The 144,179-nt window shown below is 39.7% G+C and overlaps 7 protein-coding genes across 15 annotated transcripts; 4 read left to right on the top strand and 3 right to left on the bottom strand.

Annotated features, from left to right (window-relative positions):
- Window positions 1-49,809: 49,809 nt before the first annotated feature.
- Window positions 49,810-61,734, top strand: sncb (synuclein, beta). Of its 2 annotated transcripts, none has more exons than XM_026189521.1 (6): window positions 49,810-49,966; window positions 50,969-51,099; window positions 55,299-55,328; window positions 55,593-55,678; window positions 59,362-59,448; window positions 60,889-61,734. In XM_026189521.1, exons 2-6 carry the CDS (start codon window positions 50,979-50,981, stop codon window positions 60,916-60,918), a joined length of 354 nt encoding a protein of 117 aa, XP_026045306.1. In that variant the 5' UTR covers window positions 49,810-49,966; window positions 50,969-50,978; the 3' UTR covers window positions 60,919-61,734. The 2 variants fall into 2 exon arrangements, with proteins under 2 accessions (XP_026045306.1, XP_026045296.1); XM_026189511.1 differs by having other exon boundaries at window positions 49,811-49,966; window positions 50,966-51,099.
- A 6,713-nt stretch (window positions 61,735-68,447) lies between these two features.
- On the bottom strand, window positions 68,448-82,920 carry cdhr2 (cadherin related family member 2). 2 transcript variants are annotated; one of them, XM_026189488.1, is made up of 31 exons: window positions 82,468-82,920; window positions 81,714-81,758; window positions 81,364-81,420; window positions 81,222-81,281; window positions 80,979-81,118; window positions 80,831-80,884; window positions 80,658-80,747; window positions 80,084-80,173; window positions 79,870-79,992; window positions 78,717-78,863; window positions 78,393-78,468; window positions 78,209-78,318; window positions 77,092-77,307; window positions 76,822-76,971; window positions 76,536-76,697; window positions 76,376-76,437; window positions 76,047-76,290; window positions 73,705-73,944; window positions 73,531-73,600; window positions 72,863-73,447; window positions 72,699-72,773; window positions 72,521-72,570; window positions 72,278-72,429; window positions 71,971-72,067; window positions 71,783-71,871; window positions 71,598-71,669; window positions 71,281-71,416; window positions 70,165-70,286; window positions 69,966-70,079; window positions 69,789-69,866; window positions 68,448-69,458 (listed from the first exon to the last, which is right to left on the bottom strand). In XM_026189488.1, the coding sequence occupies exons 1-31, from the start codon at window positions 82,475-82,477 to the stop codon at window positions 69,281-69,283; spliced, it is 3,894 nt and encodes a 1,297-aa protein (XP_026045273.1). In that variant the 5' UTR covers window positions 82,478-82,920; the 3' UTR covers window positions 68,448-69,280. The 2 variants fall into 2 exon arrangements, with proteins under 2 accessions (XP_026045273.1, XP_026045283.1); XM_026189498.1 differs by having other exon boundaries at window positions 81,714-81,838; window positions 82,468-82,919.
- Window positions 82,921-87,251: 4,331 nt separating this feature from the next.
- rnf44 (ring finger protein 44) lies at window positions 87,252-98,990 on the top strand. 7 transcript variants are annotated; one of them, XM_026189439.1, is made up of 12 exons: window positions 87,252-87,564; window positions 89,055-89,161; window positions 91,472-91,664; window positions 91,851-92,073; window positions 92,272-92,439; window positions 92,855-93,028; window positions 93,149-93,310; window positions 95,239-95,354; window positions 96,075-96,162; window positions 96,412-96,533; window positions 96,618-96,717; window positions 96,812-98,990. In XM_026189439.1, exons 3-12 carry the CDS (start codon window positions 91,558-91,560, stop codon window positions 96,872-96,874), a joined length of 1,323 nt encoding a protein of 440 aa, XP_026045224.1. In that variant the 5' UTR covers window positions 87,252-87,564; window positions 89,055-89,161; window positions 91,472-91,557; the 3' UTR covers window positions 96,875-98,990. The 7 variants fall into 7 exon arrangements, with proteins under 7 accessions (XP_026045224.1, XP_026045243.1, XP_026045216.1 ...); XM_026189431.1 differs by lacking the exon at window positions 87,252-87,564 and adding an exon at window positions 87,584-88,786; XM_026189458.1 differs by lacking the exon at window positions 89,055-89,161.
- Window positions 98,991-101,796: 2,806 nt separating this feature from the next.
- On the bottom strand, window positions 101,797-107,663 carry faf2 (Fas associated factor family member 2). The gene is made up of 11 exons (XM_026189410.1): window positions 107,536-107,663; window positions 106,628-106,696; window positions 106,395-106,529; window positions 106,042-106,118; window positions 105,811-105,949; window positions 105,622-105,707; window positions 105,300-105,391; window positions 104,643-104,820; window positions 102,727-102,898; window positions 102,497-102,640; window positions 101,797-102,234 (listed from the first exon to the last, which is right to left on the bottom strand). The coding sequence occupies exons 1-11, from the start codon at window positions 107,596-107,598 to the stop codon at window positions 102,052-102,054; spliced, it is 1,338 nt and encodes a 445-aa protein (XP_026045195.1). The 5' UTR covers window positions 107,599-107,663; the 3' UTR covers window positions 101,797-102,051.
- A 1,131-nt stretch (window positions 107,664-108,794) lies between these two features.
- On the bottom strand, window positions 108,795-111,266 carry pin4 (protein (peptidylprolyl cis/trans isomerase) NIMA-interacting, 4 (parvulin)). Its single transcript, XM_026189394.1, has 4 exons — window positions 111,083-111,266; window positions 110,842-110,909; window positions 109,688-109,807; window positions 108,795-109,333 (listed from the first exon to the last, which is right to left on the bottom strand). Exons 1-4 carry the CDS (start codon window positions 111,117-111,119, stop codon window positions 109,175-109,177), a joined length of 384 nt encoding a protein of 127 aa, XP_026045179.1. The 5' UTR covers window positions 111,120-111,266; the 3' UTR covers window positions 108,795-109,174.
- Window positions 111,267-111,668: 402 nt separating this feature from the next.
- On the top strand, window positions 111,669-115,522 carry nek12 (NIMA-related kinase 12). Its single transcript, XM_026180004.1, has 2 exons — window positions 111,669-112,865; window positions 114,907-115,522. The coding sequence occupies exons 1-2, from the start codon at window positions 111,767-111,769 to the stop codon at window positions 115,101-115,103; spliced, it is 1,296 nt and encodes a 431-aa protein (XP_026035789.1). The 5' UTR covers window positions 111,669-111,766; the 3' UTR covers window positions 115,104-115,522.
- A 19,875-nt stretch (window positions 115,523-135,397) lies between these two features.
- Window positions 135,398-139,775, top strand: drd1a (dopamine receptor D1a). The gene is made up of 2 exons (XM_026189378.1): window positions 135,398-135,660; window positions 136,450-139,775. The coding sequence occupies exon 2, from the start codon at window positions 136,828-136,830 to the stop codon at window positions 137,938-137,940; it is 1,113 nt and encodes a 370-aa protein (XP_026045163.1). The 5' UTR covers window positions 135,398-135,660; window positions 136,450-136,827; the 3' UTR covers window positions 137,941-139,775.
- The last annotated feature ends 4,404 nt before the right edge of the window (window positions 139,776-144,179 follow it).

Here is a 144,179-nt window from a genome sequence, read left to right as displayed (position 1 = left end):
ATCGTAGGGTTAACTTTTGAAATAAATTAAGTTCTGTGCAACGAATCTCTTTGCGCTGAGAAGAAACAAGATAGGGAAATCATGTCCATTAAAAAGTCATTCATTCTGCTGTTCCACCTAATTAAGGAAGCACTGCTATTTTCTGTTTACATAACTTTACAGTGGGTACAATCACTACAGAATGAGTGCTGGAAAACTGACCAAAGAGACATGTACTGTATCTAAAAAAGTGTTAAGAAAACCAGAGTGAACGAAAGACAGGTCACAGAGGTGGTCAGAAGTCCTTGCTGTCATCAGTCAAACTGCTGGTTGAGGTACTGACGTTTTGGATACATTAGAAAATAATCTGAACCTGGAAATTATGCCCACAGGAAATAAACATGATGTAATAATAATGGTGTAATAATGCTACTAAAAAGGAAATGAGCATAATGTATTTTCGGTTATCCTTTTAAAGTAAATCATTTAGCCTGAAGGAGATTCATCTAGTGGTTGAACACAAACACAGCTTCCACATCTAAGCCAACTACCATGGTGTGAACACACATACTGAATAGCCGGTTGCCAATAAAGTCACTTTAGCTGGTCCTGACTTTGATTTTTGGCATGTTTTCAGAGCTCTTGCTCTGTCTGGCAGAAGCATCTTAACTAATGAGCTAACCATGAGAAGTGTAAAAGCCTACCTGCTGGCTTCAGAGCCCAGACTTTCAACTAAAAGGCAGAAGAGCTAAGAGCCCCGCTGAAATGCATTTCTTTCAATTAGACTTTGAAGACGCCCCAACTCTCTTTCACTCAGCCTCGCTGTTCATATGGCTCAGTGCGACGTGCATTAATATCAAGAATAAGCCCAGGTTTGTTATTTGGGAGATGACAAATCAAACACGACTAGACTTTTGTTTCAGGACTTTGATTTATTTCGCACCTACTCACTGTTCAGAATGATTAGCAGCTAATCGCATTTGTGTGCCAACATTGTTGTGGTTTTATCAGTTGTACATCAACTGAAGTGTTTTGTTTGCTCCAGATTTTACACAAAGTAAAATCCAAGCGACTAACTTCTGAAAGTTTAAGAGTTCTACAAACAGTTGAGATGAGAAAATTTGTTGATGTAAAGCCATAAAAGCTTTGATTTGTGGTGAGACATTGGCACAATCTTTATGTACTTTTACCTCATTGATTCACTGTGCTGCAGGGGTCTACAGAGAATGTTGATTATTTGGAGCTGCGCAGCACTCCACAATAATAGGGACTGACTATGAGATTTTGTGTGAGTACTTCTGTTGGTTCTGAGAGTGTATTTGAGCTGGCCACATTCAAACAGTGTTACCCAGAAGGCTTTTTTGTCTCGGTACAAAAAACAAATGACAGTATAGTATGGCTGCTCCAATTTTAGTAAAGAGATGAGGCGGAGGATGGGGGAAAGGCTGGTCAGCCTTTTATGGTGGAGCAGTGATTATAGCATCTTATGACAGACATGGGGTGAACTCAAAGAGGGCCATTACACTGCGCGGGGAGAAACATGCCACATAAGTATGATGAGCTTGAAACGTGTATGTGTTTTTTTTTTTCTTTTTTCTTGCACGATTTTGGGACTGCAGCACAGAAATGTGAAGCAGTGTGCCTCCGTGCAGCACAAATATCTCTACTCTCTCTCCTCTCTGTGCTGTAGCTTTCCCTGTTCTATTGGTATTCCACCAGATTCATCACCAGCAGGATGGCATTCTGCCATCTCTTCTCAAAAATAGCTGACAGATAATTCTAAATCACCTCCTGCTTTAGGGACTGCTGGGTGCTGGATTGTTTTAATCACAGATAATTGATTTTATTTTAACAAAGCATATGAGAGAAGAAATCCTAACGCTAATAGATGAAACTGGGAGCGCTGAACAAGAAGACAATTAGTTGAATGTTGTGCTACAGTGTTCTGAAGAATCTGCAGTGCTGTGAACATGTGTCGGCTCCCTTCTTGTTTTCTTGTGTTTTCTTTTTTTGCATATTTGTCACACTCATATAATTCAGATGATCAAGCTAACCTGAGTATATACAAATGCAATGCAGTTTTTTTAAATGGTGACTTAATTTATTAAGAGAAAAAAATGAAAAAAAAAAGGCCATCCAAACTTACCTGGCCCCACCTGGGAAAAAGTAACTGCCCCCTAAAATCTAAAAACTGTCTGTGCCACCATTGACAGCACAAACTGCTGTCAACCATTTGCAATAACTGGCAATGTGTCTTTCACATCGCTGTGGAGGAATTTTGGCCTGCTCTTCTTTGCAGGATTATTTTACCCACACTGGAGGCTTTTCACTGGTCTGTTTAAGGTCAGTGCCTAACATCTCAATTAAATTTAAGTCCAGACTTTTACTTGGCCATTCGAGAACCTTCATTTTGGGGATTTTTAACCATTCAGAGAAGGTCCTGCTGGTGTCCTATTGTCAAATGAGGCATGCAGTTCTTTAGATGTTGTTCTCGGTTCTTTTGTGATCTCCTGGATGAGTCATAAATGCACTCATGGAATACTTTTGGTTCTCCAGCCCCTCCTGGGAAGGTTCACCACTGTTCCAGACTTCCTCCATATGTGGATAATAGCTCTCAAATAGCTCCCAAAACCTTAGAAATAGCTTTGTAACCCTTTCGAGACTAATATATTTCAGTGACTTTGTATCTTATCTGTTCTTGAGTTTCTTTAGATCATGACATGATGCTTTGCTAGTTAAGTGATTTCTTGATTTAAGACATTTGGGGTGTGGATAACTCAGCTTTCCAAAACTGTGTAATCAGAGTTATTTCATGGTTTAACAAGGGAGGGGGGCAGTTACTTTTTCAAAGTGGGCCAGGTCGATTTTTTCTCTTTATAAAAGAAATCATCTTTTAAAAATGTTTACTTACTTGGGTTATTGTTGTCTAATTTTAAAACTTGTTTGATTATCAGAAACACCTACATCTGACTAATATGTAAAAAACTATGAGGAGGATATCAGGAAGGGGGCAAATACTTTTTATAGCACTGTGTATCCAAAGGCATGTGACTTCCTTTTTCTGTGTATGTTGCCCTTATGCTCTGTGAAGGAATGAAGGATTTTAAAAAGTTAGTGAAGATTAAATCAAAATGAATAGACACATTGAACATGGGCTTAAAAAGACTTGGAAATTCCATTTAAAGTGACAGAAAAACCGTTTCATTACCCTCCATGTGGTTCAATTTATAAGAAAAACGCTTTAAATATCCCCAAGAGGGTTATTTGAACAAATGGCCTCCCAGGAGCTAGGGTCCCCTGCTTTTATCATTCATTTTGTCATTCATTTAATGGGAGGTTCTGCTGACCTTGGTCACCTCAATAATTTCTACTCCCACTTGAATTGCATATAATTGTCGCAAATGCTACACATGACAAAAAGCTGCGTTTTGCTAAGTGTAATGTTTGCTTTGTGGCATGTTGTTTGTACAATATCCTCCTACTCACAAGGCTGGTCTCTGGATAAGCTCCTCGGAGCAGAATGGCTGTGCTACAGATTTACAGAAAAGATTTTCCAGCACCTCTTACCCGTCCACTCAAAATATGTATGCATTTGGTGTTTTATATTCTCTTTACAATGCATGCACATTCAATAACACAAATTCTCATGTGAGTGGATGAAATAAATGCATTTGACTAATTGCTGCATTATTGGGGAAATATTGATAAAGAGCCTGAAATAAAGCAGATTGATAACCTGTCTCTGTGCTTTTGTTAAGCTTCGCGCCATGTGGGCACAGGCCTGTGTATTGGCAGGCAGTCCATGCTTTGACAAGATAATCCCTCACTGCATAGCGGACATTATCCACCTCTGATGCTTTCACCAGTTGATCCGTATTCTGGGACTGGGCCATGTTAACCACCATGGAGGATTGACCCTCTCCCCATTTTTCTAGGTTTGCTTTATTCTGCAATTTGAGCATTGCATGTGGTTAATGATCATTTCTATATTAGCCTATAAATGATGAATATTCCTTTTCTTTTCTGTTTTTCTTTAGGGAATAGATTGACGATAGATGACTGTGTGTCAAATCAGCAGATACAGATTTGTGAAATCTCATTAATTAAATGACAGGCCCATTGTGAGTTTGTCTAAATTAGCAGAGGAGTAAAGTCTCCAAATTACTTATGCTGTCTTGTTCTTAATTGCATGAACTACTGTATACATTATGAATTATCCTCATAACTAGACCCCAAAGTGCTGATATTACAGAACCGCCTCTGATGAAACTCTAAACTCTAATCCAATATTTGGATTGTTAGTTTATCCTAGCAAATCTTATCTTATAATAATACTGACTAAGGATGCAAATTCAGTGAATTAACTAGTCAGTGATTAAACAGACTGAAGTACTGTTTTTCCAATTGTGCTTGAACTAATGTCTGTTACCCCAAATCACCTCAAATTCCAAATACATTCGGTATTTCAGCGATATAATGTATAAAAATTTTGTCACTATTTGCCAGACAGGTTCAATATTTTAATGTGTCTCTGTAGGGCTATTGTTGTTTCATGAAGTCAAAGGGCTTTAGCTATAAATAGCTGCAACAAATCCAAAAAGAATGTAAAAAAAAAAAAAAAAAAAGATAAAATAAAGAAAAAAAATGTATTGTATATGACAGCCACTGGGTAACATTGCTATCAACCTGACCTGTTGCACTCAGGTACTGCTACTACAGTGTATTGCCCCAGACCACTCCATTGCCTGCTTAGAAAAGCAAGCTGTTAGAGAACTTTTTTTGCTTTCCAGTATAAACGCCACTTTGCAGTTTCTTCCACATGTCAGTTATAACTTCCAGAGAGTTTGGAGGGGATTATACATCAACCTTTGAATGCATTGATTCACCCTGACTACACAGCGGTTTGGTGTTCTTAGCTTCCCTTCCACCATATAACCAACAGCAAGCTGGTTAATTTCCCACTGAGTGACAGCTATGCAAGCTAAAAATAAACCCCAAAAACTAGCTGTTACTGTAGTATGGTAAGAACTCATGCCATAACAGCTTAACTACCCAGGATTTAGTCCTATCCCAGTTTACACTCGGCAAGTGACAGGTTACACTCTGAACAGGTTTTTGCTCCATCACAAGGCTGGTAAATGTCCACTCAGCCATTTCTATGAAGGCAATTCAAAACATCTCCATGTGTCTGTGTATATACTCTGCACTGATGCTGCACACTGTGAAGGGTTTGTTCAATTCCACCTGCGATTGGATCCTGTCCTGCTGGCCTTATTTAATCAGCATATTTGCCAGATTGTTGATTTTGGTCATCTGGGTGCAGGGTTCTGGGACTGAACCTCCAGAGTCTTAAGAAGTTGCAGAGAGCACATTTTGTCCCACTTAAAAAGCTACGTCCAGACGAACAGAATCAAACTTTCTGGGATTTTCTTACTTGTAAGGCTGAGCATTCACCAAGACAAAGGTATATTTATTTGCTGTCCAAACAGTTTTCACTCTAAAGAAGCTGCTCAGGAATACTAATACTATTAGATCTTGATAGAAAGTGTTTCTTGGCCAAACTATTTCAGCACTATAATGCAAGTGTTCTAGTTTTCTGACTGACATGCAGCTATTAAAAGGTTTTTCCACTGAAGCATGAAGTTTATTATTATATTGCATTATGCCATTTGAAGCTGCTGTTGCTGTATATCATTCATGTAAATACATACATTATAATTACATTTGACAAGCTCATTGATGAAGTAAATGTGAATGTTTTACTTCGGCTGAATACTGTCATTCAGTGTCATTAAAAACCTGCGTTCCTATGTGTGAACGCAGCCTTAGCACATTCAACACCTAAATAAACCAGACCAGCTGTAAGACAACAACTTAATGATGTTTTCATCATGCTGCTTTATGTTCAAGGTGCCAGTGGAACATACCAGCTGTTACCTAGTTAGTTTGGTTAGCTAGCTCTCAGAACAGCCACTGAAAACACCAAAGTGATTAAATTTAGCTTTAAAATAGGGTCACTCATTTATTTAATGTGCGCAGCCCCCACAAGTGGTTATAATACAATTACCTACACCTCCGTGTCACTAAACGGATAGATGCCACTTTTCAATTTACCATGAATGCCAATGAAGTCATTAACAGCAAATGAATTATCCCTCGAATCCTTAATATTACCTCATCCACAGAGAGTTGTAAGAAAAGATCCACTAGTCTATGGATTCAGCTAAAAAAAAAAATGAATAAACCTAAAAAAGTGGCTGAAAATGTTCTGTGTGGTCTTGCAGCTTGAAGCCACGAACCATGAATGGACTATAACTCAATCATTAAGAAATGGCTGCTTCATGCAACCTATTTCCTTGGTCTGCCCCTTCACTGGCAATGATCCCTGACAAGGTCATGGCCATCAGCCTTCAAGCAGCTATCAGTCATTTCCAGACAGAGTTAAAGATATAATAGCTAATCGTTGATTATCGTCTCTTGACACTGCTTCTTTTTATTATAATTTGTGACAAAGGAGAAATCGATACTGTTTTAATGGAATACACTGAATTCTCGATGTATGGCTGACAGTCCGTTTGCACTAAGGAGAGACTTTAAAATGGCTCTTATTATCCACAGGCAGTGAGGTTCACTATGTTTTGCCCAATCCATCCCATGGTTTTGCTGTTCTTTCACTTAATCCGCAGGTGCAGATACTGTCAACACGATTGTAACTCCTGGCACGAGCAAATACTCTTGACACTATGACATTTTTTAGATAAATATCTGTCTACTTGAGAAAACACTTTTAAGCCTGAAGCTCCGGCAAGATTAAATGGCCGGGCAATTGTTTGTGAATCTGCAAATGATCTGAAATAAAAGAGCAAAAGATCAAATATTTATATATTTGCCTCTTCCTCGTAAAGAGAGAGGTGGATTTACTCGAGGAAAAGATCGAACATGGGCTTCTGCTTTAACAAGTCTCAGAACATCTAGCACATTTCATGCCTCTGCCAGTTTGACATACCTGTTCCCTTAATTTGATGGCCAGTTATCTTTCCAATGCAGCCAGATAAATTAACACGTTGAATGAAGGAGAATCTGTGGCGTGACTGATGAGATGACTATTTCATGCCAGAAAAAATGAACGTCCCGTGTCATCACACTACTGTCATTATCCCCCCCCCCCCTTTTCCCCATTATCAAGATGCTTTGACAGCATCTTGATAATACTCTTGTATGGCAGGCCATACTAATTAGGCCCAACCTGTTCTCATTTCCAGAGTGTCAAACACTGCCATTTTGTCAAACTGCCGGTGTCTCAAACATGCATTGAGGTGTCTCTTTGGTGTTGGTGACATCATGTGCTGCCATGGCAATACCAGACGCAGAGGAGTAAATCACAACAACATCCCTCAGCAGACTGCAGCTCATGTCATATTAGAGATTGTTTTTTTCAAGTTCTTTAACTAAAAAGCTTCAATTTAAAATGATCACCCTGCATATTTGAAAAAAAAAAACTGACATAAAAGGTAACTTATTGTGTGATATGCTGTGCACTTATACCCTGCCGCATTTTGTAAGTGCAGAGAAATAGGTGCGACAGAAAGAAGGTCAGCCTGCTTTATGCCTCATTGCCAGTGTGCGTACATTTTATTTCATTTGGACGAGACGGAAGAGGAGGGAGTGAAGGATTTGGTATCGATTAAAAAATCCACAACAAAAAGTGGCAGGCGGGCGATAGAAATGAGCATGAGGGATTGGAGAAGAAAGAGGGAGTGAACTAGAGAAAATGGGCGCCCACCAAAAGTGAAAGAGTGGAGCGGGAGGAGGGCGAACTCGAGAGAGGGTGTGTGTGCGTTAGAGGGAGCGAGCAAAGAGGAGAAGCAGTGATGAGAGAGCACATTAGTACAAGAAAGAGAGAGAGGAAGACTGAGGAGTGATAGAGTCGCAGAACAAAAGGAAGACAGAAAATGGGGATAGAGAGCTGGGAAAAAAGTGGAGATGGAGGGAAAGAGAGCGACAGATGATGGGTGAAAGTGCTGGAGTGCCCCCCACAGGCCTGCTGACACAGCAGCAGTGCAGCACCCACTGATCTATGTATCATTGTAATGCATTGCATGTGTAAATTGAAACATTACACAATGATCACCTGAATGGCTGCAGTCATTTCCTAATAAGATAAGTGCAGTGAGTGAAATGAATGCAATTTATTTTTCTGACAGACTTGTTTTCTCATTACATAAACTATTAGAATTCTTCAGAGTCATATGCAGGCAGAGAAAATGAACTAACAAAAACGGCATTTGATGGTCTGTGTTCCCAAACGGCAAGACTGTTTCCTTGCAGACGCCCAGAACCTCTCACCTTGCAGCCAGATTCAAGTAGGAAAAGGAAACTCCACACCCCCAAGGTCAATCAGCACATCACATTCTGCTAGTGTTACCATGAGAACAAGAGGCCTAGCAGACTCATTTATATTCACAGTCACACAGATGTACATTTGCAGTAGCAATTAAATGCCATTTTGCCTTTGTTGGCAGAAAAAAAAAACAGCGGTGTGATTACAAAAACCACTGCAATGCATCTGCAGCAAATTGTGATTTCATTTTAAGTAACTCTGCTTTTCATAGATTTTTCATGCAACCCTCAGAAAAGCGCATTTGAGTTGCTGTGATAATATGCAAGTTTTATTATTGCCATTCATTTACAAAAGTGTAGTCGAATTCAAATTGAAAGTGGGTGTTAAAATGCCAGGAGCACATTTTAAATAATTTTATGAGTGAGCACGAGTTGAATCAAGCTAAAAGCAAAGGAGGCTCTCTTTTGAGTGTGCAGACAGTAAGTGCCCTCCGTCTCTGTCCCCTGTCTGTGAAGTTTGCTCAGCACCGTGGGGTTGCTGGTAAACCTGAATATACTGGGGAGTGAGGTCTAAACCGAAGGTTCAGACAAAGGCAGTAATACAAACACACACCTCAGTGGGTGTTGCAGTTTCCAGTGAACAAGCTCTGCCAGGAGTTGGTGGACCTTCAGGGAGAAAAAAGGTATTGTTGAAAGAGTGAGAATGTTATAAAAAAGACTGATAAAGAAAAGGGAAAGGTGAAGGACACTTTTGCCCTTTTAAAATGTACATTTTACTCACCTTATCTGTATGAATTTTACTGGCCTAATGCTGCTGCTGTTTCAGAGATAAGATACCAGCAAATTTTCCATCCTCAACTCAGTAGGCTATGATTTGAAGGGTCAGGTTCTTCATGACTAAACATGCTGGGACTCTTTATAAATAGTGCAGAGCAAATGTTCATAATGGCCTTGGAGAGCTGGGGAAGCATGACTGACATTTAGCATGTCCATATATAACAGAAAATCCCCAGACCTGGCCATAAGTTGGTTGTGCGGCAGGGTACTTATTGATCCGGAATTGCAAACGCTTTTCTCAGCAAATAACGAGCGCAGCATAAACGCCTGTGCATTTATTCATCCCGCTCGTGACCCGGCTCACCCAGAGCGCAGCGAAAATAGGGCTTTTGACCCAGTGATCAGACAGATCTCTGTAATGCATACTAAGCACACCTTGTGCGTTGAGCTTGACTTGTGCTTAAACATTTTCTATAATATAGCTAGCTTCATCTGCAATTGAGCCACACTCTTGCTATTCAGAGTGAATTTTCAAGGAGACTCAAACTGCTACCATCTGCAAGGTGAGGGTTACACATCGGCGTAGGTTTGGTTTGAGCACTGGGGGATCACATTATGCGGGGTTGTTCGGGTCTTCTTTCAGGACATTTTGACACTTTATTTCCTGGATTTTATGGTTGGTTTTATGCATCAGTTTGTGGTAGAAATGGCTTTATTTATGTAAAGGAAACACAAATTCACACACGCCTGATTAAGAGGCACTGAGACAGTCGGACATTCTGTACTGTTTTCCAAATGATTATTTTCAGTTTTTCTTATTCAATACTGAGTCAACACAAATATTGGAAATATAACTGGAAATTCTGTCTGATATCTACTTTTCTACTGGCTACTTTTGGGTCTTTCAATTGGGGAAGTACTCTAAAAGCTCAGATTTCTGCTCATATCCTACCACATCGTGTCTAACTGTGTTTTGGGATGATTTTTAGAAATCATATATCTCAGCTGTATTACAGAGGCTAAAAATAATAAAGGCAGGCAACATGTTCTTGAGATTAGTTAGCAAACTAGAGTTCCAAATTTCTTTGAACAAAAGCTATTTCCAGAAACTTCCTTTTCAAGCTTTTAACCAAAAAAAGTTAGCTATCAGACTTCAAATCAAAACTACACAAATATTTGGATTAGAGGGTGGAATGCTGTGTTCTTATTTATTGAGGTTTTGCATGTGACATCAGGCTGATGTGGCTTCAAGAGTAGTTTGCCATATTGAACTTGATAGAAACACCAGTCATGAGGAGAAATGATTATTACCGGACTGGTTGGTGAGTATTTCTTGATGGCTGTCACTGGATAAAATGGATTGCAAAGCTTAGTTTGGGGTGGCTGTAACTCAGAAGGTAGAGCTCATCAACTAGTAATCGGAAGGTTGGTGGTTTGATTCCAGTCTGGATGCCAAATATCCTTCAGCAAGATATTAACCCCAAGTCTGAATATGTGTGAATGTTAGATAGAAAACACTTAAAAACATAGGAAAAAGTGCTTGTATGAATGAGGCATGCTATATAAAGTGCTTTGAGTGCTCTGGGAGAGTAGAAAAGTACTATATAGGAATCAGTCCATATACCATTTACCAAGAGGGCGCTGCACCAAAAGTTTCCTTATGATTGCATCAGTATAGAGGATTCTGACATGTCTGCAGACACTCACTAACAATTCTCTAAACTGGAGATGTAGCTGAAGCCAAAATGTTTTAAAAATCATATTTACTTGGACAATAACAGCCCTCAAAATAACTCAGTTAGCAGTTTCTGTTGCTCTTTTCTAGGGCTACCACGAACGATTATTTTGATAGTCGACTAGTCATTTATTATTTTTGCGATTAGTCGACTAATCAGATCGTGCATCCATTGGACGTAAAACGTACAGCTTATTGCACCAGCAGCATCTGCTCTTATATAAATATCATTAGCTTACAGCTTTAAGTGTTTAAGGTCTGTGCTAACTAAAAATAAAGACAAGATGATAGTTTATTAAATTTTAATGAAATTTGCAAATTGTTTTGGTGGAGTTTAATAAACTCAGCCGTCTGCTCCTTGCTATCTAAAATATAACGGGACACCGGAGTATATTCTCGAGCATCTCACACTTCTGATAATCAGTTGTCTGCTTGACATTTATTCAGCTGTGTAAAAACTATAATTTTAATTTCAGCCAAACCGATTTACTCAGGAACAAATAAAATACTGAAAATTTTCAAGTTATCTAAGTGACTTATATATCATGTTTAACCTGAGTAGCAAAAGACGGCAGTGGGTTTGAAAACGATTTGCCGGGAGTCCGGTGTTCTCACAGGCTCTAGTGAGCGTTGAACCCCGGTTAGCTAAAGAGCTGGTGGGTAACAGACGTCTCCGAAAAGGTCGGAGCGCTTTTGAAAACATGTGGTGTCTTGATAAACTGAGCAGATATTTGAGGTTTACACAGCTACATTCTTGCCTGAAAATATGTTAAACGTTTATTTTGTGACCCAGAAAGAATAATAAGAGTAATATTAAAACTAATTAGCGGCCGCCATTGTTTGAAACTGAGCAGGGCTGCGCTAGGAATTCTGGGACACAGCTTCTTCTTCTTCGGGGTTTAACGGCAGCTGGAATCCTTGTACATGCAGTGCTGCCATCTTCTGTTTCAGTCCGTTATTACATGCTTAAATCCTACTACTTATTCTTACAAAGCTTCAAACGACGCGTCGACTATTAAATTAGTCCTCGGCGATTTTGATCGACATAATCGTGACTAGTCGACTAATCGTGGCAGCCCTACTCATTTCACAGTTCCACTTTCGCACAGACAGTAGTTGTCGAGTGTTTGCAAATATGGAGGTTTTTGCCTATATTCTATTGTGTAAGTATTTTGAAGGAAGGTTAGCTTTCTAGAATATATGTATTTCCCATGAAGAACCTGCCATATACAGTTGTTCTTCTACAAACTACAAACAGACAAGGTTAATGTTTCATTATGAAACATATACACACACAAAAAATTCAATACTGTTTGTCACTTAAATGTTACTGATAAGTGTCTACAAGCATTGTTTAATGTAAAGCATTAATGCATTAAAAGGTGCTGCTAGTCATCAGTAATAATACGTAGAAAAATAAATCGTTTCAAAGTAGCTGCTGCTTCCACCCAGATGATTAAGTCTACAAAAATGGCACATCCATGACTCTATATCAGTTGCCCCAGCAAGGACTTGACAACAATAGCCCACCTGGACTCTGCCATTCCAGCTCAATGTAATCAAACGCTGTATGCTCAGAAAATGCAGACATGTTAAAATCTGAAAGGATGACATTAAGGATGAGAGATGAACAGGATGACAGAGGGCTGTGTGAGACAATAAAATCAAGGCCATCCAAGAACCAAGATGGATTGATGAGTCCATTGAGTGAAGATGGCAGTCAGCCAGCTAGCACAGAGGTCAGTGCAGAAGGATATCTCTTGGAAGAAATGATGCATTTAAGAGGGCCAAGGCTGCCAGGGTGGGCTCACTGGTGGGGAGAGAAGAAGGAGATATGAAGTGAGCGATGGATGGGGAGGCGGGCAGAGGAGGTTGGTATGTAGATGAAGTGGGGACGTGAGAAATATTTAAAATGAGAATGAAAAATGATGGAGGGCAAGATCGATTAGAGAGAATACGGAAGCAGTAACTATAGAAGCAGCAGTGAAAGAGAATAATGAGGGGTTAAGTTGAAGACAAAAGGCGAAAGGTGGAGAAAACATCATGTGGGGAGCCAAGTTAATCTGAATTAAAGCTCTGAGCATTAATGATGAATTTGTCACATTATTTGTAGCGGTGTTAGAGAGCCGGAAAAACAAAAAGAATTCATCCAGCACATGAACACATAGTGTACCACAGAGGCTCCCCCCTTACTACAGAAACACTCATGTGAGCCAAATACATTATGCCTACAGTGACTGGTTTTATTAATCAAACTGATTATTCAATGAGTCAGGCACTCACAAACAAGGAAAAATAATGGGTTTGAGCTTTAGCCACCAAAAATGAAAAATATCACCCTTCTGCCTATTGTGATTTGCTGCAATGGATCCGACTAAGTGTCTGCTAACACCCCGGCTGGCTAATTGAGTTAGGTTTATAACGGTGAGTTCCGCGATGAAATTTATGCAACCCATCTGCCACATAAATAAACAATGTCGATCGAGATGAAGTGAATCAGTCAGAAGTTAACTGTCTGACTTTTCAAAAGGTCTCAGCTCTATTCACTATTTGGCATGCCGTCTCAAGACCCTGCCTTTATTCCTTTCACTCTCTGCTCCTTTCAAAGTCCCCCCCTCCTCGACACCCCCCCTCCTTCTTAGCCTGAGGGCTGCGGAAATCCATGGTGTAATGTGAGCAGCTCTACAGGTTGTCGGCCTTCATCATTTCTCTCCTCACTTTCCTGACACGGAGATAAATGCTTCTCAAGTTATTAGTCGACTATGGCATTTTAGAGTCTCCTCTGTGGAGATCCTGAAATGTTGCTCTTTGCTTCCCGTCGCAATTCATGGTTACCAGGCTAATAAGCAGCGCTATTTTCATAGTGTTGTCACACATAAAGCTTTCATACGCATGCAATAATAGTGATTAAAAAGACTTGTGTATATCAAACTTGATATTTAAAGGCGCAAGAAAGGGAGTCTCATTTGATGGGGAACAGGAGATCAACATGCGCTACAGTATGAATGGCTTCACTGAAAAGGGTTCAGCAAAACTTCAAACCATAGAGGTAAACATAAAGAGCTTAACTCTGCTTTTAGCCCTCCATGATAATGTTTGATGTGTCAGCTCATTGCATTTCTCTCTATTTAGAAATGCAGTCATAGAATAAAATGGATTCCCTTAAGATGTCCCTGAGGGAAGTTCTTCATTTTTTTTCCCTCCTCCTCCATCTGTCAAACTCATAATCTCACTCCAATACACAGCCTGCGGAATATATGAAGCAAGAAGGTTGTCGTAATTGTATATCGAGCTTTTTAGAAGAACAGTTGACAACTACCAAGGGCTAAATTGCTCAGCTGAAGCAGAACCTGTTCTCAAGCAGGACGCAACATCCTCATAATCCAGGTCATGGACAGGAACAAATTCTGATCCACGGGGGCCCCAGATACAAATGCATGCATACAATGGAAAAAAGAGAAAAATACGATTTTGCAAAAGTAATTACTTTCCCTTGCAATCAAGGTATCCTACAGGCATATTGCTAGAAAGAAAAAAGAAATTTACATGGTTAAAACACAAACTGATTACATCTGGACTAATTGCTGATTAATGCAAACATATTTACCACATACTAATATAAAAAATAGACAAAATTCTATTTTGGTCTGTTTTTGCTAATGTAAGACTTTTCTGTTGTTCAAGTTTTAGCATCATAAGCTTATAATCTCTGTTAAGTTTTTGCACATTTATAAGAAAATCTGAAGACATCACCTTTACTTGTGGGAAGCTATAGCTTTGATACTAATTTTGGAAAATTTTAATGACCAAATGAAAAATAACTAATCATGAAAGTGATTAAATTAAACAATTAGGCATCCAGTGCAAGCCTTATTTAAAGATTAAGCTTTTTATTGTGAGCTAAACTGTTGGTGTACTTTGGGAGAGTTACTAGGCCTAGACTTACTAGAGAGAGTTGGGTTTCTTTAGCTGACCTTTTGTTTCTCTGCTGTGCTTAGATGTTTGCTGCCAGCCAGCAATGTCATTTTTTCGATGACTTGCCGGGTAGGCATTGCTAGTAAGTTTTGGCAGGTTGTGTTTTGGTTGTTACTTAAACCTCTCTTCATTGGGCGCACGCTCAATCTGCCTCGTCAATCAGCTTGGCAAATGTCCAACAAATCATGGGTAAACAATGCTTTTGCTGCCGCTGCATCCATGTGGGAAAGACATACCTACAGCTGTGCTTTGATATTTTCCTTAAAGCACTACATCGACTTTCTTAGGATGTGAAGTATGATAGAGATGATGCACAAAGAGCTAGCTTCCCTTGTAGTAAATGCTGGACAAGGTATACTCACCTCGTTTGACCACACTATCCTCTGTGCAGTCCTCAGCCTCCTTTCACTGTGACAGTCTCATCCCAATTCAGCTGACAGGCCTGTTTGCATCAGGTTGCGATCTATTCGAGGAGAGAGCTTTAACCTATCTCGCTCAAAGAAACGTCAAACTCCAGCTCTGCCCCCATCTTTCTCACTGAGTTGTAGAGGTGTGAATTCCCTTAAGGTAGCTTGGCCTGCTGCCCCATCCAGGGCGCAGTGCTTTCTTCCTTCCATTGTAGCTCAACTCTTTGTTGAACCCTTCTAAGATCCAACTATTACAGACAAGCAGATTTTACTATCACGCTAAATTCTTCCAATATTCCATGTCCTGATTCAGTCAGGTGTATGGTTAATGATCATATAGTTATCAGCTGAATCTGTCAGCTTTTATAACCCAGGTAAGCTTGTCAACATCAGAGGCCAACATTATTCATACAAACACTGCAACAGCTTAACAGGATTCCTGCTCACAGCACCATGGAGACAACATCCCTTATTATCACCTGCAGTGGAAGTAGTTTAGATGCCTGTACTCTAATAAAAATATCTAAACCTCAATGCAAAATCCTTGCCCTTATAATGCTCTTTCCATCAAAACCATAAAAACAGTATAACTAGATTGTTAAAAATATAAATACTGATGTATCAGTGTGTCAGCAGCATCCTCCCTATGTTTTGGATCATGGCTAATTAACTTTTTTTGTTAAATGTTGGATAATTTTACCTCTCTGGCTCCACACAGTTTAAATATAAATGTTCTGATGGTGTGAGTTGGATTTATTTACAAGTCTCACAGGACAATATGTACTAAATTAGTCTTTGAACAATGAATTGTGCTTTAGAGGATCTATTTTAAAATGAAATCATGGTCTGTAAAGTGCTGTAACTAGTCACAGATACAATTTATTAGGTTAAGGTACTACAATATTTCCCTCTGTAATGTGGATCAGAGGCAGAGAATAGTAAACATGAGCATGCTGAATCAGTAGGGGAAGGATTCGATTTGTGATATTAGAACCTTTCTGTGAAGTACTGATCAATCACATTTGCACAGGATTTACTGTAGCTGTATGCAGGGGCAGTCAGAGAGTAGGAGGGGAGGAAAGGCATTAGCCAAAAAGCAATCTTGAAGTCTTCAGCTACTGCCTTACCACAATTTAGCTTTTTATGAGCTTTTTTGTTTCTATAAAAATTATTTGCATTTAGAGTCAGATTATGAGCAATGACCAGGACTCTGCGTCTTGGCCCAGATATCTGTCTACTATCTGGACATCAACTGGCTGAAAGCCTGCAAAACATTAGCCACTGCCCTCAGAGGCTAAGTCGTTTGATGATAGCCAATCTTAATTCCCATGCTGACAGTAGCTTAAAATAAAAATTTACAAGTGCAATATAGGAACCCAAGTAATTTTCTGCCACAGTATTACATGTGTACTGCACAGAAACACATAGTTTGAACATCCATCCATCCATTTTCTTAACAGTCTGTCCAGTTCAGCACCACAGCCAAACTGGGGCCCATTCCAGCTATCATAGCCCATGACTCAACCATAGCTGTCACAGGTTGGGTCAATCATGGAAAACTTGGCAACAATGGTGAAAGTCCCCCTTTAACAAGAAGAAACCACCAGCAGAACCAGGCTCAGGGAGGCAGCCATCTGCTGTGAAAAAATAGCACACTTTGACATTATGCTACAACAAATCTACAACAAATTTATTATATCTATTCTTAAATTATTCTTTGTAATTACTGATTTAAATTAAACTTGAAACTCCACAGTGATTTAACTTGAAATGTCATTAGTAACTTAATATTAGGAAATCAATGATCTAAAAACCATATTATAAAATTAGGTTTCCTAACCATCCTCACAGTTTAGTTGGCAGCTATCTATGTTTACCTCATCATGTTTTATCGGTGATCCCAGCTGAGTGTCTCCAGACTCTCTGGGGTCTGTCCTTATTGAGTCACAATATGAACCCCGTTTTCAACCACTGGATGCGGCAGGTCTACTTGAAGTATCTTAAAAACGCCCTGTTCTTGGCTCTCTGCTTTGCCAAGACAATATTTAACTTTCATGCACTGTCAGTTCATACTTTCTCTACCAGTTCCCAGCTGGGGTATATGTTATGTTATACCCTAAATTGAGTGTATGAGTGTACTCATAAGGCTCTTAACCTGTCTCTTGCTTTTGATGTAGATGCTTTTTTCTCTCTTGTGTCTTTAGAGAGCCGAGGAAACTGACTGCATGGTGCACGGATTACACGTGAGGCACATATCAAGGCCCTCAACCCATGCAATCAGCTGTTTACTTGCTTTGTAAATCCGGCTCAAGGCAGCGCACGGCTGAAACAGTCTTTGTCCCTTTGGATCATGCATACTATTACCCCAGCCTTCAGTGCTAGGAGGGCTGATTGCCTTGCAACTCACACTCACATTTGCTCTTTTGGGAGGAAAACAACATCTCGGAATTATTTAAATGACTTTCATTGAGAGATGCCACTGATAAACTAATAACTGTGTTTCTGTCTAACACATTTATTAGATACTGGCATATGAATGTGAGGGGTCCCATTAACCTCTTTTTTCCCTGCTAAGCTGCTGTCAGCATTTGTCAGGGTATTACTTAATATCACCCACTCTGTGCTACACTGAACTGACCAAAATGGAGCATGAGCTTATCTGCATAACCCCACTTTGCAGAGACAAAGAAGTTAAGATACAACAAGTGTTGGCCTTCCACCATCCCAGAGGACTTGTAGCACTGAATTAAATTAAGAAATAGGCCCAAAGTAAGTATGCAGTGTGAAAAGACATTGCTTATGCCAGATGTATTCATCAATTCAGGAAAAATCCCAAAGGATTTAACTTGCAAGTGAGCAGATATTGTATACTGTGTAAATTACTTCATGGTATTTACGGGGTTACAGCAAGAGGATCTTGCACATGAAATAATCTGAGAAGATTAATGTATAGCCTAATGCTAACCCTGTAAAATGAAATTGGTTTAAGTGCGCTTGTCAGGTTGTCCTAGGTTTCAAGGATTATTAAGTGAATTTGCACTGTCGGGGCCATGCTGTACTGAGGCTGTTATAAATGGTGTGTTTCACTCACACCCCAAGTATCCTATCAATCTAACACTATAGACTATCATCAGTACAACAGACCTTGGTGTGTTCATCAGCGCAAAAGAATTGAGTGTCTTCCCTGCTGTTGGATCATAACGGTGCTTCTTTTCTTAGCCATCCATTCATTATATTTCTTTAGAAGTGCTGTGCTGTTTTGTCATATGTTTTCCCATCCCAGAATAGCTATTGTTGAATTACTCATGTAATTTTCCACCACGGCAATCCATTGACTAATGTCTTAATGTATAATACGTGATTTCTATGCTGCTGTTCAGAAAGGCAAAATACTTGTGTTTACTGCTGTAGAATCGGTTTAGTGTTGGATCTCAAATTAGATATTTCCTTTGAAATCCAACAGCAGTGCCTTCTGCAACTCTCCTCTGGTGAGGAGGAACATGTAGTGTGCACCCTGAGCTTAAACATGGCCTTGTGAAGATTTACAGTGATGTCAAGGTTGTTTTAATTCGCTGACCACTGCTGCATAAAAGGGCCATTTGCATCATTACTGCAAGAATAATGAATTAAATATGCAATAACTTAAACAAATACAAATTACAAATGTAAAACAGGAAAACTGCTCTAAATAGAGGATTCCTGCATGGAATTATCGGACTGAGACATTTGATCTTCCAGCTGAGCTTTGAGCTGGTGTCTCTTTGTACAATGACACTTAAGAGCGTATTCGTCTCTAGTGCCAGCACTTCCTGATGCTGTTTTTTTTTTTTTTTGTATTAGCGATGTCCTCTGAGTGTTAATTAGATGAGCTCCTGATCAATTGTGAGTGAATTGTAATAAAAAATGTGAGTGGTGAGCGTGCCCACACACTGGCTACCGCACTTTGTATCTCCCTTTAGATTGATTTCTGTTCTGTGCAGCAGCAGCAGAGGCAGCTAAATCTCACTGTAATGATCATAGTGTATGAATGTATGTCTCTTCCCTAACTCCTACTAGACATGTTAATCAATCTACATGAAACTTACCATATAAACTGCCTAGAGTACCAAGATTATCAGCATCTATATAGCTTTTAGGAATTGTTTTAATGACACTCAAATCCTTACAAATTATATATATTGTGTGTAGTGGCTGATATCAAATCAAAAAGTGATGTTATGTGTATGTTACATGAACTTTGTGACATTACATGTTTTCTACATGTACGTCGTTGTTCGTAAATACGTTTTGCTCAACAGTTTTTAGTGAAATCTTGTCATGCATGCCTGTAGTGTAGTTATAAGTGCAAATAGTACTTGTAATTGATCATTTTGTCTTGTCACAATAAACATATAGCTTATAAAGTCAAATCATGAAAATCAAAAGAATAACATGTTAAATTAACAAACAAGTCAGTTGTTCAGCAAAGCGAATAAGTGCCGCAGGCCTGATAAAAACCACCAGAACTGTAGACATCTGCACAAGTACGGCAAATCATGAATGGATATGTGATGAGAAGACTGGATTTCAAGCTGTCACTGCAGGACGTGCACATCTGTGCAATCAAGAAATTTCCTAAAGAAATTTTAGCCAAAAGTGAAAGACAAAAGGTTAGTAATTACTACAAAGGAGAAGTTAGATAGTTTTGTACATACTCAGATACAAAGGTGGAACCTTACCGAGAGAACTCTGAGGACAATGGTTGTGTTGCTGACAACACTTTTATCTCATAATGAAACAAAAACACAATCTGTGTTGCACCTGTTAGTGTGTTTCTTTTAATTCCTCTGTGATGTGACATATTAGCACCACAAGGTTTCAGTTCCCATGAGTTCACGATCAGATCGCTGCTGTTCATTAATGATAATTAACAGTTTGAGTTGGTATTCATGACACTTCTATGTGAAGCTGCATCACTGTAGTTGTTGCATGGATGGTAGCACAGCTGTGCGGGGGGAGGGGGGGGGATATGGCATCAAACTCTATGTCAGTGAAAGAAATAAAAAAACTATGGCTTTGCTGCATGTGCACATAGTGTGATGTTCATAACTTCTCAGTGAAGTGAAGCGCAGAACTTGGAAAAACGCGGCCCTGCTTTACGACAGACCTTATTGATACAACGCTATGAATATCGATTTTTTGACTCCCTAAAGATGCAGTTCTTTGTTACACGTTTGAGAAACATGGACTCTGTTCCTTAACTGGCAAAAGTCCGAAAGAAGGCTGCAATATCAAAGGCAGACCGAGGCGTTTTGTGAATTCCTCCTCCACACTCAAGTGCCTTCCCTTGTTGCTGAATAGAAATGCTTTTGATCTAAAACTTGAGGCTGCAGTGTTCTCAGATGACAATGAATATTACATGGAAACAGCCTTGAGATGCAATCCGGCTTCCTGTCCTCTACGGTGATGTAGCATTTGTCAACAGGAGCCTAGACCACAAGCAGGTCTGCAAAAAAAAAAAAAAAGATTGCAAGACTTTCACAAGATTAGCACTGCTAATGGTTTAACTAGCCTCAGTGACAGCTGCTGTCATCTAATTGAATTCTGTAATTCATCATTCATTCTTGTTTACTGTTGGCACAACAGGTGACAGGCTGGTGAGACATCTCCAAAGAATTAAATGATAAATGAAACCTGAAAATCTCAGTGTGTGTATAGGCCCCCTGCCTACCAAAAGACAGGATGTCTGTGGAGTCGCTTACATCAAAGTCACACTGGATGTAACAGGTGAAATTACACAAATCTAATGAAGCTGCTAAACACCTTATACATCCCTTTCTGCACAGTTCTCCATTAGGTCCCATGCCGACACAAAAAAAGAGTAAGGGGGAAGAAAAAAACCATTGTGAAATGCAATTGCAAGGTGCTCAGGGGTCCGAACACAAACAAATTGCGTAGCATTAGGGCAAATTTTATTTTGCCACGGTAAGTGGTTGCTTTTACATATTGCACTAAAGAGATAATATGTCCATACATTTCCTACAGGCTTTGACATCAGTTCACAGCAAGTGATAATGCTCAAAATCATTCATGCACTTGGACTCAGCCAAATCTAACACCAAAGAACTTTCTCATAGTGTCAAAATTTAACAGCGCTGCACCACCTACACACTAGGCCAATGGGAGCTGCTCAGCTATTGGAAACCCATGCCATGAAGCTAACGGTGCTGATGTTAATGCCAGGAGTTATTTACTCAGCAGACCACAGGCAGTTCTTACACACCAGTGTTAATTTCTTTAACCTATATAGACATCATTTTCGTCAGTGACCTTTTTTTCTGACGAAAAAAAATCACAAAAATGATGCACAAGGACAAATGTTCATGATCTTATTAAAGTCAGATAATAATATTCTGGAGAGACAAGAGCCAATTAGAAATAATTACGTATAGAAACAGTAGGGGGTGTAACAGCAGAAGTAGCTTCCATGCTCTCTGAAAACTCAACAAACTGTCAACGCTTGGTATAAAGAGTAGTAGAGGAGATGAGTGCATTTCACTGTTGATGTCAAGGAAAATAATGTAAACTTTGTGGATCAACTCTCACAAGTAAAAAGCAACAAGCTTTAACACTTTACATTTTAGACACTGTCTTGTTGCAATGGTGACATCTTTTAATGAATGTTTGCAAAGGCAAACTGAATAGCTAGGCCAGGCAAAAGGCCTGAAAACACCTGAATTCAAAGAATTCAGTGGGAAGAAGTGGTATTTCCCAATATTTTTGTCTATATAGTATACACAGAGACATGGATTACAAAGTTCACACAGAGATGTACAGAGCAGTGAGACTGACTGCTCTGTGTCCCAGCTAGCTATAGATGTATACTAATAAATAAAGAGATGTGATATTTGTATAATAAGCATGCTGCCACTTATTTAAATAGCTGCTCAGATTAGCTCACTGTGCTGTAATTAGCCTTTAATGTTGAAATGAATATTTGAAGAGCTTGTAAGGAATGCATTCAGTGCCTGAGCTCCACCTTAAATTCTAAATATAGACTCATTAATAGCACGCCTCCTCTTAGGCTTTATTCTTCCCTCTAAAGCTGTGAAGATACAGTTCCAGCATCTTGAAAGCATCTGCAAATGCAGTGGCACCTGATTACTTTCATCAACTCTTCATTAGTTATGCCTTAATCAGAGATCATAGCAGCTGATGCACCTGGGAGTGGAATGGTTCTAATATGGCTGCTGGCAGAGACGAGCTCTCCAGCTGTTTGCTGCCCTCCAAAGCTGTCAGCCCTCATTTGAGCCAATTGCCCTGTGGAACTCAATAATCAAACCTGTAATAACCTCACACAACCTGAAATGCACTCGTGTGCAGGGCCAGCCAGAGCACATCCCCTTCCCCCCCGCCCTCTTTCTCCCTCTCGCTCGCTCTGTCTCACTTTGTCCAAATGTACATGTGCATACTGAGCGTGATTAATTTCAGCCTCAGTTATTTGACTTCAAAGTGTGCACACCTGCAACTATAATTTTCAAGTTAGTTCACATGGCAGTTCAATGCAGCAAGGTATGTTGCCAAGTCATTAAAAGTAAGCTATTATGTAAAATAGAGTTCATTTGTGTCATCGGAGGCCAAAAGATACCTTTCAGCTTGCCCACTTTGGTGTACAGTAAAGAAACAATTTTACGCAAAAACATCTTTGTGAAAACCGCCACTGTACACAATCTCAGTAAGACACGGGTAACTTTTTATGAACCTGTTTGTGTACCTACCCTGAATAAACATCTGTTGTAAATCATGCACTAAAAGGATTTGTTTATCTCCAGAATGGTTTCCAGTAAAAATGTTATCATCAGCCTCAAAGCAGATGCTATAATGTGTATGAATGTGCTTTTAAGCACTAAATTTGACTGATTTCGCTGTCTGTAATTTTTCAGTGCTTCGGATAGAGAGAGAATTTATTGCTGCGAAGAAATAAAATGTCATAGTGTAAAAGTAAAATCATGCGCAAGGACTGCTGTGGGGGAGATAACTTTGAAGATTTCGCATCGTGCTCCTTTTTAAGGAGCGTCTCATTATGGTGATTTTGATGCTTTATGCAGCCATTACAGTATATACGTGTAGGGATGCTGTAATTCACATAGGAATTCTTGTAAAAGTTGAATGAAAAAAAGAATAACGAATAACTTGGCGCTGTTTTCTTTCTCTGTCCATTTCCCGCGTGGCTCCATGACTCGGAGGCTCCCTGCCTTGTCCTGTAGAATTCTTAATGAAAAGAGTTTAAAGCTAAAACTTTTCTGGACAGCTTCCCTTTTCTACTTTGCTTAACAAGCTAGGTATTCCATTTCACCTGGGAGCTTTCAGATACATTTTAGTCTCCGCAGTGTGATGAGGTGCCAAAACTACCAGGGGAAGGTAACTCTGTGGAGAGTCTGTCAGTATGCTGAGGATCAAAGCCATTTGCAAAGAGCACACACACATCAAACACTGCCATGCAACGTGTTACCTAGCAACCCAAACCAGGTGTTGCAGAGAGTAGGAAATATTAAAGCCTACATTCTTCCTGTTTACTGCAAATACAATTTTAAAGGAAATCGATAATGCTGTGAATGTGTACTGCATGCGAGAGGAGTGAGGAGGCTTTCTTTTTTTCTTCGTCTTCTTTTTTTCCCCTGAACTACGGCAGACAACAGGCGCGAGGAGAAGATAAGAGTGTAATATCAAAACCTGAGAGGGTTGGAAAGAAGATATGAAGTAGTGACGCATATCCTCTGATGGATAACACTAATAATGCCCAGTCTGTCCATTTAAGGACATATTCTTCAAGCACACTGAAGTGAATGCTGTAAAATTATGAGAGACACACACCACGCCAAGATAAGGAAGGTGATACGTGAAGCTAGAAAGGTCTAATTCCACCGAGTGGCCATGTCAGAATAGAGTAAGGCAATTATGTGTGATGCAGCATGGCTGAAAAAGGAAAGAGTGCTTTAAGCACTAAAGTAAGACCAGTGGGTCTTCACACAGCTAAGCCAGCTCTTTATCATGATTAGAACACATCTGTCATATTAGCAGGGAATTAAGCAGTGCTATAGCCTACTGTACAAGACTGAGCAGAAGGCATCCATGCCTGCTGCCGCTGCTGCTGCTGGCAACGACTTTACGAAACCGCTGGCAGTGTGTGAGGTCACACCCTCCCTCTCCACAGCACAAGTCAACTATAACAACATCATGCTATAATGTTGTTCTGGACCACATCATCGCTGCAGGTGCGGATGAATTTATGATATAAGGACATTAAAAACAACAGTGTCCTCGATTACTCGCTCCACTGTCACACCGAGTCAGGTTAGCTTTATTTACCCATAAGTGACGATGGTCATTGCAGGGTGCTAATGTGAAAAACATCAGGAACAATATGTGTGGGTAGCCCACACAGGAACACTTGAGAGAGAGCGCGCAGAGAGTGATGTGGCACAACAGCCGTCCCAGCTTGCCTGTCTTAGCCAGCAGAAACAGGTGTAAGCTGCGAAAGTGCTTGATGAATGTTCTCTTTAGTGCCGGTGACTGACTGCCCTTATTCAAACAGCAGACAGCTCCTCTGGCTAAGTACTCCGGGAGCAGATACTGTACATGGTTCACACAGGCATATCATGCAACCGGGCAGATGCACTCACAGATACACGAACACGTGTGCGAACAGACACATAAATACATTTTTGGAGCGCTGCTGTGTCAGGCTGTTTAGCCTGCTTCGATAAGAGAGACGCGTGATCATTAATTGATTTTTGTTTGTTGATGACAAGTGACAAGAGCGACCCACCTGTAGCCTCGTGTGTATGCATGTGTCCTGATAATTATTGCTCTTCAAGGTTGAATACGCCATGAGAGACTACAAGCCCCTTCACATGACAACTTAATAAAGCCTCAGAAGGACAAAAATAGGTTTAAAGAAGGCAAAAGACAAGTGCACAACATCTCTCTTTTCATGATCTATGAATAGAGTCTGAAACAAAAGGACAGCAGTAGATGGAAGGCTTGGATGATGAAGACAGACTGTTCCCCTCCGGGCTGAAGAGATGACTGACAGAAGCACGGGGTCGCGATCTGACTCCCCCTTGACAAAGGAAATCAAGAATTACATTTAAACAAAGAGCACATCCAAACACGGCTTTCATCTCGTTCACTCCGACTATGAGATGCATGAAAGGAAAACGTGAACACACACTTGCATGCACTCCAAAAGCACAGGCAAACAAGTCAGTAAACACCCTCCTTTAGAGCTGTGCATCCTTTATTATTTTTGCATTATTGCTGGCTTCTGAATCCATCTGCTCCGAACTTTTATCCTGTTTCCTTTTGATCTTTTTGATGCCACACGCAATTATTTCAGATGTATGAGCTAAAAGTGAACTGGCTGCAAAGTTGCCACAGCAAAGGAAAGTTTCCGCATGGAGGGCATCTGAAGGCATTGGCTTCTCTCGAGTCACCTGTGGTGATATTGATGAAGTGATCAACATGATGTGAATGGGAGATGATGAGGGCTTCTTAAAAACTGTCACTCGTGTGCTGGTCTGGGGAGTTGCATGTCTGATGGCCGCTTTTAACCTTTCAGTTGACACCCTGCCACATGTCCCAAAGAAACCAATTAGTCCCTTGTCTGAAGCTTCTCCCCAGCTCAATATGCCAACTCTCATCCAAGCACGCTTTGGTCCGAGCCAGTAGTTATTCACTATTAAACTATTTATTTCTGATTTCTCCACTTTATTTCTGACACTTTTTCTGGATTGTACTGTACATGACAAATATGAAGCTTGCTTTCATTTTCCCTTATGTGCTAACAAATAGAAAATCTTTCAAGACAAGACAAAAGACATTAAAAATAATAAGCAAAGCACAGAAAAACCGTCGAGTGCTTTACAATAAAAATAACTAACTATGGGACAACTGAAGCACAGATAATCTACTAGCACTGATATATAACTGGTTCACTTGGCCCAGCAGGACTGACATCGTGCACAGCAAACCAGAGACTATGTTGTCATCTTACATATGGTGTATACGTTCAGCATTCTTACGCTATGTGCATCCATGCAGCACTTCAAATAACAGGGTGGTGAGTATGCAGCAGCACAACTACGCACCATTAATCACACTTATGTCAAACTCATTCCTGACACACAAAGAAGTGTTTTCCCTGTGGGGTAGCATGAAAAGTACTATAACAGTAGTTTTTGCAGCAAATAAAGAGCTGCACATCACAAACAGAACACGATACATGCGCTAAATTTCATTGCAGTCAAACGCTTCTTGAGGCTGCAACACTAAGCCCTTTTGAGGAAAGAAATCTTCTTGATCTGTCTTCATTCAGTTAGCGTTGCACTGGGGAAAGCTCTGTATGCAAATTTAGCTTCGGTTGTCACAGATTTAAGAATTTTCAACCAACTGGCAGCATGCTGTTTGGCAGGATGGTCTCAGTGGGTGTATGTGGGTGACTTTGATTGTAAGCAATCTTTATAACTTAAAGAGGAACCGATACAGGTGGGGCTCAGGAAACTAGGTATAAAATGAACAGAAGCTGAGTGAATATTTGCTGATGTTACTGCCGCAGCTTTGAAGGAAGAGTCAACCGGAGTCCTTTTTTGTTGTTTGGTGTGTGGTTTGTGTACCTATTCAGCTGCTAAAGTAGTAGTAGTTTCAGGAATTCCAGAAAGAAAAAAAATGGGAACTACTAATATATATGCATACTTGTATTTTTCATGATGTCATTACATAATTAACACATCGTGGAAAAATCAGTGAAACAGTTTTTTGTTTAGTTCTAATGTTTGTTTGTTTTTTATCTAGTACGTTTGCATATGTGTATGTCTCACTTTAACCCTGTTACAGCAGACCTGGACATCATCAGGCCACATCCAGCCCATTGGTTTTTACTGATTAGCCTGTGTGTGATCAATACAAAATTAGGATTTGACAATAAATTATTATACATCATTCAGTTTGTCCCATTTCAGTCTTCAGACAAACTCTATCAGAGAATGGCTTAATGGGTTTCTTTGCCGTTTTGTGGGAATTCACAATACAAGATTTTTGCGTTTACTTTGAAGAGGACTGCTATTTTTTGTTAAATGTAGAAAATGCTCTTGTGTGCAACTGAATGCAGCTTCTCATGCAGTGCAGCCAACATTTTTGAGAAATGTGAGGTTGCTAGACCTGATAGATGTCAGCTCACATTCAAAACAGAAAGACTGATACAGAATGTGGAGTTTCTAGCAGGACATGGTTTTCTATGTATTTATTTGCTGAGGTCAGAGGTAAAGCTGTGTGCTTAGTTTGTGGAGAGCAGTTTGGTGTTTTTGAGGATTACAATTTGAATCCTTTGAATCCTCACCTTTATAAGACTAAACACGCAGAGAAATACAAGAACCTGACTGTTACAGAGCGGGAGTAGACATCTGAACCTTTGCTAGGAAAGCTTCAAAAGCTGCGGGACTTTTTACCAAGCTTTACACATCCAAGCAGTCAGGACCAGCTTTGTAATTTCCCACAAAATCACAAACAAACAGTAAGCCATTCTCTGATGGGGAGTTTTGGTGAACACTGCTGTGCTAATATTCCCGGAGAAGAAAGAAACGTTTGAGAATATGCCCCTCTCTAGGCTAACCATGAGAGGGGCATATGGATCAAGGACATTGTGGGAAATCTGCAATTTAAGTTGAAACAAAGTGGAAATTTTGTATTTTTTCTTCTTGACTTTCAACAAGAGCTATGATGTCCACAGCACAGCCCCGTTTTCTTTGTATGTGGGATAGCGAAAGAGTTTGAGATTACAGAGGAGCTGGCAGCAATGAAAGGGACTACAACAGGGAGTATTTTGTTCACGAGGGTAACAAAACACTCCCTGTTGCCCCATTTTACCCCCGTTTACCCCTATAGGTTGGGCCGAAATGGAGGAAACTGGCAGGTGGTGCAACCGATGACCATCTAAATCTGCCAGAGAAATATACTGGATTTTTCAAGCAGCTGCAAAATAAAGTGACTGAAATGAACCCAGAACTGTAATTCGTATTTTTTCAATGTATCATACACCAAGGGAGTGTGGTGTAAGTCACTTTTAAAAATGAACCCTTTTGTTGTTGCTAAAATAGTTAACTTCATCAGGGAAAGAGCACTGAATCACAAACAGTTTGTTGCACTTTTAATTCGCTAAGCAGAGCACTTCAAATCAGCTTCACTGCTAGATTTTTATTCTTTTCTCAAAGAGAAGAACTTTCCACTCATATGAGACATACTCAGAAGATGTGGGTTGTACAGCCTAGATTTCTCCCTGAATAAGAAAAATGAATAAAAAAACTGCAGATGAGTTACACTACAAGCAACATAGCGACAGCACTTTGTTAAAAGTTAAAAGTCTTTGAAATTTTGCAAATAGTTATAAAATATTCAAATTTTTACTTCCCGCTTTACATTTGCTTGCCTAACTGTAACATCTACTCATACCAGAAAGAGTTTTTAAACTGTATTTGGTATGAGTTTATAGGACAACATCAGTGAGCCAACATTACACTGTGAAACCAAAATGTTGATATAAAATCAAAAATATATTTCAGGTAAACAGATTTTTGTTTTTTTTCTGTTTCCTTTTACTTGTTGACCTTTCAAACAGCACAATTGTTCATTACTTCAGCCTTGCTAAAATCTGTGAGGCTTCAAAATAAGAACATCACTCCTGTCTGTGTCGTCACAGGAATTGACCTGCACTCCTGGTGTCACAGATTCACTGATTTAATATGAAGCAAACTCTGAAACAAGAAGACTTTGGCTGCATCTGAAACTCATGATCATCTGCCAAACATGTCATATATAGCTGTTTTTTATGGAGGACCAGAAGTCTATTTTATAGTTTATATTTTATGTACGCTTAATCCGATTACTTTTTTCAAGTATCGAGTAAAGTAAGGGATTACTATTGCAAAAAAGGTCATTAGATTACTGTTATTTTCTCGTAAGCTCACTCGGTTACTGCATTACTAAACCATGATTTTGTTTGCGAGAGTGTCTCATGACAATGACGCAAGCGTGTGCGGCGTTCGTGGTAACAGACGTTTGCAGATCAACAATGGATGATTTATCGAGTGTGGGAGAGAGCATCGCCGTGCAGCATTTAAAGCATGGAAATACTGACCTTACTTTGAGTTTGATTCCGTAAAACGTTACAAAAACATTAGCCTCTGCTGTACACTGCGTGAGAAGAAAACTTCTTTTTACAGTGAAAAAAACCCTAAACGTCAGAGCAAGTACTTAGCACGCTGCCACGGGAATGTGAAATTCACAGAGACACCCCCGGGTCCCGGACACTGACAGATGAGATGAGATGAGAAATCTTATCTTTTCCATACCAAAGGTGAAAACACCTCAGTAGTGCATACAGATAGTTAAATGTAAAAAAAAAAAAAAAAAAAAAAAAAAAAAAAGCATGGTCACGCTGATTTTCCAATTTTTAGTGCTATAAGTTTTATTGTACATATTCTCATGGGGGCCTGATTTAGAGATAGTAGCTTAGGATCTTATTAGCTGCATATTGTGAAATTGCTTGTCTTCTTCTTTTTTGTGTCTTACCAAAATACTTAATGATAATTTTAGAATGACAATAAATTTAATAAAGAAAAATGTACTCTTTTAATATGAACAATATTACAAACTGACAGACAAATTCATATCTTCCAACCATAGATTTATATCTTCTACACCAAAGCTGCAGTATAATGTAAAACATAATCTGAACAAAAAAAGCACACTTGACCTCTTAAAAGAAAAATGACACAAGTATTCATCTTGAATTTGGTACTACTCACACTAAATAGACATTTCTGTTGTATGAATAAAGATTTTTGCCAATGCAAGTATTGCGTTTCTGTATTTCTGTGTCACTTGGGCAGAAGCACCAGTGCAACAACCCCAAAACAACATTTTTGTCTGTGAGCAGATGCATGCTTCATCAAACTTTAATCACTCCCAAGTGCTGCACTCTTTTAATCGAATACACTCAAGCCAAATGTCCTATTTGTCACAGAGGAAGTGGATAACGTATAAGTGTGATGTTTGACCCTCGTGGAATGAATTGTTCCTATATACTGCAAGCAATTTACAATTGATTTAATCAGTAATGTCTCTCATGACTCCTTTGTCATACTCTCTGTTTTCCATGATAAGCTCTCACCAGCATTTGACTAAAAAACGAACACAGCTTATGCTACAAAAGCACACTGGAAACCAGAGGGATTTTATTTCTTCTGAGTGACCAAGTGATTTATTGTCCAACACAGAAGCCAACTGGCAACTTCATTACAAGCTAAGCTTTTCAGCTGGGTGAGACACAAAGCAACAAAATGCAGATGTGCACAATTTTTCATATTTTATTGTATAAAAGCTTTACTTTTTCCACATTTCTGCAATATCCAAGCCTATAATGTATATTTAGCATTAAACCTTCATCTCACACTGCAAGAAGAAATGTTTTTTTTTACCTTTTTTTAATTTATCATGATTTGTACAGGATGTACTATACCTACAGGCAACGATTTCAGAAACTCTGGGTAGCAGAATGATATAGAAGAAGGATGTTAGAAATCCATGTGCATTAATTTGATATGTATCAGTCACATCTTAAAAGCAGTCATACCTGATGGAGACTACATCATTCATTGATCAGTTTTAAGTAATGTTACATTATTCAGTTACTCTCCAGAAAAAAGTAATTTGCAGCACTATTTGTTTTGTCACTTTTGCATTACTCGTTAACATGCCCCCGAAAGACACTGTCACGTAATTACCACTTTACAATATAAGCCTTAGGTTACACACTGACAAATCCCTAATGAAGGTTCTAATGAGGACATGCATACAATCTTTCTAATGTTCAAACAACACAAAGCAAAGTTAAAAAACAAGCCTATAAAAGCCCACGAAGCAATCACCACCGCAATTCTTTGTAGAAAGACAGGTAGAAACCAGTTATAGATCAGGCTCTGACTGCTGGGATGGGGTCAGCATAGACTCAGCTTTAACATCACCCTGGGCTCTTGGCTAGCTTTGTGTTAGCATGCTAGTATATGTACATGCTTATAAAGAGCAGTATAATGCAGTTATTTCAATCCTGGAAGCACTCTGCGCTTTACTGTCGCGTTGCAATAAAAATAAAGGTGAAAAATAACAAAAATAAAAGTCATTTGTTCAATGCAAATAAAAAAGATGTAGGCCACATCACCATTTTCCTCCTTCCTGTACATAAACTGATTGTAGTGCAGGTTTTTCTTTCAATCCACCCAGCCTGCAGATAACTGAATACAAGTAATTGCATATTTGTAACTGTAACCAAATTTTTACTGAATTACCAATTTTGGCACGATAATATGTTACATAACTGTGTTACAAAAAAATCTAGCGTGACTGCTCTGCGTCTTCCTTAGTTTCAACATCATAAGAGGCAAGTCTGTTAACTTTGCTAATACTTCGAAAGAACCGATGCTGTTAGGGCCTGTTTGCGTTTTACCTTCTTGTCCTTTTGTGCGATAAAAAATAAAAAATGTGCAATGTTCATGTCTTCATATCTGCTCAAAAGTTTTAAAACACTTTATATTTTATTAAGTGATGTGATTATAGTACAGGAAAAGGGAACATTTGATGAGATTTTTTTTGCCCATCAGTGAGATAACTGAAGAGCTCATGTAACACAAGGAATGAATCAAACAGTCGTTTGATTAGTAGATTTATGTGTGATTACTGAACTTAGTAGAGTGATGTGTTAGATTGCTGCATTGGAGAAAAACTCACTTTGGAAAGTGTTACACACAATATCAGTCCAGTAAAAACTTTGTATTAAATGTATTTATTTGTAAACAGTAAATCTAATTTTGATGAATCACAAATATATTGCTATGACAATAGTATCAGACCAAATATTCCCATATATTATCATAAATTCCTTTCTTTTCTATTTAAGCAGTTATAGAACTGAAAAAATGTCCAGAAATCGTGGCCAGAAAGTGTTCTTGTGAGGTCACAGTGACCTTTGGCCTCTGATCACCAAAATGTTATCAGCTTTTCATTAGGTCCAAGTCAACATTTAGCCCCAAAACAAAATGCCTTTCACCGTGGTCCTCAAAAGCGGCAGATCTTACTGACCCCCAAAACTAATTGTTGTCAGTCTTCACTGCAACTTTCTCTGAAAATATTGAGGAGGAAATAGGAGCCACTTGCAACTGTATAGCGGTGAGTGGGCTTCATGTGGCTAGTTGATTAAGAATGGTATTGTAATCTCTTTTGATGGTGGTTAATTGTGCATCGGTGCTAACTGTAAATAGATGAGCCACTCAGGACACAAAGACACACAATGGACATATGTGTGCCTCCCCAAGCCAAAAAAAAAGTCCAGCTTCTTGACACCGGGCTACATGAAGAAAAATAACCCAAATGGCCACTTGTGACCGTGCAGCGACACCGTACAATGTCAACAATCACGTCTGCATTATGCAAAAAGTGGGTAAACAACAGACTGAGGGACACAAATTGGCTCAGCACCAGCTGTCTAATTATCTTTGTGCTGCTCTTGAAAAGCAAACAAACAGTGAAAGCGGGACAGTCTGAAAGCCAGCCAGGCATCGGTTCTAAGTGCTCTGTTTCCCCCAAATCAGATGGGGCGCTCCAATTCTGCTTGCATAGAGAAAGAAGGAGGTTTCAGATAAGACATACAGATTAGATCATAAGTTAAGTCCCCAGAAGGCCTTCGCACAGTTATTTTGGAAGCACTATAAAGACTCACAAGAGGCCTAGATAGAATTTACATTTTAATGAATCCTTAGCTGATTGCTGTTATGCAGAGTATCTTGTAAGCGCCTTGTTTAGGCTAACATACATGCATGCACATATACACAAAAAAGCCTGCCTGATGCTCTAGCACAGGCCTGCAGATACAGGTTTGTATCCTTGTGCCCACTAATTTCCTGCTGAGAGACTGATGCAGAAACACACTGTCCTGTACACATAGCAAGGGAGCAGAGGGGACACAGGGGTGCATTACATGACAAAAACACATTCACACTCATGCGAGAATGTGTTTTTGTGGCTGAAAAATAATATAAAAATTGCAATATTCTTACCTGCTTTAGAAAATATACAAAGCAGAGGCCTGAAGCGTCATGTTTTTCAATGTTGCCTGTTCATTCTGATGTATTTTCATCAACAGGATATCTACTGAAAGCCTCGAGGGATTCATTTAAATTCGACACAAAAATGCCCAGTTGGACTCGAGAATGAACTGCTTAGATTTTGGTGAAATGGAACAACGATAAATGATCTGCACTTATACTGCTCTTTCTAATTTCTGCTAGGTCCCACAGAGGGCTTTTAAACATTCGACCATTCGGGATTCAGGACTGCGTAATTAGAGGACACCCCACTCGACCACATAAGCCCATCAAGGTCAAAGGTTAAGGTCACAGGAACTTTATGTCTTCACCTCAAATCCACATTCATGTCAACATGAAATCTCTGTAGCACTTTTAGGGAATTTCTTAAAATATGAAGACTTTATTAGATGTTAGTTGTCACCGGTCACTGTTATGTGTGACACCTATAAAATTGTTGGCTATGCATAATAGCCTATATGTATGGCATGTGCTGCCTGACTGGTTGATGCAGGTATGTCAGAATGGTACAACATTTTTGTATATTACACAGAACATTAGGTGATACAGTTAACTATATATTCGTGGAGCAGGGAATGGGGCCGTCTTTTTATGTTGCAACATCACAGTGACAGGCACATCACTGAGTAGCAGGAGCACAGTGACAAGTGGCACTGTGATGGGTGTTAGTGACGAATTTGGCTCGTTGGAAGACGACATGTATCATGTCAGAATCGTCAGGACTCGTCACTTCACTGTCATTTAGCACCAGCCTGTGTGGGAGTGAAGACAAATCCACATTCCTGCGTCGTTATCAGGCACACTGCAGTCGGAGGCGTGAGTAACGATTAGTCACGTACAGTGGTGGCTGCTATTCACTAGTCAATACTAAAAAAGATGCCAGCAATGGCAGCTCCTGCCGTTAATGACATTTTTGGTGAGTGACATCAAACGCGCTACAAAAGGCTGATCCCGGCTGTGAAAAACAAATCCAGCTTGTGCCGTGGGACCCGGAGTGAAACAGAGTCCTGGCAGTCCTTACACTGCTTTAAAAATGATCAGTTCCCTCCCTTGTAAATGGCAGGGGCTCCTGGCATATCCAGAATAGGAAGCATCTTATCTGCAGCACCCCTCTTATCGCTCAGCCCCAGTGGAAACTATTGCCAGGTAGCGGGTTGTCATATGACACACAGCTCTGTGACAAGCCACAGCTCAACATAGTTTGCCACACCACTGGCAGCACCCATGTGATAAAACACAACACAACAGTACTGCAGGGTCTTGATAGCACTGAGGGGAAATATGAACTCAGTGATGATTTATATCTGTCTTATTAAAGAGCTGACCTTGACCATGGGGAAAACTGGATTAGTTGGATTTATTTTTAACAAAGAGATGGGATGTGTTATGCAGAGCCTCTTCTTTTTCACGCTCTCTATTATTTGCCTCACTCTTTCCCTGTCTTGTTTTTACTAGCATCCAAAAGCATGTTCATTGTCCTGTTAAACAAAAGGAAAGGCTGATGCAACAGTCCGTGGCCAGGCGTCTCTCGCTGGCACAACATTAACACAGCAGACACTGACTCGGCACTCGCTGTGGGGTAACACTGCTTGAGCAAACAGCACACATAATGCCAGCACGCTGCTTCATAGACACAGCCTGATGAAAGGATCCTGGAGGTGATTGAAAGGATGAGTGCACGCTCCACCTGCAACTGCAGGTATACATCCTGCTTTTTTCTTTCTTTGACAGAAATGCAAAAGCAGGTCATTTCTTATACTGCTATGCATGGCCGTTATTAGCTGAGACTATAATCATTTAGATGCACCCGAAGAGGCATTTTACAAAAATAAAGTAAACTTTAAATGCCACTTGCGACACCTTTTGGTGTTCCTGAGCTCACAGAAACAAACCCTTGCTAACATTAACCTTGGCGGTGGTGACCGGGTACAGTTAAAATCCATTTGGAACACTAGTAAGTCCGAAATGAGAAATGATAGTCTCTGAGGATGAAGACCAGTTCTTGAATAAATGAACCGCAAGGTATTTACATCGCTGAATTGGCTGGGGGACATTGAACTGACCTTACATTATAAGGTCACTTCTCCCCTCTCACTTTTCCCACACTCAACATTAGTGCTCCTTAATCTCCTCCTTCTTTTTTCATTCCCATTTTCTCCTCCGCCCTCTACACAGCTCGCTCCTTTTCCCTTACCGTTAGACGTTATCTCAAAGACCAGATCACCATGGCAACAATTAGTCACATCGTCATCGCCCACACTTGCGTTTGATGGCTGTTTTTATTTTTGAGGGTTCGTCGATGCACCCCTACCTCACTGGCAGATCGCCAAGTAACCTGTTCTGGTGAAGAAGGAACAATGTTGCCATCTGTTGGATCCGTGTGTTTGCACACAGTCAGTGACACTGAAAAACACCCAGCATTTCCCGTGATGACTCATGACAGGCAATCACATGCCAATTAAGACCTTCGGCTCCAACCAGGAGCTGTGTGGCTCAACCGTATTTAACAAGTGTGAAACACATCTAGTTCCTCTTCGAAAAGGTCAGCAGACGTTGTAGTATTTTTTTTTCTGCCTTAAAAATAAGAGAAAAGAAAAACAAAGGCGCTCTCTCTCTGTCTCTCTCTGGAGTTCTGTTATATATTCTGCAGGCAGCCACACGCAATGGTGGTATGATACAAGTCTGACTCAGTTAAAAGTAGAGCATGAGTAGCCTGATGACAGCTTGGTTAATTAAACCTAGAAGATATTCAGGCTTACGACCAGGACTCATATTTATTTGTCAGGGCCTGCCATATTGTATATCTCTAAAAGAGCGCTCTCCTGCAGCAGGGTACCAGCTAATGTGAGAGATAATGTATTGGCTGAGATTTTGGCTGAGTGTTACCCTTGAAATCTTGGATCTGTTTCTGCTCTCTGGAGGCGCTAATTAAGTTTTTTTTTCTTCTTCCTCTTTTTTCCCCGAGTCTCACCGTTAAGTGATGTAATACTTCATAGTCACAAATAATTTTCCATGTGGGACAGATCATTGCTCTTGTTATTTATTCTGCTTTCTCAAATCCTTGCCAGGGAAATCTTTACCTCCATATCATGATTTCTTCAGCAGACAGTGCTAAGGAACACACTTCTGAGAGCTAAAGAAAGAGGAAAGAGCTGATTGTTCGGGTTGTAGATCACCCAATATTGGAGGTGGCTGAACTTGTGTCTGCTGGGGGCATTTCTACACTCACACAATAGGTAGGGACCCCTGCTGAGACACAAGCCCAGAGCTACATTTTAATTATTATCCAGCAGAGCTGTTTGGCAAAAAGATATAATTTGCTGTCTTTGCAGCGGGTTAGAATAGTGCTTGTGCACCAAAGATGAATTTTTGCGTCTCTCTCTGACCAGTCACTGGCACACAAGTCTCTCTGTTTTCAAGTTTGCATCAAGAAAAGACAACAGCTTTCCTGTTCTTGGACCGTAAAGCTCTGCTATGGCATGCCAGACTCTAGACGATAAAAGAGACAATTGGTGTGCAGATGCTCAGTGATATTCTGTAAAATGACTCACTATTGTCTTAAGCAGATCTGCTCAGTGAATTTTTTAGCAAAGTTTGCAAACAGCACTACATCCATCAGCCACAACATTAAAACCACCGACAGGTGAAGTGCAGAGCGTCTGTTATCTCGTTACAGTTTTAGTGTTCTGCTGGGAAAGCCTCAGGTCCCGGCATTTATGTGGATGTTACACTGACATGAGCCACCCACAAGAACATTGCTGTAGGCCGAGAACACTCCAACATACTGTTGAACTGTGCCACGAGGAACACAACAAAGATCCCAGTGCCTCCAAACGCTCCTAGATTCCAATGCAGTCGTGCAGCCAAAAAAGATGTGCAGGAACAAACTCCATTGACCCTGCGAGCTATAAGATTCACTTGCCAACCCTCTGCTACTAGGCCCCCCTGATAAGTTCTGGTGACACAGGAGGCACCTACACAAAATTAGGCAAGTTGTTTTGATGTTACAGCTTTGAAGTTCAAATTTTTTGAGAATGAATACTCAGAAAATGGATATTGGAAGGACAGATGAAAAAATAAAATGTGCACATTTCCAAAAACCTTTTTACTCGCACTTTAGATTCTGCATCCTTCAACTCAAAGCACACTCAGCTATTCGTCTTAGTTTACATTTGGATTCAGCACTGCTCCTTTTAAAATAAAAAGGTTGTAGAATGCTTTCCATTTCATTTAATGTCAAAGTACGCTGCATTTTTAAAGTTTCCAAAGTGCTGCTATTTTTGGCTGCATATTGTAACACCCCGCTGCGAGGATAATGATCCCACCCAAAAACCTTGGCTTAAAAACTGTGTGAAATATTTTCGCATTTTATGCTTTGCAAATTAATGCAAGCACCTCATTTCCTTTCATTATTTATTCATTGGGAGCAAATGTTTTCCTCTGTATGCATGCGGATGCTTTTTTCCCCTTCAGAGGACAAAGATACAGTAACCTAGGTAGCATTTCACAAAATTTAAAAAGAAAAATTCTAAAGAAAGACTTTTTCATGTTTCCTGTCCACATAACCTTCCTTTAAATACCAAACTGAAAGAATTATCTTGACAGAGAGGGATAAAAAATTGTTTCTGACTTGTTTTTCAATTATTGCTGAGTTTTCCATGTGAGGCCTCTTTTTTCTCCAAAGAGATTTGCATAAAGTTTTATGGAGATTACAAGTACAAACACGCTTCAGCTGTTGATCTCTTGCGAGCCTTGCCAGATATCTTCAAACATCCTGAATATCACTGTGACATTATATAACTGATAGAAATCCACATCAAGACAGCTTTGAGTTAAACCTTATTTCGGTCCCCGAAGGTTACAAACATTCATTACTGTGCCAGTTTTTTGGGGGAGGGGGGGTTCAAAGTATTGAACTGAAGCTGATCTGAAGAATGAGTTTCCAAAACAAACATGTAGAAAATGTTTATGTGATTTTAATGAGCTTCCGGTCAAATTTGCATTCTCTGGAATTGCTGTGCTTGCCAATTATCTACAGTAGCTCGTCACACCAGTCACGAGACCGCACACAACTCCATTTAATTAAGTTGTATTCAGATCCATAGCCAGACTGCGCTCATTGTTAAGCCTTTGCCAAACCTTTGAATGTCTGTTGTACTAGACGTCCTCGAGACTGCATTGATCCTCTCGGGTACATTAACCTATCAATGCAGTAGGCACTGTGCATTATGATTAAGCACATGGAAAGGATCCTCGTTCCTCACTCAGAGGTCACAGAGAGGCAGGTAACACAATGTCCTGGCAGCAATATCAATGTGATGGAGTTCATGCTATGCCATATCTATCATGGAGTAAGTATACTGTGATTAACTGTGGCCAGCAGTATCGTGGGGGCTGTTAAACCTATATGGCAAATATGGTAAGTGGGTCTGAGGTATTGATAGGAACACATGGTTATATAAGGGGGGCGAGAGGACAAGGAAATGGCCATCCATCGAGATGCAGCGTAATTAAAGTGCAGGGAGGTGCTTGTGGTTATGACGGGCTCCTTGCCACGTTTCCCACTGACTTTCAACTGGATGAGGAAGGTCAGCACTAAGGTGTTTAGAGCGGTCCCCACAAATTGTTGGACTAAGGCTTGATAATCTCCAAGGCTTTAATGGATCTGAGATCTGTTTACCAAGTGAGTGCACCTTACAAAGTCGTTTGGCAATTGTTTTACCCTCTAACACAATAATAGAACTGGAATTGGCTTCTTGATCAATGACATCAGTGGTTAAGTTGATATATTCAATAAGCGCAACAACCTTGAGCTGCATAGAATCGCCACCCATGTGTGTGTGCGTGCGTGTGCTTGTCTCTGTGTGTGAATGAATCCATCGCGCGCCTGATCTGTGCAGAAGAAATCATAATATTTTACGGGACATATTTGTTATAAGTTCTCCCCAAAATGACTTTAAATGATTTTTGAGGGTGCCTCTCTTCAGTAGATTGACCCGTAGGATATTATATTTGTGAATGAGCATTTATTTGCATTCACAACAAAGTGCATATTGCTGAGTAACTACTGTGTGTTTATCTAACCCCCCCCCCCCCCCCCCCCCCCAACAGCTGTTTATTTCATCAAAAAAATCTGTATTTCTGTGGGTGCAGGAGATTCCTGTGGTGAATCTACTGTATAAAGAGGATATGAAAAATGTTCTGCACTGTTTTTTTTCACTACTAAAGCTGGGAAAAGGAAGCAGTTAGCATGAGGAGGAGAAGGAGCCCTGGCCTATCTGCCTGAGAGTGGATCTAAGGGCTGTAATGTTTCCTCCGGTCTACTCTTGGGCATTAATGGTTGAATGGATAGGATTGGACATGCCTGAAGACTCAACCAGCCTCTAGTTCCGCTCCCAGCAAATCTCAACAGCCCCCATCTTAAGCCCAGATAAGCACTGTGGTCACTGCCCTCCGTAGACTTTGAACAACTCCCGAGTGTAAAAGCCCTTTCTAATTTGTAGCTCATTTAGAAGATACAGCAGTTATGTGGTTTGCTAAGGCACCAAGAGACCAAAACGTGAGAGGAGGGAGCGAGGGAGAGCTTTTATGACAATAATTTTGTTATTGATATACGCAATATTAGAGCAAAACTAATAACTAATAGTTATAGGTAATTATTGTGTATAAGACTGTATGTTTTCAGGCTCTCTGGCTAACATAAAGTGAGAACAAAGGTGAAATGTCTATATGGTTTTATTAGTCTTTAACAAGAGCTACTTGTCACTTGTTATGCCGCATTGCAGCTCAGATGCAGTTGCAAAGTGTCCACTCTTTAGAGCCGTTAAGACAGATTCTTTTTTTTGCATGCCATTTCTTTGTCATCTTAATTTCACTGCAGTAATATCCATAATTCACAGAGAATGTCTCCTTGTCTTTCCCATAAGAAATGAAAAAAAAAAGTTCAGAGATGGATTCCCCCTAAGTTTCATGAAAAAAGTGTCAGATTCTCAGGCGAACAATGAGAACACTATTACAAGACTTGGCACAGAAAAGCCTCAAAGGCCTTGGCACAAAAGCCTGTACAAATTGAGAAGATAGAAGTGCAAACTCATTAGCTTACCAGGTTTCCAATCACAGCATTTTTTTATATGCTGTATGGCTCCGTCTGCAGAGCTCTCATCTGATGAGAGCCACTTTGCATGACTTCAAAGGACACAGTTATGCCTCAGAACTTAAAGGCTGATGTTTCTGTATTGTGTCAGAACATACAGGGCAAGGTATGTTTCACCTTAATGAAAACGTCCATCAACAGACCTTGACATCTTATTTCCATTTATGTGTGGGGTGGAGGGGAGCACAGAAAATGTCACATTGTCATGTACGAGCACTCCTTGCTCTGAGTCGAGTTTTTCTTTCTTTCTTTCTTTTTTGTGCTTCTGCTACAGTGTGATAAACTTCCTTCACCACACTTTCTTCAAGCACCTATGAGAGGGTGAATCTATCTGCTCCTATTTGATATTTCCCAAATGGAATACAATACAGCGCAGAAACAATACTTCACTTTGTGTTTAGGGGCAGAGACAATCGGAATCTCAGATGAATCAGGCAGGTTGATCTCACTTCTGCATGCATTTACAGTGTGGCAATTTTGAAAAGGCCAACTCGGAAATAGTAATGCGCTTCAGTCTTACTTTATATTTGACTACATAATGCTTGTAATACCACAAGCAATACTCCAGCAAAGCAAAGTGTTTGATGACACAGAAGTCGCAGTTGCAACAAAAAAAACTCTTTGTTATGCAAATGAAGCCATTATGGAGATTTTTTTTGGGGGGGGGGCTCATCACGTCTGAGCATATTTGATATTTGCTCTGGTCCTTGTTTGGTTTTGGGTTTACTTTCTGCTCCTGCCGAATCAAGTATTTTATCTGCTGTTTGAATATTTTTCTTGCACTCAGTCAGAGATTCATTTGCGTAAGTGAGCGGATACAAAGCTGCAGCAACACACACACGCCCTGTGCTCCACTTTTAACCTTTACATACTGTTGACACTAAATTAATTTTTGCCACAAATAAATCTATTATCACCCACTATCATGTCCCATTATGTCTAAGACATGAAAATATATCAGCCACATTGATTTAACTACATGAAAATGAAAATCCCATTCTGGAACTTCTAGCATTCATTATGTAACCATGTGTAAACATTACAGCTGTTATCAACAGCTCTCTGATTAAGAAAAACCCTTCTCATATCTAACATGTAAAACACAAAACATAAGAATCTGTTTATTGCAAACAAGGCTGTGTGTTCACAGTGCATGCGTGTGTGGGACGTGCATGTATTTTTCTCACTCACTGAAAAGGCAGCTTATAATCTTATGACCCGCACAACCCCTCTTTTGATCTCAGTTAGCGCTCAGTGAGTTTAATCTCAATTAGCTTAAAATAAATCTCAGTTACATCAGAATAAATGGATTTGGTTTGTTTGGGGGGGTTTTTTCCATGTCAGATCGACAGGGCTTCAGCTTCCTGATCCACAAAAGCACAGAACCACTACAACTCCTCCTGGGAGTGTTGGTCCATCTTGTAGCTTTTATGGTTGGGCCCAGTCAAGCTCCACTGGCTAAAGCATGGCCACCAGGTGCTGTCCCTTGAGCACCCCGGTTACCCTGACCAGGGTAACCATGCCCAGTAATCTTCTCTTCTTCATATATTTTGTGAATACAAGTTAATACAAGCAAGATATGGACATTCAGGAGGATCTCAGAGATGGGACTCTACTCCTGCACATTATAAGGAGATGGTTGAGGTGGTTCGGGCTTTTGACCAGGACACTGGATCCCACCTTGGTTAAGGTTTTCAAATATGTCCTACTGGCAGGAGACACCAGAGCAGACATGGAGCAAGCTGGAGACATTATATATCTTGGCTAGGTTGGGAACAACTCAGTGTCTCCCTTGATGGATGGATGGATGGATGGATGGATGGATGGATGGATGGATGGATGAAATTTGTTTATTTTTAGGTTATTTAGGTTATTATTATTATTATTATTATTATTATTATTTAACGACATTGTCGGTGCTTGTGCTTGCGGGTACAGATGTTGTGTCTGTGTTGAGTCACCTACTGACCTCCGTGTGACCTCTGTTCCTCATGTACACCATAAATGATCACTCCTGAGCTGTGTTACTGTCTCTTTCGGGATACCACATGACCCCACAAAGGCCATTCTCTGCAAAAACCTGGACAAACACAGAGGGAACACAAACACTTCTTATGTCAAGGTTCCCCATGACCTCTGCCACCACTGTCTCACAAAAAATACACACAAACCCATAAAACCACCATTTTCCTTTATTTGACTTCAAACTGGTGGATTTAAAATCCATATCAAAAGATGCAAATGATGAAATTCAGTCTAGAACAGCCTCGGTGTACAAAAATCTATAGCATCTAGACAAAAGTATACAATCTTTAATTCTTTTCATTTTTGTGAAATTTGAGGGACTTTGGTAAAAAGCCAAAACAAAGAAGAGATTTAAGATATTTTTGCTGCTGTCAAATATCAAAACATGTCAAATATGACCTGAACAATATGTAAGGGTTAATCTTCCCCTTGGGTACACCATATGGGAGATACTGAAAGATACGCTGCTGTCACTCGTGAGTCTGTCTATTTTTGTACAAATATGCCATCTTGCAGGGTGTGTGGGTAAGACATGATCCTATTATCCCATTAATGTCCATGCCTCAGAATCTTTAGCATTCATTTGCAGACTGCTCATCTCCCTACGCCACTTTCATGCTGTTCTGAGAGCAGCTCCTCCATGATGCTGCACTACCATCTGCTGGGGGAACCTACAGGCAGAGTCGATCGCCGCTCACTGTCCCTCTTGCACATCTCTCTCTCTCTCTTTCTATAACAGAGATTGATTTCTCTGTCTGTCACTGATGACATTGTACGACTGCTGTGTTTAAATTAGCGGCAGTCTGATAAGAGAATGTAAATGAATCAAATCTCCCCGGACTCAAAATCTTACAATTCATTGACATAATATATTGAAGTGCTGTAGGAGTTACAAAAGACCTATTGATATGGTTTGAGACTGACAATGACCTATGACAGCTTCCATTTACGATCAGACTGTTGTCTGGGACTGTATTCAAGGAGAGAGCTTGACTCTATGCACAGCAGAGACAGCCGATAGCCACAGCTGTTCGAGTCTTTTTAAAAGGCAGCATAACACATTATGTAATGCAATTATGCATCACAATTAATAGCAGGCAATTGTGCAAGCAACCAGCCAGCTGTGATGGGTTTATATAACTGCCCAAAATTGACAAGTCAAAAAAGGAAAGTGAGCAATGTTTTTCCAGTCAGGAGGAAAATTCACTCCTTACTGGAGGCAGTAAGGCACGCACGAGACACAAGTTCTCCTTTGCCGCTCATGTGGTCAGCCTGGAGACAGTTTAATAAATTGCTATGACATAATATTGCTTCCAGTATGTCACATTGTTAATCTGTATAGCTTGGCTTACGTTCAGGTGCTGTATAAGGAGTTCAATCATTGGTGAAAGTGCTCTCACACAGATTCATCGAGACCGGGCGCATAAAGAAGATGGAGAATTGCTTTGAGCACTTTGTATGTATAATTTGCATAATGCCTTTAATTTTAGCACGCCTGCTATTACACCCAAAGGATAGTTCAATCAGTCGACTATAGGCAGCGTGTGTGTAATGTACATAGTGAATGGGGGCTCGTCAATACAAATATATCATGTTACATAAATTAACACACATTATCAAAAGCATGGGTGTATTCTTAAGGGATATGGACAGCTATAGGTGATTACTGGCACAGTTTTTGTATAACAAACACAAACCTGTGTGATAAAAACAAATAGAACATAAACCCTATCCAAGAGCTGTAAACACGCCACAGTGTTACACTATGTGTGATATAAACAAAGCCATTTGAGCCGAAGGATGTGCTTTCCTCCTTCCGTCCATCTTGACTGTGAGGCAAGAGTTTATCTTGTGCCATTTTGGATGTTGACGCTAAACTTGCTGCTCTTACACATGCAGATGTGAGACACCGAGAGCCAAGGCTTTTCAAGGTGATGTCAGCAGCATCGCTGCCACATCTAACAGCTGCGCACCCTGGCTGCCGAGGACGAGTGGCAGATACAAGGAAATATTTCATTCCTTGCAACGGCGCATATACATTAGAATGAATCGATTCATGCATGTCCTGAGCTGATATGCTCCCTGGTTAGTGCCGGGAATAGTAATCACAGCCCTTGAGAAGACAAACAGTCTCTGCTGCCACCTAGAGGTGTTGCCACTCTGCTTCGTGGATTTATTCATCATTCTTAAAAACATCAAGCTTTTTTTTCTTGACTCAGAGACCCACAGCAAACACTCCTACTTTTTTTTTACTGACAGTTTGTGGCAGACTACAAAATATCCAATGCGGTAAATGTACACAGTCATTCACAGCTGCTTCAAAGAAGGAGTAAAACTCAGAATTGAAGACTTTCACATGCAGTCTTTTATTTTCACTCAGCTTGAGAAGGCGGATGCAGCATGTAGGCGCATGCCATAGGGAAATGACTTGCAGTCTAAACAGCTGTAAATTTCAACTGCATGGTGGCCTCAGTCTATGTCAACATTTTATTACTTAGATTGATTAGAATTATATAATGCTTGCCGTGACTGACTGACTCTACTCAATGGCTCTGTAAAAGGAAAAGCATCGTGCAGGAGCTGGAGTCGTAAAGAAGCCGGGTTCACTGGGGGCTGAAAGGCCCGCTGCCCACTGAGGCTGAGAAATCTGACTGTGCTAGCGATTTTGGAGCTGCACACAGAGAACATTTTATGTCACAATTTATTTCGCAGGATATAACGCATGGTGAGTCACCTTTATTTTTGGCCTGCTGGGTCTGTAGCGCTTGCACAGTCTACTTCAAACACGGCCTGCTACTCATTCACATAAACTTGTGGGCACTAAAGCTGTACAAACACAATGTTCTGCGAGCAGTGAGCATGTCTTCTGCAACATTTACAGGCTAAGGAGCAGATATTATTCAATTTCCACGATTCTGAATTCAGATAAACTGCAGCGAAGGATGAGAGCTGTTTTCTTGAAAGTGTCGTGCGAGGTAATGTGGTGTAGTAAAGGGGCATTTGTTAAATGGATTGGAAAAAAACATGTTCACAAAAGCTGAACACTGGACCCTTATTAGCAACAAACAGCAAGCTCCTCCTATTTAAATACGGTAAACCTACCGAGAGGAGACTTTACATGCTGCTGTTCATTAAAGTGCTGTTAACTGGAAGGGTTTTCAGAAGTTTTCACTGAGGGGAGCCAATCAGGGGTATATCCAACAGTGATGTGTTTACTGGGATAACTGAGCAAAGCTGGATTAACAAAAAAGCAAAACAGACACCTTCCCAGGGAACCCAGATCTTCAGGTTTCACTCCAGATCACAGGTGTACAACCCCTCACACTCAGTCTTTAATTGGTTCAATTTGCAGAAATCTAATATTAATAATACATTCATCATTTAGGAAGTTGCATCAGTTTTGCTATCAAGTAATCAAAACACGAAAAAACTCAGGTAAGGTCCTACATCGGGTAATTCTTTTCTTTTATATGTTCTATGTCTTGTTTTGTTTTTTGCTTGGTTGATTGGGGATTTTCATGTGTGTGTGTGTGTGTGTGTGTGTGTGGGGGGGGGGGGGGGGGGGGGGGGGGGCTTTTCGGGATGAAAATCAGTCCATAACAAAACAAGTAACAATTGTGGAAGAAAAACATGTTAAAAGTTAATATTTTAATTTAAAAAAAGAAATTAACTGAAATTAACAAGTTCTTAATGTCATTGTGCCTACCTTATTGTGAGCTTAAACGACAGGGGCATCTGTGTCTTTTCCTGTATGGTTGAGTGGCAGGTCTTAAATCTCAGCATCCGTTTTAACAGTACGCCTACAGTCATTAGTCACCACGATCACAGATGTGAAATCTGTTCGCAGTCCCAGTCTGACTGTATCTGTTAGCATCACAGCTCAAGCGGCACTGATTAGCTTTTGTATTTAAAAATAATTAATTATTGCAACAACAGACCAAATCTGTCAAGTCAGCATGAAATAACAGTTGCTGGATGCTAATAGCCATGAACCAAACATGTTAGATTGATGATGAGTCATTTTAGAAGGTATATGAGTGTATATGAATCACTAAATGATCAGTACTGACATACATAGTTAGTAATGATCACCTCCATTGTTATAAGAAACATGTATCAGCCATATGACCTGACTTAAATCCTCTCTGTGCATTTTATTGACTGTGTCAGTTGATTTGGTAACTTTTATAAAGCCTTCAGGGACTTTAAAAAAAAGAGCCTTGCCTCAAATCTGCCAACTCCAACAAAACCGTCTTCTCTTTGAAGAGATGAATCTCAAGTTGTGCTGCTCTCTGTGTTTGGGGCTCAGCTGTGTCCAGTGGCTGTGATGCATGAAGCCAGTAGAAAGCCATAGAAACAGATGTAACTGCATAAACTGTATTATGAAAACAACATGTTCACTTGTTATAAACACTTAGTGTAAAAAAAAAGCCACCTTAATTCTTTGGTTTGATTTACCTGAAAGAACTGGATTTCTTTCTTTCTTTCTTTCTTTCTTTCTTTCTTTCTTGTTGTGGATATTTGGACATGAACTGCAAAATCTAAGCTTTTATTTTTACACACCACAGAGTGACATCTATTTTACCAGAACAATTTTTTAAAAGCTGCCTTCCAGTGATCTGTAACAAACTGTTAATGCTGAATGTAACTTGCTTACATACTTTTATTTTAAATGTACATGCTAATTATTCCTACAGCCTAGATGTTTGCTGCTGAAAATGTCCTTAAGACCACAAGAGGGCAGATGTGGCTTACATTTACAAACAGCCATGTGCTGAAACCAACATGTGAGTTCCTCTGCTCAGCCTCTGAGGCTGAAAGCAAAATGGAGAAAAAGACATCTGGGCTGACTGTATGTAAAAATTATTGAAGTCTGTTTGTGGATGATTGGAAGGGGGTTTATATCCTCTTTTATGTTGCACCACGTCCTCCGGGGCTGTGTCAATACTGACTGAAGCAGCTCAGCACCATGGACAGAGATTCCCTTCAGCACCACGGACAGCACCGTCCCGTGACTCTTGAACATAAGGACAGGATTTTATTTATTTGTTTGTTTTTTAAAACTGAGGAGTAGATCGCACATTAAATGGTGTAGTTCGTAAGTTGTGGGAGGAGATAACCTTACTGTTTGATTATGCGTTGCGGGCTCTTTATGGGTCACCTTCTCACACAAGCCACAGCCGAGAACAAACGTGAGAGAGCTGGACGATTCAAAGAGATGCGGCTATGTGGGATTTCCTCAGAATGGGGGTTGGGGGGTTCTCGGGATGAAGGAGGGGGGAGGAGGATTTCGCAATCTTTCTCCCATTACAACATGAATCGCGTCAGCGCAAATACGTCAGAAAGGGGGGTAAAAGGGGAGGGGTGGTGTTTAACCCCTTCCCCCCTAAATTGTGCCTGTGAATTGCCTAAATATAATATACTGCTCGAGGAAAATCACGAGTCCATCTGAGGTCATCGTGACTCTGATTGGCTGAGGATCTTTTGCTGTAGTCATAAAATCCGAACATCCATGATAAAATAAAAAATAATTGAATTAAATGGGAAAAAAAACTGTTATACTAAGACACGCGTGATAGTCGTCCTGTTGAGTTACTTTTCACAGTAATTAGTTCTACATAAAAAATGTTTTACTTCTAAGAATATCATTAACTTTATTCTTTATGTTTCTGGTAAATAGGGCACGATCTCATTAAGCATCACCATGAATCAGTCCACCCCTACCTCTCGCACAAAGTGGTATCACCCTGATATCACACTCGTGTTGCACATAGCATGCCAATATGCCAAAGAAATGGTTAGATTACAGACAAGAGTCTAGTCTTATCTATCTGAGATAATCTGAGATTACTGTAAGTGAGATGAATGCAGAAAACAGTTACAGCTGAAGTTGCAGAAATCCATAAAGCACAATATGTGGTTACATTTGTCACTTAAGGCATTTTAAATGGTTATATGCCAGACTGTGGTGTGCAGTACAGCAAATAAAACACTTCGGGTACATGTTATAGTTTAAACAGTACAAATAAGAGTACAAAGGCATGCACATTGCATAAGAAATATTTCGACATATTATATGGTAAATATTTATATAGCGCTTTACTAGTCCCTAAGGACCCCAAAGCGCTTTACATATCCAGTCATCCACCCATTCACACACACATTCACACACTGGTGATGGCAAGCTACATTGTAGCCACAGCTGCCCTGGGGCGCACTGACAGAGGCGAGGCTGCCGGACACTGGCGCCACCGGGCCCTCTGACCACCACCAGTAGGCAACAGGTGAAGTGTCTTGCCCAAGGACACAACAGCTAAGACTGTCCGAGCCAAGGCTCGAACCGGCAACCTTCCGATTACAAGGCGAACTCCCAACTCTTGAGCCACGATCATCCCATATATAAAGCTCATATCGTTAGCTTCATAGCATAAGTGCCTAAGTCATTTGACTAAGTCAAATGACTTAGGCAATTATGCTATGAAGCTAACGATATATTAAAATGGGTCAAACCTACCATTTTCCGGTAAGATTATAGCAGATTCTTAAATTTGCAGGTTAATTGCATCCAAAATATATAAGACAATGGTGCCTCTGCTTAACATATAGAAAAAAACAACAGATAAGCAAAAGTTTTATTTATTTTTTTTACATATAACTAATTTTTAATATTCAAATTGTATTTGATTAGCCATGTTATTATTTAATCCACTGAAATTTGCATCATATTGTCTTGTTCTTTATGTTAAAGATGTGTAATTTATAGGGGATTAAAAACATATTCTGGCGATTGTTAACTGGGTATTAATACAAGTCAGAATGGCTCTTGGATAAGTGGAAGGTGAGATGTTCCAGCAGTTAAATCAAAAATGGAGACCAGCTATAGAAAAACTGAGCTCTAGCAGTTTTTCATTTAATAAAAGTTCACAAACAGAAAGTGATAGATAGATAGATAGATAGATAGATAGATAGATAGATAGATAGATAGATAGATAGATAGATAGATAGATAGATGGATATGCTCAGCAGAGTATGTAGTATGTCCAGAGAAGAAACGTAGATTTTCATGTATTTATTGTCCTAATGACACATGGTGTAACTATTGCAAAAAAAGTGGGCGAGGTAACGTGGAGTGGCCCTTTTTTCCTTGCTGTGACACATGAGGGGATCAATAGGCAATGGTGGAGAGAGGAGAGGGGGAGGGGGGTGTGGGGGGGTGTGGGGGGGCGTGATCGTCTCAGCCGCACTGTGAAGGGGGCCGTCCCTGTTGGTGGAGATCTGCCCGAGGAAGGCCCACCTAGTGATCATTTGAAGATATCTCCCATTTAGACGGTAGTTTGACTCGACTGTATCAGAAGGGGACAAGTCGAAGGCTATTTGTAAATAGGTAAGAACACGTTTTTCTACTGCTTAATCCAGTATTATTATTATTCCTGAACATATAGAGGTCACCTCCGTTTGAGAGCCATGTATGTGAGCGTCGTCACTGGAATGTTTGCACCGTGCTTGAAATACTATTAAATGCATTAAAAAAAAATACTAGTAATGATCGTGATTTTTTTTTTCTGTGTACTGTTTGTTTGTACGTGGAAGATAATGCACGTACAAAAGACACAAAAGCCAGGGGCGGAATGTGAACGTGGGAATCGGTCGACGTGAACTGGTGCATATTTTAATCATTGTTGCATCCTTGACCTGCAGCATCCAGGATGGGACTCGGAGGGACGTGTGTAATGCCAGAATGAAGAATACCAGCTGTTAGTCTGCTTCATCGCGATGTGCCCCCCGCGTGTAATCGGGCAGCCTCGTATCGCTTCCACACCACACAATTCGTCGCTAAAACCGTTATTCGTGCAGAAATCCTATCTTACACCGCGTTTCCCTTCCCCCAGCAACGCCATGTAGCTCTTGGAAATAGATGCCACCTTCTATCGTAATACGCCGTGCAGTCCTTTAAAAAAGGGGGCCCGGCGCAGTCATCCTGTCATCTTTCTGCTACTAAGAGTAGCGTTACAGACGAGCAATAATTAATGAGTTGCCTGCTGGGTTAACCATTTCATTGAAATATTTTTACCTCTGAATATTTCATGCATCGAGGAGGGTGTGAGGGGGAGAAAAATGGGGTTGAATGCATGAGTGAACAGAAGGTTTTTACTACAGCCTGATGGCTGGAGTGTGGCTGTCACGATCCACCACAGGAGGCGGTGCTGCCTTCTCTTCTCATAATGTATGCTCTAATATTAGACTGGAATATATAAAGGTTCATAAAAAATGGATGGGAATAAAATAATTACCCTCCCGTATTAATAATGAGGCTTTAAATGTGTATAAATAAGACAAAGGCTGCACATTGACTGACATCAGCTAATGGTGCTTCTCTCCACAGTAGCTTGGCCAAGATGGATGTGTTTATGAAGGGTTTGTCTAAAGCGAAAGAGGGGATGGCTGTGGCTGCAGAGAAGACCAAGGAAGGAGTTGCAGTTGCTGCTGAAAAGACAAAGGAAGGAGTCATGTTTGTAGGTAAGATGATCACAAATGTATGCTTGCAGATTATTTGCATGCAAATTGTACACACGCCTGTTATCGTCCCGCTACATGCAGGAGCAGCTGGAGAAAAGCTCAAGGAATATTTTATGACTTAGATCATGCAGTATACATCCTGAATCAAATGCTTCAATTATACAGTAGCTCTTCTTACTAACTGTGTAAATCTCTTATACAGGAAACAAACAAGCAGGAGGCTGAACGCATTGTTCGCCTATATATGTTTGTCTTTGTTTGTTCTCAGTTCACAGTTAAGGGACAATATTACAGCTATCCATAGCTCATTGTGTGCAGAAAGTGCATCCAAGTGCCTTCCTTTGATAAATCCAGTGTCGTTCACTTGAGTGGCGGCAGTATAATGAACCAGCCAGCCTCTGAGCTGATCAATATTTTTGTTCTAATGTTGCAAGCCGATTTGGTGTAAAATACCACAGCGTATCAAAAATGAGTAATCCAGCCCTGACTCTCAATTTCAGCAGAATAATAGTAGTGAACTCTGTTTCAAAGTATTTCGTTGTGACGTAGAAGTGTGTGATACAAGGAATCTGGGTGTCCTTGTGGCCTGTCTAGGTTATGGGAAGGAGATGGAAATAGGAGTGGGGGTGGGGCAGCTGATGGTGGGAGCAGCTCCTGCAACATGCCTGTGGATTGGATAGCAGCAGATTGTAAAACAGTGTCAGCAGTCTCCTCCTAGGGACAAACAGACCCTAGGAGGAGCAGGCCTGCTTTTTGTGCTTTTCAGTGCTGGCTAACTTGTCATTGACAGCCTGCAACTAACGAGCAAATCTGTCTGCTGATTTAAAGTGTAGTTGTCAGATATGCAGCTTGCATCATTAACCCAATCTATATCACTTGGTTTCAATCATTAATTAAATAGATGTAGCAATGGAGGGTGATAATACGGTATTTCTCAACATTTAAAACATTTAAATCATTTTCTGTTATGCTGTAAAGGTAGTGCTAATAAATTACTCAAGTAATCAGTGTAATTCATTATGTACTGGTGTCAGTTAAGATTTAATATCCCAGCATTTTTGTTGATAATCTGATGATTTAATGTCTCAAAAAAATTAATCAAAAGTCACATTTTCAGCAGTTGTTCTTATTTTACTCATTTGAGTTGTACAGTTTCCATGATCTTTTATTCTAAAATTTACATTGGTGTCTTCAGATTGGCTGCTTTCTTTTAATCAACATACCAAAAACCAGAACGTGTTCTCTGTGTGAATACATAAGATGAGAAGAGCAGCAAATCCTCACGACTGGTAGAGGATGCCACAAGTGACTCGCGCTGTTAATCAAAAGAGTTGCTGATGAGTTTCCATTGATCGACAAAGTGATTTATCAGGTGCACTTCAGCAGTCTTTATTTGCAACTTTCCCCATCTTGTTTGTGATGACAAATAGTTACTTACGTATTAGTCGGGAGATCAGTGTGACTCAGGAGACGCGGAGCAGGCCTGCTTGGAATTTATTTTGTCAGCTGCTGAGTTGTTGTGAGAGGAACCAAATTTCCAGTGACAGGCCTCCTGCTTGTTTTACAGTCACCAGCTTGTATAATTGATTCCGCAACAATATGATGGGTTACAACATCGAGGACACATCCAGCACAGGTTGTCAAATGTGTTCGCATTTCGGTGGAATCTCATTATCTTACACATTTAGCATAGTGTCCCTGTCACTGATCAGCACCACCAAACGTATCAGACTGTAGTCAAAACATGTGCAGAACCAATTTCATCATGTCCTTGTTAACGCAATGGCAGGAAAGGCTCACTTCTGTGGTGTCTCTGTGGTTCTACATGCCGCTGTTGAATATGGTGGTGCCCTAGAAAGCTGTATGTGATATGCTTGACAGTCCCTCATGGAGGAGGGGTAAGAGTGATCTAATAGGACTGTGGCCCACCTTTTGACAGCTGCTACTGCTGCTGCAGCTGCAAACCACCCAACCACCTGAACTGAGCAGTCAGGCTGAGAAAGGCAAGCAGAGGTGGGAAAGAGAAACCCCTATAGTATAGGATGCTATTCATAAAGCATCTGTTTCCTATTTTTTTATGACAAATTAGTATTTTTTTACAGCATCACATTAAAAACTGTTTTTATTTTGCAGACCCTTGCAGTCACACAGCATCAGTCCGACCATATGGAAATTTAGTTTACACAGTTATCGCTTTTGCTAACATTTGCAGTTCAAAAAAAATAGCGTTTATCTGTAATCGGTTTCAACTATATCATTTCATTAGTGCTAATTTGTTCCATCCTTCTTTTCTTTTTTTTACTTAAACACTACAAGAAATCATTATCAACCCTTTTTTCCTGATGATGGAAAATGTTGCAGATGTTTTGTTGAATCCGTAGTCTAAAAATATCCAAAGTCAGTTTGTGAAGAATAATAATTCTAATATCATTTGGCAATCACACCTGCAGCTATCTTCCATTTGTGCTCCATTGCGCAATAGCTGCAATTTACCAAAGCCAAACTTAAATGGAGGCATCACTCAGATGTACTGTATGCTTTGCTTTGAGGCTCGCCTTTTGAAGAGTGGCTTCTGTACTTCATTATTTCTGCTCTTTTTTTGTTGGTTTTTAAAGGCCCTCGGGGACCAATAAGTCCACTGACTGTTGCACAATAAAGAGGATGACAGGGCTTGAGTGATCAGAACTGGATGGGGCCTGCAGTAGATTGCCCCAATAGCATGATGGAGTACAGCGTGTAGATGGATGACAACTGCCAAAGAATATGGATCAGAGGACTGAACAGTGGCTTGGTTGTGGTTTAATAAGTCCTTACAATAAACCAAGAAGCCCGACTACTGTAGCCACCACTGTTCTCCAGGACCTGAGGCAAACAGTGAAAGATAAACAAAAATGATATTACAGTATTTATGAAAAGTAATTGGTTGGCGGTGATGGTCCAAATGTAATCATGTTAATTCAATTTCAGTTTATCACAAGAGGTTTTCTGGACTCTGGAACTTACTGCAGCTTTTTGTCATGTCGACATATAGCACTGGAGGAACAGTATATTAGGAACTGTGCTATCAGGTGGATAATGCTACACTCACAGTAGGAAAACAGTGGCTGGAGACTGCAGTGTGACCAAATTAGTGCAAGCATGTGCAGTGAACCTGTGATCTCATTGCCTTTGCAACAGTTGCGTCGACGACCAGCTGCAGTCAGTTGCTGTCTTCAAAGGGATCTTGGTGCATCAAGATGCAATAAAAAGGGAACAGGAGGGAGTCAGTGTGCTGCTAGTTTGCAAATGTGGTCAAGTTAGCAACTGTTTGCAATTTATTTGTTATAATTAATTAAATCAAATAAACAATCAAAAATCACACCTCTGTTGCCATGTACAAACACAGAGACTCCGAATCTTCCACAAATAGTGATGTAATTGCTGTAGAACCATGATTTAATTGCAAAATGATACGAATGATTGCTTCTGTATAGGAATATATACAGAGTACGGTCAGCTGGGTTGAGTGCCCTACTGAAAAGAGATGTGTTGCAGATGAGTTGCGCTCATCGGTGCTGATTGTAGCATGTTGCTTATCTAACTGCTTTTATTAAATAGATAAAAAATGATTTGCAAACAATTGCGAATCTGTCTGAGAGTGATTGCAGCCAATCTGAGTCACACCACAACTGTTTGGAGGGAGGTTGTTTACCACCAGCTGATCTGTGCAATCGCTATGTTATCAAAAGTTAAGGGTTTTCACACAACCACAGTTTAACAGTTGGTCACCAGTTTTTTTTATTTTGCCAAATGCAAAAAGAAAAAAAAATCAATGCAATCACTGGGCAAACACTGAGCTTACCTAGTTGCAGAGACGTTGCCCTCTTCGTTTTTGTTTTTGTTTTTGTTTTGTTGTTGTTTTGTTTTTTTTTAACTTTTCAGTAGTAAAGAAAAGTACATCGCTTAAAAATGACAAATTTTAACAAATAATAAGGGCAGTCAGATTCAGACTTGACAATCACTTTGATGATTTCATTTAAAGCCATTTGTTGCATTGCTTTTGTCATTAGCATCAGAGAAGTGTAAAGTTATAGCACCTACACACGCATGCGCACACACACATTCACACGAAGAAAACTAATCTCCAAACTTCAAATAGTTAATTATTTGTAAAAGAATCTGTGCCTTTTCTGACTACAGTTTGCTTTTTCTCAATTCAGGTAGCAAGGCCAAAGACAGCGTGGGCACAGGTGAGTTTCCCATCTGCTCGTTACCTCTTTGAATTTCTGTTAACTGGAGTTCGAAGCCTGGTTTCATTACAGTAGTAAAATACTACTGATAACTGGAAAACGGCTAATTTGTCATATGTAAGTGGTTGTTATGTCCAGTAGTGACATAAGAAGCAACGGAGGACCACAGTCATGCATCTTTTTAATCTATCTGCATTTGTCTCCCTCTCTCTCTCTCTCTCTCTCTCTCTCACTATGTGTGTGTGTTTGTGTGTGTGTCTCCAGTGGCTGAAAAGACCACCGGAGCTGTCGGGAACATCGTCGCTGCTACCGGCTTGGTGAAGAAGGACGAGTTCCCAGCTGACATGAACGTATGTGCTGCACGTCCTTACAGTGTAACACGTTGCTTTGTTGCCTGCAGTGAGGCAGAATAGCAGCACTGCATAGTGTTTAAACACACAGGAAATAAATTACCTGTGAACTTGAATTAGGAGTACAGCATTGTTGCCTTATGTGGGATCAGTATTGCATTACAACAAGTGGTGGAAAAAAAAATTTAAACTATTATATGAATGTCATAAGTCTTTAAATTAATTTTTTTTTTCATTAAAAAAAAAAAAAACTTCAGCTTGCATAATTCCTGCAAAATAAAGCATAAAAAAAAAAGAAAATAACATTTTCATTTAGAAGGCATCCATTATAAGATTAATAGGATACACTTAAAACATTTATTTATGATATACCTTACTTTTTATGTTATTCTTTATCAAGCTTTATTGTTGCAATACAGCAGTTCATTTCTACAATATTGGTGGACTTAAGAGACTTGGACTTAAAAAGGAAAATAAAAGCAGAAGACATCATTCTAGTGTCCAAAAGTAGGGAAGCCTCAATTTTCCTATGATGCATTCTCTTATCCATGTGTGTCTGCCAACTTAACTTTGCTTTGAAAAACTGGCTTTTTATGGAAATTTGATCTTTGAGCACAAGCTGAGATTTGATATCTTTAGAAGGAATTCTGTACAGTTTTTACAGGTTGTTTGGCATTCAATGAGTAAATCAAACTGAACGTGCATTACTAGTAGGGTGCACTCTTAAAGATATTCATATTATGACAAACTACCCAGTGTGCGCTAACAATGCAGCAACTTACTCTTATAAGTGACCGGCTTTATTTAGGTCTGCACATGTGCCGGAAAACAAGTGGAAAACAAAAATCTGTTCCAAACGTATGCCTCAATTAGAGCTGGCAACTTGCGCCAAGTTGCACTCATAAAAGCCTGGATAGGATCGTGATGACAGCAGAGCCAGATTTAGACAGCAGGGTCAAATCTGATGAATCTGCATGTCACTTCAAAACAGAATTACTAGTGTGCATTTGGACTGTTTCATTCTGCCGCTGTCAGCAAAAGCATGCACTGTACTAAATGTATATTTCCTGTCTGCACGAGTTTGCTCGTGTCTTTGGTTTAGAGGAATAGTTTTCCATCTGCTGAGGATGAATACTACACTGGCAATTGCTTTTATACAGTTATTATAAAAGAAAAAAACTGGAGATGACTGAAATAGACTTGGGCTTTGTTGCTATATACTCATTTCATTGAAGAGGACTTCTCCAGTCTGCTCTGCACACAGAGCTGCATTCAATGATTATTAAGGATGCAGATCACTGTTCAGGTGTCTTATGACAGAAACAATCTCTCTGTGGGACTATCACCTCTCTTAAAGCAAACACTGCTTTTCCATTAATGCCCTACCCCCACTAACATCACCGAATGCTCTTGCCCATTGACCTCAGTGTCACCCCTTCTATCCCCTGCTTTTATCATTTTTTTTAGGCACTCTGATATTATTTTGCAAGGAAAGGCACAAAATCAAGCTGACTTGACACAGCAGCGGTGAAACCTGCTTATAGCAAAGTTTGGACATTTGAGTGGCACATGCTGTGTTAGGATGCTTCTTTTCTATTGTTTTCCTTCCCTTTTAATGACCTGGAGATGCGCTGTCAGTATGTTGACATTTTGTCTATCTCTGTCAGACTGTCAGTGACACAGTGAGGTCCTCATCCGGTCCTAAGCCTTCATCACTCAGAGCTGGACCCTCTCCACTGACTCGCTAATCTAGTAAATCTGACAGCCTGCTCTAATAGGCTTCTCGAAGGCGTTATCTGAGTGATAAAGCTCCTCATTTCAGCACCCTCACAACAGACTGCTAAACTGTTGACACTGTGATCAAATGCACACAGCTACTTTTTGAGTTCAGTTTTGGCTCTGTTGGCCTCTAATCACAAAATTTCCCTTGCACAACCCATTCAGGTGTCACATTTTATAACATTTTATAAAAGCCTTGCCTTGTCTTATCCTTGACTGAATTAAAATTCGTGACCAATCAGAAATACAGATGCAAACAGTCTATTTCATGTTCACTTTTTCTCAGGCAATGATCCATCTGATTAGGGCTGTTCTAGCGATAGTTTTCCCATTGTGCAACCTCGACCATGCTAATCGTGTTGGTGGGCATACAGCAATAACAAGCCTGAGACAGCACACAGGATCACAGGCTGTTCTTTCCTGACCTAATTGACTTGATTAGTGCTGGGTTTAAAAATAAATGTGTGGTGCTGACCCACTAGCTTTGTTTCAGTGGAGCTTTATCTGTTTAAGAAAGCTCTCAGAAGCACTCATCACATGTCGTATGTCCACACAAACCATAGTGTTATACCTGTGTTATACAGATTTCTTTTCTTATTGCTGGTAAAGCAAAACAGCAATGATCTGATCTTACAAACAAGTATCACTCAGGTGTGTGTTCCCCACAGCTGAAAATAGTCCCCATCAAATTTGATATTTTTCTCCTGTTTTGTTCCTGTTTGAGTGAGTTTACTACTACCCACCATTGAGAAGGGCTGTTTTAGAAAGTGATTCTTTTTTGAAATTCACTTTTAAGTGGAAGAAAGAGACAGTTTTGTTTGTGCAAGCTGCTGCGGGGTGGTTCCGTAAGAAGGAAGTACTGACAGATTAATGGACTTTTCTATCTGCACACTGTGCCAGCCTTTTCCTCACACTCCAGTCCCACAGCTCAGTGTCTGCAATAGACTTGCAACAAGACCAAGACTTTAAATCCATACTAACAGCTCTGTATGGCCAAAAAGCTACAGTCAGAATCATGCCACAAACTCATATATAGCATATACTCTTTATAATGTGCTCATTTCAAGCAGTTGATCACCATTTTCGTTTAGGGTTCTTAAATGTTATGCTCACACTGTCAAACAAATCTCACTCAAAAATAGAGCAAGTCCCTACTTCACGGAAAACGCTGGCTAAATATGTTAACAGGACAAATGTTTTGTTTGTAGCTTCTGGCTGTTTGTTGGAGTCATTATATTATATTATATTATATTATATTATATTATATTATATTATATTATATTATATTATATTATATTATATTATATTATATTATGAAGGTTCTGACTTTCCAGAAAGAGTTTTTTACCTTCAATACACTGTCACACCACTGTCACAGGGTTGTTTCATGAAGCACAGCATATGACTCAGATTGATGTTTTTTATGGGATTCTGTCAATCTGTAGGGGACAAAATATCTAAAGAAAACTCTATTGCAGTCCATTAAAAAGTTTCAAAGTAGTGAGTCAGGCAGAGCAATTGTGTCACCCATAGAGCTCTTCAGTTAGCTGAAATCCCACAAGGTTGTCTAATTGTTCAGAAGTGATTTCTAGACTCCTCAGAGAATTGAGAAATTGGACAAACCAAGAAATGTAGTTTTCTCAACCTTGTCTTTTGCAGAACAGACAACCAAAATTGAGAAAAAATGGTACTGTACGGCTATACTTGCAGTACGTTTTATGATTTAATTATTACCAGTTTAACTGTGCCTTGAAAGAGCATTAAAAAATGTCATTTTTGAGAATTCCCTGATGGTAAAAAAAAATAGGTTGACAGTGTATTAATGACGACGTATCTGTATGATTGCTTCTGTTTCTGTAAATCTTTCCTTCTCTGTATCTCTTTATGTTTGTCTCATTTTCTAGCCTGAGGAGTATGGGCAGGAGGCCATGGAGGGCCAAGGAGAGGCAATGCTGGAGCCAGAAGGGGAGACATATGATGAGTCCCAGCAGGTAATCAGCCTACAATACGCAAAGTGTACACATGGCTCTGCTCTGTCATCAAAGTATCACAAGAATCAGCTTTTGAATTGGACTATAATTACATTACAGATCATTTTTGTGTAAAACCCTTTAAAAAAAACTGTGGAGTAGTGGACATCAGGCAGAGATGAGTCCATTCACTTACCGTAGATTGAGGTTCATCAGTATTCACGAGCTCTGCATGGATACACATTTTAGCTGTATTGGATTTCAATGGCACTCCACTTTTGCCCTCCACTTGTGTCCCACACAAACACTACAGCTCACGCTGAGGTACTTTTTTCCTTTCTGTGGAAATGATAACGGAGGACTTAACAAGCCAATTGCCACGCAGCTAGTACAGTGAATATAGCACCACCTACTTTCACTGAGCGTTGGGTGTGTGTCCGTGTGCACGAAGGAGGTATGTGAATCTGACACAGATGGTTATTTTTGGAATTTGGCTGTCAGGGGCGAGACAAACTGTGCAGAACTGATGGCTTTGAGTACAGATTTTAAATAGCGATGGTAGCATATAAAAATATCATACAGTGTACATAATGTCAAAGGGCTGATCGTGCTAGTATGAGAGCACTGATCCTGTGTTATTGCCACTGAATATATACGTTTTCTGAAGCGGGTGAAATAAGATTTATTTTGAGATTTTATGTGATTTCCAATAATAATATATTCTGTGTGTTTACTTTAATAATCCTTAGCATCAGTGGAGTCTTGCACTAGTTGGGAAAAGGAGTAAACCCGAGGCGTTCCCTGAGATCCAAATTCAAAGTGAATTTCTCCACGGATGTGTATCATCCTTGTCCTCCTACTCCTCCGTGTCTCTTTCCCCTCCCCCATCTTTTGCTATACCAGCGGTGTGCAAGCTCGGTCTGAATGGGTGTGGTGATGACGCTCTCTGCCTTCATGCATTGTGGGTAATGTCAGGGTCTCCCTGCATTGCTGTAAATATGGAGTCTGAGTGCTGCAGAGTGAACGAAGCCATCACTGGGAGGATCTGAAAAGAAATCTGTGTCATCCAGTATCACTCAAGGCTTTGTGAATACATTAGATGACATAAGACTGTTGGAGGCTGTGTTATTTATTTATTTTTTTTATGATCATGTGTGGTGGAGGCGTGTGCAGGCTTGCAAGGATATGGAGAGTGTGCTCACGATGCGCGTCCTCGATGTAAGTGCAGTGTTGTGCTGCCCTCTGCAGGCTTGAGAGAAGCACTGAAGGAACAGATGAGCTCAGCTTCAACAAAGTGACATCATTACCGTCTGCTGAGACTAATAAACTCTGTATCATATATTCTGCTAAATCACATTAAAGCTGAATATTATTTTAGATGTAGATTTACCTTTAGAGCTTCTGTGTGCTGCAAATTTTACTGGCCATCCTCATAAAAAAACTTGCTCTTCTTTTCCCCAGGAGAGCCAGGACTACGAGCCAGAAGCATAAGAGCATCAGTCGAAGCCACCGTCCAACCAGCAGCACAATAATATTTCTAATAATAAAAAGGACAAATGCTGAAACTATTACAATTATATTCCTGTTGCAAAAAAAAAAGAAAAAAACAATAAAAAAGACAAGCATTCCCACTGAAAAATGTTCTTCCTTCAAGACAAATCTTTTATTATTATATATTGTAAATGTCATGTTCTTAATGTAATGTGTTGGGTGTAGGTATTTATTGAGATGTAGGATTTGTCCTCACGGTCTCATTTCCTTGATTCCCTCCCAATGAAATGAGACCAGAACCAGGGCTTGTGACTTTGTACTTGTGTGTATCTGTATTTAGAAATGTGCAATAGATGTTCATCATCTTCCAATGAGACATTGGGAGTGGTAAAAAATAAATATGACCGGTTGCAAGCAGATATGAATACAATAATATCCTCCTAAGTGTCGACAATGCCTGTTTGTGGAATTCTATTTTTCTTTTTGCATTTCTTTGGAAGTTTAATTTGAACGTTTCTTGAAGTAAGAGTTTTTTACATTGTATCTTTATGATTGCTTGTGAAATCATTCCAGTAAACTATCTGTTAGAAACTGACAGAGTGTACACGTTTGTTTGTGTGGGTGTGTGGGTGTGTGTGTGTGTGTGTTTGTTTGTGTGTACTGAAGATTTTATCAAGTTAAAGTCAATATATTATGTCTTGGAATCATAATGGTTGTCATAACAATATGTGCTTTAAATTGCAGGACTTGTCAATATAAAGGGTTACATGTTAAGCCAGACATACAAATCCTCTGTAAATAAAAGGTTAAAAAATACACATTTGTTAGCGTTGTTTAATAATGTGCAAACTCATTTACTGCGCTGATCGCTCATCGCATTTTAAATCTTTTCTAAAGTTGACCTCAATAAGAATCTATTATGCGTCGCCCTCGCATGTTTATCTTTTTTGCTCACTCTTGTCTGGGGTTTGATTAAAGGATGTGTAAAATCTGCTGAGTAGGCTCTGGCCATTGGCACAATGGTGCCATATTTGGGATTCCAGTCTGATCGTGCCTCTTTGGGTGGGTTTTGTTTTGGTTAATCCAGCTGGAACGTGCAGGCTCGGTGGTGCCGGGCTCAAGCCGAGGGTATTAAACAGCTGCTCCTGCCGCTCTCAGGTCAGAAGGGTGTGTGGAAGCTGCAGGGACAAAGACAGGAGCCATGGCATCATTCAAGAAGTCCTTTGAGGGCCTGAAAAGCACGAGCCACTCAGCCGCTAAAGGAGTCACAGACACTGCAGGTACAGACCGGTGGCTACAAGGTGATACGATCGACATCAGACCTGGAATCAAGAGAGTTGTACTGCAATTAATACAGCATTTTATTTTTCTTTCTAAGAGATTTTGCAGTAAAATGAAGTTTAAAAGCTGTCAGTCACTTTAAAAACCTGTGATGCGTTTCCAGTGCAGGCAGCTGAGGAAGCCGTGCAGCAGGTGGCAGACTCCTCCAAAGAAACAGTCAACAAAGGTAAGGCGCACATTCATTCTTTCTAGCATCATATACTGTAATTAGTTGGTGTTTACTGAGGCATGGATGGCAGACACAAGCTGTCAGTCATATTACTGCCAAATTAGATGTTTAATTGCTAATAAAAGCAGAGCAGTTAAAAGGAAACATGAATTGTAAAAATGAATGCAGTCAAAATAGAAATATTGGAATTATTATAACAGTATGAATAAAATGCAAATTTTATATTGTTTAAAATTAGTTTTAGAAATAATTCCTCGGGTTATTAGAAAAATTTGAAATGTGGAGAAATATCATATTTGACAATCATACAAATGAATGCACTGTGAAAATATTAGTTGAATATTTTTTATTCAACTCTATCCAGTTGAATATTAGCTGAATATTAGAGGATTTGTTGCTTAGCTTACTTCTCTTCTGTTCTGCTCTGACTTATCAAAGCTGCTGAAGAAACCAGCAGGCAGACTCAAGCAGCCATAGGAAAAGCTGCGGGCAAGGCCACGGACACCATCAAGGAGTTTGGGCAGAAAATGGAATCTAAATGATCCCTAAAGAATGGACACTTGTAGCTGAAAGTTAAGCCAACTTGTCTGATCACCCCCTTCAGGCAGGGGAAACTGTTGGGATGGAATTATGCAAACCATATAAACTATTTTTAAAAAGATATAAACTATAGTTATCGATATATATATATATATATATATATATATATATATATATATATATATATATATATATATATATATATAGATAGATAGATATATAGATATATAGATATATAGATACATATATAGAGAGAAAGAGACATATGGCTTTACGTAGCTAACATTCCAGAAGAAATGTTTATAAACTGTCTTTTCTAATTTTCCATTTGTGCTTTTTTTCTTCTTTTTCTTTTTTGCTTTCTGCCTGTTTTTGCGAAATAAATGAATTCCAACACCTCTTACGGGTTCGTAAAATGTGATATCCTGCCACACTCAGGAGACTTAACACTGTTAGTTGCTCTGCAGGCACGGTATCTATGATGCATCCTGTTTTGTTGCTCTGTGGAGCGCACTCATCAGTGAATCACCACGGTCATCATTATTACCAACACATTGCTGAGAAGATGGCCTTTGGCAGGCTGATGGCCCCTGATGAGAGTGTGATCAGAGCCCGTCTACCTTGGTCCTCAGCAGCACACCTCCCCTGCATCCCACTACGTGGTTGCCAAGCAACAGAACTCTGTGGCAGCCTTCGAATTAACGGCGAGAATACTTATGTCAGTACACGGTGTTCTGGCCAAGCCGCAGCAGCCCACTGCCATGCTACAAGCAAGTCGGTTAGAGATTCTCAAAAAAAAAAAAAGAAAGAAAGAAATGTCCCACTCAATCACTAGAGGCAAGCAGAATTAGAGAGGCTCTAGAGAAATATGTGTCGCAAAGCAGGGAGGTTGGAGGGGAATGACGAATGAGTATAAAATACTTGGTGATTTACAAGTGTTTGTTTGTGTGGGAGGCGAAGCTGCTGCTTCCAGGCTCCTTCAGCTTAAATTCTCTGTTGTGTCTTTCATGTACAGATGCTGCAGAACAACCACTGTTACTAATATCTCTCTGATGTTCTCCACAAGCTTTGAGTTTGCAAAGACTTTTTGGAAGTCCTGTAATGAGCCTGTGATCATCTGTCTTCCTGAAGTAGGACATGTTTTAAGCATTTATCTATTTATTTTTTTTATTTTTTACTAAGCTTAAGATTCTGTTAAACAAACAAACGGGCAAATGTGGCCTTGACGCACACATGTACATGCAGACATACACACACACACACACACACACACACACACAGACACTGCTGTTTTAGTTCAAAACCCTGCTTCATTATTGCTAAGAGAAATCCCACTTCTGCATACTTCACCCTCCCTCCCTCATGATCATTTGTAATGACGTGAGAGTTTTATCACCAATTTATGCCTCCTTTAAAATTTCTCCAGATTAGCCAGTTCACAGGTTTATCTCTGTGCACGTAGCTGCCATTGTGTTTCTATGAGAACCTGAAGTTAATTACTATGATTTACTGCTGATTAGAGAGCTGTAGAGAGATTTTGCCATTACATTACCACTCACTGCCAGAAACCCGACCGTGGTTTCCAGGGAAACTGGAAATGTGAAGCTTTTCAATAGACACAGCCACAGCCTAAAGAGCGAGGATTGCCTAAGATAGATTCTTCTAGAGACAAACCTGTAGCCACTGCAATCAGCATCAATCACCGGGGGGAGATGCACGGACAGATGTTTGTCGCAATCGGTGCTGAGATTTGCAATGTTTGACCCAAATCTGAAGAAGAGTTGTGGAGTGGCTTCAGCCTGACTTTAGACTGCTGAGGTATGTCCTAATTCTCTGAGATCTCCTTTTGTAATCATGCTTGTTTTATAGTTACATTTTGAAAACAATTCTGAATTCATGTGCACGCTGTTTGTGTTATGTAATTATGGACTAGAATAGAATTCAGACAGGAGCTGATAATGAGATATTTTTGGGCATGAAGATTTGACTTTGTCTCTTTTTAAAGTATTTAAAAAGATAGTCCTGCGATATTAAAGTAAGTGTGCAAACAATTCTGATCAAGTAGTAGCAGTGATGCTCCTGTGTCTATTTGAATAACTGAATAATATCAATTTCGTTTCGTATCGCATGACAGAATATTTTTATCTTCCGCTTGTGCTTGTGCTTGTTCCCGATGATTAACTGCGCGGACACTTTCACACTGCTGTGTTATTCCTGCAGGTAATTCTAGCCCTTTAATGCGGAGACAGAATGGGAAGCCTTAAGGATGAGATGAGAGGTGTCACGGAGGACCACCAGCCTTGCGAGAAGACGGATAATGGGGGGCGTCCGGGAGGCTCAGATAGCACTGCTGCGCCTGAAGGACCTCAACTGTACAGGAGTCAAGAGTCAACCACTCAAGGGGACTATCAGCCGGCACTACAGGGGAATGTCAGCTCTGTTGAGGAGAAAGAGAAAAACCTAATATCTAAAGATCAAGTGCTTTCAGGGGGGGATTATAGCAATGCTGACCTAACAGACACTGAACGAGTTAAAAACTGCACACAGATCGATGCCATGCCTGCAACAGAAGAGCACAATAAAACAACGACAGCAGCTACAAATAACGATGCAAAGGTGACGATCAAGTTTCTGAGTGATGGAGATGGAAAACCTGAAATTCAAGAGGAAAACTTTGAAGATCAAAATCTCAACAGAGGAAAAGATGCAGGAATTGAGAAAATCTCAGTTGCTGTCCCATCAACTCCAGACCCTTATGACCCACGCTCCCCGGCCCCTTTTGGGCAGCACCACATGCGCACACAGGTGAGCCTCGAGGTGGTCCAGTGCTGCTCGGCAGCAACCAGCCCCATGACTCCTCCAGAGGGCAGCCATTCCTTCTTCTTCCCAAGTTCTTTTGGGAAACCTCAAGCCGTGGGCACTGACACTAAAGATGCAGAGTTGCAGGTGGGTCAGAAAGTGGAGTTCTGCTCTGTCGCCACATCCCCCATGACCCCCAAATCCCCATATAGCATGGCTTTCCCAGAGGTTATCGGGAGAGAGCCAGTGCAAAGGGACGAGAAAGTGAAAAAGAATGAGGAGCAGAGGGAGACTGGTCAGCAGGAGAAAAAAGTTTCAGCAGATGCTGTGTCAGAAACAACTGAAACTTTAAAATTTACTACATCAAAGGAGATGACTGAGAGTTCCACCAATGGAGTGGATGCTGAGTTAATAGGCGCACATGTAAGTGTGGAGGGTAGCAATCAGCAGTGTAAGCAGCAGAGGATGGGAAGTATGGATCAAGACATTACAATCTTGGTGACCCAGTATGGCAACAACGAGGAGGAAGAAACGGACGAGGCTGAGTCGTTTTTTTATTCTGTTGAACCGGAGATGGTCAAAATAGATGAAGATGAGGTTGGAGAAAGCTGCAGTGATATAAAGAGGAAGGAAGGAAAGTCCTTCAGTGAAAGTGTTCACAGGAGCACAAACGATCCACAAACTAAAGTACCTTCTGCTGCTGTCAGCGAACATCCGAAAACATGCACAGGATCCGAGCAGTCAGAGGTCGAAAACAAAGATGCACGTGAAGAAGAGAGAGTTGTTTCTGCAAAAAAATCCCCCATCCCTGAATCACCGGCTCCCTTTGGCTGCCATAACATCCGCACACAGGTGAGCCTGGAGGTAGTACAGTGTCAGTCTGTGGCCACCAGCCCCATGACCCCACCTGAGGGGGACCAGGCCTTCTATTTCCCCACCTCTTTTGGAAAATGTGGGGCTGTGGGCACAGAGACTAAAGATGCTGAGTTGCAGGTGGGTCAGCAGGTGGAATTTCGCTCTGTCGCTACCGCACCCATGACCCCGAGAACTCCCACGATTATGACTTTCCCTCAGGTCATGAAGGAGCCTAGCATAGAGGAGAAGATAGTGGAGGAGGAAGAGGAAAAGAAAGAAGAGGCAACAGAGGAGAAAGAGGAAAAGAAAGAGGAGGCAAAGAAGGAGAAAGAGGAAAAGAAAGAGGAGGCGACGGAAGAGAAAGAGGAAAAGAAAGAGGAGGCGACAGAGGAGAAAGAGGTAAAGAAAGAGGAGGCAATGGAGGAGAAAGAGGTAAAGAAAGAGGAGGTGATGGAGGAGAAAGAGGAGAAAGTAACCCAAGAGAGAAAGGTGGAGGGAGTTGAAGAGAACACAAAGGAGGAAATCAATTGTAAGGAGAAAGATGAGGAGAAATGCGAGGAGCCAGTGCAGGAGGTGAGCTGGGATGAGAAGGGGATGACGTGGGAGGTGTATGGAGCTGTGGTGGAAGTAGCCGTGCTGGGCTCTGCCATCCAGAAACACCTGGAGAAGCAGGTGAAGAAGCAGAAGAGGCAATCCTCCATGCCACCGCCTCCTCCGCTCAACCCCACAGCTACACCCCTGACCCCCGAGATAGCCCAGGGGGGTTCAGGTAAGGGTCGTGCAGGGAGAAGAGGGGAGCATGATGGGAAAGCGGGCCGACGCAGAAGAAACCCCTTCCGCCTGCTGATGGAGAACATGCAGCAGCCACACTGTTGCTCCAGAGCTCATACCACTGAGTGACAGGAGAGAAAGTTTACATGGGATCTGATACACGTGGTTGTTATCCAGTGCATCCACTGAATGACGTCGTCTCGATGGTGTGAGAAAAAGAAGGACAAAATTCACACCTTCGCTCAAGACAAGCAAGCACAAAAGCATTTAATATGAAGTTTGCGCCGAGAAGCATTAACCGCTGAGAAAGCAGCCATAAATTATGATTTCTCTTTTTATCCCCCACACACCCCACCCTCGCTGATTGGTATCTTATTCACAAATCTCTCTGCACACACCGACAGAGTGATGATGGACGTTTGGGGAAATGAGAGCGATGCGTCAGCGTCATCATCAGCCTGGCTCTCCTCCTTTAGTGTTTTTCGCTGAAACCATCCACTGACTCATTTTAGCTGTTGGTGCTTTTTTTGTTGTTGTTTTTTCCACTCACCTCACACAATGTGAAGCCATGGCAACCAGCTTTTCTCCTGGTTGCTAAAAAGCTTGTTAAGCTTCGACAGAGAGAGAGAGAGAGATGATAGTGTAATGACAGGTTTTGAGTGTGATTTGTGACCTGGTGGCCTGGGGGATATTTAAATCGATTAAGTGTTGCCTTGATCTCTTTGTAAGAGGAGTCTCTACTGTCAGTGCAGGCTTTTGTATGTCTTATATATTGCTTTAGATTTGGCAGTGTTTTGACTTGTTTGTATTGTGAAAAGTGTAAAAAAAAAAAAAGACAAAAAAACTGATGACGCGTACAATCACCTTTCGAGGAAAGTAATGACTCCTGATATCAGGGTATTTTTAGTCATGAGTGCTCACAGTATTTTAATGCCATAATCTGTGATCCTGTTGTAAATTATGCGAAGGCAATGATTTTAAGCGTGTTTTAAACAAGCGGTTGTTACAGTGTCAGTGAATGTCCGTGTTCACCAGCATTAACTTCAGGTCCACATTCAAAGGATCAGAATTTATTCATGGATTGCACTTGTGTTACATTCATTTAGGTGTCAGTAAACAGTGAATAATCTTTTCAATCTGCTGCTTGTTGGAAGTCACTCTGCATGAGTTTTTTTTTTTCTCTTCATCAAGAATTTCATAGCAAACACTGACAAATTAAAACAGGGAAAGAGAGAGCGAGATTTTGTCAGACACACAGTTATAAATAAGGGTTTCATTCATACACTGACATTTTGAAACCTTTTTTTTTTAATTTATCTGTTTTTCTTGATTTCTGTGTTGGTATAACTTTAAGAAACAGTTTCTTTCAAAAGCAATTCAAACCCTTTTTAAACCACTGCTTATTATAATAACAAAAATAAAGTGATTCACATGTGCATCAAGCAAGAAGTTTGTGTGTTTAACCACTGCTGCTATTCATTTTTTTATACTGCATGGATTGAAACTGTCTCTACAGAAAGATAAAGGAAGAGTTTGATATTTTTAGGCCATCGATATTGATTTCACTTTCATACCTATGTACAAACTATGAGGCTACAGCAAACAAGCAGTTCGCATACTTCAGCTCTCTGACTGGATTGGAATAAGGTCTTTGAAATCATTACACTTTTATACAATTAGATCTTTTTCACAAAATAGGATCCCCCTTTTGGTTCAGTTTTATGCTTGTAAAGGGTGTTTAGGCTTCAAAGTTAAATCTGTAATACAGAAATGGCTATTTGAAGATGAAGTCTTCATCAAGAACTATATAATAAGTTTGATTTGGTATGCCTGATTACAAAGAAGCTACATTTGTCTAGCTGAGGCATCTGGCCTTCACTATTTACATTACAAATCTGTGGTGTCAAATACAGGGTTGCTGTACCCCATGAGGGGGTTGTCAGTGCTTTGGTTTTGGTCAGCCAGGGTCAGTGCTTCATGCAAAGGCTCAGTGTACCCTGGTGGATCCTCTTTCGGATATCGAGCACTTTCCAAGTCAGAGTCGTCGGAGTTGAAGCTTAGATGGCTTTGGTGGAAAAACAAAGAGAAAGAGGGAGACAATATGAACAAATGATCATTTCAAGGTTTTTGATTTAAAAACAACAATCACATGGCATTGCTGGAAGCACAGAGCCAGCGCTGTCACAACATGCTGTAGTGGGCACTCTGTGGCAAAATGTTCACCTGGAAATCATCCCGGTTTATTAACCAGCACAGCTACAGAGTGGTGAGCGCAGCTGCGTTTCACCGTGAGCCACCTTATCAAACTGTGTTGATCAAGCCAGTAACTGCTCTCTGTAGGCAGTGGACCGATTTACAGACAGGGTTCTTTGTTTCCTTGTTGTTTTTGTTTTACCTGTGTTTGTCATCATCAGAGCTGCTCTCTTCTAACTCGATGGTTGTGTCGATGTTCAGGTTGAGCACAGGATTAGCACTATCAGAGAGAAGTGACACATGTTAGAAGGCAAACTTATACATTAGGTTTCATACCATTGCCTATTTCATTTATCTGAATAAGGTTTTGTCTCCTCACCCTTCCATAGTGTACTTGTTGGTTCCAGGTAGCATAAGACCATTTTTCTGGTTGTCATAATTCATACTGGATGCAGATTCTGCAGCTTTAGCAGCCTTAAGCTTCCTTCTGTAGCTGTAGGGTGGAATGATGAGTGGTCAGTACACAGACTCCCTGCTGGTCATAGTTGTTTGAAATCATAGGTATCACATTTTCTTACTTTCTGCGAGTGCAGAGGAGTGAAGTGGTGAGGACAAGAAGTACAATGACAAGGCCTGCCACAATCCCCAGCAGGACATATTTTACTGTGTCCACCGTTTTTTCTTCCTCGGGAGCAGTCCCCTAAAAACAGAGGTTTCAGGTTTCGAGTTTCATATGTAGTTTATATTTACACTAACCTCACAATTTTCACATGTCCTTTAATACTGATCAGACTTATCAGACCTCTTACTAATCTGGAGTTAATTGTTTTGTAAAATGAACCAAAGGGATTGCTACTGCTGTCTCCTTTAACCAGATTTTAAATGTCTTTATCCCTGTAAAATATATTTTACTTTACTTTTCTAAATCTACATTAAAAAATTGTTTTTACACCCTCAATATACACAAAGCAATAATTTTGAGTAAAATGCAACTGTAATATATAAAATTTATAAAAAGGTTTATTTATTCAAATAATTAAAAAATGTGACTTCATTTGACAAGATTCCATTAAATGTAGCATTTTACATTGTACTTACGTAATAAAATTCCATGAAAAAATGTACATGTAAAAAATCAGTTACATTTTTTTGGGGGGTTTTATTGATGTTTTTTTGGGGGGGTGGGGGGGGGTCAACACTGATATTAAAGTAATTTAATATAAGTAATTTTTCCATATAGCCAATATAATTCAAATGCACCATCCCTTACATACACTGTAATGTTACATACACTGAGTCATTAATCTCAACGTAGTTACGGCTGTTTCTGAAGATCACGTGATCCACCTTTATGGGAAATCAAATGCCTTTTAATATTTAATAAATATAAATCCTAAATTATTGAAAATTAGGCATGTTTTTTAAAAGTGATACACATGAAACAATTCTGAATTTAACCTGCTGGTGGAGCCAGAGTGCTTGTTGGAGCACACATTGAACTTGGTGAAAAGAATCAGTGAACTATCCCCTGCCCCTGTGCTGACTCTGAAATACTTTGTATTAGACTGCCAACAGCAATTTATCAAAAAAGAAGAATAAAAAAAATGATGACAAAATGACCAAGAAGATATAAAGAAGAGGCAGAAAAATAGTTGGTTTTTTTTGCCGTGTTTAAAAAATAAAACTGTACTTACAATGTTATCTAGCCCAAGCTCTATCAGCTTAGGAAAGTGTTCCGCATCAGAGAGCATTATTTCCACTTGAACAGAGGTAAGGGCCGTTCCATTGGCATAGACAAAATAAGCTACCACAATAGTTTTCTCTGTAGCCCTGAGAGAACCATTAAAACACACACACACATACACATAAATTAAATCAACACATTTCAGCTGTTTAAAACCTAAAACCTGGAGTTGCTGCCATTGACATTTTGTCTACATGTGCAATTGCACCACCTAGTGAGGAAAAACAAAGCATAGGAGTAAGCAAGGAGATATGAAAGGGAACTTACCTGGATGTCTCACTGTTGTAAGGCCTAAGAGCAACAATTTCAACAGCAGCCTTAGTGGCAGTCATAAGTGCTCTAAGAGTCCCAGAAGATGACGGGGGGAAGAAAATGGGTAGATTTAAGTGGTGACTGAATGAAAATTAGCAGATTAGATCAGATATAGTCTTTACTAATGATTCAGACATTACCTCTTGATCTCACTGAGCTTTTTTTCAACCTCAATCTGATTATTTGCAAACCTGAGTTCGACTTTGTAGGATTCATCGACTGTGAAAATCTGCAGTTATAAAAAGAATGCAAACATTGGTGTGTGCTGCAAGTTTTACAGCCTGTTTTCAATATACAACACAGGGTAAGCAAATCCCACGTCACTTACATCCAGCACGGTGCTAGAGGACAGGCCGCCGGGATCAGTCGCAGAGACTGTTACCAAATACTTCCCCTTCAGTGTCAAATCAAGTGTCTGTGTAGATCTGTGGATAGTTGAAGGGAAGCACACCCATAAGAACCATAAAAATGCACCCATGACAATATCATTTTGGAAAAAACAACACGTGCATGGGCTCCTATTATCCCTGCTCGAGTATAAATGTAAATATATAAGTAAAAGTAAAAACACCGACACTTGTGAGAAAAACCAGAGCAGACTGAGTTGTGACTGCAGGAGACAATTTTGTACTCACTGAATAATCCCAACATAGCGGTCATTTTGCTGTGTGGTGACAGCCTCAAACAGTGCCCCCTTGTCACTTATTTCATTGTTGGTGTTTTGGAATTTCACATCTGTCACTTTAAACTCGATCTGACTGTTTATGCCACTGTCACGATCTGTAGCCTATGAAAGACATGAAGTAGAGCATCATGCTTCATGCATCGTTAACATGCCTAAATGAGGTCAGGTGTTTTTGCTTTTCAGTCGTACTCACAGTGACCCCTGCAACTGATGTCCCTTTGCTTGCACTTTCTGACACCACAACTATAAAAGAAGAAGAAAAAAATCAGCGTTGGACTCATATAATGTTTTAAAAATTTAGGGCGATATGTGAAAGAACGTGGCCCTGTTGGTAAGTACTGCAGACGACTGGTTATTCTGAGAGGACTCACCAAACACCTGACTGTCTGAGAAAATGAATTCTGGGGCATTGTCATTGATGTCTTCAATGTTGATCACCATTAGGCCTGAAGAGAAATGACAGTGAACCAGCTTTTATGTAAGCTGTTTGTTTTAATGGCTTACTCTTATTATCAGCAAACAACCCATTACTGACCTGTCGTGGCGCTGTTGTTATATCCCTTCTCTGTGTTAATGTCCACCACCTGAGCCTCTACAATCGCCTGGTCGCATTTTTCATAATCCACCGTGAACTTAGGGTTGACCCTGACCTCTCCGTTTGGATCCAGGACAAACAAGTCGCAGAAATCCAGGCTGTTATTGCATCTGCATTTGACGGATTCCAGCTCAAAGACCAGAGAATGACTCCCGTCTTTATCTTCCGCTTTAAAACTCCCAACAGCTTCCACTACTGTGGTGTTCTCCTTCACTGTCATAGATGCTATTGGCGTGAACTCAGGTCGCTCATCATTTACATCAAGTACATCTACGTCCACCATCACTGTAGCTTTATTTGACTCCAGATCTGCTGCCTCTACCCTCATATTAAACTTTTTGGGGCCTTTCTCATAGTCCAGCTCAATGTCTGGGTCCACAGTGATGTTTCCCATGAAACCTCTTGTGGCAGCGAAGGTTCGAATGATGAAGTTCCCAAAGCTCCCATCGACAATGCTGAAAGAGATGCGATTAAACTCTGCTGTTTGGTCCAAATCCTCAGCTTCAACAGAGCCAACAAATGCACCTGAATGAATGATAAATATGAATTAAAACCCTGACAAGTTAAGTTGTAAACACTTAAAACATTTTGCGGTGTGAAATACTTGCCTTTTTCTCCTTCTTTAACAGAGAATTTGTAAGATGGGGCAAAAATTGTTGGCGTGTTATCATTGATGTCCTGAAATGGATCATAAAGAAGAAGAAACACTGGCAGTCATCAGCTGTACCAGCATTTATACCATCTCTTGTAACTTGGTACTGTCAACTTGCTAAAATACCTACCTGTACATTGATGGTAACTGTGACATTGGTGGATAGCGGGGGTTCACCCTGGTCTGTAGCAGTCACTACAAGTTTAATCTCCCCTTCCAGCATTGGATCCAGGGCCTCACGATCCAGTTCAACATGGTTTGTCAAAACACCGGTTTCAGGGTCTATAGTGAAGTTCTTACTGTATGTGCTTGACACGATACCATACACAATTTGGCTGTTTGGAGTATTGGGCTCATCTCCATCAGTAGCCTGTCCAAAGCAGAGAAACATCAGAAGAGACACTTTTAGGAAGATGATTTTCTTTGCTGATACTGCAAAAATGCAATAAAGCCTGAAAACAAAATTTATGGCCAAATGCTGAATTTAATCCAGTAATGCCATGTATCGTATAAACTTTTAAGGCTACAAAAGTACAATATTGACCAAAACCTCATATATGTAACCTGAAATGTAATTTCTTTTTTAATATAATTTGTCAGAAGGTCCAACAAACATTCCAGTTTCAAAAAAATACAATTTTCTGGAAATGATTTCATGGATCAGCCTTGACAGGGTTAAGTCATTTGATTAAATGTACATTTTTGATGTAATGTTGTTACATTGTGTAAAACAGTGTAAAACATTTATTGGAATCTGGTCAAATGAAATGTACCTGATTGGTATACATCTAGTTTATACCAAGCATATTTTCCTTAATAATTAATCATTTATTTCAGTCACATTTAAATTATTTTAAATTAAAAGTGATGTTTCATATTTATGATGACATGTTTTGACTGTGTATGCATTTGAAAATTATAACTCCCTGTCAATTTCTTGGAAAGTTTTTTTAAAATAATATTTTAGTCCTGGCTACACACTTTATTCATGTCACATGACAGGCCATGATATTGGGTGATGCAAATTTCTCCAGAAATGTATGTTTGGATCAGACTTCACTAGACTCTTATACATATGCTAAATCCATATTTCTTAATTTTAATGGAATTTAGCAGATTTTAAAAATATATATATGTTATTAAAAAGCTCTGAACTAAGAGTTTAAGGTCAGATACAATGCACTGTAAAAAAAAAAATCCTAATATAAAAGTATTTTACTGTGTATTTTACAGTTTTGTACTGTTCTTCTAGAATATCATTAAATCTGCATCAATAGACTGTGATTTCACATTTCAAATGTAAATTAACGTAAAATTACTGTAATGTAATAAAACATAATTTTCTTGTTTTTTAAATGTATTTGTCTGTACATATGCATATTTAGATTGTTAAAATACATTCACAAATATTTGTCCGTTATTTGAAAGATTGGACTGTTAAATTCAAATGTAATGCTATGGAAAAATATATAAAATTATTCTTATAAACTTTTTTTAGAAAGTTGGCAGTTCGCCTTGTAATCAGAAGGTTGCCGGTTCGAGCCCCGGCTCAGACACTCTCGGTCATTGTGTCCTTGGGCAAGAAACTTCACCTACCACCTACTGGTGATGGCCAGAGGGGAATTATAAAGTGGAATTGTAAAGCGCTTTGAGGGTTTCAAAATGCACTATATGAATGCAATCCATTATTATTTAAACCAACTCTTAACTGTATATTTCTGTACATTTAAGTATCATTATTCATATTGCCGCATTCATTGACCTTGTTTATAGGTAATTTCATTGTTTAATCACATTAAATTGTTCCTAATTTAATGTTTAAAAGCACTTGAAAAAAGCAAAATCCCATGTAAAATTAGGGCAACAAATTGTATTTTCATTACTGGAAATAACCGTATTTTTATGAGTAAGTTATTTTCTGTTATTTTATGGTATTGTTTTTTGGCGCCCAGCTGCCGGAATATTACTGTTTTTTTAAAGATGTTTTTTCTAACAGTGTGACTGTTGTTCCATATAAACCCTTCACTTTGAAAATTATGACCATAGCTGCAGCCTCATGAACTTTTTGCTGTCTCTGCCTACCAACATTAACATGCACAATAAAGCGCTTTTCATTTTTCAGCAACATGAAACCTGTTATTTGTGTTCATGTCTTCTAGGCTCTTCAAAGTAGAAGTGATAAGTAAATGTATGTATGAGAAGTCTTGAGGCAACTGTTGTTGTGATTTGGTGCTATATAAATAAAGTTGAATTGAATGGAATGGAATTGAAGTCATTGCCTTTAAGCAGTTAATTCCTGCCAGCCAATGGGGATGCCTTTATTAATGCATATAAAGACTATACTACACTATTATTTGATAGCCCCACCACCACCACCTGCTGCTGCTGTTTTCCCCCCCAAAATGAAAAAAATAAATTAATCAAAATTAATTTGACAGCTATTGTCCTTAGTGCTCACCCTGCCAAACTTACCTCTATTTTGACTTCAAGCTCTTGGCCCTCTCTAACAAAAGCCACGTAAGAATCTCTGTTCATGACTGGAGGCTTGTCATTAATGTCAGTCAGTGTGATCTCCAGTACTGTAGAGCCAGGCTTGCCATCTGTGTCTCTGGCCTGTAGGGTCGCTGTATACAGAGATCTGAGCTCACGATCCAGGAGCTCTTGGCTTTTCACATAAACTTTGCCTGTGCGTGACTCCACGTCAAAGTAAGGTAATCTGAAACATAGCATAGACTGTTGGAGAGGTGTTGCGTGCAAGACAAAGACAGAATTACTGCAGCAGGCCACAAGTGAAGACGTACATGCTGTCGGGAAAAAGTTTGTATGTCAGGTTGCCTTTATCCATTGTGTCTGGATCATCTGCCTAAAAGAGAGAAAACAAAACAACGTGTGAGAGTTTCTGAAACAAAAGAATAAAAGCTCCGGATGTCTGAGAGAGAATTCAGACTGCAAGGAACTTACGGTGATTATGGCCAATTCTGTCCCAATGGGTGAATGCTCTGACACATTTAACCTGTATGTGTCCTGTTTGAAGGTTGGACTGTTGTCATTGGCATCCTTGATGTTTATAGTGACTTGAGCAGTGGAGCTGAAGGCGGGTTTATATTGATCTACAGCAGTCACCTGCACCATGATATGAGCAACTCATTGGAATTGTAAAGAGTTTTAAAAGTCACAAACATGAGTGGTATTGGCACATGCAATGGTTTGTATGTATATATATGGCTTATTTTAATTACATTTTTACCTGCAAAGTCATTTGCCGTTTTTTTTCAAAATCCAGATTTTCGGGCTGCCTGATCATGATCTGAACGATGCTGTCTACAGTGGTAAATTGAGGTTCCACAGAAAACACGGCTTTGTCCTCTCCATCCAAGATTAGCTGAGTGTTGGAAATCTGTAAAATCCCAGGACCCAAAAGTTTTATGTTTGATCCATAATGTTACACAGAGCTGATATTGATGGGGGGGGGACTGGAGACCTCATCCTATAGATGATGAATGGTCTGTTTCCTTACCTTGTCGGGATCTTTGACAGTCATGCCGATGTTAATAAATCCCAGTGAGTGCTCCAAGATCTCACCAGTGAATTCAGTTGCTGTTACACAGTCGTCCCCTGAGTCTCCACACTTGTAAAACTCTGGCTTATTGTCATTGTCATCAAGGATGTTGATCTGCACAGTTGTTGTGACGCTGGCACGAACCCCGTGGATGTTTTCTTTAGACTCAGTGGCCTTAAATAGGCCAAAATGAATTTTATTTTTTCAATATTCAAGATATTGTTAAAAAGATTAAATATATTTAATATTTCTCAATATTTTTTATGATTAATTATAATAATAATATTAAATTAAATGGTCTAAAGAAGAAGATCATAAATGTTTTTGTGGGGGGTTTTCTTGCATCATTGAGAAGTTGCTCCTGTGTAATGGTGGGTTCCACCATGACACCATCTGCTCTTTGTTTTCAGCGACCCTGAGCTCAGCCTCCCATTCTGCTCACACCAGTTCCCATCTGTATTTTGAATGTGCTCTCTAAGGTCACTGTAAACACCTTCAAAAACTGCTACTAGTGCAACTTTGGTGAAAAACTGTTATGCAAAGTTTAAAAAAAAATCCCCCCAAAACAATGAGAAAACATTGTCACCATTAGTTTCATGAGTTTTGTGAAGATTTGTCTTCCTCAACCTTCAAAATGGTCTTATCACAGTTTATGTCATGTTTGCTTGAGTTGTAAAAACAACCTTTGATTTGGGTTCTTAAAGACGCTCCGTCTTTAAGGAAGTTTCTGGTGCTACACAGAGAGGTTCAACCTGCCTTTCATTGCTGCTAGGTCTTATTAAGATAAGAGAATTTTATACTTGCTGGTCAATACGTCATAATGATTCTAGGGAGTGGTCTTGTTCTGTGTTAAGTCTTGACAAAATGTTGAGTTATTCCTTTAAATCTTAATACATAAAACTAAAAAATGAGTGACTGAAAAATGTCAGAGAAAGCTCAGTTTGGTCACAGTGAAACTGTAATGTGCTGTAATCTGTATGAACTTCATGTGATAACTTTAGTTAGTACTAATGGACAAGCTTACTGTAGTAACACACACAGAGAGAAGGAAATTGACAATGAAATAAAAATGTACCTTCACAGTCAGAGTTACAGTGTCACCAATAACTTCTCTGTCAATTTCTGACAGTACAGATATGACACCATCACTGGTTGAGATTTTAAACAGGCCAGCTTCTGATGACTCTGTAAAATAATGTGGAAATTACATATTATACTACCACTCACAAGCTAAAAGCAAAAAAAATACTGTAGCTTACCTTCAATGCTATAGCTGATTGCATCACTGACTCCTATGTCTGGGTCCACAGCAGTCACTTTAAGCACAGATGTGTCCTATCAAAGGAAAGAAAATGTTTATGAAATGTGAAGCATTTGAAAGTCTTTTATAAAAAATATGTCAACTCAAAGCAGGCTCAGTGCCTTCTATTACCACAGAAGTGTGGTAATAGTAACAAACAAACTGTAACAAAAAGTTGTCAAAGTCTTTGTATACACTGGGTCATATATTGTACTATCAGAAAAATCTTTGTTTGCCTTACAATAATTCTTTGAAATCATTGGTCAGGTTTAGCAGCACTCACCACAGGTGAATGCTCTCTAACACTTCCAACATAGGGAACGCCGATGAACTGAGGGTCAAGATCTGGGACATCCTCAACAGTAACGAAGGAATAAACAGTGCTCGACAAGTATTTTGTATCAGATTCATGACACTTGCCTCCACCATCCTGTTAGAAAACATTTTTAAAAATCTCTTAGTTTTTTTGATGATCAGATAAATCTAGAATACATTAAAACAGATTAAATATAACAGATAAACATGACACCTAAACTCAAAGATGCTGAAAATGTGTTATTCACTTTTGACAGGGCTATCAAATTATAAAAAACAAACAAAGTAAGTAAATAGTATGACCACTGTTACAATAAGCAAAGGCTTGTGACTGTGACTTTCACATAATTAAATTAATAGTGAATATTCATCATTTCTCTTTATCAAACTGACAAAGCAACATAATTTTTTATGCCTGAATGCTCTAGCTTCATTTACACTTTCTTATTAGGAGTAAATAACAGCGCAATTCACTGCTTAACAAACAAAAATCTGACTCTGGATGTTACAATATGCCCCCGTGTGTTATGTTACGTTAGCGGTTAGTTGTTTTAGTGTTCTTAGCTGCAGGTTTATTTAGGAGGACACATATAAAGTTATGTTTCAATTGTTTTGGAAACATCTCTAATCGATTTCTTATCAAACAGTTATATAAGAAAAATGGCGCCAGTCATATATCTGTTTATTATGATGTTTCAGCAGCACCAGAGTGGGTCAAAGAACCAAAGCAGAAGGAAACAGCTAGCGTGCTTCTCGTTAAACCAGTAGCGGTCTAAAGGTCACAAAACTGCCAACCCATCACACTAAAGGTCACTTAAATTGTGTACTTATTTAATTATTATAATTTAATGATTTACAATGTATTTAATTATATTTATTTATCTACTATCCACAATCTAAAATGTAAAAATAAAAAGCAGCATTTGAACAAAAGACTGGCTGATACAGATACAAGGAAGGGAAATTCACAACATGCCAAACTTTTCCTTTAAGAAATTAGGAACCACAAGAATATACAAAGCTGCTTTAACGTTAGGGCAACCTTTGCTATTTACACTTTTCTTTAACCAATATTAGTATCATAAGGTAACGCATGTTTAAACTTGAACAATCATACTTACACTGGCATTGATCTTCAGCCGATAGTAAGTACTCAGTGAGGTATAATTCAGGGGCTTGATCAGTTTGACATCACCACTTTCTCTTACAATGCTGAACAGACTAAACCCATCATTTGGGATTACCTGGAAAAAACAGGTAAACAGTGCTTTACAGGTTCATGGAACACCTCTATTGAATATCATTACATTTTATGTTTTCCTAAAGGAAGCTTACTTCTTCAATGGCGTATGTAACAATGCCAGCAGTTCCTGTATCAGCATCAGTGGCTGATGCTTTAAACAAAGTTGTGCCTACAGGAGTATTCTGTTGATAAAACAGAAAAACAAAACAGAATTATAAAAACAGAAATTATTCACTTCGTAAACAAATGATTGTGTTTATTTTTTCCTTGATGATGAGCCAGTGGTAAATGGACTGCTTCTTTCATAGCACTTTTCTACTCTATCTGAGCACTCAAAACACTTTATAAAACATGCAACCCATTCATACAAATACTTTTTTCCTATGCTGCAGTGCAGTCACACTCAAATGAATGAATCAGAGAGCTACTTGGGGTTAGCATATTTGGCATGCAGCCTGAAGCAGCCAAGGATCAGACCGGTAAGCTTCCAATTAGGAGATGACCTGCTCTCCCTCCTGAGCTAGAATAACCCCAAAGAATGCTTTTCTCTCACAGCAACATGAAATGGTTAAATGGACATTATTTACTAACAAGTAAGATGCTGTGACAGAAAAAAAAATCACAAAACCATTTGTATAGTAATTCATTTAAATATATTTGCCTTACTTCTGGAACACTTGTGTCATAAGAAGGCCTCTGAAAGGTGGGTGCGTTGTCATTGGCATCAAGTAATATTATGGTTAAGTCTCCTTTTCTCTGTAACACATGATGCACTCTGTGAATATAATGGACAAACTGGCATTAAAGAAATAAATTTTACTAAGTTAGATGTCACTTACATAATTAGGGCCATCGGAAACACCAGCTTCAAGTGTCAAATACCCTGGAGGAATCTAGAAGAGAGAATTGATCAAATGTATAAGTGCACATGCTTAACCGAAATTGTGTTTTTTCCAATAAAGGGTCGCTGCTCTATGTCTGCCACACCTCTCTATCAAGAGGCCTTGCAACAGATACAACCCCTGTAGATTCTTCAACTCTGAAGTTTTGAGCATTGGGCCCAATGAGTGTGTAAGTCAGTCCGTCACCATCTGGATCTGATGCAGTTATAGTAAATCCCGGTTGATCTGAAGAACAACAACATGGAAACATATATTAAAAGAAAATGGGCAAAAGAGACATATTACAAACATGTTTAAAAAAAAAGAAGTTAAAACAAATTTAACATACCAACAGGGGTGTCTTCACACACTTCATAAACAAGTTCGGTGAATTCAGGACTGCTATTTGCTGCATAAGATTTGAAGATTAAATGTTGACATGAAGATAAGAAAAGCAAAAATGAATCATCAAACATCAAATGAACACACACCATTAGTTAGGCTGATCAGGCATAATAACAGTATGCTTCCTGCAATCCGCTCCATGCCTGCGAATCAAAAGAGACAATTTTATAAAAGTAGCAAATATTTGATTTTTGTTCTTAGTGTCACCATGAAATGGTAAAACCTTAAAGACAATTGCTCAGTTCACTTATCAGTATGCTAACAGGTTCATAATGACAATGTTCAGTTATTGGTTTTTACACTGACCACCTTACTAGTTATTAGTTCTAATCGCAAATTCTAGCTGAGGCAAAAAAAAAAATTTAATCTTTAGAAAAACAACAAAATCATTAAATGTCATGATGCAAACAGAAATATAAGAAGGTGAATCACATACTGGATGACGCTGGTAGTACGCAGCTCTTGTCCTGATTTTTGTAGGCTGAAATTCAGCAGCCAATTGTTATTACAGCCACACCCAAACTGTTCACGGCATAGCAGGTGGTGAAAACACCTGGAAATCTTTGTTTACAGAGAGAACACAGCAGAACCTTTTTATAATATGAAACCTCAAACATTTACATTTTTGCTGTCCCCTTATATTAACTTAAAAAAGTGGACACCGTATTTTGACTATTTTTTAAAAACCTACTTTGGAACTTTGCATTAAGCTTTAAGTAATTTTACATACATTTAAAAAAAAGATGTAAAGACAGTTTAGTTCATTTTCAACTGTTAAAAAATTTGGTTGGCAGTTTTACACTTTGATGATGATGATATATATATATATATATATATATATATATATATATATATATATATATATATATATAACCTTGAATAATTAAGACATAAAAATTAAGAATGACCTCATATAAACAAGTCTTTACTTGAATATGTAAGCCCTTTGTTTTAAGGGCTTTACCACTTTTTTTCGCTACTGTTCTAGGAAAGAAAAAACACCAAAAAAACTGATCAGCTTATTTCAGGTTTCAGGTGTTCGAAGCAACACACTGGATTGATATTACGTATTGTTCGTTATTATCTTCTTCTTTTCTTAATTATCTAAACATTATATAGTAATTACATAGTAACTAAATACATATACTAATGCTCTAAAAAATAAATCCAAATGCATAAGACAAACTTACCAGCCAACATTCACAGAGGGCTTCTTCTTTACTGATGTCTGGATGAGACCTTTGACTCTTGTTCCTCTTAGTGATTGTCGTCTCGCAGCAGTAAATATAAATGATTAACATGCACCAGTGACGTCCAGCAAATATGATAGCATTTTAATCCACTTCCTTGTTTGCTTGTTAAAAAAGAAAAAAAATGTTTTAACTGTTTTCTAATAAGTAAAACAGAAAAACTTCACACAGTTGAAGCTGGTCTCAACTATGACTTCACGCTAGCTGTTTAAGCGTAGAAACAAGCTCCTCACCAGTAACAAATGGCACTGAGCCATACTGGGCCACAAGTGTCCAAACGAGAACCCCACAAGTATCTGAAATGCCCTTTTGTCTAAATGAGTGGTGCTGCTGTCATGGCAACAATACTCTTCTGATTGCTTAGGTTTGGAAACCCAGGGCTTACTAATGCCCATGCCTTCAGAACCAATCAGAGATTCAGTCCCTTATCCAGAAACTACAGTTCCAGGCCCTAATGAGCTCTTCCCAGTGAAGCTCCACAACCCATCCAGTCTACTCTACTCATTAAAGGGTATCACACAAAGGATTATGCTCTCTTGTATCCACTGGCTTCATTCATAATGAGGCAATATACTGAAAACAACATCTTCACTGTGACTGAAACAAATGCCAGTAAATTAAGTGTTGAGAATGGGGCTATTAATAAAAATACATTTGAAAAACACTAGCATGAACAAATGTGCAGAATGCTCAAAAGAAAATTCCTGATATACATGTTATATATATCAGACAAGTTTCTTATTTATTTCTGTCAAAAACAAATTAAATTTAAAGAAAAAGAAACACACAGCCTAAAGATATATCTTACTTGTGGTAATATCTAATGTAACACTGACTTTATTCAGTGGTTTACTGAATAAGCAAAAAAATAAATAAATATTTGCATATTAGTACAAAAGAAGTTTGCTACAGCTTTCCAAGAGTCATTTGAAAAGTAACATTTTAAAATAAACAGCAACTGAAATTTTTAAGATATATAAAGGAGAAAAGCTTTCCACCAAGTCCTGAATGCATGTTTTTTTCAAGAAGCTTACCACGGCCGCCATATTGATTTGGCATGTTATCATGCTAGTACTGTCCCTAAACTCACTGTCTGTGTCTACTATTAATCCACTGGATCCACTGAATTACTGATGCTTACCAGTAACTATAAAAACATTGATGAAAAATTATTCCAAATACTTGGTTTGCTTTGAGCTAAATGATAATGCCAGTGACAATAGTGATGCTAAAAATGCTAATGCTAAGCAGGTATTGTCTTCGTCATATTATTACATGGTGTTAGTTTTGTGGTAGCTTAAAGGTTCACAAAGTTTATCCTGTATGCCACAAGAGTGGCTAAGCCAAATCTGGTAGAAAAGAAACACTTTGCATTTTTATTTTTTTACAGAAAACATAAATGTCAGCCTCTTGATAGTGTCACAGGAAGTCAGCGGACAGTCAGCAGAGGCTGAAAAAGAATCAGTCCTCCAGGAGCTGTTCTCAATAGATATAAATGTGAAGATTTATTTTATGATGAAGAAAAATGTGTGGAACTCTTCATTTAAGCAAACGTGTAGTCAAACGATGATATGCAGAAAAAAATAGAGCAATATTATAATTCACAGGCTGACATAAAGTGATTAAGACAAGATACTGGCGACAAAGAATTTGTTCCAAGACTCTTATCCAGTTCGACTTTGGTTTATGACCTACAGCATTTAACACAGCACTGCCACTCCCTGAGCAGCAATAGAAATATATGAATGGGCGGTAACAGAATAAAACTCTTCCTTAGCAATTCCAGTAAACAGAAACATAATTTTTTTTAAAGAAAAAAGAGTGATCTCAGGGTTACGCAAACTGTTGAACCCACACAGTCCAATACTGAGAAGATAAATGTTGATAAACTAGATCATGATTTAAGGCATATGATTGTGTAACAAAATGGACAAGAGAATGACTGAATTCCAAAACAAACAAAAAAATCGATTTGCAGTGACAGGTTTCTAGGAAATTATATGAGTATTGATAAAAATTGGACAAATCAGCCCTTTCTTCTCACCTAATTTGATACCTTCCTTGTTGGATGAATGGTGTCCTATTTTTCCCCCCACATTTTTCTGACTTCTCGTTTCCTCGTTTCCTCAAGAAACAAGATCAATGTACCACAGTTTGTTTTATTTGATTTTATTGTGTATGTTTTTAATAACTTTACTTTTTAAAAATGGAATAAGACAAATTGTGATTTCAGGGTATTGGACAAAAAACACTTGGGTACAAACAAAAAAACAAGATAGGTACAGATGTGAGTGTGTGTGTGTGTTTTTAAGGATTTTTATTGTAATTGCAACATATTTTCACATCTGGTGCAACCAAATTTTACATTCAGGTCCTGGGAATATATCGTCTGGGGGGACTCTGAGAATACTGTGAGAATTGCTGGAATTAATGCAATAGGGAGGGAAAGAAAAAATGTGAATGAAAAATTCAAATTCAAAAAGACACTGGGAAAAGACATATGAGTTATCTGGAAGTCCGGCCCAGGTTGGCAGGTTGTTGTGATAAAGAAATAGCCAGAGCACTGGACGTCAAGGTCAGCCAGCAGTGTTGTTCTGTGGTTAATAGGTGGGATTTCTCCCCTGTTTTGTCTTTTTAAACCATTGATTAAGAGCTCTGAGTCACAAAAACATGATCAGAGGCAGCCAAACCAAACGGGAACAACAGGCTACACAAGCCTCATGCTCAGTGTAAAATAGTCCCTCTAGTGGCTCATAGTTACAAAGTGAAAGGGTTCCTCTTTCCACAGATGGAGTCATAAATTGAGTAAATATTAATACAACTTTTGATCCCTGTGCAATACTTGGCAGTTCTGAATCATGTGCTTTCATAACAACCCTGCACATGCTTTAAAACATAGTACTATATATATATATATAAATATATATATCTGATTTCATGCTATTTAGTTCCTACATCAAGCCACCCTTCATTTATTTATATTTTCCTTCCCAGAAGCCAGACGTTTTTGATAGTTTTTTAAAATGGTCTTGAGCAATAAGTTCCCAAAGGTTTATTAAGGTCTTTCAAACATTTCCATGGGCATTGGCTGATTTTCACTTAGTCCAGTACTTCTTTTTGACAATTTTCAATAATTTTGTTTTTATTTGTTTGTTTGTTAAGCCAATTTATAGTATAAAATAGTCAAAGAACTCAAAGAATGAACTAGTGTTGTGCCTACATGTGTAGACATATTTCTTCCCTAGTTCAGTAACAGCACTAGGGAAGAAATAGGTGTCTGTTATGCATTGCAGACAATGTGTACAGAGGAGGTCAGGAGATAGGTGTTTTCACCTTGTTGGTACAAGCATTTGGAAGATTCCCAAAGACCTATTAGCTTCGGGTCATCTCCTAACTTCAGCAGGACATGAAAGTCATTTCTTTAAAACATTGGGGGAAAATCCAGCAGAGAACTGATACAGAACCTCAGAGATGGATTTGAACCCTCTGTTGATCAATCTACTGTTCACTGAAGCCTCATCAGAAATACTGTCAGTAGAAGGGTGGCTGTCAAGAAGCCATTGTTAAGGGAGGGAAGCAAGGGGAAAAAAAGCTCATGTATGCCTTCTTACACAAGAACTGGACAGACATAGGTGCTAACAGGTCTTATGGACTGATGAATCCTAATTTGTATTTTATTTATTCAAATCATCATTAATATGTACAAAGGAGATCAGGAGAGTGTCTACAGCCACTTTTAAAACACAGATCATGGTTCAATATTGTCAGATTGAGAGCAGCCTTATTTGTCAGCATGGCAATGATCCCAAACACACTCTCACTGCACTAAAATGGTAAATGGCCTGCATTTGTATAGCGCTTTTCTAGTCCCTAAGGACCCCAAAGCGCTTCACACTACATTCAGTCATTCACCCATTCACACACTGGCGATGGCAAGCTACATTGTAGCCACAGCTGCCCTGGGGCGCACTGACAGAGGCGAGGCTGCCGGACACTGGCGCCACCGGGCCCTCTGACCACCACCAGTAGGCAAACACGGGGTTAGTATCTTGCCCAAGGATATTTGGCATGCAGCCAGGAGGCAGCCTGGGATCGAACCACCGACCTTCTGATTAGTGGCTAAAAGCATAACTGGATAGAAAAACACACAGTGAACCACTACTATTCGACTACTAAAGGATATTACTATTAAGACAGTTCAGGCTGCATTGAAGCGTAAAGATGGTCAAACTAAATACTGACTCTCAAAAGTGTTAGAATTGTACAAACTCTGTTTTTGCCTTATAACCTGTATTTTCATGTGTTTGCACCTTTCGATAAATCGCTTCACCTATTTTCATTTTGCTAGGAAAATATAAGATGGGTGAGTCAAGACTTTTGCAAAATGCTGTACATAATGAACAACTTTTTGTACATTATATACAAAAAGTTATTCCATACTACTTCTCTAGGCAATTTTGCTTGCCCCAGGCTAAGATGTCTTAGGTTATGTAAAAACTGAAGGATAGAGTTAATTAGATATCTTAAGTAACTAATTAACCTTTTTCAGTAAGATGATGAAGATGTCTTTCCCCCCTTTTCGCACAAATCCCAGAAGGCAAATAAAACACTTTATGTAGGGAAACTATGAACTTCCTAGTCAGACTGGCACACTTTTTTCTGTCCATTACGGTAAAAATGGCAGCGCGCCGTGTGCTCTCTGCTCTTGAAATACGCAAAAATGGGGGTGTAACAGGGAACTGCAGAAAGTCAAAACAGACACGGGGCTGGACTGCCACTTCCAAAACGAAAAGGTGGCTCCAACGGAATCAGTCTCGACCGCTGAGAAGCCACAAATGCGCACAATATATACACAGAACTTGCCGATAATGTGAGAGTGTAATGTTTAGCACCTTTTTTTTTAATAGCAGTGGTGAAATCCACGGAATGTTCCACACGGGAACAGCTGACCACAGGATGCCGCACTTAGCCTAACGAGATGTGAACATTACAAGGGAAATATCAGTCATAACTAGATGGTTGCATATTAACAATCAGGTAACGACACATCTCCTCTTCTTATTGCTTTCAAATTTGAAGATTTGCGCTGCTTTTTTTTTAACGGGAGATGGTTAGACGGCTTATTGGGGCTGTCATCCTGCTCAACCTCCAGCCCCTCCTTGTTTTGCTGCTACCGAGTGCGATGTTGTAATGTTTACATTTAGTCTATGCTGCATACGGCCACTGCACTCTCCAGTCAGCTTTGCATAGGTGCACCCTTCGAATGCATGCAAAATGTCAGAAATGCTCCGGTACTGTGCCTTGAAGCACCCAAAACGCCCTGTATTATTTACTATTCTTACAGGACAAATTGGGCCTAATAGGTAGCCTGTGAGCCCATTTAAGCTTGGTAATCTTAAAGTGCAGCATCACGTAAAATGTTTTGCAGCTGTATTCAGTCGCCAACAGAAACATAAAATCCCTTATTATGTCTGACTTGATCATGCAAGTGCAATATTACATAACCGGCTGGGTAGTCTACAGTAGGACATGGTGGCCTCCAATGAGAATCAAAACAGACTGTGTGCAACAGTGCTGTTGTTGAGTTCAAAAAGTGTGCTCTACAAACAAAAACAAAACAAACAAAAAAATTAGTAGACTAAGTTTGATTGTAATTTGATTCTAAATATTCAATCATTTTTAAGTGAGGAAAAGTGAGAAAAGTGGAAAACTGACGTATGTAAATTAGTGTTTCTTACTACTTGAGTAAGATAAATAAATAAATAAAAATAAGAATAAAAGTCAGCAATACGCATTGACAAATAATAGCAGGTCGATGCATGTACCGAATATTGCTGAATTATTGCGAATGCATTATTGAATGAGCAACTTGTGGAGGTCGAGATGGGGTTTCTGTATTTACTGGTGGGTAGCTTAACAAATAGAAATGAATACATCATAGTTTTTAGTCAATCTATATGTAAAAATCTTTGAAAGTATAGTGTAAAACCTCAAAATTGCACTTAATTGTAACACTTAATTGAATGTTTCCGGTCATCTGCACTACTTTCCCTGCGACCCCTCCGGCGGCGTTTTGTTTATAAGCTACAAGTAAGAAGCGCGGCTGCTTGTTTTGATACATTGTAGCTAAGACTGTCAGGATGTCTGCCGTCTGTGTTTGTTGAATGCTGATTGGCCGCTCGGCGAAGGAGGCGTGGTTTCGCCATAACAATGCATTTCAAGGAACATACACGCGCCAAGGAATGTTTTCTGTCTTATGGTAGCTAACGTTGTCTTTGTTACACAATTAACGGTATTTCCTGCTCAGGTAAACGCTCCGGTTAACCGACGGGCCATTTTAGCGGCTTCTGGGGAGAGACGGACTCCTTATGCAGTTGTTAAAAGCGTGTGCTAGCTGGCTAACTTTAGCAAGCTAATAGCAGCTTCGTCGGGCTCAGTGTCAAAAAAGCTGTCGAACAGAGAAGATTGAAAGTCCGTTAACGTTGGGTTTTGTTTTTTGTTTTTTGCCGATGGTGGTGGTCGTTTAGAGGCAGTTACGTGCAAGGATAACTTGATGGGACACGACATTTCGAAGGCTGAAACACCTGACATCTCCCTTTCTCGTCGAACAAGCAGACTAGCTAAAAAAAAAAAAGTAAGATATGGGCAGTGTGTTGTGACCAAACTCATTGCTGAATAATACTTGTGTCTGTCTGTGGTGTAGAATTGTTATGTGGATTTAGATGTGCAGTTGTAATAATATCTATCCAAATCTTGTAATAGCATGCTAGCTAACAAACGTTATTTGCAGCAGCTGCATCATTGGACAAAGCGTTAGCCTAGCTCGTCTAAAGTTAGCTGTTCTCCTTCAGCAGGGGACATCTGATTTGCCCTGGTTATAAGGAACTGGCGGATGCCCCGATATCATTGTTTCTCATCTTGCAGCAATGCGTGTAAGGCTTTTACCTAATGTCGTTGTGAAATTATGTTGTGGTGCAGTGGCCTCACAAGCTGCACAGTAGCGAGCTTACCCGCTTACCTACCACATCTTTTGTTGTTGCTTTGTCTTATGAGCACATGGCTTTCCATGTTTTTGTTCATGCACGCTGCAGCGACCCCTGTTTATCAGCACCCACAATGTAATCGCATCAGTTACACCACCGCTTGCACATTCCTTAGCTGTTGATATTGCATTATTGTAGTTTAACTCAAGTCATGTCCACGTATAATACAGACAATGCAGTAAAGTCGGAATAAAGTAGTGTATATTATCGACCTGGCTTTTTAAACAATTCATTATTAGTGGCAATACCGCTGGATGTAATTATCCAGTTCCTGTTAGTCCAGTTAGGCACCTGTAACTAGCAACATGATGTGTTTGTTACATTTTCATATCTCGGAGTAGGCAACAGTAAGTGAAACAGACAGGAGGCCCCTCAGAGAAGAGGTGTAGTTTAGAATTTACTATTTTATACAGATTTTATTTATTTATTTTTTAGCTCAAGTGATATTTATTCGATAATGTATAAATGAGTTATAGAAATTGTCAGTTTTAGTTTACAGCCCGGTAGCAAATTAAAGGGGAAGGGGGAAAAGGAAAGGAACCTTGAGCCTTACTTTAAATGAAAGGGATCTGAGCATTCTGATATGATTTTTTTTTTTCCCCTTTGGCTCTGCTTGTTCACTTGGAAGGTAGGGCTGCTGAAAATCAATATAAAGTTGTTCAGAATAATATCTTTTATCCTGGGATGAAACCTTGTTGGTCAGATGGCAGTGCCTGCGAAAGCATAGGACAGTTCTAGGTATTTTTTTAAAAAGTGGCTAACAATCCAAATTTAAAGTCATACATTGATGTCATTAAGTTGGAAATTAATGAGGAAAAATAATTTGGTGTGTGTGTGAGGACAACATACTGATTTATTTAGCATCAAGAATGACTGTCAGTGAAATTGATGATTACTTTTGCACCTCCTCACACAACACTGTGTTTGTGTGTGTTACATTTGCTATTAACTGGTGGAATCTGTTGTGTAGGTTTATCTGGCCTTGCAAATTAAAGATGAATTTTCTTGACAAAAAGAGGGTAAAATACTTTTTTGTGGGTTGTGGGCTTTCTTATCTACCAAAGGCCCATTTTGAGTCTGGAAAAGCACTGTTCTATTGTGCTGCCAACCTGACAATGGCCACATCCAATAGGCACAAGGATCACTGAATGGTTTGAGTATGAAAATGATATGACTCATAAGCTTTGGCCTTTGCAAACACTAGATCTCGACACAGTGAATGCGTGTTACACAGCTCTCTCACTAAAATCATCAAAACACCAGATGAGGGAAAATCTTTTGGAGGAATGGTTTTCCATTAATCTATTTGTTTCAGGGACTTGTAGAATGGTCACCAAAGGTGCACGTGGTGGCCCAACACCCTGCTATGTTGGCTTTCCCTTTAAATTTAGCACTTAAATAAAGGGAGCTGCGGTGAATATACTTTAGCTCCTTTTTCATAAATTCTGAGTCCTGAATGAGGTCATTAAAACAAAGCAGTGAGATATGGGCCTAGGAGCAATTAAATCCTCTTGTGCCTTAGTAAAACATGAAGTTACAGACACTTTCTTAAGTCACATATCTTGTTATGTTGCTTGTATTATGAAATTTACAGGTTAGTTCATAAAAATGCTCTTGTTTCATATTTAATCTAACCAAAACAGTGTGCAGATAGTGTCAGTGATCCTGTTATCAGCCTTCTTTTTTGATCCAATTTGGGTTAAGATCCTGGAAATCTTTGTGAATCTTACATAGAGGGTCCTTTTAAAAAGGTTAATATTCGTTTTATTTTCTACCCATAAACTTCACTTATCATTGGTGCATGCTCAGTTAATAGACACAGCAATAAGCACTGCAGCATAATCATGATTATTAACGTGACAGTTGGCATTTTTGTTGTTGGTGTTTTTTTTTCTTTGCAGGGTTAAGACAATCAGAGGCAACATACAAGTGCCTCCACTGTACGATTTCCTTTCCCAGAGCGTGACTCGTCTGCACGACGTCACCAATGCGACCATGGGAAATAGCAGTAAATAGGCTGCCACCAACAGCCCCCTTAAACCCGAGGAGGTTCCTTGGAGAGCCCTGCAACGCCCCAGTGCACCTCAGGAGAAGGTAAACTCTCAGCCCTGTCTTTCCTTCCAGGATTGTTGTTTTGAGTTATTTTTGAAGTATAGTTTTGCATCAAGCATGTCAAATGGTTTCTAGAACAATTTCAGACCATATACCTTCATACAATGTACTCAGTGTTTGTAGCAATCACTTGTTGTTGTTTTGTTTTTTCCCTATATGGACATATAGCCCACCAATAAGACGCCAGTGGGGGAGACGAGACAGACCTGTACTGCACACTTCGCCGGTCCAGGATGAGAACTTCCATCATCTGCTTTTCTCCCAACACCACCAACAGGTTCCTTTAGATGAGTCCAGACAGTACAGCCACACCAGCACAGCACCACGCATGCTTCACCCTGCTGCTCACCTGCCCCAGCAGAGCCCCATCATGGTGGATCTACATGACCAGGTAACAGTGAGAGTAACTTGTTTCTACCATTTGTTAAATGTGTTAAGCTGTGCTATCTAACTGGATGTATTCACAGTAATATATTATTTTAAGTCTCTTGTGGGTTAATATGTAATAAATGTTTTTTAACAGACAGACATCTGTTTTTTTTTTTTTTGTTTTGCCTCATCTTGCCCCCTTACTTTGTTCCCTTAAAAGATGCACCAGGGATCGGTTCCTATATCATACACTGTTACGACGGTGACGACCCACGGATTTCCCATGCACACCGGGCAGCCCCTTCCAGGGTGCAACACTCAGCAGCTCCCAGCATGCTCGGTAATGTTCAGCGGACAGCTCTCTCTGCTCTGCTGCCTTCCTCCTCCTGTGAGTTTGAAAAGGAAGAGCCCAAATGTCAGTGGCATCCATGTAGCACGCCATAACAGCCATGCAATCTGTCACTGTTCATGATTAGCAAACAAGCTTCTTGGATTTGTAAATTAGTGTTCATGTTAGCATAAAAATGAGTCAGGCAGTGTGAAATAAGATTTTTGGCATATTTAATTTTTTTTTTGTTGTTTTTTTTTAACTGTTATTAAGCAGACTGGTGTTGTGTTAGTAATGTCAGTGGTGTGGCTTTATGCAGCACATTGCTTCTATTCACTACACGCTTTCATTATAGCTGCATTATTGTGAATATAAGGAGCAAATTTGCTTTGGTTAAGTGGAGGCTTATTCAAAATACTGGGTTTGATTCTAAATTGACTTAAATGTTTGTTCTTGTGGTGTTTTCTCTCCTCAGCTCATACAGGCATGTACCATGCAGCATATACCGGTGTCTTATCAAGCCTTCCCACCCCTGATCTCCAGCGAACATTTTGTATTGCACCCAACCCCATCTGTACCACCCCACCAGCCACCGCACCTTACTCCTTTGAGCCAGTTTGTCCCTTTACAGCCTCAGCACCCACGCATGGTGAGTACTGCACTGTATATTTTTGTTCTATAATAAAAATCTAGAAAAAGAGAGAATATTGTCGCTTGTTGGTCAGTCTGCATGCTTAACCCGATGCTGACCTTTTCTGTCTCCTGGCAGCCTCTACAGAGGGTAGACAATGAAGTTGACCTAAGAGGGGACCAGCACCCATTAGGCACCTTCTCCTACCCTCCCTCTCATCACCCACCAGCGCTGCCTCCTTCTTTGCCCCTTCAGTATCTTCCTCAAGAGCCTCTGCATCAGGAGCTTCCCTTTGGAGTGGTAAGACAGCCTGTGACTCGCACAGTTAAACAGATTAACAACTGGAGCTCTATTTTTCAGGGAACTAACATTAATGTTAGCTTTACTGCTGCAAAAAGTTGGATGAGTCCTTCCAATGTTACAGTTACATTGTCTTGATTGAACGTTATGTACTTTTTGCCTTTACCAGCTATATTTATATTTATAAGTCAAGGTAAAGTCAGTAGTTGGTAAATGCGTGTATTCCAATTGAGTTAGAACTAACTTGTCTGTTTAGAAAAACTTTTTTCCCACTTTGAAAATATGAATCCACTGAATGATCTCCTAGTTTTTGACATGCCCTGGTGGTTTTGGGTTGAGCAGAGAGCATGGAAAGCGTCTCAAATTCACACGCCAGTGTGCTCTAATCTGAGTAGGCGCATACACACTGATGCATTTAAGTATGCCAGAAGCTTTACAGAAGATTAAGATTTTTGAGGTGTGAAATTGAAGTTAGAAATCTAAAGTACCGTAGTAATACTTATATTGGTTACAATGTGTTCATGTAAATATGAAATAACAGACACATTGTGTTCATATTTACAAAGTAAGAGTCTGAACTGAAACAATCCTTTTTGAGTTTTTGAAATACTGAACACATTTTTGCACAAATTTGTAAATTGTATTTTCTGTAGGTCTTTCAAAGCTGCTCCTTTTTCACTCGTTTTCAGTCCATTCCTTGTACCTGACTATTTTCAGATGAGTTTTTTTTTTTTTTTTTTTTTTGACCTATGAAACATTAAAGCATAAGGAAAATACCTAACTCAATACACATAATAGAAAACTTGGCAAAGAACCAATTTTAAATTTTATCTTTAGCTATTTTGTTACTAGCAGCTTGTCGCAGAATGAAAACACAGTTTGACAGGCATAAAATAGCACTTGTGCCAACAAGATGCAAAGAGCTATTAGTTGAACATTTGGCATTTCTTGACATGTTGTCCAGTGTGTCCTTAAAAATTAAGGGCAATTGGAGGACAAAAAAAGTGTCATGCCTAAAAAACTATCTGCAGCAGATGAACAGGATAAGTTGTGTCCTTAAGAAATAGGGAAAAGCAAAGAACAGACACTTGAGAGACGCATCTGGCCCTTCAGTTGATCCATCTACATAAGCGTCATCAGAAATGGTGTCAGTGGAAGGATGGCTGTCAAGAAGCCATTCTTAAGGAAGCGAAATGGGGAGAAAAAACAGAGGTATGCCAAATTACACAAGAACTGGACTGAAAATCAGTGGCAACAGGTCTTATGGAGTGAACCCAAATTTGAAAGATTTGGTATAATACGTACACGGAGGTCAGAAGAGTAGCAGTACAGTGTCTACATCAATCTGTAGAACACAGTGGAAGCCCTGTTGTCATTTGGAGCAGCATTTGAGCCTGTGATGTTGGTAATCTTGTTAACTGATGGAATTATGAACAGAGAAAAGTACTGTCAGATATTAACTCACCATATGCACTGTAACTACAAACAAATATTGACTTTCAAGCCTGTTAGAATTGTACAAACTTTTTTTTTCAGCATATGTTTGCGCATTTTCCTAGTGAAATATAACGAAATGGGGTGTAGCTCAAGCATTTTGCACTGTATAGTAATTCATGTGATTCACGTTTGTGACTGGTATGAGAACAATTTCTCTGAATAATCAGCAGTTTTAGGCACATTACTTGCAAATTGTAATAATTGGCTCCCTATTTATTTAACATAGAAAATGTAATATTATTACTGTGCTTAAAAGTAGCTGGTCACATTCTGTTCCAGCTGTTTCAAATGTTGCTTTACATCAACTTCAAAGCATGAAAATTAATTTCTGTAAAATATTAATACTGAATTTACTGTCATTTGAAGGTAAAATGGAAGAAAAGGTACAACTTTAAACACTGAATTGTTTGACACTGTGTGTCTTTCTGCAGCCATATCCACACATGCTGCCCCGGCGAATGAGTGGACAGAGATACCGGTTGCAGCAGCCTCTCCCCCCACCTCCCCCTCCCCCATCTTACTACCCAGGCTTCCTCCCTTACTTCCTGTGAGTATCTGCAGGAAAAGCACACCTCTTGATGAAATATAGCAGTTTTAATCATATACTTTTTTTCAATAAAAACTGCCTGATTACACTGATTTTAGTGCATGGGCTTGATGATTGACTGCAGCTACATCAGGGTTAAAGGGGACATGAAATGCTACACATATAAAGGAGCCCTGCTCTCAAAAACTAACATAGATGCAACTCTGTGAAGCTGGATTTCAGAAACAAGTACTTAAAGTTATAAAAACATGTTTAGCGCCATCTTCTGTCAGTTTGGAGTGTGAAGTCATGTGGTTGGTTGTGGATTAATAGACTTACATTCGTTTATATTAGCGAACTAGTGACAGATTTGATAACTCAGAGGAAACTAGCGACACTATTAGTAAAAGTCAGCTGGCTCTGGCTGCAACAATGTGTTTTAGGATATACTGTCCATGTTCACCCACTTACTCTTTAGCTGTAAGTGGCTCTACATTGTTTGGCTAGCTGCACTCAAACAGGAATATGTTTAGTGTTTCATATCCTTTTTAAATTTATGCAGATATTGATGATGATAATGACTTTTGAATCTCTGCTGTCTAAAAATAAATGGAGGTTCAATGTAGCTGCCACTCAGTGCTAGTATTTGCACGGCATGTGCTGCCTTTTGACAAGGAGAAATTATGTGTTTGGGTTCAGTTCTTTCTTACACCTGTTGTCTCTGTGTGTTTGCATGCTCAGGTCAATGCTTCCTGTGCCTCCAACAGCAGTGGGCCCAGCCATCAGTTTAGACCTGGATGTGGATGATGTGGAGATGGAGAACTATGAAGTTAGTGAATTTGTTAATCGCTCATTTGTCACATGTAAACTTGTTTCCACGCTGAATTGACATTACATACCAAAGGGTTGCAGTAATACAAATGCATCATAGCGCTCATTGTTCTTGAATTCTGACTTCATGTACAAGTGCTGAAAAACACCTATAAAATACAATTCTCATTTCTATATGTGGATCAAAAACCTAGAAGGAACACCAAAAACATCAACATAATTTCCCTCTCTCTCTCTCTCTTCTTAGGCATTACTGAATCTGGCAGAGAGGTTGGGTGAAGCAAAACCACGAGGACTCACAAAAGCAGATATAGAGCAACTTCCGTCCTATAGATTCAACTCAGAGAATCATCTATCTGAACAAACGCTGTAAGATAATCTCTCACTTTTCAGTAGGATTCAGTAAGTGTAGATTGGCTTAATGATACTAACCAGTCCCCTCCATCCCTTCAGGTGTGTTGTGTGCTTTAGTGACTTTGAGTGTAGGCAGCTACTTCGTGTATTACCGTGTAACCACGAATTCCACGCCAAGTGTGTGGACAAGTGGTTAAAGGTAAGCGGATGTCTGCTTAAACCTTTAAAAAGCATATTTTTAGCACTTTGTTTAGAAGACTTTGTCTTTACACTGAGTGTTGTTTGGCTTTCAGACCAATCGCACTTGTCCTATTTGCCGAGCCGATGCCTCGGACGTACACCGGGAGGTGGAGTGAGAACTGTCTCTGAGTGCTGAACTGGAAAGCTGCACACACCAGAGTCTGCCCCAAAGCTGGGGACACCTGCCCCTGCGTCCTCCAGTAATTATTGCTTACCAACCCACTACTCCTGCCCCTTCCTAAATAAAAAGCAATCCAGGATTGTTTCTGGAGCCTGTTGTACCTCTGCTGTGCTTCATCACCCGAGTCACATGAAACCCACTGCCTATCGCAGCCTATAGCCAGAGATCTGGGATCGCCAGCCAGTTCTTTCTCTGCCCCCTCGTTGCAGATTCCAAAGATTTTTCCCTGCAATGCATTATTTGCTGCTTTTGTTTACAGGGTTTCTTTTAAATTTGGTGGATTTGGTTGGGGCGTTTGTGAAAAGTGGGGGTCCTGCTTTGGAAGAGGTGAGTCGGAAGCCTGGATAATGATGGCTGGACACCGTGTGCAATTAGCAGAAAAATAATAGGAGTACTTCAACATGGGTATCTGTGTTTGGAGGCGACACCTAACCATCATAGATGCATGTTTGTGTAGGTGTTGGGCAAAGTGACTTGTTAATAATGTATGTTCTGCAATAATGTATTGATCCTTTTAACGGTTTTATCCATTATTTGTTTTTAGGGTTGTTTTTTTGTTTGTTTGTTTTTATTTTAGTTTTTTTGCCGATGCTATTGTGAAAGTGTGACTTGCTGTGGTTCAGTGCAGATTCTGTTAAGCCTGAGGTTTATGGACTGCAACCATGGGGTATCCTCTACCCCAGATAATCCACTCTGGAACACGGATCTGTACAAAAAGCAGTCGTAGATTAATGGACTGCGTCTTTTCGAGGTCATCCGGCATAACTGCACAAGTGCTTCATCCACCCTCCACGTCAGCATTGTTCCTCTGGCAAAGTGTGTACGCGTGTGTGCATATTGTGCGTGTATGTTTGTCCTGTTCACAGAGCCAATGCATTGTGTAACCACTGGATACAGGGCAGCATGCTAGGATTTGCATGAACTGTTGATTCAGACTAGCAATATTTTAATCAAGCATTGCCACCAAAATTATCAAATTTTAAAGAAATAGAAAAGACAAAGAAGCATACTAAATGAATTGCTTGCTTGTTCAGAAAGCGCCATGAGAGAAGACTTAGCATGTGAATACACCATGGCTGTGTATTTAAAGTATGGGAGTACTCTTCTGAGGGGTATGCTGATGCCATAGTGCTCTGGAGACCTGTGCAGAAAGCAATATGTGCAGTGAGTGGCGAGTTTTAAATGAACATTTTTCTTCCCCTTTTAGGAAGACTGGGCTTTTTATTTCATTGTTTGTGAGCCAAATCCTATATACATATATAGCCTACTGTTGAAGATTTCAGATCTGCCTTTTTATGACCTTGACAAGCACAAACCTGTTACTAATCCTGAAAATACTATGTCATTTCCACTTGTTTTGAAAGTATGCCGTTTTATTTCCTTTTTTTAAGGTTTATTTATTGGTTTTACGTTCTAGAGAAAATGCATTGAAGAAAACAGTTAGAGCACTAACAATGTTTGTGTAAGTGTTATAATCTGGTAACTCGGTCAGGTCATTGTCTTAGGCCATGGTAATGGTGTTTGTAAAAGAGCCAACTGTATGTATAGCTTCAGTGTGAATGCTTTTAGATAAACGTTTGAAGACAGAAGAATGTTGACAAAACCTTGTAGAAGTCACTGATGACACTCCACCAGCTCTACAGTGATCAGAGCGGGCTTCAAATGACACGGAGCTGGAGTGTTCAGTAGTGTAGAAACACTGTTTGACTTCTAGTTCCCTTCTTGCGTTGATGCTAAAAAAAGAAAACAGGATCTATTAGGGGTGGGAGGGAAAAGAGCAACATATGAACTTTTGCTTTTAATTCTCTCTTGCCTCCTAACTGCCCCACTAAGCACTAACAGGCGGTTGTAACCTTTGCTTTTATGTGTAAAGGGATCTTGCCTTTTTTTTTTTCCTTTTAATTTTGTTTCTTACGTGAATGTGAGTCGTTGATGTGTGCCACCTTCAAGAGAAAAAAAGCCATTTAATGAGTTAAACCCACAGCTTTGAGAATTAACCTATGTGTACATATCTATTCGCTGGCATATATTGTAAGTTTAAAAAAAAAAAATCACTCAGGGCCTCTCGGTATATAAAAATAAAGGAGAACAGTCCATTTCAGATGGAAAGGATGCCATGAAAAGGGTATATCTGAATTTAGTTTGGTCATTTTCCTCAGACCATAAATAATTTAATGTAATCAATTATAATATTCAGTTTTGTCTGAAATAGTAGATATTACATCATTTAAAGACAGGCATGCAAGAAAAAAAGATCAGTAAATATGTTAATAATATTCACTGAAAAGAGGCAATGTACACTGCAACTCATTTACAAGTGTATTATTCAAACCTGTTTGACTTTTGTTCTTGTACTCAAACCATATGTTCAGACATAGCGGTTGTGATCCCATTTCTAAACGTGCCACAGTGCACACTATCCTACCTAATTCACTCCCAGATCTATTTCAGAGGTGTTTTGCATGACTTTAAAAAAAAAACAAGAAGAAGAAGGAAAAAAAGTAAAAACAAGTGTTATAGTGGAGGATCTCTCAAAATCTGGTCGGGACCTATTTAATGGTGCACAATATGCATGCTTGTCAACCAGATCCCAACTGATTTTTAGCTCTAGTTGGCTTCGGGTTCTGGGGGTTTGGATCTTAACGCTCAGCTGATAACTGCCATGCATTGTACTGCACACATTTGTAATAGAACTGAATGACTACAAGATTTTATTGCGCTAATTTCATTTTATAGAAAAGAAGAAGAGAAAAAAAAAGACTGGTCTTGAATCCAGAAATTCTTACATACATTGTGTTACTGTTCTTGCCCTGACGACTGAAAATTACATGCTCTGAAACTACTGTAGTTTATCAAAAGCCATAGTGAAAAGGTGCTAGATGTTCTGCTTTTAGGTATGAAAACTCACTTGCGTGAATGCAATAGTTTGTCATGGATCCCATGTATTCTTAAAGCATGTTATACCAATACCCCTAAACAATGTAAGTGAAAACCAATATAGTTTAAGGGATTTAAAAAAAAGAAAAAAGGAAAAAAAGAAAGTGTTGTCATACTTATTTCAGTGTAGTACTTTACCTGCCTATCAGGCTCTTGCTCTCAGTGTATCAATATCTTAAAAATATATTGTTCACATATAGATTACCTTAATTCATGTTAATGTTAGCACTGTTCTTTTTGGAGTAAATATTTAATTGACAATATCCAGTTACCCTATTAATTAAAAAGAACCTCCCATTAAGGCCTAGGTAATGAAGTAATTTTTAACGACAATTGAGAATAGAGTCTTGTAGTCTTTCTGTTAAGAGTTATTGAATAATCTCACAGCTTGTGTGGTGGAAAACTGTGTTCCAATAAGCAGCTAAAATTTATTTAGGATTTGTGATCGATTGCTCCGTAGACGCCATTTATTGTTTACCAATGATTTTTCTTTTTTTGCTGTGGTGGGATAGTGGTTTACTGTTCTTACTCTCCTTGGCCTCTAGGGGCCCTCGCCTGAACACCAGACTACCCACCCACCAACAGAGCCAGGGGCATGTGTTCTGTGTTAGGCAGATATTTTGCTTTGGTACTTGCACATTTACAGTTACCTCATTTTTTCCATGTTTGTATTGGGGCGGGTGGGAGGGGGAGAAAACAACTAATATATATTATATATAGGAAATGGTTCTTATTAATGTTATAATTTTTCATTCCATTGGAATCATATTGTTTGTAGCATTTAACATAACTAGTTAGTGTATTATATATATACATCTGTATACTGTTTGAAATTTTTAAGATTTGTACTTTTTTTAAATGAAAAGTTGCTAGTTATGCTTTACCAAGTAGTGCAATCATATTTTTTTTTAATTGTTGTGGCTGATTTGAGAGGGTTGTTCACTAATAAATGTATGATGTATACCAATATCACAACTGTCATCTGACTCGCTATTCAAGGTTGGGGGGATATATGGCTCATTGTACTTTAAATAACATCAGGTCATTCTAAAAAAAAAAGAAGAGAGAAATAAGATCTCATCACTGCATGCAAGTGTTGTTCATTCTCAATAAACCCACATTTTTAAAATGTTTTTAATTTATAGTTGGAAAATTACATCTTTACATGAGCCCATTTAGATGTTACAGGCGAACAGGCATCTATGAGTAACCACAGGCACACTATGAGCAGACTCGCACTATACTAGATAAAGCCACATGTAAAAGCTGTGGCTTCTTGTTAAATAATGTATCTTTGAACTTCATGAGCTTGCGGCAGTCTGCTTTACATAGTAACCAATCTGCATTTGGTCATTTCATGACACAAAGGAGTCAAACAAAACATATGGTAAATTTAGGGATTTTAAATAGCTAACTTATGTACAGGTCATGGCTCATTTATAACAGGGTTCCCATTTATCCTCAAAGTCCAAAACCACTAACCTGCTCCCTGAAGTAGGTACATTTGTTCTTCAAACCACATGGATTAACAATCACAGCGGTAACAAACCCAACTCAGACTGATTTTGTTGTGCTCATTAGTCAGTGTGAGGGGAAACAAACTCAAGGCGAAAGGATGTTGGATGGGGACAAGGATCAAACATCAAAACTTTGACCAAAAAAAAAGTTAGCTAAGGAAACACACCATCATAGAAATCTCCATTCTGCATCCTCAATGTAACTATTAACACATTCTGGTGGGTCAAATGCCCACAAAAGAACGACTGGGTTATGATTCTGGTGTTGCACAAAGCTATTGTGCTGTTTCAGAACATTTCATTAGATGATTAATCTGGTGCTGCAACAAATACTGGTGTGAAAGAACACGAATTAACCGGGGCAAGTACAAGTGATGGAAATCAAACTCTGTCCACACATAGATGAGTTCAAGGAAGGACTTCAAGAAATATTTATTTGATAAAATTCAAGACTTTCCAGGCTATTGGGAACCCTGTAAACACAACCAAACAAGGACTAGAGATGTAGGGTGGTTTAATTTTTTTTTTCCAGGTTAGGGTTTTATCTCAATGATCCCTTATGCATAATGGCCATTGAACAAAATATGAAAAAAGAAAAAAAGGATGGGTTGGTGTCAGAGGAAAATGTTTCCTCGCTGTAGAAGAGGTATGTTATCTATTAATCGTCCGTAAGGTCCTGAACAAAAAGCACCTCGGAGCGGCTGAGTCCTGCCTCTTTCAGCGTGGGTGGGTTGGGCTGCTCTTCAGTGGGAAGGCAGGGCAAGACTCGGCGAGGGAAGTTTGTAACTATCTGAAACTTCTCTGGAGTTTCTTTCAAAGAGAATAGGAAATCGTGTATTACCTGTGAAAGAAAAATAACAAAATGACGCTTTCATAATGAAACAAGAGAAGAAACTTTTTTCTAATAACATGAAATTATGTAAAAATTAATTTGTTGACTACTGAATCAAGACTGCAATTAGATGAGAAAAGCAAATAAGGAAGCTAAACCATGTGGCTACACAACATCATTTACTAGAAACCTGACACTTTGCCAAAACAATTATTAAAAGTAGATAAATTAAGCAAGGGCAAATGGGAGTGTAGAACCGAGTGATGCTCACCGTCAGAGACTGGCCAAACAGGAATCGCCTCTCTACTCGTGTATCGTTGGGCAGCTTGAACACTATTTTGACACTTTCAGGATCATCTGCAGGAGGCTCTGGAGGAAGACATTCCGACTTCCTCTCCTTCTCCTCTTCAAGTGTCTGGAAAAGTGACAACATTAATCAGAAACTCAGAATGCAAACATGAAAAAAATCTCTTATTTCCATCAATGCAAAACAGGACTCACTCGTCGTCTCCGCTCTTCAGCAAGAGCACTCTGTCGGACCTTCTCCTCCTCTTGCCTCTTCTGCTCCTGCTCCTCCCTTTTCTTTCGTTCCTTCTCCTGGTCGGCACGGAGCGAAGCCAGATAGGCCTCATCCTGCTGCTGCCTTAGCACTTGGGTCTGGTTCCTCTCCTCGCTGAAACAAAAAGGTGACGTCTTTATCCGACACAAAGTGAGGCATTAAGCAGTGAATGATATACTATTGTTTTGTGTATATCCGCAAATGCCGGCCATGTCGATATCTCTGACTACCACATCTACATCTACACATCATTGTCCATGCCATAATAAGCTGTGGTCATTAAATTAGCCTTGTGTCCTTGTCCTTGCACTTCAATTAAATTAAACAATATGGGCCTCCTACCAAAACAAACATGGGTGTTTTTCAGAAATTGGACTTTTCCATTTTCATTCATCTACTAACAAAACTGACCTTTGGAAATCCTTCTAAGGCAAAAATATGTGTACACTTCTCTGTATTAATATTATATTTTGGGGTTATATCACCTCCTACTGGTTGGGCATGCTCTGAACAACATCTAAGTTGTGTTTTTGGATTCTCATGTGCACACTTATTTGAGAAAGGGGAAACTGTTTTAAAAAAAATATTAGTGTATGTGTGGACTAGGTCTAAGGCAGAAGTACTTCACACACCAGTGGTCAAAGGAGCTTGCAAAGAAAAGCGTCTGGACTTCTTTAAGTTGCTTGAAGACGTTTCACCTCTCATCCGAGAAGCTTCTTCAGTTCTAAGGTCAAATGGTGGAGAGTCCCAGATATAAACCTAGTGGGAGCATCCCCCCAAAGAGGGACAAAAGGACCCCCTGATGATCCTCTAATCGCCTGAGCCAAGGTGTGAAATTGGGTGTGGGTCCCAATCAGCCATCAGCATCGAGGATGCCAATGTTCACATTTTGGACAGAGAGGACAGATGGTTTGAAAGAGGAGTGAAAGAAGTCATCTATGTCCACTGTGAGCAACCATCTTTGAACAGAGGCGGGGGTTTACGACTCCAACTGTCTGCCATCTATAATCCAGTTTTGAGTTCCCTCCCCAGACGCCTGAACGCCCACTCACATCCTGGGCCATCTGACCTCAGGAATTCGGTGGGGATAAGGTGGGGCCAGGTTTCACAATGAGCTCACCCGAAACCCTGGCTGATTGGGACCCACACCCAGTTTCACACCTTGGCTAAGGCGACTAGAGGATCATCAGGGGGTCCTTTTGTCCCTCTGCGGGGGGATGCTCCCACTAGGTTTAAATCTGGGACTCCCCACCATTTGACCTTAGAACTGAAGAAGCTTCTCGGATGATAGGTGAAACGTCTTCAAGCAACTTAAAGAAGTCCAGACGCTTTTCTTTGCAAGCTCCTTTGACTACGATGACCTGGATGACTGAGAACCTTCACAGACATTTCACACACAAGTGACTGACAGTTGGCAAACAACCAATCAGCACTCAAAAGGCGAGCCCACAGGGCTTCGATTAGCTTTTACGATGAGCTTAACTAGTTGCCTATTATCTTTTTTCACAAACATCACAATGGTCAGTTTTGCCTTCAGTAATCAGGGGAAAGAAAGTGATGAAATAATTTGTGATGGTCACACTTCAATCAAAACTATCACACAATTAAAGTTAAACATAAACAGAGAGCAGTTTTGCTCACGGGGTTAATGGACGACCATATGTCACAAGGCTGAATACAGCGGCTTAGGTTTGAGTTCAACCCAGAGCCCTTTACTCTCTCTCTCATTTCCTGTCTACTCTCCACTACTACACTGTCGAATGAAGGCAAAGACCCCAAAACATAATGGGGGTTTTTAAGTGTCGAGAAGATCTTTTAAAGTCATGCAAGTCAGTGTTAGTTAATCAATTTTCTGTACCGTTCAAGGCGCTCTGACATTAGATATGTTTGGTTAGCATCCATGATGAACGTCAGCTGGTTGATAAGGTCCTCTGGCTGAATGAGACCCTCGAGCCTGCCGACCACTGTCATCTTGCGATCCTTCAGCATTATCATGGCCAGGAATGGGTAGGTGTTCTCTCGCAACGCTTGGGACACTTAAAAAGAAATTACACTGTCAAATCTCCTGTAATAACAGTGACACTACATTTTAATTAAAAGTCAGTTCACACCAAGCACAAATGGACAAACGAATCCTACCTCATCGAACATGTGGCAGCTCACAGGCAAATCATTTCTATTCAAATTAGGCTTTAAACCCTTCACTGCCAGCTCAAAGCAATAAAAGGGATTTTGTTGCTTCTCCAAGCATCAAAAATGACATTACAGACTCAGCATGTGACCGTTTCTAGAAACAACATCTCCATTAATGATGATTAATAAAACTGCACATGGATGTTCAAACTGAGCGTTTTTTTATTACAACTAGACCGCCTCCACACAACAAAGATGGTGCTCTCTTTTCTTATCATTCTTTAAGTCAAAAACAAGGAGGGCACTTCCTCACTTCAACCTGTTTTATACTTTATTTCCCATTTATCACAGCAACTCAGTAATAAGCAACAAACATGCATACCTCTGTAGCCCTCAGGCTTGCTTGTTGAACATGCCCAAAAGAGCATTCGTGTGTTGAGGAAGGTAATGACCTCTTCAGTACATAATGTGGAGCTGGAATGTGACAAATCAGGACCATAAAAACATGTTTTTTATGTGTATATGCTTAGAACAAATAAATTGTTAATTAATTGTTAATAAAGAAAGGATGTGTCTTTACATCATGCAGCAAAAAGCAAGCAGATGTACCTGTACACCAGCAACTGTACAACACATGCATCAGACAGTATGGGACCTATAGTGGCTACAGGTGATGTGGGCATAAAAAAAAAAAAAAACTATACCGGCAAAACTCGTCAGTGTCTTGATGATCGTCTCCGTGAAGGTACACTAATAGGTAGCGGAGCTCCCTTTTGGCATCGTTCAGTGCCTACAAGTATCACAATAAGCAAAGGCGGTTTTATCTTTTAAGCTGTCTTAACATCACTTCAGAAACGAAAATATACTTTTATCATCCATATCCATGTTCTCACCTGGCTGTATGTTCCCTGGTAAAAGACAGGGTGTGCCTGCCCATACTTCTCCTCAAAACTATGAATGAAAGACACAACGTCTCCAACGGGGTCTGTCACACGACCACGAGGATCAGGCCTGATGAACCGCAGGGCGAGCCTTGGAACAAAAAACATTTTATATAATAGTTGCAATCAGGAATTTTGCTTTATGCAGCAACTGTGAGTTAAAAACCTAAAGGCTCTAATTACCTGAATATGTCCAGAAGTGTGTAATATGTAAATCTGAATGGTAGCATTATCAAATAGTAACTCCATCCTAGTAACCCCTGAAAAGAAACACCAGTGCAATCCATCACACCTTAAACATTGCCAAAATGAGAGATTCTCTATCTTTTTAACTATAAAACACAACTAAAAACTACAAAATCACTTAGACTGAACATTTGTTCAAAGACACTTAAAGGTTACACACGTAATATTACACACAGCATATAAGTAGCACTATTTCCAAGAGAAACAGGTGAAGTATGTGCCAGAGTTGAAAAGAATCTAGTATGCCATTTTTGTATAGTGAAACAATAGATACCAGTCTCCAGACCTACCCTGGGTTGTGGCCTTGACACGATGTAACTATATACTCTATGATCTGCTGTATTGACCTGAAGTGGTCTGGATGGTGGAGGGTTAAACACACTGGGAACTCCTTCCTGCTCGTTAAGCCTGTCTTGTACTGCAGCCTGAAATAAACAAATGTTTAAGCCAGTTGTTCTTATTTCAGCAGTCATATGTATATTAAGTCAATAGAAAATCATAAAAAAAAGCATGTCTCCTGTACCTCTATGTTCCAATTGTGTTGCTCTAATGTTCGACGACATTGGTCCATTGATTCCAAACCGGTTAAATCCTATTAAAAAAACAACAACAAACAAACAGAAAAAACCCCCGAAAGATTAAAAAGACCATAGGTGGACTATAAAAGAAGAAAATTGTCGTCTCTAAGCTTGGATTGTCTCTCACAAATTCTTCATTAAGAATGAGCAACAATGACACAATAATAGTCTGAATCGCCTATCTTATTTAGTGTCCTTTAACGGGGTTTGGGGAGGAATTTGACCTCGAAAACAAGATAAATCATCTAGAGAACAAAGCACGATGGTATGTAATGTTAATTCAAGTGGTTCCAACAGTTAGCTTACCAACGGCCAAAGAAAGCTAGAGCAGGCTACAAATGGAGATGGAGCAATATCGCATGTATTTGGTTTATTATCATATAATGACAGAGTGACTTCGCGTAGCTACAACTATTGTGTGGCTCAGAAACTTCAGTGGCAGCTGTGCTAATGTTAACTCAGCAAGTGTTATGTAGGGAGCGTCAATGAAAAGCTAGCCTCAGCCCAAGTTGACGTTGAGTCAAAAATGACATTAAACACCAGGTAATGGTGGAACGGACTGACCTAGCTGGAGTGTTTATACCCGCGTGAGAGCCGCGCGACAAATATATAAACGTTTAAAGTCTGCTAACTTGTTAGCCAGCCTAGCTAGTGTTCGCTAGCTTCGCTAACGTTAGCTCTGACTCAAGTTGACGGGTGAGGGCTGGGGGTAACGTTATCGAAGTTGACTGTGCAAAAAAGCGTTGTAACATGCGGACCACACTACGTTCACACCCTGTTACTATCGACGACAGAGCATCGCCACACGAGGTCTCAAACGGACACGAGTTGAGGCGGAATATCAGCTGTCTACCTGAAATTGGAGGAGTTTTTCAGTCTGCGCCTGGGATAATTCTGGCTCCTCTGGCGCCGCCATCTTACCTCGCCAATCATCTAGCAAGGCCTAACAACGTCAACTGTCTTTTCCTGATTCCAGCCGTGCAGGCGCGAGCTGCGCGGGCTGCTGCCGCCTAGCGGTTTGGATGTATTTGAGCACCTCATTATGGCACCCATGAAAGAAGTTTTTGTTTTCCATTGAAAGGAAAAGCAAAAAACCAATCAAAAGTACAAAAATGTTCATTTACTCAAGCTTTATTCCATTTATTTGTTTATAAAATACTAAAATTCACTGACTTCTTCATCAACATACACCACTGATGTGCAGTACAGTAATAACTTAGCCAATTCCATATGCACTAATGCACAATAACAAGTCAGATGGTCGCTCTTCTCCTTAGTCTGGAGGACGCCGGATCCATGTTTTCCAAAAGAAACTTGAAATTTCAATTAATCACACAACACCTTTCTGCTTTGCCATTTAAAATGTAATTTGGCACAATGAAGAATGTGCTGTCTCTGGATCATGTTCACATATGCTTCTTCTTTGAATGATTGAGCTTTAACCTTCATTTGTGCATGGCACAGGGAACTGTGTTCAGAGACAGTGATTTCTGAAAGTGTTCTTGAGGTCATGCAGTGATTTCCATCTAATGATCATGCTTGTTTATAATGTAGTGTCGATGCAGAGCTTAAAGATAATGGCTATCCCATACTGATTTTCAACCTTGTTCTTTGCACAAAGATTTTCCAGATTCTTTGATTTTTAAGACCTTATTATGCACGGCAGATGATAAAATATTCAAAGTCTTTACAATTTTTCTTTTCAAGTCTTTTGAAGATTGGTGAACATCTGCCCCCTATCCTTCTGAAAAACCCAAGAAAATTTACAGCCTGTTTTGAGCCAAGAAACGCCCTGGACTGTATATCATATATTTACAGTCTGTTCACTTGAGATTTAGCATGCAGTCCAATTCTTGATGATAAGGTGGGAGTCTACCAGACTGTCCATCCATATACACTACTGATGTGCAGTACAGTAATAACTCTGCTTCAAGGGTTCGTGTTTTAGCATGCATCTTTTATACATTTTTACACAATTCTGATGATTTATAATTCATGTGACGTTCTCTATAATTAAAATGTTCTCTATAATGAAACTCTTCTTCTGGATACACAATAATAGAAACTCCTACATTAACACTCAATCATCCAATATTCACACCCACTGAAGAATTTCCTTTTTTACTATGGTAATTTTATTTATGGAAGCGAAGAATTAAAAGACATCACGTTAAAGAAAAATAAATCCCCTTTTCTAAAAGATAATAAGGCATTAGATCTTTTTCAATAATGAGTCTAACTTCTAGCAGTCTTGTTATACCCTCTCAGTCATACCAGTAAACTTCTTTATTACATAAATGCATATCTTCTCCCTCAAGTTAAATTTTCAGTATGGCAAGCACATTTATCACAGACAAATCTGACAGAATTCTACATCAATGTTTTTTTATTCTCATGTGTTTTGAAAAATATAAGAAAATCATCAGAAGTTTAGGAATATAGCACATTGGGGAATTTACATGTCTTGATTTCAAGTGTTGAACTGGCCCGAGTTACTTTTTCCCCTCTATCATAATGATGTGGTACCCAAATTTTGTCTTGACAGGAGGGTCTGTGTAGACTGGTTTATCCATGGAGCTGACAGGGAGGGCGAATGCTGCATCCTGGAAAGGTCCGACCATCGATCCTCGCGTCATCCACCCTAGATCACCCTGTGACAAACAAACATAAAAGTCATGAAGAGATCACATGATATGCATCTGGGGAAATGCAAAAAGCAATCTGTAAACATTTCTATTAGTTTGGATTTCGTTTGCTCTAATATAATCCAAATGTCAATTATCAAATGGTTAAGAGAAAGGACTAAAATGGATAGAAAACTCTCAACAATGACCTCATCTAAGCCACGTACTGTGTAATATGATAACTAAGGAATCATATGACAAATTTTCCATGGCTACGTTACTTCTGACTGGGATGATTTCAGTTAAACATTATAAACAAACTGAGACTGTCAATAAAGGGAAACTAACACCGCACATCTGATTATGAGTGCAAGCGCTTACTCCTTGTCTGGCTTTGTCTTCACTATACTGTGTAGCTACTTCACTGAAACGAACTCCAGCCTTCAGTTTCTCCATTGCTTCCATGCATTTTCCATGTTTTTCACACAGGATATGCCGGACCTGCGGAAAAAAAACAAAAACAGATGATTCTGCTTGACTTGTGGGAGAGAAATGTTGTCCCACTCTTGTCTGATATATGATTCTAGCTGCCCGATAGCCCTGAGTCTTTTTTATTTTTCATTTCACAATGTGTTAAATGTTTTGCAGTTTGCAGTAGTATGCAGTTTAGCATTCTCTCACAAGCCTTTCCCTCGAAAACACATTGTCTAGATGGAAGCACACTTTGGTCTAAAAACCTGTATATACCTTTCAGCATTGATGGTGCCTTTCCAGATGTGCGAGCTCCCAAGGAGTGCACTGTTGTACCCCCAAGCCATCAGAGAAGCTAGTGTTAGAGACGAGTGATGATATAACAAGCTGGATGGTCGCTCTTTGTCTTTAGTTCAGCATCCATGTTTTCCAAAAATAAAAAAAATATTCATGTTTCTATTCGTCTCAACCCAGAACGGTTTTCCACTTTCCCTCGGTCCATTTTAAGCGAGCGAGGGAAGTTCTGGATCATGTTCACATGACTTCTTCTTTGCATGACAGAGCCAGTGATTTCCATGACAGAATCAAGCCTTTTTTTCAACGTTATGCCTCCTGAGGGCTCGAAGATCGCAGCCCTTGTGCACAGAGATTTCTCCACATCAAAAGATTCAGATTTTGATATTATTGGTACTAAATTTTGATGTTTAGTTAAGTTTATGAAGTGCTTTTTCACAGAATATTTCTTAACAGAAAACCTTTTTTTTTTTTTTAACAAAAACGTTTAACAACAGTCTCTCTGAATGTACCTAAATAAGGCGGGAATTATATACTGTGCAAAGGATAATTATTAAAAAGACAAGAAAAGGCAACAATTGTTCAGACATTTCTGTTAAAGCAGGAAGGTTTGGATTATTAAAATAGCATCGTACGGGACACTGCACGCGACATGGACTCGTTCATCTGTGCTCTCCTTTCAACTCCCCCAAAAGTCACATTTTTGTTGGGAAGGGAATGAAATCTGTCATTAATGTTGCAGTTAAGCTTTGTCTTCAATGTAACGTTACCTTGACAGCGGTCCCTCCTTTTGGGCCTTTTTCTTTCTTGTCGGTGTCTGCACTCCCTGAAGCAGCTCCTACATAGTGACAAGGTGGCAGATGAACACACCACAGCACCCGTTAAACCCATTAAAACTGCACTGTAGTAGTAACCGTTGTGATAAAGGCGCTTCTGGGATCACATGGAAAAGTTATTAGCTGACTTTAATTATAGAATACATATACAGTTAGTAAGTTATAGGACACTAACCTTTACCACCCTTTCCCCCTTTTCCCTTTGGTGGCATTTCAGGCTAACGTGCACTTATAACTCAACAATAATCAATGAGAAATAACAGTTACAGATCAAACACTTGCTATGTTGTGATTAGCATGCGCATAAACCTGCGCAGAGAACCCAAACTCTTCTTCTTCTTTCGCCACTCGTTGGTAGATCAAAGATTCTTGACACAATATACCGCCATCTACTGTATAGAACCATAAACGCGGTTCATTCATGTACAAGCTAATGAGATCTTTCTTCCTTTTCTTATGAGACAGTACCAATGACTGTTGTTTTTTTTTACAGTCATTCGACGGCACTCAGTGTTATCCCCTTTGCCAACATAAAGGCTCACGCATGCACAGCGAGCTTTAATATTTTGATTTATTAATAAATTCATATTGTCGAACCACAGTTTAAATAGTTTTAACATTAAAGGTTTTTTTTTAATGAAACAGGTGCTAAATAAAGAAAACAGTGTGTCCATTTAGAAACCACACTAATGCTTGGACTCGCATGTGTAACTCTCACACCCCGACGCCGCTGACTGGCCCCATACCCATTCTCACAGCGTCATGGGTCACTATGGAAACGTAATGAACACAAACGGCTCGTGACGTGCGGGCTGCAGTCTGGGTGTTTCCTCTGTGTTTTTGTTTCTATGACACAAATATGGAGAAGTACGAGAGGGTCTTGCGGTTGGGCAGCGGAGGAGCGGCAGACGTGTTTCTCATGAGGCACGTAGAGCGGAAGTGCCTGTACGCGGTGAAGAGGATAAAGGCGGAGACCACGAGGAGGGCAAAAACGCAGAGGGCCATTCTCCACGAAGCTGAAATTATCAAAAGGCTGGTGCATCCTCACGTTGTGAAATGCAGCGAGGCCTTTGTGAACTCCGACGATGGGTTCGTTTACATTGTGATGAGCTACTGCGATGGAGGGACTTTGGATGACAGAGTAAAGGAGAGGAAGCCAGGGGAGTTCTTCACAGAGCACACTGTGATGGGCTGGTTTGTCCAGGTCGCTATGGCTGTAAATTACATACACACAGCCAAAATACTTCACAGGGACATCAAACCCTCTAATGTGCTGCTGACAAAGCAAGGTGTGGTAAAGTTAGGGGATTTCGGCATATCCAGAATAATGACTAACACAGCCGATATGGCTTCCACATGTGTTGGGACACCCAGCTACCTAAGTCCTGAGCTTTGCCAGGACATCCCGTACAGCTGCAAGTCTGACATCTGGGCTCTTGGTTGTCTCCTGTATGAGCTCTGTGCTCTCAGGCCTGCTTTTGCAGCCACAAATCTCCTGAGTCTGTTCAATAAGATCACCAAAGGAGAATACCACCCGGTGCCTGACTTGTTCTCAGATAGTATTTCCTCATTAATCCAGAGCATGCTCAACCTCAATCCGGACAACAGGCCCAGTGCTGCTTGTATACTTAGCAGTGCCTATGTGCGAGATCACCTGCAATCTATCAAAGACACACAGACAGATTGCTCCACGCCTGTGGCTCACATTAATGTGGAATTTAGAAAAGAAGACATCAACACAACACTTCAACCCTGTTTCGCCAGTCAGTCCTACTCTTGGGAAGAGAAAGAACAAAGTATGGATGTCAGTTTCTCCTCTGCAGATGTAGAGGAGGAAGATGAACAGAACCAATCCCACTATCCTGAGGATTTTGATGATGATGGAAGTTTGTCTTCTCTGGAGGGACAAAGTAAACAATCTGGGTTGGCAATGAGGAGCAATTCTGCTGAGTCCATTGGTAATGCGTCCCTCCAATGTCCATAAGTATTCAGACATTGGGCATATGACATTTAAAAAAAACATTAAAACACCACAGTGGATTTTATATCCGGCAATCATGATGTGACTGACAGGCCAACTTTAGGTTTAAATCAGAGTTTAACAAAAAACATTAACTCTTTAGGAATTAGAAACATTTTTATAAACAGTCTTCCATTTTCAAAGGCTTGAAAGTAACTGGAAAATTCACCGATGAGTAATTTAATAGCCCAGTGAGGCTTTGTGTTATTCTATGACAAATAAATGACGTAAAAGATTCATAGGCTGTCATTAGGTTGAAAAAACCCAAAATATGTCTATAAACAAAAAATTGGGAATTGCCAGATCAGTTATGTAGTACTGTCCTAACAAGAATTAATGTACTGGCCAGCTCAGCATGAGAAAAAGCCTGAGAGACCACAAAGAAAACTAAAGTGGATGATCACACAGGTCTTTCTGAGGTTGAGAAAAACTACTTCACAACATTGAATGACGTTAAGAATACTCTTGAGAGGGCAGGTGTGTCACTGCCAAAATCTACAATTAAGAAATGGCTTTGTAAATGGAAACACTGCAGGTGTAAAACAAGCTGAAAACCTTTTACGCTAAAGGACAGGAATGCCAGATTAGAGTCTGTCAAAAAAAACCCCATCTAAACGAGTCTGCACAATTCTGTAAAAGGAATCTGTGGATCAATTACGGAGAAGGAGAGAAAAAGCTCATGATCCAAAGCATACCGCATCATCTGTCAAGCATGGCGGAGGCAGCGTTATGGCATTGACACATGTGGCCGCCGGTGGAATCGGGTCTCAGGGGTTTATTGATGCTGTGACTGCTAATGGAAGTAGCAGGATGAACTGCAGGTGTTCAAATCAAACCAAAGCAAAGTGCAAAAGCAACCCAAGAGTTCAGTCACCTGATTTCAACTCAGTAGAGCAGCTTTTCAGTTAATGAAGACAAAGCTGAATGCAGATAAACCCACTTATCACCTCAATGATGATATTCACAGGTTATGGACTTCATGTACTCATTGGCTGTATTAAAAGTAAACCTTATATTTAAAGTTAGTTTGGGCCTTTGGAAATGGTAATATTGTGGCTAAATTTCTTGATTTAAAGCTGAATCACTTCAGTCACATATTGTTAATTGTTCATTGAGCAACTTCTATCAAATCCTAAACTTTTTTTTGTTAGCTCTTATAGTGAACTGATTAGCCTAACGTAAGAACTATCTGGGGCTATGGTTATTGTCTGAACACTGTCAAAACACATTTGTAACATTTATGTAGAAGTGTGTGTGTTATCAAGCAAAATATTATTTCTTCAACTGTTTCAGCTTCTTAAATCTGAGAATTTCTGGTGGCACTTTAGGGATCAATAGTCAGTGTGTAGTTTCATGACAGCAGCATAGTAAAAGTGGAATAACCCAGAAATTACCAAACAATACAGTGATTATTGTTTAAGGCCAGAAAAATGTGAAATTCCATTTTTAGTTATTTAGTTATTATTACAGATCTTTTACAGCAGCAGCATCAAAGTGCAACATGTCTACCGTTATCTGTTCCAACTTAATAATGTCAGAGGTGGTACAGTGGTTAGCAGTGTGGCCATGCACCAAAAAGGTCTTTGTGACAGCTGGGATAAGAAAAATATGGATGGATGGATTAATAATGTAGACAGTTTGGGGGGAAATGAAAACACTACAATGTGTTCTGAGAAAGATGCTAGACTTTTTTCAGCTACTTACCAACATTGTGTTAAATAGCTGATTCCTCTGCTAAAAGGGATAGATGAACAGAATGATCAACTGATAAACTGAGGGAAAACCTGCTTTTCCAGTGGGACCTTCTGTTGATCTGTGATGTGTGAAAACGAAACAATCCACTACTGGTGATCAAAACAATGTGTGAAAGATGTTAACAGCTCTCCTATATCAGGTCTGTTGAGAATAAACCGACTTACAACGCCATTATTAAAACCAAACGTGTGTCATCCCTTGAATCTTGTTTTTTTTTTTTCCAGCGATCCCTGACACTTCAGAACAAGTTGACTATCCAGATGACTTTGAGGAAATTGAGGACAAGGACGATGATGAAGGAGACTGTGTGCACGCTGACGCTGCTCAGCAGCCACACGATGAAGCTCTGGTGGAAGAGTTTCAGCTCTGCGATGCTGGAGGTTTGACCATTACACTGAAAGTGCTGAAGGAGAAGGGGTAAAGAGACAATGCATTGTTAAAATAAAACAGTGTTAAATAACGGGACCTTTGACGCTGAACCTATTTTAAAAGTGCCTGGCTTGATAAAAGCTTTATACGCCTCAGTTTGAAAAGGACGTGAGGCCTCCTGTCAGCGGTCTTATAGCACATTTCCCCTCCATAAGAGACCCTTTTGGGATAAATAAGTTCCTTTTACTGCTGGATGATGTTCAAAACACTTGGTGGGGCTAAAGAGAACAAATAGTTGTGTTGTGGCTGCTCAGCTGTGTGATAAATTCTGAATGAATGTGATGCATTATGGCCACAGAAGTGAAGGTGAAGTTTTACAATTTTATACATTTTGTAGATGCAGTTTGATATTGTTTTCTTATGGAGGATGAAACACCAGCAATGACTTTTGAATGCTTTCCAAAAGCAGCAGTGGACATTTGGAAGTGGATGTTAAACGTTAATACACAACTTTCAATATCAGGCTTCTATCTGTTTGTGTATTTGTGTCTTTATCCTATTACTTTCAATGCTTTGTCTTTTGTGTTATTACATAATATATGTGAAATGACACGGCCTTTCTACCAGCTATTTCTTAACCTCTGCTTCATTATATGGCACGCATTTGTTCAGAGGAAGTATGTGGTGCACGATGCTGGTCATAAAGTTAACCATGATAACATATGAGCGCAGAAAATATTGCAGGAATTGCAAAGAGACATAATGGGTAAACTGCTTAGAAGTCAAAGGTCTGCAAATAACGCAAGACCTGCCAGGAAACATTATTATCATCACTCGGTGCGCGACTTTAAACTTGATTGCATTCAGGATTCAAAAGGCCCCACAGTGAATGTTAGAGCTCCTTATCTTTCTGTGTTCAACTCAATGAGCTCATTGTTTTTGCTAAAACTGACTATGCAGCAAACCAGTAACTGACATTAAAAATATTATGGTATTTTTTTTTTCCATCTCCGAATCCACGCAAACTCCTGTGACGCACGCCATTTACGTTATTTGAAGATTTTAAGGCGTCTTTTTCCTGTCAGTCACAATGCTTAAGCAATGATGTTTACATGCAAATGCTCTTCACTCATCTTACATGTCATTCGTAGCTTAGTCATACTGGCAGCGAAAAGAAAAACAAAGTGTGAGCCAAATATGGCAGCATGAAAAATTGGTGGCAAAAAGGGCAACGCAAGTGTGGTGTTTATATTTGCTGAAAAGCTAGGATCTACCTAAAGCATTTGCTCGCTGTGGGTAAAAGCTGTAATCTGGGACGGCACTGATTCAGCTTTCTGTTACTTTTTAATTTGAACGTTTTAATCAAACGTTCAAATTAAAAAGTAACAGAAAGCCCAGTGCTGACTGGCAGAGCGCACACATAGCAACACCCTCCTTCATTGTCTCAGCATTATACCGAGCAGGCACTACTGAACGCTGTGTTTCCTGTGATCGTGTCTGTTAAGAAAGAAAAAAAATAAAGTGAAACCGCATATCTAAGATTCGATATATAAAAAAAATCATAATAAGGAGCTTCATAATGCTCACACTTTATTTGACGCTTTCAAAGTCCATCACATCCCAAAGGTACTCAACTGGATTGACATCTGTTGCCCGTTAAGGCCACTTGAGTACACTGGACTCATTGTCACATTTAACAAACCAGTTTGTGACGATTTAAGCTTTGTGACATGGCAAATTATCTGCTGGACGCAGCTTTCAGGCGATGGGTACACTGTGGTCATACAGTAGCAGTAACAATACTCAAGTATGCTTCTTCTTCTTTCAGCTGCTCCCTTTAGAGGTTGCCGCAGTCGATTATCTGCCTCCATCTCATCCTAGCCTTAGCATTCTCTTCTGTCACACCAACCCTCTGCATGCCCTCCTTCACTAGATACATGGATTTTCTCAGTGTTTTTTTGCTCCTGCCTGGCAGCTCCGTATTCAACAACCTTTGTCAAAAATATCCACTATCCCTCCTTTGCACATGGCCAAATCATCTCAGTCTCAAATCTCTAACTTTGTCTCTAGTCTGCTCAACCGGACCTGTACCACTGGTGTACTCATCATTAAAATCTAAATACCTTCTACTCCGCAACCAAATTCCATTTTTTTGTTTGTGCAACAGTCTCCAGACCATACATAATAGCAGGTGTCACTACCATCTTGTAAACCTTCCCTTTCATACTTGCTGTCCCCTACAGTGGGGCAAAAAAGTATTTAGTCAGCCATCGATTGTGCAAGTTCCCCCACCTAAAATGATGACAGAGGTCAGTAATTTGCACCAGAGGTACACTTCAACTGTGAGAGACAGAATGTGAAAAAAAAATCCATGAATCCACATGGTAGGATTTGTAAAGAATTTATTCGTAAATCAGGGTGGAAAATAAGTATTTGGTCAATAACAAAAATACAACTCAATACTTTGTAACATAACCTTTGTTGGCAATAACAGAGGTCAAACGTCTACTATAGGTCTTTACCAGGTTTGCACACACAGTAGCTGGTATTTTGGCCCATTCCTCCATGCAGATCTTCTCGAGAGCAGTGATGTTTTGGGGCTGTCGCCGAGCAACACGGACTTTCAACTCCCGCCACAGATTTTCTATGGGGTTGAGGTCTGGAGACTGGCTAGGCCACTCCAGGACTTTCAAATGCTTCTTACGGAGTCACTCCTTTGTTGCCCGGGCGGTGTGTTTTGGATCATTGTCATGTTGGAAGACCCAGCCTCGTTTCATCTTCAAAGTTCTCACTGATGGAAGGAGGTTTTGGCTCAAAATCTCACGATACATGGCCCCATTCATTCTGTCCTTAACACGGATCAGTCGTCCTGTCCCCTTGGCAGAAAAACAGCCCCATAGCATGATGTTTCCACCCCCATGCTTCACAGTAGGTATGGTGTTCTTGGGATGCAACTCAGTATTCTTCTTCCTCCAAACACGACGAGTTGAGTTTATACCAAAAAGTTCTACTTTGGTTTCATCTGACCACATGACATTCTCCCAATCCTCTGCTGTATCATCCATGTGCTCTCTGGCAAACTTCAGACGGGCCTGGACATGCACTGGCTTCAGCAGCGGAACACGTCTGGCACTGCGGGATTTGATTCCCTGCCGTTGTAGTGTGTTACTGATGGTGACCTTTGTTACTTTGGTCCCAGCTCTCTGCAGGTCATTCACCAGGTCCCCCCGTGTGGTTCTGGGATCTTTGCTCACCGTTCTCATGATCATTTTGACCCCACGGGATGAGATCTTGCGTGGAGCCCCAGATCGAGGGAGATTATCAGTGGTCTTGTATGTCTTCCATTTTCTGATGATTGCTCCCACAGTTGATTTTTTCACACCAAGCTGCTTGCCTATTGTTGATTCACTCTTCCCAGTCTGGTGCAGGTCTACAATACTTTTCCTGGTGTCCTTCGAAAGCTCTTTGGTCTTGGCCATGGCGGAGTGTGGAGTCTGACTGTTTGAGGCTGTGGACAGGTGTCTTTTATACAGATGATGAGTTCAAACAGGTGCCATTCATACAGGTAACGAGTGGGGGACAGTAAAGCTTCTTACAGAAGACGTTACAGGTCTGTGAGAGCCAGAGATTTTCCTTGTTTGAGGTGACCAAATACTTATTTTCCACCCAAAAATTTACAAAAAAATACACATGGTAGGATTCTTTACAAATCCTACCATGTGGATTCATGGATTTTTTTTTTCACATTCTGTCTCTCACAGTTGAAGTGTACCTCTGGTGCAAATTACTGACCTCTGTCATCATTTTAAGTGGGGGAACTTGCACAATCGGTGGCTGACTAAATACTTTTTTGCCCCACTGTATATGACAAATCACCCCAAAGACTCGTTTCCACCCATTTAATCCCACCTGCATTCTCTTCTTTACCTCTCTTGTTCCTTTGAATAGTTGAACCCAGGTATTTGAACTCAAATCTTCAAGCTGTGAAGTTTGTTTAAATGATGCTCAGTTAGCCACCAGTGTGTGAATGCGAGAGTGAATGAATAGTGGCATTGTAAAGCGCTTTGGGTGCCTTGAAAAGCGCTGTATAAATCCAATCCATTATTATTATTATTATTAGCCGTAAGGGGCTCAAAGTGGGCCAAGAAAACATCTCCCACACCATTACACTACCACCACCAGCCTCAACCATTGATACAAGACAGGATGGATCCATGCTTTCATGTTGTTTACGCGTAATTTGGATCCTACCATCTGAAAGTTGGATTTTTCCAATGGTCTACTTTTCACCACTGGTGATTGTGGGTGAACTGTAACCTCGGTTTTCTTTTCTTAGCTAGAAGCAGTGGCACCCAGTCTTCTGTTTATGTAGTGCCCATCAAGGTGGGAAGCAGATGGGCTACAACAGAAGGCATGCAACTAAGTTGTCACTACAGAGTTGTGCAGAGGAAAATCTCGGCATAACTGTGCTGTAACGACTGGGTGTTTCATATCGGCTCAAAGTAGTCTGTAACTCCTTAATTGTTAAGGCGTTACCACCATGTTTATACATAGTCCCCTCTTCTGTAGGCTGAAAGAGTGGAATAATTCAAATTTTTAGACAATTGATTTCTCCACAGTCGGATTATTATAGTGTGTTTTTTTAAAACGATTTCTTCAACAATTAAGCTGGTTTGGTATTTGCATATGGAAGCAGTTGCGGTATCGACGCAAGTGAAACAGACTGTACGTGAGCTCCAAAATAATAGGAGTGGCCAAGTCAATCATTCGGTACTTTCTAAGGAAGTCTGAAGAAGACAGCAGGGACTGATGATCACATTTCCATGGTAAAGAAAGAAAAAAACACTTCTCACCATCCAGTGAAGTGAATCACAATCTCCAAAAGAATCATCATTTAAGAAATTAATATGGAAAGATTCAACACAAAAAAAAGCACAATCAGCTTAAAAAACAGGACAGGCAGATTTGTCACAGCCAGAAAAATCTTTAGACAGATAATGAGGTCAACCTCCTTTTGTTGCTGAAGGAAAAGAAATGTACTATTCTGCAGTAGCCAAGTCAATTATCTGATTCAAGCTGAGCAAATTACCTTTTTATTTGTTGAGGACAAAACTGAAGACAGAAAGACAGCTGACGACAACTGCAGTATAGGTCTGGTAAAACACTACAAAGCAGGATGTCCAAATGGGTTTCATACTTTAGAGTCGGTCATTGTCTAAGAAATAAACTATTAACTTCTGATTAAGTTAATTTGAGCCCTAAGCTAAGTGACGAATTCTTGACATTTCCTACCAGGAGGAGGAGGCATCAGGACAAACCCAGCACAAGCTGGAAATATTACAGTTGGGGTCAGAAGTTTAGATTGTCTTGTCATAGGCGTGAATGTAATGGGAATTTAGGGATTTTATTTTAGTAATTTCTTTGAACTGTTCTTTTTTCGGGTTGGAATGATTACACAGTGTATATATTTAGTGACCTTTAAAAAAGCACTGTGTGAACAACTTTGAATTTATTTTGGATTTCGCTCATGCCAGGGTTAAAAGTACAGATACACGCCTAAATACACAGTCAGCTGCCTTCATGAGTCAGACCCAGATAAGCAGCAGAAAATAGATATGGATAGAGCTCATGAAACCTTGAATGACTATTGCAATCTTTCGTGGATCAAACCATATATTGAACAGAAGAATTAGCTGAATTGTCATAGCAACCTGCAATTTGTGATTATTTCAGACAGGTTCAGTTTTGTTGCAAGTACAAATGAGGGACAAAAAACTGCCTTATTATGATGTTATTTTATCATAAGGGGACAAATCAACTGTCATGCCACAATAATTAATCAATTATAGCATTAGCATTCAACATGTACGTTTTTACATTGCATTTGTCACCTCTGTGTTTTTCCTCAAAGCAACAGTCATCAAAGCAAGTTTTAAAATTCAGGAATATCAAACACAATCTTAAAATGACCCTTTGGTGACCTATTATATAAACACGTCAACAGCTAATCCTTTTTTGATATCACGAAGACGCCCAGGCGCTCAGATCATACGGATCACACTGTCATCGATGGTGCTGGGCCTGCTGTAACAGAGCAGACAGGTAATGTAAAGCTAACTGCCACTAACTCATTTCACTAACCACTATCTCGTTACATTTTCAAGAAGATGGTAGAGAGTGAGTTTTCCCCGCCATCTTTCTGAAAGTGTAATGAGCTTTGAATGTGCCAAATTCAAGGTGGAATGTTGTCTCAACGGAAAGATTCACCTTTTATCAGCACACGATCTTTTCATGAGCTAACCAAGGTTTTCCGAGCTCGCAGTCAGCAGTCTCAAGTTCACCCACAGTAACTTCGCCATCGCAACATAAAGGTCCCGCTCTGAGATGACAGACACAAGTGAATTGTTCCATTAGTAAATACTGTACACACAAATGCAGCGTTGGCAATATTTTCCTTTCTGAAACTCCACACCACAAAAAAGGGGAGAACCAGGTAGACAGATCATGAATGAAGTCATGGGTCAGTGTTAAAAAACCTGCTACAAACCTTTTATTTTCCTCACACTACTGACACACAATTTGTTTATGAATTGGAACAATGAGTCTCGAAAGCCAACAATTTATGTATTTCATTTCATGGTTTTGAAAGACATCTCGAAACGCATCCTCACTCTAAATATACTGCTTTAACCTCCTAAGACCTGGACTCTTTCATGGCTTGCATTTTTAATTTCTCTTTGATATTTGGGCTGATTGGGACCTGATGAATGTAAAAGCAAAGAATTAACTGATTTCTTTTTTTTTTTTTTTTTTTACCTGATTTTTGTTTCTAAGAAAAATGAGAGCCACATATAAGGATATTCGTTTAAAACTTCGATAGGACAGTAGCAGTATAATGTCCTCATAAGTGGATAGTAGGCCCTTGTAGAGCAAAATTTACTATTTTGGTCTAAATAACCCAAAATGTGATGTGCACATATGTGGACGCCAGGTCCTAGGAGGTTAAAGAAGAAACTGCCTGGTGAATGATACAGTGAATATCATCTCAGGATCGACTGTTAGGATTAACGACATTAGAACACTTCTGAGAGGACAGCCATGAGTTTCATCAGATCTATGAGTGCCTAACTATCAATGCTTATATCCGCTTCCGTTAACAACATTCTGCGGAATTGGGAATTTTGATTGTAAACCAAGAGTGCCGATTTTAATTTGCCCTGCATAAAGATTCCCCTCCTGTGCAAAGAAAGAGCTCTTATGTTCCCCTCAGTGCTCCTCACACTGACACCTGCACAGTCATCTCAATGTTAATTCACTGATGGTGTTAAGACAAAGGCGCCTCATTAACTTCCATGATGAAAGGTGCAAAATGCTGCAGCAGCATCATCACACATCTTAGATGCAATGAGTCATATCAGGCTGCGGCAGTACAAAGATCTAAAAAGATATGACATGTAACTTTTGAAAGATGCTTATTTTGTAGATAAATGTTTTTTGGAAATTAGACGATGTGAATTCTTCAAACCGTGATTTCTTCTTTGATTATATCTTTTGTTATCTTTCTTTTCAACCACAACTGCTCTCAGATGAATTTGCCAGGACTTGTGCTGTCCAGTATCATATCATGCAATCATTCATGCATGTTTCATAAGCTATTAATATGTTTCACAACATGCATGTGAGTACACCATTTGCATGAGATTTTAACTGGTCTTTGTGGCCTCTGTCACAGTATATAGACTAAATTACCGAAGGAAGTGAAACTTGAAAAATGTCAGTCAATTTTCAGTTGACCTGAAAACATACAATGTAATGATGTAAATGATTAAATAGCTTTGAGTTACAACTTTAATAGTATATCACAGTCTGACCACATCTGTCTTAGTATCCATGTGATATGTGGAAGCAATAAAAACAGGAGCAAATTCTTAACAAAAGTGTCATTTTAAAGCACGGTTTGCTGAACAAAACCTAAAATTATCAAGGGAAACACTCACTTTATTTAAAAAGTATCCAAAGAGAGGACAGTTCATTTGACATTTCCACGTGCAACTATTAATATTACCATTGTTAACAAAGAAACAAAAGATCCTAGTCTATGAGTTAAACAAAATATTTAATGTTAAAGCTGAAAAAGCTGAAAAGCTGAAAAAGGGAATGAAAGGCCAGAACTCAGTTCCTACAATGTAGACTTGAGGTGTCTCCAAAACTAAGTAACTCCCCCATTAAAATGTCAAGTTTCAGCAGTGAAATGAACAATGTTACAACCTGGTTTCTTGCTATTTTAACCCCTCATAATGCCAGGATTTGATGAGTTGATTTCCTTTTTTTGTTTTTTGTTTTTTAAATAACTCTCCTATTGGGCTTTTTTTAGGGCTTAAAATTGGCGGTGTAGCTGCTTTGAATTTACTGATACAAGCAGCTGTATCTAATAGCTGTCTGAATGCAGAGTGTGTACAAATTCTTTTGACTGGTAGCGGATATAAACATAAAAGGGGCCAAACACTTCTAATCTCAGGTCATATCTTATTTTACTATTTTACTGCATCACCGCAACAGAGCGCTTCACTCTCCGACTGCTAGTTTACTTTTGGTTCCTAGTATATTTAAAAGTAGAATGGGAGGCAGAGCTTTCAGCTTTCAGGTCCCTTCTCTGCTCCCCATTTGAAATTCAGGCATAAGACACCCTCTTTAATTTTAAGATTAGGTTTAAAATTAGGTAGCGCTTTATAATAATGTTACACTATAACGCAATATTAAGGTCAGTTCAGTTCAGTTTTATTTGTCATATGCAAGTTAGCACAGTGTCAACATTGCAATGACATGTATTTGACGAGCAGAACACAAGTCACTCAGCAGCTGCCGCGGACTGGGCATCTGTGGATTCTGGAGAATCACAGAACGGCCGGGGGGTAATCTGGGAATCCACCCTACCTGAAAAAACATCCTACCCATTGTTTCTGCGCAGACTCGGCGCATGCGCACAACAACACTCTCCACGCATGCTTACCGGGCTGCGAGAGTGACACTCGGGTGTGAAATGTATGGTTTTCAGGGTTTTTATCGGTTTTTAGCGTTATTTTGTTATCTTTTTTTTGTTAACTCGGTTTTCCTGAGTCTTTTCACGTGTGTTATGAATATATCTTATTTTTTTCGGTACCGGTACTAGTTTTATTTTTGTTGTATTTATCCGCAACACCTTAAAGGCCGGTCCGTGAAAATATCGTCGGGCACAAACCGGTCCGTGGCGCAAAAAAGGTTGGGGACCGCTGCTCTAGGGGGCAGCACTGCACCTCTAAGTTGGATGCCAGCTGCATTGGCTGTGGCCCCCAGGCAAGGAGAAGAAGAAGTGGAGTAGGAAGCGAAGATGGTGGAAAGAAACGATGCAAAACGCGGCTGTGAAGAGTACAAGGTCAGGATGGTAGAGGTTGGCTGTGATGGTGACGAAGAAGAGAACACAGATGTACTAAACAAAGAGTGCAAATCCTGCAAGGAATGCCCAGTCTGTTGTTATCAGATTCTGAAATGATACAACCTCTTCACACATACTTAACATATTCTTGGCTGGGGATACAGGTACCTCCTTACTCTGCCTGTGACACAGGTAGCATGTGAGAGAAGTTTCTCTGTTCTCAAACACATAAAAAGTAGAATAAGAAGCACACAGTTGCAAGAACACCTGTAGGCCTTCATGCTTATGACTACAGAGAAAGACATCCTCATGTCCCTTGACAATGACTTGGTCATAGACAGAGTTGCAGAAAAAAGCGACCTGTTGAACAAATACTTATCCCCCAACATTGAGTAAGGTGAGTATTCAAGTTAACCTGCATACTAAAACCTCTTTACTTTGTGATTTATCATAACTCATACCGTACTATGTGTTGTGTGTTTCAGATAACTGTTTTGTATTGGTTCAGCCAGAGGGACTGCAGTATGTTGAGACCTCCATTTCTATATGAGTATTCAAGTTAATCTAGCATAATATTCTTTTAATACAACAACACTTTGGTGACAGTGGGAAGGAAAAACTCCCTTTTAACAGGAAGAAACCTCTGGCAGAACTAGGCTCATTGAGGGGCGGGGCCATCTGCCATGACAGGATAAAAGACATGCTGTGGAAAAGAGAGAAAAATATTAATAACAGGTATGATTCAATGCAGAGATGTCTATTACCACATAGTGAGTGAGAAAGGTGACTACAAAGGAAAAACTCAATGCATCATGGGAATCCCCGGCAGCCTATGTCTATTGCAGCATAACTAAGGGAGGATTCAGGGTCACCTGGTCCAACCCTAACTATATGCTTTAGCAAAAAGGAGGCTCTGCCTCCCATTCTACTTTTTAAATACTCTAGGAACAACAAGTAAGCCTGCAGAGCGAGAGCGAAGTGCTCTAATAGGGTGATATGGTACTACAAGGTTATTAAGATAAGATGGGGCCTGATTATTTAAGACCTTGTATGTGAGGAGCAGGATTTTGAATTAAATTCTGGATTTAACAGGAAGCCAATGAAGGGAAGCCAAAACAGGAGAAATCTGCTCTCTCTTTCTAGTCCCTGTCAGGACTCTGCAGCATTTTGGATTAGCTGAAGGCCTTTCAGGGAGTTTTTAGGACATCCTGATAATAATGAATTGCAGTTGTCCAGCCTGGAAGTAATAAATGCATGAACTAATTTTTCAGCGTCATTCTGAGACAGGATATTTCTAATTTTAGAGATGTTGTGCAAATGGAAGAAAGCAGTCTTACATATTTGCTTAATATGTGCATTGAAGGACATGTCTTGGTCAAAAATGACTCCAAGGTTCCTGACAGCGTTACTGGAGGCCAAGGTAATGCCATCCAGAGTAAGAATCTGGTTAGATACCATATTTCTAAGATTTTCAGGGCAGAGTACAATAACCTCAGTTTGATCTGAATTAAGAAGCAGAAAGTTAGCAGCCATCCAGCTCTTTATGTCTTTAAGACATTCCTGCAGTTTAACTAATTGGTGTGTGTTATTTGGCTTCATGGACAGATAGAGCTGGGTGTCATCAGCATAGCAGTGAAAATGTATGCTATGTCTTCTAATGATGCTGCCTAAGGGTAGCATGTATAGTGTAAACAGAATTGGTCCTAGCACTGAACCCTGTGGAACTCCATAATTAACCTCAGTGTGTGAAGAAGACTCTCCATTTACATGCACAAATTGGAGTCTATTAGATAGATATGATACAAACCACTGCAGTGCAGTACCTGTAATACCTACAGCATGTTCTAATCGCTCTAATAGGATATTATGGTCAACAGTATCGAACGCTGCACTGAGGTCTAGCAGGACAAGCACAGAGATGAGTCCACTGTCAGAGGCCATAAGAAGATCATTTGTAACCTTCACTAAAGCTGTTTCTGTGCTGTGATGAGCTCTGAAACCTGACTGAAACTCTTCAAATAAGCCATTCCTCTGCAGATGATCTGTTAGCTGTTTGACAACTACTCTTTCAAGGATTTTTGATATGAAAGGAAGGTTGGAGATTGGCCTATAATTAGCAAAGACAGCTGGGTCTAGAGATGGCTTTTTAAGGCCTTCAAGCTGACTACTGCCAGCTTGAAGGCCTGTTGTACATAGCCGATTATTAGAGAAAGGTTGATCGTATTTAAGATTGAAGCATTAATTAATGACAGGACTTCTTTGAGCAGTTTTGTAGGAATGGGGTCTAAAAGACACGTTGATGGTTTGGAGTCCACGATTTTAGAGTGGCAGTTAATACAGTATTGCACACAGTAAGGGTTTTTATTTTTATTTAAATACTAATAAAAATGGGGTGACCAATGCAGAGTGTAGTATGTACCTGTGAAACTGTAGGACAGCTTCTGTGTGCATCCTGTGGTGTGTGTTTAAGGGTTGTGGTTGAGGTGGCCAATGGCTTGGTGGTAAAAACTGCTTTTAAGTCTTTTAGTCCAAGCAGACAGACTCCTATAAAGTCTCCCAGATGTTAACAAGGAGAACAACCGATGTGCTGGGTGGCTGTGGTCCTTGATGATGCTGTGTCCTTTACGGAGGCACTGTTGAAGATAGATGTCCTGAAAGCCTCATGCCAGTGATGTGCTCTGCTGCTTTCACCACCCTCTGTAGTGATTTATGGCTGCTAGCAGAGCAGCTTCCATAAAAACTGTAATACAGCTCATCAGCAAACTCTTGATCACACACCTGTAGAAATTTGAGGTGATGTTGGCATTCATGCCAAAGTTCCTCAGCCTCCTCAGAAAGTAGAGTTGCTGGCGAGCACTGATTCCAGTGTCTCTGTGAACTTATTAGCAAGGTACTGGCAGGTGCTTAACCCTTTCACGCACAGTGGTCACTACAGTGGACAGCTATTCAAAGGCTGTTTCCTTGTATTTGTGTCAGGGTTGATGGTATACTTGCACATAAACCACTACATTGGACACTGATGTATCACTTCATACGCATCAGTTGTCCACCTAAGTGGACATGTAAAAAACTCTTTAAAAAGTACATGCTTTTTAAAAAAATTAAGTTAAAAAAAATCTTTTTTCATGCCTAAAGATTAATAAAAATACTTAAGAAAAAAATCAAGATTGAGGTTGTCATAATTCATGCATGAAAGGGTTAATTCATCATAAAGCATTATTCCTCCTTTGTATGTCATTTTATAAATACATATATATGAATATGACTATGATTATGACTATTACTGGCAGTGATAGCTGTACATGTTGTAACAGTAACAGATGGATAAACATATCTGTGTTTGTAAATGACATACTAAGGAGAAACAATGACACATGCATGATGAATTAAGCACTTGCTAATACCTCACTAATAGTGTGAGTGATTAGTGACTCATTAGTGACATGACAGAACTTTCCTTTCTGACAAGGCATATAGTTGGGGCTGGATAAGCTGACCCTTAGTTATAACACAGTCGACCAGGCTACTGGGGGCTTTCCATGATGCACTGAGTCTTTCTTATTCACTCAACTTTTTTTTCACTCATATGTGTTCATAGACCACTCTACATTTAATCACTAGGTCTTATTAACCTCTGACTCTCTTTTGCAGCATGTCTTTGTCCCGTCGTCCTCCCCTCAGGCAACTGAGTTGCCCGCCTCTCCCTAAACGTCGTTCTTCCTGTTAAAACTGAGCTTTTCCTTCCCACTGTCACCAACGAACTTGCTCATAGGGGGTCATTTGATTTTGGGGGTTTTCTCTGTTTTCTTTTTATTATTGTAGAGTCTTTGCCTTAAAATACAAAGCACCTAGTGGCAATTTATGTTGTGATTTGTCTCTATATGAATAAAATTGAATTTAACTTATTTAATTCAGTCACCATGGTCACAAAGTTGTTTAAATGTTGTTATTAGTTGGTTGAAATCTTGATCCTAGCAATTAACTAATTTCAAGCTGTAAAATAGTCAAACCAGAGTAACCAGGTAAACCATAATACATGACCTTTATATTGTTTTTTATTGTTATTTTTGTAGTATTCAGCTCCTGCACCTTCTCAAACCTTCGAATCTTCAAATACTGTGTGTAATGTGCAAAAACCAGCGAAACCCTAAATAATTCAGAGGAGTTTCCCTGTGAAAAGCGTGAACCTTATCGACAACCACGTCAGTGGTAAGAGGCAACACCCCCACACATCACGGCCCCTCTTTAACATCAACATTTTAAGAAAGTTCCCGTTTAAGAAATTCCTAGTCACACATCTTCTAGTGACACATCTAAGCGACACAGAAACTGTGAGGTCACCGAAAAATGCTGAGGAATAGTCTGACATAAATATATACATATGTATTATTTGTGTGTGTGTGTGTGTGTGTGTGTGTGTGTGTGTGTGTGTGTGTGTGTGTGTGTGTGTGTGTGTGTGTGTGTGTGTGTGTTGATGATGACAGGAGCTAAAGAGAGAAAAAAAAAGGAGGGGTGCCCATATCAGTTTCCTTGACTCTTCAAGCATGTACTTCCTTTTACTTGATGAAACCTGCTATATCTGTATATAACTCTCTCAGTCTCTCTCTCTTCTCTCTCTCTTTCTCTCTCTCTCTCTCTCTCTCTCTACACACACACACACACACACACACACACACACACACACATATATATATATATATATATATATATATATATATATATATACATATATATATATATATATATAGATGTATATAGATACATAGATAGATAGACACATTATTTCCTGTCTCTGCCAAGTGGGACACCACATCACAGTTCCATCCTACCACTTATATATTTTGGTGTCATTTGCAGTCATCTTATTGGTTACATTTGTTTTTGTCAAAAGACCACCTGCACCAACCAGTGGAATTTAAAATGTAGTAACCCTCTGACACAGAGAAACAACGCATGCATTTGATTTCTCACTATGATGTCAGCTTTCTACATATGAGGGCTGTGAAAGAAATGATAATAAAGCTGGTTCTTTATACTGGTTATTTATAGATAAATTGCATCACCTCCAGACCACATGCAATACACTGCACCAAGCCTGTGAAGACAGCTATGCTCATTTTGCATTACACAAGTTGTAGCTTTTTACTCGCTAAACCAAATGCAAATAAATTCATGAAGTAAATGTATTTACTTTATGAATTTATTGTTTACAAAAGTTGAAAGATAACAATCTGTCTGCAATACTGAGACAGAAGTGAAACTTTGGGGCGCTATTTTGAAAAAAAAAAAAAAAAAAACTTTTGGCATACAGTAATCTTTTTTTAAACGGTCGCATCTCTATGAAAAAAAAGAAAGGTAATTTTACGTAGGTGTGTATGGGGTTTCTTCCGCTTTCCTCCTATAAAACGCATGGGCAGAGGTGCTGATCACATCAGTGTTACAGCTGAACGACGCTACTGAGGAAGAGAGAGAGAAGCTGCTGCAGTATGATGAAGTGCGTCCTTGTTCTCGCCTTGTTGCATTTCTGTGTCAGTGTTAAGTCAGACACTAACTTGATTACTGAGATCATACATGGACTCGAAAGTCTCAGCAAAGTCAACTTCACATATGTAAGTACTCGAAATGTTTATCGCAACTCGTTATTTCACTCGCAGCACTATGTTACAAAGTGTACCGTGGCTTCACTGATGTTTATTACAATGTTATAATATTCAGTTCATAATGCAATTAACTGATTTATTTTTCTGTTTCTTCAGAATGGTAGTGCGACCATTAAAGTCCCTGCAAGATGTTCATCAAAAATGCCCGTAAGTTAGGCCCATTATCATCTCCTCAGATGATAGATGCATTACGTTTGTTATGATAAATGAACTATGCCTTATCATTTTACCATTGCAGCACAATTGTTCAGGTGTGGTCATTAAAGAACTGGAGAAACTTCTCAGCAACGTGACTGTGCAAGAAGAGGACGAACACTATATACAAGAGCTTCTGAAAAACTTGAATATTCTGCCACATCGTCACAATGATGCCAACGTAAGACAACCAGAACAACTCTTAACAAGATCTGTTTAGATCAGCTTGTTTATGTCAACATCTCCATCCAGATGACATGCAATGTAATAGCTTCTTTTTTCCTTTTCCAGAATCCCAGTTGCTGTATGAAAGCTGAACACATGTCCAATCAAACCTTTCGTTTCTACAAAAGCTTCTTCAAGAAACTGAACACCAGAAAAATTAGAAAAAGCACAACAACAGCACCTCAAGTGAAGGTAGCTTGAGTCCAGGAAGTTTTCCTTCCTAACCCTTGACGTATTAACTTTCCAAATTTCAAATTCTGAATATTTAAAAAAAGCGCTTCCATATATTTATGTATTTATTTCATCATATTTATATCTATTTATTTAAAATTTACTGTTTTGTATGCAACTGACGACCTTACCTCCCAGTGATACTGTTGTAATATTCACCATGTGAAAATAGTATAGAGAAAGGACTGCACTGCTGTCTTCAGTAAATTAACTTGTCTATACTTTATTGTCTATTTATTTATTTATTTATTTATTCAACTAATTAGTTTGTTTAAAAGCCTTTATTTAAAACATGGTAACAGTTGACTATGTAACACTGTTTGCTGTTTTGCCTTTTCTTGTCTTTTTTTTTTAAGCACTGAGGTCTGTGGTTTTCCTTGAACTAATAGTGAAAATTTTGTGGAATAAAGAGTTTAGAAACAAAGAGTTGTCTTTCTGAGATTTACCGCCTCCAGCTGAGAGCGTTTACGAATAGAACATTTCTGAAAACTTTGCAGTGGCCGTCTCTTCTTTTATAAAAGGAATTATTGAGAGAAATAATACTGTGGGTGAACACTGACATGTATGCTGCAGTGTCTAGCTTGACATCATGATGCCAGAGCTGTTATAAGCCTTAAACAGTCACAACGATATAGAGGTAGTTCTAACTGGTTTGGTTTGGTTTTAACTTGACATTGTACTTTTTAATGATAACACTTAAACTAAAGATCGCCCATAGACTACCTAAAACCTGGTTGTTAATGCATCACAATGAAAGTCCAGTTTGGAGTGCATATCACACAGCATACTCATTGCCATGATATTAGTCATTGAAGTGTAAGGTCATTGTTCGAATGACAGTGTTACCTGTCAAGAAGTCTGGTAACGAAATCCAAAGAGATGTGGGACCATGGGGACAGGTAAGTAAGTAAGTAAGTAAAACTTTATTTATATAGCACCTTTCAAGATAAAAATCACAAAGTGCTTCACAGAAGCTAAAACCTAAAAATAAAAATCAACTAAAAGCAAGTTTTAAAAAATGGGTTTTTAGCTGTTTTTTAAAAGCGACCACTGAGTCCACAGATCTCAGGCTCAAAGGGAGAGAGTTCCACAATCTGGGGGCCACAGTTCCAAAAGCTTTGTCGCCTTTTGTTTTCAGCCTCGTGTGTTGGACAGCAAGCAAGCCCTGGTCACATGACCTCAGGGACCTGCTGGGAATAAAGGTAAAGGTTTTAGGAGTGCTGCAGATGGATTGTGGGCAGTCTTATTCTGGGCGCACATGGTGCACTCACCGATGTACTCCCAGAAGTCTCTAGATTAGGCCATAAGTGCCACTGCAAAAAAACGAATGGTCTGCTGGACCCCAGACAATTATGTGGACCTCCTCTGGGATCAGGTTTGTTTTTTCTGTGCAGATTGGATGAGGGTCTCGATCTCCCAGGTAAGAGACCCAATGACACATGAGGAAAGTAAGATCACTTCATCTTCCACAGGGGCATCAAGAGGAGCAAAGTGCCGGAGTCTTGTTTGTTACTATGATCTGATTTAAACTGCGGCAATCTATGCAGGCATGGAGTGTTCCATCTTTTTTCTTTACAAAGAGTAGTGGCCAAAGGAGAAGAAGATGGCCAAATGATACCTGCTTTCGTGGAAGTATTTCTCCATTGTTGTAAAGACAACCAGTGGGGGGAGGAACACCAGGTAAGGCATCTATGGCACAGTTGTATGATCTGGGGGGGAGGCAAAGAAAGAGCAAGGTCTTTGCATAAAACATTTGCATTTAAGTTTTTCAGACTGAGAGCAGATCAAGTTACTAACTAAAAAAAAAGCTTCTCTGAGTGCCTTTCCTCCCAGCATCTCTCCTCAGCCAGTATCCAGAAATTCACTGAATAATCAGCCACACTAAGTTTACAGATTGAGCTGCATCAGCGCTGGTTCCCTTAACAAAAATACATTTCAATTTATTCAGTAATTCAGTAAGTTAACTCTTCTCTGGCCTGTGCCCATAATAAAGCTCTGCCTTGCTTCAGATTAGTTACAAGCGCAATCTAATCAGAGGCATACATTCTAATGAACTGTTTATATACCAGCATAGTGTTAGAAAGCCCTAGGCCTTTACTAACTCATTCGTGAAAGGCTCTGGTGGGGATAATGCTCATTCCGGAGGCTCAGGGGGCTGTGAGGTGTCAACGGAGAGGTTGGTGAAGTGGGCAGAGAGAATGAGGGGCCCTTCTCAGGAAACAGCAGAGGTCAATGGTGTAGAAGCAGCAACGGCAGTGGTGAGAGGAACTGAAACAAGTGGATTCTGACCAAACAACAAGGAAGGGCATCCAGTCAAAATTAAAATGCCTTCTGCTGTGGTGACCCATTGGGATCATTAGTAGTACTACATCTTTAGGTATGAGTCAAACTATACACACAGTACAGTTTTATGATCGCTATGTTTTATGTATTGTACACTATAGCAGTTACGTTCTGATGGCATCTGCATGTATAACATTTAAGACACAATTTTACACTTTTTAAAAATTAATTAATGATTAAAAGAATTCTGGTGTAATTTATTTTGTAAAAACTCTTAATGCTATTTACTTAGCATTTCATATTACAAAGTCGTAATAAAGGTTTATTGCTGATCAGTGAGTCAGTTCTCATGGCCAGGTCCTTAGATAATACCACTCTGTCAAAGGCTACTGGTTTGTCACAGAAACCCACAGCCCGTACCATTGATCCTATGACGCATGCATAGGTTCAAATGTGTAGTCTCGCTTATCATATTATAATTTAAGCACAATCATTTCCAAAACCTAACCCAGTTATTTTGGTGTAACTCAACCACTAACAAAGTGAAACCACTGATTCAACCTTTTTATAACAACTGAAATAATGATTATAGATGCATCACAGAGTACATTTTTACCATATAAACCTGGTTTAACCCTGTCAATGTTAAGCCAGTTGTTAAGCAATCAGTAAAGCTACTTTAGGCTACTTTGCTGCAAAGAGTTGCCACATTTATTAATAAAATTTTATCTATCCTCATCTTATAATCAGTCTCATAATCCCTCTTGTAAAATAAGTGTAAGAAAAAAAAATATTGCAAGTATAGATGATAAAAGACTGTAATTAAGAAGAGTGGGAAGGGATGTGTTGGAGGATAGAAGATGCAGAAAGTTCCCCACCCCCATTTAACTCGGTGAAAGGCATAGTGGGAAAAGCATGACAGAAGTGCCTCTTTTTTTAACTTCCCTTAGAGAAGTAAAAGTTAACAAGCTTGCATGGCAGGGCACAAAACACACACGCACAGGCATGAAGTTGCACAGACAGGCATGTCTGATAAACACGCAGGGCTGTATCACACATGCACTCACACTAACACACAGGAGTGTGATAAGAGGGCTGGGGGTTTTTTGGCTTCCTAAAATGGCAGTTTTTTTGTTTTGTTTTTTGCTCTTAGCCATCTTACTTATCGCTTTTGCATATTTTGTGGGTCATCACCAAGCAAAAAAAAAAAAAAAAAAAGGAACAAAACACTCTGGAGCCTTCTCACGACTTCAAAAAAAAAAAAGCTCACAACTTTAAAAAGACTTTAACCCAAGATCTCATGATTGAAAACTACATTTCCTTAGGTTCCCACAAGAGCACATCAAGATTGCGAAAAGGAGATCTACAGATGACTTCTGCTAATCTAGTCTCACACATTTTTAGTCACATCAGGTTTTCTGAAGAGTAACTTAGTGACTCATTATATTGCTAGAAAAGACAAGTAAGATAAAGAGGTTATCGTGGCACTTGTCACGTGTGGGAAATCACACAGTACAGACAGCAGCAACCTTGGAGTGGTGTCTTTGAAGTATACATGAGTTAGATGAGTAGCAGGTGCACCTTTGAACACAGAAAACCAACAGAGGAGGATGCAGTGAGAGAGAAATGTAGGCAACAGTGCACCTCAACTTGTCTATTTATTCTCTGACCCTTTCAACTCTTACCCCTGCCTGTTGTGTCTTTAATTTCCTGGCAGCCAGGCAGAGAGCCTGAGCCTCAAAAGAGATGAGAAAGGACCAAAGGAATACACTTAAAATATCCTAATCGAAATGATTTGTTTTTAAATTAGCCACCCGTGAACTAATACTAATATATGGATAATCATAGATAATAGAGAAAAGAAAGGACCTCAGAATTTGATTTATCTACATCGATTTGGGGTCAGTTTAAACAAAAATGGATATACTTTAAAAGCAAATATACAACTAACATACTTCTTTATCTTAATGTGACGAAAGAATGCAGAAAAAAATCTTTATCAGGATGCTGCGCCCGCATTTCTTTTCTTTCTCCAACAGGTGGCCTCAGCGACCCAATGTACTTGAACGGACCTTGCAATGATTTTATAATCTACCTCTTCATTTGAATAAACTTCACCAGATTTAAATAAGACTCTGGAAAATAACTACAGCAAGGCTTAACGGGGAACGGGATGCGTGATGATTTTCTCGTGAAACCTGTTGTGTCATAAAGCAGTGACAGAGATCGGTCGCCAAAGGGCCACAGTCACGCGCTTTCTTTCCCATCGCACTTTCTCCTGAATGGGACAACGTCAGAGCGCCGGTGTGGAAGCGAGCCAGAGGTCTTCGGGATCTGGCCGCAGATGCGCACTGTGGCTGCAGGAGGACGCAGCGAGAGCGCTGAGTGACATTTGAATCCGGTGGTGTGTACTATTAAATCACAGCAACAGTCAGCGAGCTGGCTTCCAGGGAGGACACAGGACTGTGCATTTATTTGTGTTTGCAGGAAATGGGGTCTGGATGCTCTTTGGAGGGACTTTACACTGGGAAGTTCGGATGGAAGCGGCGGGACGTTTGTTTTTAGATGTGGTATCAAGCTGCAGCTGACCGCACACTTTATCTGTAAGTAAGAAGTGAATTTGGTGCTAAAACAGTAAAATAGAGAAACCGCAAACACAGTTTGTATATATGTAGGAGGATGTGACTCTTGTTTTGAGTCACGTCTTAATAATTACAGCCCGCTCACGGGAAAATCCTGCTCTCACAGCTCCAGCCAGACAGTGTGTTATTCTAAATCGGATCATTGGCAATACAAATTACAGCTGTACGAGGGTTTATTGGGGCCATTGCAATAATAATAATAATAATAATGATAAAGTAATAAATTTAGTGGAGGAAGATTGGAATAGTAATTAGAACACTGATTAAATATAATACTTTACAATTATATTTATGCAAATAGGTCTTTCCTTGATTCAGCCCGGATTTACCACATTATGAGAGGTATCCGAATTCTACAAATACATAACTATAACTGGAAACTATTCAAAAGGAGACTGATTTTGATGAGGTGAAATTTGGGGCATCAGGAGCTACAAAGAGATATGCAAAGGTATGATTGATTATTATTGTCCAAACTGTGCTCTATCATGGGCCATTTAATGGTGCTTGGGGTGTGATGAGGCTGAATGAGCCCCTTCCCCCCCAAATCTTTTTACCTTTTACTTAAAATAGCCCTAATATTCTTTTGCATAATCAGCTATATTAACAATCAGAGCTATTATATAAACCACAACACAACAAACCACAAAAAAGATATATAACATTTAGAAAATCATGCATATTTATGATTACTTTTATCTTACACAATATTGAATTTTTCTAGACTAATTCATTTCTTTTAATCCCCAGGGCTACTGATGTGTTCTGTAAGCAGACAGAGGATTCCTGCGATTACATTGGGTTTGGGGCTAAAACAGAACAAGCAGAAGAGAATCAGTGACTACACCACTGCACTGAGGAATTAAGGTACAACTACCTCTCCATCAGTGCAGCTCAGATGATGTCAAATCTATTTTACAGGGTCAGAGGGCAAATGACTGTCCCAGAGAGCATTTGCCTGAAATGTCTCATCTTTCGTGATTTATCAGACGATAAACTGATGGAGACTTTTCGCAGTAATGGAGAACAGGAGCCTCATAGAAACTAGTGGATAAAATGTAGCAAGACTCTTCAGTATGACATAAGCAAAGAACCCCCTCCTCCCCAAGCACACACTCACTTTCAGGGATGGATCCCATGAACTTTACAACTGTCATCGACAATGGGTTTTTGGATGAGGCGCCATCAAGTCGTGTCCTAACTGGCTGTTTTCTCTCGCTGCTCATCCTCACCACCTTGCTGGGAAACACTCTGGTTTGCGCGGCCGTCACCAAGTTTCGCCATCTGCGTTCTAAAGTGACCAACTTTTTTGTGATCTCGCTGGCCGTGTCCGACCTATTGGTTGCCATCTTGGTGATGCCCTGGAAAGCAGTGACGGAGATCGCCGGATTCTGGCCGTTTGGCTCTTTCTGCGATACCTGGGTAGCTTTTGACATTATGTGCTCCACGGCCTCAATTTTGAACCTTTGCGTCATAAGCCTGGACCGCTATTGGGCCATCTCCAGTCCTTTCCGCTATGAGAGGAAGATGACACCCACAGTGGCCTATATTATGATCAGTGTGGCCTGGACGCTGTCTGTCCTCATTTCCTTCATTCCAGTGCAGCTCAACTGGCATAAAGCCCAAACCAAATCTTACACTGCTCTTACTGAGTCCTCTGTTTCACTGGCATCAAACGCTACATCTTACCCAGAGAACTGTGACTCAAGCCTGAATAGGACCTACGCCATCTCCACCTCTCTTATAAGCTTTTACATCCCCGTGGTCATCATGGTGGCCACCTACACACAGATTTACCGCATTGCCCACAGACAAATCAGGAGGATCTCTGCTCTAGAGCGGGCAGCCGAAAGTGCCAAAAACAGACACGACAGCATGGGCAGAGGCTCCAGCATCGCAGACTCGGAGAGCTCCTTCAGGTTGACATTCAAGAGGGAGACAAAGGTGCTGAAGACGCTGTCAGTGATAATGGGGGTGTTTGTGTGTTGCTGGCTCCCATTTTTCATCCTCAACTGCATGGTGCCCTTCTGCGAGCAGTCGAGCGGAGGGGAGGCTTTCCCCTGCATCAGCCCCACCACGTTTGATGTGTTCGTGTGGTTCGGCTGGGCTAATTCCTCCCTAAACCCCATCATCTATGCCTTCAATGCGGATTTCCGGAAGGCCTTCTCCATCCTGCTGGGATGCCACAGACTGTATCCAGGAGGCCACGACATAGAGACAGCCAGTCTAAACAAGAAATGACTCACAACTCTCTCACAGCACTGACTCATCCCTTAATTCTTAAAACAGTCCAAGAGTTCCTGTTGCAGCCAGTCTGATTGACTTGAAATGCAAAGACTGCTTTCGTGCGCTAACTCTTATTTTGACTGAAGGGTACAACGACCCCACATGCATCCATGTTTGCATTAGGTGAATGGTCTGCCTTTGCGATGTCTACCATAGCGGGCTTGCTGTGCTCGCCATTGTCTCTACACTGTCTTCAGATGGGAGAAGCTCCTGATAGAGGAGAGAGGATTTGGGATTGAGATTAAAATCCGCCGCTGTTGCACCAGGGATCTGGGAGAGCAGCGGTGCTGACAAGCTCTTGGGATAGATAATCCCATGACTGGGCAGCACACACCCTAATGATGTCAGACACTGCTCTCTTCTATATCATCAAACACACACACACAAACAAACACTGTCAAAACATGCTCCCCGAAATATCATGTAGCACCCAGCATGCACACTACAACAACAAATTCCATGACAGCACACAGAAACACTGTTAGTCTTTACACTGACATTTCAGGACCTGCAAAGACTCCAGCAGTAAAGCATCAAGCCAAATTATGTTGAACATATGTACAGGTAAAGTACATCCACAAGTGACTTAATATTACAGCTAGAATGAAAAGTGAATAAATTCAAGTGTAAAAGGAAATCCCTAAGAAGTGGAGACGTAAAAATGTGATCTGAATCCGTATAGGATGCAGAGATGGGGAAAAACAAACCGACTGCCTCGTTACTGGTTGAAATGTTATTTATAAATCATCGACATTTCGAATCATTATAACTTTAAACCAAATTTACAAACTTGTGACCTCCGAAATGACACCAGTCAGCGGCAACATTAAAACCATTTGCCTAATATTGTGTAACACTTTGGGCCCTGTGGGTTGTGAGGTGGGGCAACGGTGGATTGCATCCTGGAGATGCTCAACTGAAGATCTGCTAAGTTCGGAGGCCAGGTCAGTGCCTCGGGCTCTTCTTGTGTCGAGTCATCCATGAGCAGTTTTTGCAGGGTGGAGGGGTGCCTTGACCTGCTGTATTCAGGGAATAAGTTGCCACTGGGTTGTGTTTGTTCTGCCGCTATGTTCATGTGGGTGGAATATGTCAAAGTAACATCTAGATAAGTGTTTGAGCCCAAAGTTTCCCTGCAGAGCATTCCATTTTTACCAGATAAAGAATGTTATTCATTTTACCTGTTTGTGGTTTTAATGTTGTATCAAATTGCCTGATTTTTCCAGTGCTTGAAAGTGTTTTATTGGCAGAAGACAGTATTGTACCTGCTATGGATGGGATTATTATGGGATTATGGGTTCTTTATGTGAAAACTGAAATGGGTTGGTGTAATGTTGTTTTATGTTCCTGTGAAATTGAACAGAAATACAGTGTCAACTGGTGACACACTTCCTTTGTGCAATAAATTGCATAGTGAAAGCACATCTAAATGACAATTGTGTCATTTTTTGTGACCGTTATTTACCATGGGTCTTGTTCTCACTGATTTTGTCACAGTTCTTATTGGTTTGGATGCATTACTGAATTTCTCTGTGAACTCCAACAAGGCAATGAACACAAGATGCCAGACAATCAGCCAGCCTACAGTTTAGAGCATTAAAACTACTGCTTTTCTGAGTTAAACCTAACAAGACGGACAATGCAAAAAAGCAACTTGTAGCACAAGAAAACCGCATGGCAGGCAACGGGACTCTCGTACAAAATACAAGTTAGAAGGAAACAGAGGAACACCATAATTTGTAAGAATTAATTAAAAACCACACAACTCTATTGGGAAATAAAAGTCCACTTATCAGCTGTTTTACTTCACTTGAAACATAAATGAATTTTGGTGTAATAAAGATGTTTTTTAAAAAACTTATTACATCACATCATTCAAGTTGCTAGTTTGACATGAAATGCATTAGACCACAGTTTAAATTATGCTTTAGACTGATTTTTACATTTATTTACTGCTGTACTTAAACTGCAAATTTAATAATATGTTTTCTATATCAAATGCATCTTTTCATTTTCACTAAAGCCCCCCAAAATAAAAAATCAGTAATCGTCAGAAGAATTTTGCTCATCAAAGATGAATAAACAAGACAAATCTTAATTATTATTATCTTTATTATTTTAGTGAGGCCACTATGTTCCCATATAATGAAGAAAAAATGGCTCATGTTTTGGAAAATTATCTGTCTGTTCTGGTTTCCTGTCTGGAAATCTTTCATCAGTAGCAGAACCCCAGGAAGTAATGAAATAGTCCTGCACGTATTGCAATGTAATATAAACCCTTTTTATACCGCAAATCAGAATTAATTTTAGAGGTGCTGGTAAATATTCTTTTTAGCTTTGGAGAAAGTTAGCATTTGCCACTGCTTCCAATCTTTTGCTAAGTGAATTTTTCTCTTTGTGTAGGCTAAAGCTGACTTAGTTTGCTAATGAGCTTTAGCTTCTTCTTCTTCTTCTTTTTTTTTTTGAAAATTACCTGTAGAAGTATTAGTAAACTTTGATTTTAGCTTTGAAAAAAAAAAACTTTAAACAAAGCCAGTTAGCATTTTTACTGCTTCCAATCACTGTGCTAATAATTCTGTTTCTGTAGGCTTTAGCCACCATTGCATTCAACATTACCTTAATTTTTCAGGCCCAGGGGTTGTCGCTTGGGTGACAGGCACAAATTCATCTGACAGACATGAGTGGTGTTGACCATCAAATCTAAATCTTGGCAGAATCAATCATGACTGATAGATGTTGTGGCCAAAACTGTGAAAATAAGACCCAGCAAATATCAGAGACATAACAAGATAAAGAACATCATCATTAAGATCTACCGCTAATCTGTTAGCCAGAGTGAGAATTCATGACAAGCAAAAGCTATAAGTGTGTTGTGAGTGAATATGCAGGTGTTATATTGGTTTTACTACTGTATACATGTTATGTTACATTCAGAAGTGTATAAAGCCATCAGAAGAAACAGCTGTGCAATGTCTGCTTGTGCATGTGGAAGCATCAGTGCACATGTTTATAAATGTATATTTGTCCATTTTCATGAAATCCACAGGGTGTGTGTGTGTGTGTGTGTGTGTGTGTGTGTGTGTGTGTGTGTGTGTGTGTGTGTGCGTGAGATAAAGAGACAGAGTGGCTGCACAGCCTTGACCTCCACACATCAAATTACCTAAAGCCAATTTCACACCAGCATCCAAAGAGCAAAACCTAATGGGATCAGCTGCGCTTCACATCTAACATTTCACTCTCACATAACCCTGGTGTTCATGTGTTTGTTCAGTCCGGTGATGTATTGCCATCATTTGTAAAGTGAAGCGCCTAATCAGAAGTTGTGAATAGCCTGGCATAATAAAGGAGTGCAACCATTGTGGCACCTCTTTATCCCCACTGTTGGCTTTGTTTCTTTCTTTGATTGCATTACAACATTTCCCACTCTATCAATTTTTAAACAATACCAAACGGCTAAACAAGAACTTTGATTCCGATGCACCTTTGTCGCCTCCGTGTTTCAGTTCCTTGTTAAAAGAAGAGGATAAGGAGGATTGTAGATTTTAGTTTGCGGTGGTTCCACTGTCTGTTATGGATTTACCTGTGACAAGAACCTAATCCACTCAGATGCTTCAATGGGGAGTACGAGGGAAATTGAAGTAGTTGAAGTGTGAAAAGACAGCAGAGCAACGACAAGGACGAAATAAATTATATTTGGCAAGACCCAGTTACACACTCTGTTCCACATTAGCCTGCTGCGTCGTCTTAAAAGATAAATCACACTCAAAGATGGTTTGACATGAAGTTCATGTTCGGTAATGTTAATGAATATCTCTGTAGATGCGTCGTAAAAATCAGAACTTGATTAATTTTTCTGTAGAACTGTTGCTTCGTCTTGCTGGTCAACCATATTAAAATAATTACGGGGCAATAAATCCCTCTCAATAAGCAGCAAGTGTAAGAAGTGACATCGTTCAGTTGAATTAAGTTAATGCTCATTATAAATATGTAAAAAACTATATACTGTGAGAGAAACTCTTCCTCTCATGGGCTAACACACAGACACACACGCACGCAGAGCTGTCCTTTAAAGGCCGCTTTCTCTTGGCTCTGGACTGTCCTTGCCTCTAAGAAACCTCCTCAAGCGTGCCACGAGAAGGGAACAGCAATTAATTTGAGTGACATCATTCAGAGTGATGGCTGAGGTGGCAACAAGACAGTGTGTTTGTGTGTGTGTGTGTGTGCGAGGGAATGTGTGTCTGTGATGCAGTGCTACAACTGCTAGCTCCAGTGCCCAACCCAGAGTCCTTGCAATGTCATGTGCACTCGGCGAACACAGAAAATTTCTGTTTGCTGCCCTTTCTTTCCCTCCTGTGGAACTTGTGATATTCTCAGAGCAATCCTGCCTTTTTGGATTGGCACTTCAGAAAATGGATGTTAGATGTGGTAACTTTAGATGATGCTAATGACTGGCCTTAGGGAAATGATTTACTGAGACAGAGAGCGAGAGAAAAAAGGGACAAGGAGACAGACAGTCTTATGTAAGAATCAAGCAATGGCAACTTAAAAAAAAGAGACACAGCGGATGCTGTGTAAATATCACATAACCCACCAGAAAGTGTCATCAGTCTGACTGCCGTCACATATATAATGAAGGATCCTGTAGTCACATACTGTTTGCTTCAAGAAAGATACACCTGGTGGATTTTTAATGCCATTAATGATTCCTCTGTCACCTCCCCTCCTCAGGGGAGGTGATGGAGAATTAAAATGCTATTAAACAGTTTGCCATAATCTGTATCACTCTCCATTAAATATGTATTATTCAAAACTGTCAGAGCTCTTATAATTGCACTAGAGCCTAATGCATTTTTAATACCTCGCACAACACCAGGATTGAGAGCAAATGTGTTGGTGGCTGCAGCCAAAGTGCATCAACACAGTTACATGCTGAAAGTCATGAATACACTTTGAATGTTAAAAAACACCTTTTAACTTTTTTTTGTCTGCGTCTGGTCTCGCTGGTGAAATCACCAATGTTCTATGATGATTTTCGATTATTTTGAGGTGAAAGAGCATCAGCACAATCACAACACACACCCAGCCACTCAAATTCTCTTTGTGTCGGGGTCGATGGAGGCTCTCTTTGCAAATGGCACAGCAGATTCAAAAAGCTTGTCTGATTTTGGCAAAAGGCTGCTCTTCAAAAATAGATACATAAGCTTAAGCCAAAGGTTGCCCTGCAAATCTTTTGACCTTTAGTGCCCGTTCTTTGCGGCAAGCCTTTCATTCATCTTTCTGATTTTGCTCTTGCTCACCATTTCTCTTTCTTATCACACTCCTCCGCTCTCTTCCTCCACCCTCGCACTGTTTACTGTTCGTGCTACAAACCCGCTGGCATTACTGCGTTACCATTCGTCACTCTAACTGGCTCCAGTGGAAAGGACATGCCCTCTGACCCCACCACTGGGAAAGGACCAAGGGAACGAAGAGAAAGGAATGCTCACACAGAGAACTTCAAAGAGATAAGAGAAAAAATATTTATGCGAGGGAGGGATGCACAATAAAAGACTGGTTTAATTTTAGCAAACAACCAGCTTACCAAGAGTTTGGTCTACTAGTTTGGTTAAACATAGTACAGTATACTTTTGCACAATACTGTACAAAAGCCTCAAGCTGTGTATTCTTTATATTTTTATAATTATATTTTGCGATTTATAAAAAAAACATGTAAACATAAATCAAACAGTATATAAGGCCAAAACAGGCTTTTTGCAAATTCCAACAATATTTGATATGACCATGTTTAATTCTTCAGTACAGCCTTAATTCTCTTTGGGAAGCTTTCTTCTAATCTCTTTTTAAGTAAAATTCAGGAATAGTTCTCTAGCCTTCTTGAAAGACATTCAGACCTCTTCTTTGGATATCTGCTGCCTTTTGTTCTGTTCTCTGTCAAGATATTGTTGTAATATGACTTCACTTCAAGCTACACTACATGAGCCCTTTCTCCCTTTCTTAAGAATGGCTTCTTGACAGACTCCTTTCCACTGAGACCATTTCTGCTGAGACTTCAATGAACAGTAGATGGATCCGCTGAAGGGCCAGTTGCATCTCTCTGGTCCTGTGTCGGGTCTTTGGTGGAGTTTTTCCTATTTCTTAAGCCCTTTCCACACCAAACATGTAGACACAACACTGGTTCATGCCTTGAGTTATGTGCA

The sequence above is a fragment of the Astatotilapia calliptera genome, chromosome 2, assembly GCF_900246225.1.
Source record: "Astatotilapia calliptera chromosome 2, fAstCal1.2, whole genome shotgun sequence".
NCBI classification, from domain to species: domain Eukaryota; kingdom Metazoa; phylum Chordata; class Actinopteri; order Cichliformes; family Cichlidae; genus Astatotilapia; species Astatotilapia calliptera.
The sequence above is the reverse complement of the archived record's forward strand: the minus strand, read 5'-3'. Positions and strand labels throughout refer to the sequence as shown.

Excerpts from the sequence above, each read along its gene's own strand:
- sncb (XM_026189521.1), top strand. The coding sequence starts at position 50,979 with ATGGATGTGTTTATGAAGGGTTTGTCTAAAGCGAAAGAGGGGATGGCT. Across the intron at positions 55,329-55,592 it reads CAAAGACAGCGTGGGCACAG|TGGCTGAAAAGACCACCGGA; the intron begins GTGAGTTTCCCA and ends GTGTGTCTCCAG. Across the intron at positions 59,449-60,888 it reads CATATGATGAGTCCCAGCAG|GAGAGCCAGGACTACGAGCC; the intron begins GTAATCAGCCTA and ends TCTTTTCCCCAG.
- cdhr2 (XM_026189488.1), bottom strand. Across the intron at positions 81,282-81,363 it reads CCTGATCAGCCTAACTAATG|CAAATAGCAGTCCTGAATTC; the intron begins GTGTGTGTTCAT and ends AATCTTATGCAG. Across the intron at positions 72,068-72,277 it reads CGCTATGTTGGGATTATTCA|ATCTACACAGACACTTGATT; the intron begins GTGAGTACAAAA and ends AACTATCCACAG.
- rnf44 (XM_026189458.1), top strand. The coding sequence starts at position 91,558 with ATGCGACCATGGGAAATAGCAGTAAATAGGCTGCCACCAACAGCCCCC. Across the intron at positions 96,163-96,411 it reads TGGAGATGGAGAACTATGAA|GCATTACTGAATCTGGCAGA; the intron begins GTTAGTGAATTT and ends CTCTCTTCTTAG. Across the intron at positions 96,534-96,617 it reads CATCTATCTGAACAAACGCT|GTGTGTTGTGTGCTTTAGTG; the intron begins GTAAGATAATCT and ends CCATCCCTTCAG.
- faf2 (XM_026189410.1), bottom strand. The coding sequence starts at position 107,598 with ATGGCGGCGCCAGAGGAGCCAGAATTATCCCAGGCGCAGACTGAAAAA. Across the intron at positions 106,119-106,394 it reads TGTCAAGGCCACAACCCAGG|GGGTTACTAGGATGGAGTTA; the intron begins GTAGGTCTGGAG and ends GTTTCTTTTCAG. Across the intron at positions 105,950-106,041 it reads ACACTTCTGGACATATTCAG|GCTCGCCCTGCGGTTCATCA; the intron begins GTAATTAGAGCC and ends TTTTGTTCCAAG.
- pin4 (XM_026189394.1), bottom strand. The coding sequence starts at position 111,119 with ATGCCACCAAAGGGAAAAGGGGGAAAGGGTGGTAAAG. Across the intron at positions 109,808-110,841 it reads AAGGAGGGACCGCTGTCAAG|GTCCGGCATATCCTGTGTGA; the intron begins GTAACGTTACAT and ends TTTTTTCCGCAG. Across the intron at positions 109,334-109,687 it reads AAGACAAAGCCAGACAAGGA|GGTGATCTAGGGTGGATGAC; the intron begins GTAAGCGCTTGC and ends TGTTTGTCACAG.
- nek12 (XM_026180004.1), top strand. The coding sequence starts at position 111,767 with ATGGAGAAGTACGAGAGGGTCTTGCGGTTGGGCAGCGGAGGAGCGGCA. Across the intron at positions 112,866-114,906 it reads CAATTCTGCTGAGTCCATTG|CGATCCCTGACACTTCAGAA; the intron begins GTAATGCGTCCC and ends TTTTTTTTCCAG.
- drd1a (XM_026189378.1), top strand. The coding sequence starts at position 136,828 with ATGGATCCCATGAACTTTACAACTGTCATCGACAATGGGTTTTTGGAT.